The sequence below is a fragment of the Hyperoodon ampullatus genome (assembly GCF_949752795.1).
Source record: "Hyperoodon ampullatus genome assembly, chromosome: 4".
NCBI lineage: Eukaryota > Metazoa > Chordata > Mammalia > Artiodactyla > Ziphiidae > Hyperoodon > Hyperoodon ampullatus.
In genome coordinates this window covers 35,812,446-35,948,816 of record NC_136917.1, presented here as the reverse complement: position 1 = coordinate 35,948,816, position 136,371 = coordinate 35,812,446, and the positions used below count along the sequence as shown (strand labels likewise).

At 49.4% G+C, this 136,371-nt stretch overlaps 7 protein-coding genes and 1 pseudogene across 8 annotated transcripts; 1 reads left to right on the top strand and 7 right to left on the bottom strand.

Annotated features, from left to right (window-relative positions):
- Positions 1-7,548: 7,548 nt before the first annotated feature.
- On the bottom strand, positions 7,549-7,719 carry LOC307051953 (cytochrome b-c1 complex subunit 10-like; the record flags this gene model as incomplete). The annotated part of the gene is made up of 1 exon (XM_079702609.1): positions 7,549-7,719. One exon carries the CDS (start codon positions 7,717-7,719, stop codon positions 7,549-7,551), a length of 171 nt encoding a protein of 56 aa, XP_079558735.1.
- Positions 7,720-14,907: 7,188 nt separating this feature from the next.
- On the bottom strand, positions 14,908-62,004 carry PBX4 (PBX homeobox 4; the record flags this gene model as incomplete). Its single annotated transcript, XM_079701501.1, is given in 10 exon segments — positions 14,908-14,994; positions 17,163-17,369; positions 17,488-17,594; positions 17,963-18,119; positions 21,255-21,367; positions 21,370-21,389; positions 21,649-21,839; positions 22,115-22,359; positions 41,282-41,355; positions 61,901-62,004. Coding segments are annotated over 10 exon segments (1,242 nt in total). The 5' UTR covers positions 61,942-62,004.
- LOC307051894 (ubiquitin-like modifier-activating enzyme 5) lies at positions 46,096-47,127 on the bottom strand (annotated as a pseudogene). The gene has a single exon. The product of its transcript is annotated as a ubiquitin-like modifier-activating enzyme 5 (transcript).
- A 2,785-nt stretch (positions 62,005-64,789) lies between the features above and the next one.
- On the bottom strand, positions 64,790-67,222 carry LPAR2 (lysophosphatidic acid receptor 2; the record flags this gene model as incomplete). Its single annotated transcript, XM_079703389.1, has 2 exons — positions 64,790-65,792; positions 66,481-67,222. 2 exons carry the CDS (start codon positions 67,220-67,222, stop codon positions 65,479-65,481), a joined length of 1,056 nt encoding a protein of 351 aa, XP_079559515.1. The 3' UTR covers positions 64,790-65,478.
- Positions 67,223-69,021: 1,799 nt separating this feature from the next.
- Positions 69,022-77,286, bottom strand: GMIP (GEM interacting protein; the record flags this gene model as incomplete). The annotated part of the gene is made up of 20 exons (XM_079702026.1): positions 69,022-69,824; positions 69,951-70,017; positions 71,384-71,771; positions 72,099-72,295; positions 72,398-72,535; positions 72,637-72,825; positions 73,047-73,201; positions 73,270-73,347; positions 73,633-73,722; positions 73,797-73,903; positions 74,131-74,318; positions 74,674-74,811; positions 74,901-75,071; positions 75,155-75,235; positions 75,677-75,784; positions 75,892-75,956; positions 76,048-76,173; positions 76,472-76,529; positions 76,641-76,716; positions 77,180-77,286. 20 exons carry the CDS (start codon positions 77,284-77,286, stop codon positions 69,451-69,453), a joined length of 2,901 nt encoding a protein of 966 aa, XP_079558152.1. The 3' UTR covers positions 69,022-69,450.
- Positions 77,287-79,941: 2,655 nt separating this feature from the next.
- ATP13A1 (ATPase 13A1) lies at positions 79,942-96,285 on the bottom strand (the record flags this gene model as incomplete). Its single annotated transcript, XM_079701500.1, has 28 exons — positions 79,942-80,280; positions 80,366-80,509; positions 80,595-80,706; positions 80,910-81,052; positions 81,902-82,098; positions 82,186-82,300; positions 82,371-82,531; positions 83,227-83,323; positions 83,404-83,603; positions 85,104-85,212; positions 86,061-86,186; positions 87,284-87,394; positions 87,468-87,643; positions 87,957-88,114; positions 88,469-88,589; positions 88,669-88,806; positions 88,896-89,022; positions 89,599-89,654; positions 89,779-89,908; positions 90,425-90,531; positions 90,610-90,679; positions 90,784-90,939; positions 91,129-91,201; positions 92,667-92,857; positions 92,954-93,043; positions 95,327-95,796; positions 96,031-96,095; positions 96,269-96,285. The coding sequence occupies 28 exons, from the start codon at positions 96,283-96,285 to the stop codon at positions 80,170-80,172; spliced, it is 3,771 nt and encodes a 1,256-aa protein (XP_079557626.1). The 3' UTR covers positions 79,942-80,169.
- A 17,098-nt stretch (positions 96,286-113,383) lies between these two features.
- On the bottom strand, positions 113,384-113,806 carry LOC307052474 (intraflagellar transport protein 20 homolog; the record flags this gene model as incomplete). The annotated part of the gene is made up of 1 exon (XM_079703399.1): positions 113,384-113,806. One exon carries the CDS (start codon positions 113,804-113,806, stop codon positions 113,384-113,386), a length of 423 nt encoding a protein of 140 aa, XP_079559525.1.
- Positions 113,807-129,552: 15,746 nt separating this feature from the next.
- Positions 129,553-130,716, top strand: LOC307051355 (olfactory receptor 7A10-like; the record flags this gene model as incomplete). The annotated part of the gene is made up of 2 exons (XM_079701643.1): positions 129,553-129,838; positions 130,034-130,716. Exons 1-2 carry the CDS (start codon positions 129,640-129,642, stop codon positions 130,714-130,716), a joined length of 882 nt encoding a protein of 293 aa, XP_079557769.1. The 5' UTR covers positions 129,553-129,639.
- Positions 130,717-136,371: the final 5,655 nt, after the last annotated feature.

Genomic DNA, 136,371 nt, shown 5'->3' with positions numbered 1-136,371 from the left:
GAGGGTCTGGGAGAACCTGGCAAACCTGAGGGTATCAGCCCCAGTCTCTGAGGGTGGGCCCCAGGGCTGTGCCTGGAGACAAGGTTTAGAGGCCCCGGTGCCAGCACCCCAGCCTCTCCTTGGATAGGCTGTGATGGACAAGAGAGAGGAGATGCTTTGAGGCCCCTGGGAGCCAGGGGCATGCGCAGTTATCCAGACTTACTGTGTCTACACCCTCAGCTGAGAGGGAAACTCAGAGGGGTAGGCCCCCGCCCAAGGCAACACAGACTCTGGGCCTGCCTGTCGGGGTCCTGGGGGAGCAGCAGGAGTTGGGGGGATTCCCCCTGCAGCTGGCAGGAGAAGCTGGCTTCCAGGCTGGGAGTGATGAGGTGTCAGATGCCACTGCCAAATACCTTTCATTGAGAAAGTGTTGGGGCCGCGGCCACTGCCAGGCCTGGGGCAGCTGAGTTTGGGGCCGGCAGCTGGCCCCCCCTTCCCTAGGGCGAGGCAGGGGTGGGTGGGCGTCATCCTGGGGCCCCCTCCCCAGCTGCTGTGGCTGGGCCAGGAGTGAGCAGGGACTCCTAGAGGGAAGCAGGCCAGGGAGACTTTTCCAGGCAGAGGGCAGAGCCCAAGAAAATGCTTGGCACAGGACGGTGGCTGGAGCCACCTCATCCCTGCTAACAACTCTTCAGGAAGGCAGCACTTGGCCCCAATATTCAGATGAGGAAACTGAGAGTCCAAGAGAAGGAAGCCATGGCTCTGAGCTGACATCTTTTTTTTTTGCGGTACTCGGGCCTCTCACTGTTGTGGCCTCTCCCATTGCGGAGCACAGGCTCCGGACGCGCAGGCTCAGAGGCCATGGCTCACGGGCCCAGCCGCTCCACGGCATGTGGGATCTTCCCGGACCGGGGCACGAACCCGTGTCCCCTGCATCGGCAGGCGGACTCTCAACCACTGCGCCACCAGGGAAGCCCAGCCCTGTGCTTCTTGACGCTGCCTTGTGACCCAATTCTAGCCTCTGAGCCAGGAGTCTCCCCTCCCCGCTCCACCCCCGCTCCTGGAATGTTTGCTATCCGCCTCCTGGTAAATCCATTGCTCTCCCCCTAAAACTGGGGCTGCCAGACCACACCCCGTCAGCTTGGGGTGTGTGGGGCATAAAGTCCACCCCAGAGACCCCAGCTCCAGCCACCCTGGCGTCAGCTCAGGGCACAAGAAGACCCTTGGTCCCGCCCACGGCATTTTAGACTTATAATTTTAGAACCAGGGGTTCTTAAAATTCCTAGTATTGCGAGTGGGAGGAAAATCTTGGAACAGTGCTTAAAACAAGAGAGTCTTAAACCTGTAGAATCCAAGAGGAGGAAGATAAAAATGAACACACATTGAGCAGTGACTGGATACAAGCCCTCCCTGTCCCCAAAGCCCTAACTCACTTTGAGAGCATTAATGTATATTTATTGTCTTGGGCCTCAAAATATGCTTTTAGGGAGGGTGGTTTTACACACACATACCCCCCATTTCACAGCTGAAGGGACTTGCCCAGGGTCACACAGCAAATGGGGACACCGTAGGCTGAAGGGAAGGGCAATGTTTCTCAGAGAAAAGGACACAGGCAGTGGGTCTTGAAGGATGTCTAGGAGTTTGCCAGGTGGGCAAGGCAGGAAAGGCATACCAGGCAGCTGGAAAGGTACATGTGAAGGCTGAGGAGGGAAACCTCAGGCGGGCATGGAGAACGGAGACAGGGGAGGTGTACAGAGCCTTGAATGCCAAGCAAGGAGCTGGAGAGCCTCCGGTGGGTGATGGGGAGCCACAGAAGGTGCTGGAGCTGGAAAAGATCACACAGTTTCTCATAACAAAGACTCCTGTAGACCTGGGGCGGCATTCAGTGTGTTGAAAAGTGTTTCCTTTATGGAACTGGGTCTGCCCCCTCCCACGTGGCAGACCTTCAGGGTCCAAACCTGCAGCCCAGCTCCCCTTCCCCTCCAGCTGCCTCCTGTTTTGGCTGAACACTGCTGGCTCTTCCACTTGGGCCTCGTGTCCCTGGCATGGCTACCCACCACTTCCCCAGCCCTGTCTGTCTCCCTCATCAGCCCTCAGAGTTGGGTATGACCCAGTCGCAGACCCCAAAGACTGGAGCCAGCCTGGCGGGGAGAACTGGCTTCAGTCAGGTGGGAGGAATGCTTGCATTTTAATGGTGGAAACAGAGGCAGGAGGCCAGCAGAGAAGGAACAGTCCAGCTGAGCGCCAATGTCCTGCCCAACCCCTCCCAGGGCAGGAGCTGAGGCCAGACCCCAGGGCCTGGGGTGGGGGATCTGGGCAGGCAGGAGGGAGGAGAGCCCAGGGATCAGGGGAGCAACAGACACGGATATTTGGGGATGGATGCAGGGAAACATCCACCGCCCTGCCCAGGCTCACAGGCGCCGTGCCAAACAGCGGATGTGGCGCGTGGAGTCAAGAGTCCTGATCATCAGTCCTGAGGTCACACCGTCCTGGTCACTCGCTGTCCCTGTCCTCCCCAGTCAGACACTCCCTCCCACACCACCAGGCCACCTTCTTGTCACTCATTCAGCTACACTGTCACTCTTAATTGCAGCCCCACACGCAGTCATCCCCCCGCGCGCCCCCTGCCAAAGTGCACACGGCTGGATCTGCCGGTTGTTTTGGGTGTGACAGCTTAGCTGGTCACTGTGACAACCCTCACAGCAGCCCGGGCGGATGAACCCTGACACACAGGCTTACGAGGCAGGGTCCTGCGAGGGTGCTGGCAGCCAAGAGCACCTGTGTACAGTGGAGCATCAACACCCACAGTTGCCCTTTGTCACTCTGCACTTGGGGACACTCAACCCTCAGACACCCAGATCGCCCAAGTCAGGGCTGATCCTGACCCGCCACGAACCCCCGCAGTTCAGTCCCTCAAAGCACACCGGGCGCAGCCTGGTGCACGTGGCACCTCCCACCATCCGGTGGCCCTGGGGAGGCCGTGGGCTGGGGGCTGGGGGCGCCTCGAAGTCCCAGATGCTTTTCCTAGGAAGTCCCGGATCACTTCCTGCTGACTCAGCCCTGGGGACTGGCTGCCAAACCTCAGGTATGTCCTCGAAGGCTGCCTGGCGGGGCCTCCATCAAGGCGATCGGGGGAGCCCACTCAGGACTCAGCCCTCCCCTGGGCCCCAGCCCCTCCTTTGCCCCGGATGGAGCTTGAGCTTTAACGATGGGTCATAAGGCAGGCTACCGGCATGGTGGAGGAGGCTGAGGTCGGCTGCTCACACCCCCAGTTCTTCCAGGCTGAGGGTCGGTAGACAAATGAGCTCCAAGCCAAGTCAGGCTCCCTCATAAAGGGGCCCTGCTCAGCTCACACTCCTTGCCTTGTAAAGATGCCTCTGTCTTGGGTGGTCTGGGGAGATTTGCCTTGGCTACCCCTCCTGGGGCCCATCACGGGGACAGCAACACACACACACACACACATGCATGTGCACACATGTGCTCTCATGTGACGTCTACATGCAGACCTGTGGGTACAGATATGCTTGATCGTGCCCAGACTCAGCCCTGGACTGGCCTTTCCAGAGCCCCATTCTGAAGAGGGAGGCAGAGCCAGGCACAGGTACCTCAGCCTGTGGGGGTCAGATTTAGGCCAGCAGGAGGGCCAGGGGCTGGAAAAAACCAGAGAAGGGCCGAAGGAAGGCTTTCTGGAGGAGAGGGCATTTGCTATGGGCTTTGAAGAGAGAATAGGAGTTTGCCAAACCAAGATCAGATGTCCACAGGTCTTGAAAGCAGGTTTTAGAGTTTACCTTTTGTCTGTGAGGATTTTGAGCAGGGGAGGGACACAGTTAGACGAACCGCAATTCACTACCTCCTCTTGAAGACCCAGCCTCTCCCCTCAGGGGGCTTTCAGTCAGATGGGGGAGGCAGAGCCAGACCCAATCTGGAGGCATAGAAGAGTCCTCAGGTTTGTGAAGCACCTGCTAGGCATTGCGTTGGATCTTGTCAACAACCTTTTAAGGCAGGTATTATCTCTAGTTTTCAGCCGAGGAAAGCAAGGCTAAGAGAGGGAGGTAACTTTCACAGGGTCCCACACAGAGGCAGGGCTGTTCACACACAACCCTGGCTTCTGACTTGCAGTTGTGTCTGCTGACCTGGTCCCAAGCTGACCCTAAAGTTCGAAAGGCAGGGCAGTGGGGCTCCAATAAGTCAGCTTTGCCAAGGGTCATGTTTTTGCATCTTGGGTCCTGGCCTCGGGGGGAGGCCCCTGCTCACGGGACACACAAGCTCCCCCTGGGCCTCAGCATGATTGTCCCTCTCCCACATCCCTTGTCATTGGCTGCTGAGTGGCTTTAATGAGTGGCCTCTAGGCAGAGGGATGTCTGAGTAGGAGGCTGGTGGTGCTTTTCCAGGCCTCCTGGGAGGCCAAGGCCACAGGCCCGATGTCTGGCCCAGGTGAACACAAACACTTGGAAATGGCCAACCCGACGGAATCTAGGCTGTGGTCAGGCTGTGGCTGAAGAAGCCACTGGAAAAACACGCAGTCCACGCGGCCAGATCCAGCTTACGTCTCACCAGACAGGAGTGGCCTGCCCAGCGCCTGGAGCTGAGGAATGTTCGTTCCCTAGCTCTTTGGAACCTGCTGTCTCTGAGGGGGGGATCCAGCCGCTGGGCGGTGCCACCCTCGGTCTCCTGTGGTCAGGCTGTGACCTGCCTCCTAATGTGTCCTTGGAGAATCAGGCCTCTTGTCTTGTCCCCTGGCCCAGATGCCGTTGGAGACCATTTGTTTGCTTGCATGCCCCTGACAATAGGGAGCTCACTCCTTTACAACCTGGCAGCCAGGAGCCTGTAACTGGGCCAGTTTCCTACAGGAAGCTCTGGTTCCTTCGACCACGTGGAGGGGAGGTCACTGCAGCCTGAGCACCCCACACCTCACACCCCCTCCGTGGGTGCAGCCCCCTCCTGGGCCTCAAGACTTCCCCCATGCTCTTTGGATTCAGCCTGTCCTAAGTAGACCTAAGTGTCTCACCCCAGAATGTGCTCCTTGCCCCATGGCCATGCTTTAGCACTAATTTCTCTGTCTGCCTTCCTGAGCCACGGCCTGGGCAAGTGGCCCACACATCCATTGAGCACCTACTGGATGCTGAAGCGCTTTACTTGCATCTCTTCACTGACCCCTCCCAGTGAGGCTGTTCCTATAATTGCTCTACTTTACAGATGGCAAAACGGAGGCTCAGAGGGTGGCAGATTCTGGAAGTAGGAGCCATTCCCCTGCTGGAACCAGGATAGGGACCTGGCGGCCTTGTCTTTTGGGCTGGGGCGGCCCCTGGAGGCCAAAGGGGGAGCCGCAGCCTGAGCCACACCCTTGGGCCTGAGAGCCCCCCGGCTTCCCATAGGCTCTGGCCTTTGCCCTACACACAAATCCTCCATGGTTCTGATGGTCCCTGTCAGTAAGAGCAGGAGCTCTGGGTGAACTCTTGCTGGGTCACCACGGAGACGCCTAAGCACAAAATCCAGCCTCTTGTATCAAACCCAGGCTGGAACCAGGGATGGGGAGGGACCAAATGAGGGGAGGAGCCGGAGTCGGGGTCTGAATGTGGGTGACACACCGAGGTTCCAGGGAGGGGGTGGTTCAGATGAGGGGTGGGGTCCAGCTGGACTGAGAACAAGCGCTGCCCGGTCTCCCAGTTCTACCCTGCCCCAGGACACACTGCGAAATTAAACTAGGAGCTTCGGGGGGCCTTTGATGAATGACTAACGTGGGGTGAGTGGGATCGCAGACCTCCCCTCCACACAGACCACAGCTCTCCTCACCTCTCAACCCTCCCCAGGACTCGCTTTGGTCCGGAAAATCCCCATCGGTCAGGACCAGAGGGAGTTCCCTGGCGGTCCAGTGGTTAGGACTCCCCGCTTTCACTGCCAAGAGCATGGGTTCAATATCTGGTCCGGGAGCTAAGATCCCGCAAGCTGCGAGGCCAAAGAGAAAAAAAAAAAAAAAATTTGAGGACCAGAGAGGGGTAGATCCTCCCTGGGAACATACAGCCCAGCCCCCGTCCTGTCCCCGGTGGCTGGGCGGCGACTGGGTGGGGTGGGTGGGTGGGTGATGGGCCCAGAGCGAGATTAACCGGAGCCACGCCCACAGCTGCGGAGTTGCCCCATCACCTCTTTTTTTTTCTGGCCGCGCCACCATGCTTTCGGGATCTTAGTTCCCCAACCCGGGCCAGGGAATTCCCTTTTTTTTTTTTTGGAGTTGCCCCATCCGTATTCCAGAGGAGAACGCGGTTCCAGGAGGAGAAGCCAAAACGCCCTGGCTCCTGAGGTGCCCCCAGCCCCTGGACGCTGGCTGGCTGTTGGGGGGGAACGGGTCGGCCAGCGGGAGAAGAAAGCTGGGGAGGGGGCAGTAGTGAGTCAGGGACCCTGAGGGGTCAGGTCCTAGGGAGAGGGTCTGTGGGGGTCAGGCTGGGAGCAGAGGAGAGGGGTGGGGTTTGGGGGAGGGGTAGAGCAGTTCGCCGGGCATAGAAGGGAAGAGAGGGTGCTCCGGCAGAGGGAACGGCCAGTGCAAAAGCCCTGGGGTGGGAACACGTTTATGGGAGGGGTAGCCAGGGGGCCAGTGAAGAGGGAAATGACGTCAAAGACACACCTTGTAGGGCCTGGAGGGGGAGAAAAAGGGAATTGGAGTCTGAGAGGGAAGGGAAACCAGTGCCTGGATCCACTTCCCGTTGTAAGATTGCCCCCTGGCGGCCCAGTGAAGAACAGGCAGGGAGACGGTGGGGTCCGTCCATCCTCAAATCTACCCTCTGGCCCTCACAGGCCTTCACAGAAATTGTGGCAGCCTGAGCTAGGCTGCCCTTGGTCAAAACACCGCCCTCCTGTCTTCCTGTCTCAGTGTCCCCCTCGGCCGAACGGGGACAAGGTAACCCCAGACTCTACAAGAGCATGGACACCATGCTCGGTGCTTTGGGTCCTCAGTGCTCACGTGATTCCCACCAAGCCTACTGGGGCAGGAGCTACTTCTGTTTCCACTTCACAGTGGGGAAAACTGAGGCTCAGGGAAGGCAGCACATGCAGGGTCTCCTCACACTAGGGATACCTGTCAGGAGAGACTGGACCCCACCAGGGGCCAGCCCAGTCGGCCAGAGCACAAGTTCAAGTTCTGCCTGTACATATCTCCCCAGTTCTTCAGTTGAGGGAGGCTAGCAAGAATAGCACTAATTTGTTCTTCAAACTTTCTCTTGCTGATGTTGATGTCCATTGGCGATTCTTCTTCTTCTTTTTTTTTTTTTCAGAGCAAAGTTTCACGCTGTGTGCCTTCACACACCAAAACTATCTCCACCAACATAGGAAGTCTAACTCGTGCTGTGTATTTCCTCAAGGGCCTGGGCCTTTCCAGATGCAGATGGAAGGAGGCAGCACCACCAGACACCAGAGGGATCTGAGTTCGGGGTGGGGGGAGGGGGTGTCGGTTTAATTAATTGTCCTTCTTTTTTCTTGGGCCGCACTGTGTGTGAGATCTTAGCTCCCCAACCGGGGATCAAACCCGTGCCCCCTGCAGTGGAAGTGCCGAGTCTTAACCACTGGACTGCCGGGGAAGTCCTAATCATCCTTCTTAAACTTGCCGTTGATGTAGGGCACCCAGTCCAGAATCAGCCACCACTCGGTGGCCCACACCAGTCCCATGGTGCCCACGGGGCCCCGCATGCCCGCCGTGGGAATCCAATTTCTGGCCAGCTCGCGACAGTGCGGGCCCAGGAACCTGCACAGCATCCTGGGGCCCGCCAGCGATTCTTGCATGAATCAGTGCCATCATGGGCCAGTGGGAGACCCTTCTAATGCGGCTCCTGTGTCTGTGATTTACTCTAAAATTCAGGTCCTCTGGCTCTCTGACCTCAGGCTCCTACACATTTGGATGTATGTTTTGAGATTGAAAGTGCTACTCCTCATGCCTGAAGAAGGTCCCTCATCACCTGGTTCTGCAAGGATTGGCTCATTAGCCACTACAGTTGCTTACCTTCAACACACCTTGAAAGGAGTTCAGGGTGGAGATCAGGAATGAGGCTCTCAGTGCTCTGGGAAAAACTGGCAGAACAGGTCTTCGGATAGGTAGGTATTTTCAGGAGGAAATTTTTCTTTTTTAATGACTTTATTTATTTATTATTTATTTATTTTTGACTGTGTTGGGTCTTCGTTGCTGCGCACCGGCTTTCTCTAGCTGTGGTGAGTGAGGGCTTCTCACTGCGGTGGCTTCTCTTGTTGCAGAGCACGGGCTCTAGGCGTGCGGCGGGCTTCAGTAGCTGTGGCTCGCAGGCTCCAGAGCGCAGGCTCGGCAGCTGTGGAGCACGGGCTTAGTTGCTTCTCTGCATGTGGGATCTTCCCGGGCCAGGGCTCGAACCCGTGCCCCCTGCATTGGCCAGCGGATTCTTAACCACTGCGCCACCAGGGAAGTCCCAGGAGAAAATTTTTATGAACCAAATTTCTTGCACTTTCCCATACTTAGAAAAGCACTAAAATCATTAACCAAGACATCTGTTCTTGGTGACTAGCAGCAACCGTCTACTGAGATGTGTGCTTGATTGCACATCCCCTTTTCCAAAATCACATATATGCTGACCTCCTTCCCACCTCTTTGGAGCAGTTTCTCAGAGTTCTCTGAGAAGCTCTCTCCAGGGCTATAGTCCTCAGTATGGCCCCAAATAAAACTGAAACTCACAGCTCTCATGTTGTGCATTTAAATTTCATTCGACATTCTCTTTCCAATTTATCGCTATTCCAAAATAAGGAACCTAAGGATCTGAAACCCCAGCAGCACCCTGTCTCAGCCAGCCCCGAGGGAGTGCTGTCGTGTGCAGGGCCCACACCCAGGCAGGGGCCGTCACCCCAGTCAGGATCACACATTCCAGGTACAGGGCCACCACTTGCAAAACTCTAACCTAAAGCCAGTCTTTTTTTTTTTTTAAATCACCAGTCAATCCTAGACACTTTGCTAATTAATTAGCATGATGAATATTAGAACTGATTTTTCTCTGGTGGGAGGACTGGGGTTAAGATGTGTGGAGCAGCTAAAAAAAAAAAAAAGGTTCTGAAGAACATAGGGGTGGGACAGGAATGAAGACGAAGATGTAGAGAATGGACTTGAGGACACGGGGAGGGGGAAGGGTAAGCTGGGACGAAGTGAGAGAGTGGCATGGACATATATACACTACCAAATGTAAAATAGATAGCTAGTGGGAAGCAGCCGCATAGCACAGGGCGATCAGCTCGGTGCTTTGTGACCACCTAGAGGGGTGGGATAGGGAGGGTGGGAGGGAGACGCAAGAGGGAGGAGATATGGGGATATATGTATATGTATAACTGATTCACTTTGTTATAAAGCAGGAACTAACACACCATTGTAAAGCAATTATACTGCCATAAATATGTTTAAAAAAACATTAAAACACTAAAAAAAAAAAAGTGTGAATCAGGGAGAATATTAGCAGCTCTCCCCCTCCCAGACATCTGGCCAGAGTTCCAGCCTTAACTGGGAGATGATGAAAATGCAGATTCCCAGGCCTGGCCCAGACCTGATGAACCAGAGCCTGCATTTAAACCCATCTCTGGCCTAAACCCCTCATAGTAGCCCCCTTGACTCGAGACTCTGAATTGGTCTTGTGTCCAGCTGCTTGGAATCCTACCCAGGTTACAGTGGCTTTTGCCTCAGTGGCTCCGTGGAGCTCTAAGCAGGTAGAGTGTGCCTTCCTGGGGCTCCTGACCAGGTGAGGGAGATGTGATTTCATGGAACCTGGGGAAGGTGCCTACTCATCTCTCAGAGGCAGCCCAGGACACGGATCCCCAGTCTCTGCCTCCCACCAAACTGGCTCACAAAAGCAAGACAAATCTCTGAAAAGCTACACAAATAGTACGCAAAGGATATGCAAATCCCACACATCTTTAATTCAAATAAAGCAAGTCGTGCATATTATATGCAAATAACAAACACATATGCAAATGTCATGAGAGGAAGGGTGCCCGGCTCAGGGGTGAGGGTTGTCAGACACATTGCAAGGAACACACTGAGTATAATAGTAATGGTGGGGCTTCCCTGGTGGCGCAGTGGTTGAGAATCTGCTTGCTATTGCAGGGGACATGGGTTCGAGCCCTGGTCTGGGAGGATCCCACATGCCGCGGAGCAACTAGGCCCGTGAGCCACAACTACTGAGCCTGCGCGTCTGGAGCCCATGCTCTGCAACAAGAGAGGCCGCGATAGTGAGAGGCCCATGCACCGCGATGAAGAGTGGCCCCCGCTTGCCACAACTAGAGAAAGCCCTCACACAGAAACGAAAACCCAACACAGCCAAAATAAATTAATTAATTAATAAACTCCTACCAACAACATCTTCTTAAAAAATAATAGTAATGGTGGAGGTCTAATTTCCTGCCCTGAGCCCGGCCCTTCACAAGGATCAGCCCTTGGACCCCACAGCTACAAGGTGAGGGGGACTTATATCCCTGGGTCTCCAGCCCAAGAGAGGTAGGTCTCCTGCCTCTAGCTCTGTACTCGCTGCAGGGCCACAGTGGCCTCTGGTGGACTGTGATGGCACACAGCAGCTGGACCTCTCACTCCACCTCCACTTTCTTCTCCCTGTGTGGTGGTTTCCAGATGCCCCTCCCGTGGGGCCCTGATCATGAACTTCCAAGCCACAGATTAGTGGGGGAGGGGGAGAGGAGGGAGGGTGAGGATGAGGGGGGGAGGGTGGGTGGAGGGGGAGGGGGAGGGTGGAATAATGAGTAATGAGCAGGACTGGCTGAGGGGAGTGGTCAGTGTTCCAAGGGCTCCTGCTGCTCTCCCAGCACAAGCCTCAGGGATTTCTAAAATGCAGACTGCCCAAGGGTATACAGAGAAATGAGAGATCGCTTCCCTGTCAACTACCGGATCCTTGGTTCCTTCCCCAGTGGCCACGGCTGTGACCTGTGTCTCCTTCCAGAGATACTTGGATACCCCTACCCCCCAATTTCAAAAATGGACACAAATGGGTTATCCTTCCTACTTTTTACATTAATGCATTGTGGAGAAAGGCTACTTCAGTCTTTTGAACGGTTGTATGCTATTCCACTGCAGGGCTGAACAGCGTGATTTAAACAGTGCCCAAAGGACAGACATTTATTTTCATTTTTTTGCAATTACAAAAAACGTGGCAGGAAATGCATCATTTTGCATTCATTTGCATGTACCTGTAGAAAAATTCTTAGAAGGAAAACTGATGAGGGAGAGGGTGTGTGCATTTTTAATATTAATAGATTCTAGAAAATTGCCATCTTGAGCAGCCATACTGATGGGCTGTCTCCCCAGAACTGCCTTCGGGCTCACAGCCTTGGCTCTGCCTGTCTCTCTCCTAAATGGGAGCCTGGGGCACAGGTCACGAAGCCTCTGTGCCTCAGTGTCCCCACCTGTTGCATGGAGGTGCCATCAGCACCCACTCTGCCAGCAGGGTGGTCTCAGGGGGTGCCTGGTGACTCCTCTGCGCTCTTGTAGTCCTTATTGCTCGATTAGTGTCGTGTGGCCACATTTTAGGCTTTTTTTAAAAATAATGCAGTATGAAATGCTGGTAAAGTGTGACTTTACGTGCAGAATTTGACCTAGGGAGTTTCCTCAAATTAAAACCCTCCAAGAGGGACTTCCCTGGCGGTCCAGTGGTTAAGACTAGGCGCTTCCACTGCAGGGGGCCCAGGTTCAATCCCTGGTTAGGGAACTAAGATCCCACATGCCGCGCAGTGCCGCCAGAAAACCAAAACAAACAAGCAAACAAAACCTCCAAGAAACTCAGCCGGAAGCTGGCGGCCAAGCCAACCACGAGCCGCATTCACGCCACAGCCACGAGAGGGCGCAAGTGAGCGGGAGGCTCCAGGGCCACCTGGGACCCGCAAATTGCTGCTTTGTCTATTTCCTTTGGGACCGCGCTCTCCACCTCCTCTCCGGTGTCCACGCGACCTGCCGTGGCACACCCCACCCTCTTGCTCCCACAGGACCTACCCGGCAGCTCTCCGCGGCACTGCCTCCGTTTCTCCGCACGGCCTCTGGCGACCTCTTTGCCGCGAATCTCCTGGAGAGCTGACTGTGCCCTCTGATTCTGAGTCGCTGATTGTCTCTTGAATTAATCCGTGGCCCCATCGCTCCACTGAACCCAGGCTGCTCATTCTGGCAGTCATTTTTCCATGTTGGTGGAGCTTCACTTTCTGCTCCTGAAATCTGTCCTTCTGGCTCCCATGACATCCTGTCTTGGTTTTTGTCCCATATTCTGGCCTCTCTCAACTTCCAAATTTCTATCCTGAACAAGACTCCGATGTCTAGTTGCGTGCACACCCCAAGCCTGTCAGTCCAGCGCTGAGCTACCTTCCCTCTGTGATGTCCCCGTCCAGTCTTCCTGTGGCTCAGACCACCCCATTCCTACTCAGCAGCAGGTCCTGCAGGTCTACCTTCACCCACGTCCCCCGACCCTAACCACCCCTGCCTGCACTTGACCACCACCTGGGAGGTCGCAGGACCCTTGGACTCCCCTTTCCTGCAGTCTGTTTTCGATGCGGCAGCGGATCGTGAAGATGCGAGTCCCCCTGGGGTGCCCCCTGCTCACACCAGGCCTGGCCCCTTCCAAGGGCCGGCACCTCTCGCCCTCCCACGGGTGTGGGTACCTCGGGCAGCGCCCACCCTGCACCTCTGCATGCTCTCAATCACCTCCCTAAGGCCTTGTCTTAAGGCACAGTCCCCAATGGGATGTTGGCCGTAAAAAGGAATGAAGCACTGACACATGCTATATATAAAATGGTGAACCTTGAAAACATGCCGAGTGAAAGAAGCCAGACACAAAAGGCCACATGTATGATACTAAGTATATGAAATGTCCGGAACAGGCAAATCCACAGAGACAGAAAGCAGGTGAATGGTTGCCAGGGGCTGGGGGAGGGGAAATGGGGAGTGACTTCTCATGGGGACGGGGTCGCCTTTTGGGTGGGCTGTACGACCGAGACCCACCCCACCAGGCTGTGGGTTTGGGGTTGCCCAGCATCCTAACAGCTCCTGCTGGCAGGGATAGGGTGAAGAGCAGCTGGGAGGGCTCAGTGGAAAGGTCACAGATGCAGGGGGAGGTCGTGATGGCTGTCCCCCACCTGCCCTGAAGGTTTGCAAGGCAGTGAGGGGAAGAAAAGAAGCGCCAACTACGCAGAGACCCAGGCTGGGGGCGGGCTCGCAGAGCAGCACCAAAGAGACTCGAGCTGAGGGGCGTTGTGGGCACAGGGCTGCTTAGATGGGAACTACCTAAAATATCCAGCACTGGGGCTGAGGGGCTCCGGCCGTGGCAGTTCATTCACTGGAGGAAGATCCTCCCAGACACAGAGGCAGGGGCCAGTGCAAGATTCATCGTGTAGAGAGAAGCATGGTGTGCCAGCCAAGTGGGGACTCGTCTGCAGGGACACACCCAGACTGCCGCGGACCGTCTTGGCAGGTCACCCTGAGGACTAGCATGCAGTGGGTGCCAGTGGAGAAGGGGCCAGGACCCGGACACGGTTGGCTGAGGTTGTATCCCCCACCTTAGATATCCATTTCTTGGCTCTTGAAAGCAACAGAAATGGAGATGTGGAGGGCAGTGTGGTGACAGGCCAGGTGAGAGCAGCCGGCTGCTGCCCAGAGGCCTGTGGGTGTGATGGGTTGGGATGGGCAGATGTGCAGGGGGGATGGAAGCCAGAGGGGTGGGGGGCAGAGGTCCTCTGATCCCAGGAGACCACCGTGCTCAGTCTTTCGGGGTGTGGGCCAGGACCCCGCTGTGCTGCATGGCTGTGACCCAGCGGACCCTCACTCCCACACCTCGTTTCCTGTCTGCAACCCTCACTGGAGTGTCGGCGCCACGGTGTTGGCACCCGTGGGGGTTGGAGACAGGACAGAGGGATCTCTCGGGCATGGGGGCCCAAGAACCGGGAGAACGGTGATGTATCCAGCTGGCCAGGATCTGGGCGGAGCTGGTGTGGAGGTGCACGGGAGTCAGAACACTCTGTGTCCAGAGATGAAACACCCTGGACAGAAGCTCAGATGCTGGTCATGGTGGCAGCTGACAGTGCGGGGTTAGGGCCACGGTGACCCTGACTGACGGGCAGATACAGTGCACCTGCTCAGGGCCCCGAGCTGTCCTGAGCCCAGGTTCGTTTAATTCTCCCAACAGCCCAGCTCTAGCATCTTCATTCCCGGTGAGGGGAAGAGAGGAGGAGACAGAGGGAAGGTCCCACCCGAAGGCTGAAGCAGAGGAGGAACTGGGCGAGGAGACAGAGAGGGACATCCAGGAGCCGGGGGACTTGCAGCGCCGAGCCTTGGGCCAGCAGGATTTCCAGAGCACGGATGCAGGACAGTGCTTGGGAAGTTTATCGTCTTTAACGACATTTCAGCTGAAAATGGTAGAACTTGTATTAACGGAAAAAGGTGCCAAACCAATTCCCAGTAAAATTCTGAGCTCACAACAGACTTAAATCAAAACCGCATGAAATGACACAGCAGAAGACAGTGCGGAAGGCAGTGTCTGGGCGAGTTAGCGCACGGATGGACAAACGAGCAAACAGAGTCACAACCCACCCAACTGCGCAGCTGCAGCCCTGCACCTGCGCGGTCAGCCGTCGGCAGGAACAAATCTGGGAGCGAACGACATCGAAATTAAAATCAGTCCAAAATTGTAATGGGAGAATTTGTGCCAAGTCCTGGAAGAAACAATTCAGCCTTAACCATAAAATTACTATAAAAAAACACCAAACGGAGTTGGCAGAACGAGCAGTGTCTCAGCCCATTTCAAACCCCAGCTGACAAGCAAAAGATGGTACCGGTTCCGCCTGCCGTCAGCTCAGGGAGCGCTGTCTGCCGTCAGTTCTGGATTTTCTGAGGTAACGCGAATTCCAGGGAACCAAGGCAGGTCACACCATCCTCTTTTCTGCTCATCCCAACACTTAATTAGATGCGTCTGAGGTGACACTGCCGGGGTCTCCAATAGGTGAAGCGGTCGACATTCGCCTCACCTGCCAGCCGCCCCTGGCCTGAAAAGACAGAGACAGAGAGTCAGAGGGGGGCCGCGGGACAGATGACCCCTCCGGCCCTCGCATCCCTGAGGCGGCCTAGAACATGCCGAGAACCGTGAGAGGAGCCAGGAGATGGGGCAGGGACAGGGGGTCAGTCCTGGGTCACAGCTGGCCTTGCACATGAGTGTGCCTCCTTGGCAGGAACTGGCCTCCGCTGGCCGGGCTCTGGCAAAGGACTGGCGGGGCACCGCGGCACACACTCTGAGGGTGAGGGAGACCCAGGCAGGCCCGGAGCTGACGGTGGTCCCCCAAACATCGTGGTAAGACGTGGAAGAGGCTCAGGAACACAGCAGGACGCGGGCCTGGCTGGGATTCAGGAGGGCAGCGCCCATGGCTGCGGGTGTGTGGGCTCTGTCCGCAGGGCGGGGATATATCGGGCACATGTGACCCTGGGATGTTTGTCCACAGGAGCCCCCCACAATGGAAACCACTACTGTTGGTGGTGGTTTGCAGCCCACGAGAGTGGGGCCTGCAACTCACAAGCTCCCCTTCACCTTCCTCATTCTTTTTTATTTTATTTTATTTTAATTATATATTTATTTTACTTATTTGGCTGCGTTGGGTCTTCGATGCTGTGCGCAGGCTTTCTCTAGTTGTGGCGAGTGGGGGCTACTCTGTTGCGCCATGTGGGCTTCTCACTGCGGTGGCTTCTCTTGCTGTGGAGCATGGGCTCTAGGCGTGCAGGCTTCAGTAGTTGTGGCTCGCGGGCTCAGTAGTTGTGGCGCATGGGCTCAGTAGTTGTGGCTCGCGGGCTCTAGAGCGCAGGCTCAGTAGTTGTGGCGCACGGGCTTAGTTGCTCTGCGGCATGTGGGATCTTCCCAGACCAGGGCTCAAACCTGTGTCCCCTGCATTGGAAGATGGATTCTTAACCACTGCGCCACCAGGGAAGCCCCATTCACCTTCCTCATCCTTGAACTTTCCTTAACAGGCTGAACCCTCCTGCCTGCACCCTCTACCTCTTCGGACCCCACAAGGCCCAAGACCCTGCTCCTCACCCCCCCATCCCGTTCCCCCCTCCCCCGCCTCAGCTATTACCTCCCATGTGTCCCAAGGAGCTGCCACAGAGGACAGTGCTGGGCAAACAAATCAAGAGAATGCCTTCAAGGGCTGCCTCATCATGTGACACAGGGACACTGAGAGGCCAGCGTTGCTCCGCCCACCCTCAGTCTGAAAGCAACTGGGACAAGGATACTGGCCTCAGGGGGACACACTCTGCCCCTGGATGGACACCCATAGGCCTATGATCCCAGAAGGAGAACATGAGTGGTGAGGTGAGGGGTCCACTCGCAGGCCTGGGAGGTGACAGGCTGGGGCCCAGTGTAGGGCTGGGAGCCAAAGGGCAGCTCAGGGCCGAGGAGATGGCTCCCAGCTGGGGTGACCTCAGCCCCTGAGACCTGCTCTCTGGAAGAGCATCTGTGCCTGCCCAGGGCAGGGGCCCGCGGCACAGGTGGGTGTCCACACCACAACCCCAACCTTCCTGCTTACTATGTGGGGTTGACAGGACCCCGCGTCACAGTCCACGGAACCCTCACCCCGATTCACTCTCACACGCTCACCCCTACTCTGCTCGAGGTGCTGAGCCTTGGGCAAGGGCAGAGCCGGACAGGTCTGGCCACCTGGTGGTGCCAGAGCACTTTGCTCAGGTGCTCATTATGGGCTGTGAGGTTGCCACAGTGATGGGACGCGCACTGCCCAGCACCGGGAGGCATCCATTCCCTGAACCTTTAAGAGGGGCTGGGGGTAAACGGGTGGGGGGTCAACTCCGAAGGAAACAGGTGGGCTGTGTAAGGCCCTGCCCACTGCCGCATGGCCTTATCACACCTGCACCTGCACAGCCTCTTCGGGACAACCCTGCGCGGGGGTTGGGCCCCTGTGGCTGTCAGTGGGTGGCCGAGAGGCCCCAGGGACTGCGAGAGGGATGATGCCCTCTGATCCTGGCTGGCCTGGCACATTGCCCCAAACCCTGAGAAAGTTCCTGAGGGCACATCCTGAGACAGCTGAGATCCATGGCTCATTTTCTTCCCAGATCTTCACTCTGGCCCAGCTCGCACCGGCCGAGGAGGCGGCCAGGATGGTGAGGCCACGGCATGAACGTGTTGAAGGGTCTGAGCCCAGTGGGGCTGTACCTTCAGACCGTCAGGGCCTCGTCTGCCCACCCTTGCCTTCTCCTGATGGGTACAGACACCATTGGGGAGGGGGGCCTCCTTCCCAATAGGCAAAGCCCTCAGCAGCCATCGAGTCCTGTGAGGCGCGAAGGTCTTTGCCGAGTGGGGCGCCACAGAGCTGGGCTCCCTGAGGCGGCTCTGCCAGCCTGCATTCGTCCCCATGATGGACTGAGACATGGTCGAGATGGCCGGTTCCGAGGACCCGCCACCCACCTGGGCTCCACGTCAGCCCCATCACTGAGTCCGGGAGCCCACAGGTGTCCTTGGGATTGTGTTGGAGACTCACGTGGCCCAGAAGGCTGCCTTCCCCAGGGCCGGGCCGGAGGGAGGCCAGCGTCTGCAGGGTGATAAGTGTGTCGCTGGTGCTGGTCATCGGAAAGGGACCAGAGGAACCTGGAGGGGTGGGAGGGGTCAGGACCAGTGTTCCCACCCTGGGAATCACAGTGACTCCTCAGGTGGGACCTACCAGTCCCCCGGCCAGGAAGAGGCTGCGGAGGTGACTGCTATGGCTCCCTGCCCCTCCCGCAGCCCTGCGTGGGTGGGGAAACCAGACTTTTGGTAGGAACTTTCTGTCCCCACAGCACCTGCCCAGGCTGCGGGATGTGTTGACTTCACCGGGATAATCACTAATGGGAACAGAAACCTCACAGTGTAAACAGAGAAAAGAGGCATACGCAGGGACCAGTCTGCTTCCCCAGATGCAGCTCAGTGGGCCCGGCCACATGGGAGCGACTGACCCTGGGCTGGGCAGCCTTACTGACTGGAGCTGGGCCTCAAAGGGCAGCTGGCCTGGCTGCCCAGGCCCCTGACATCGGTGGTGTCCTCTGCCATCTTACCTGTGTAGATGGTAGCCTCTTCTTGACACTTCCCCATGTTCTTTTTATACCGGATTCTTTTGTTGCCGAACCAGTTGAAGGCCTGTGGACAGGCAGAGATGGAAGTCACTGGAAAAAACTGACCTAGCAATGAGACGCGATGTGGACAGACCGCCGGGGGGAACATCACTGAGTGACACCGCGTGGCCCTGGGGCTGGGTGAGAGGCCGGGACTGAGAAGGTGGCGCTAATGAACTGTGGGCCCAGGGAAACGTCTGCAGTGTGTTGGTGACACCCTGGACCTGGCGTGGCTTATAGGAGAGGGGGGAGCTGGAAGGAAAACAGGCATGTGTGTGACACACTCAGAGAGACGAGTGTCTGCTCACTGCGGTGGCAGGCAACAGACTGAATACTGATGCGGGAGACGCATCAGTAACCACATTTCTGGGAATGCAATTTAAGCAAAGAACACAGTCGAATCCAAAACTTATCAAAGGATAAGGAAAGGGCAGGGGAAGGAACTGAGCACTGAGCTGAGGGCCTGTTTTTAGCCCCCAAAGCCAGTTAGGAGGGAGCTGCAGTCACATGCATCCTGTAAGCAAGGGGCTGGCCCAGGGCCTAGAGGTCTGAGCCCAGCTCTGAATCCAAACCTGCACCGAGACCTCCAGGGCAGGGCTTCTCCCTGTGGGTCACTTTCTGGGGGGCATCCTGGGCACTGAGGGCACTGAGCAGCATCCCTGGCTTCCACCCACCAGATGCCAGTAGTGTCCTCCCTCCCCCCGAGAGTTGTGATAATGAAAATGTCCCCTGGGGGCAGAATTGTCTGGGTGAGACCCTGAGCAGTGCCTTCCTAAGAGCATGGAGACATATCCCAAAGTAAGGCACCCAGCCCTACAGTGAAAAGTATGTTTTTTGTTTGTTTGTTTGTTTTTTCGGGTTTTTTTTTGCGGTACGCGGGCCTCTCACTGTTGTGGCCTCTCCCATTGTGGAGCACAGGCTCCGGATGCGCAGGCTCAGCGGCCATGGCTCACGGGCCCAGCTGCTCCGTGGCATGTGGGATCTTCCCGGACCGGGGCACGAACCCGCGTCCCCTGCATCGGACTCAACCACTGTGCCACCAGGGAAGCCCAAAGGTGTGTATTTTAATGAACAGAAATAAACAGTTGAGTTACGTGGCAGGACTGTGGATGGAGGACTTTTCTCCTCTAAAAACCTGTTTCTTTAATGTCCCTCCATAATCCTCTCAATGTCAACCATGAAAAGACAAAGCCCCACGTGTGCTCCCTGCCCCTCGACTCTCCCGCCCTCGCTGTGAGGGCGACCTGTCCTCAACCAAACCAGGTAAGCGCTGGGTTCCCACTTACCTGCAAGGAACGTGCCGACACGTCTGTGTGGGACTAAGTTTGCAGAAGAATGGCAGTGAGCAGTTTTCCATGTTGAATTCAACTGGCATTTTAGAGGGACAAAGAGCAAACTTCCCGTGTGGGTGAGGGAGGGCGGCTGCCGGGGAGCTGGTCCGGGCCAGGGTCCACCCTCTCCACGGGGTGTGTCCCGGCACCTCGTACAGGAGTGGGATGCCCTCTCCGCCAGCTGTAGCTCGGAGCCACTGGCCACTCCCTGCCCAGTCACTCTGGCCCCTTTGGCTCATACAGCTGCAGCCGCCTGGGTTTCTGCCCATCGCCCTGTCCATGGGCTCAGCTCTCCCGCCCTTTCCCCTCGGGCCTCCTCACCCTGGAGTTGCAGCTGATCCTGTCCTGAAAACGTCTGTTGCCTCATCTGCAACACCCTTTGCCCTAATGGTGCTCTCCCTCCCCTGGTACTTCCTCCTTAGGCGAACCTCACAGCCTACACGACATCTATATCCCGACATCTGTATCCCAAATTCGGAGCCCTCCCTCAGCTGTCAGCCATTTCCAGCTGGAGGACTTGCCAGAGTGGGGAGGGGCTCCCAGCACAGAATTCTGCTGCTGGTGGGTGGGGTCTCAGGGCCCGGCCACAGAGCAGGAGTCACTGGAATGTGGCCGGTGCTTTTCAAACTTTTGTTTGCAACGAACCCTCTCCTGAGATAAAGTTGAGACCGAAGACCCATGTGCTTTCTGGGGGTGCCAGGGCTTGAAGTGAATCTGGCCATTTTCAGACAACTGCTCATGGTGACAAACAAGCTGCCATGCCTCCCACTTCTTTTGGGCCTCGAAGCCCCAGAGGTGCAGCCCTCACTTCAGCTCCAGCCAAGGTGCTGAGGACACCGCAGCAGTTCCAGGGTGAGTGAGGTCTCATGCGACCGGGACACCTGTGAGGCTTTGCTGCCTGTGTGACCCTGCGGGGTTCCTGAGTGCCCTTGTCCCCAAGTCGCTGCAGGGCTGGGCAGGGAGCAGAGCAGAGGGTGGTGACGGAGGGCACAGGCTGACTGGGCTGGAAACTCAGCCCCTCCAACTGCACAGTGGGAGCAGCCCTCCCTGCAGCCGGGGGCGAGGTGCCACGCCCTGACCCCCATGCTGCCCCTCGGGCGTGGCCTGGTTCTGCCTCTTGGTTGTGGGCTGCCTGCACTTACCGTTCTCACTTTAAAGCCTTCGGAAATATTTCTTGGGTTCTCGTCTTAGCCCCGCCCCCTTAACCCAATTCCAGGGAGGACAGTGGTGGTCCCGACTACCAAGGTTGCCCAAGGTTGTCCAGGTCCCTTCTCTGATCTGCACCACCATTCCCCCTCTGGAGCCAGATGTCATCTGTCTTGTACCCCCAGACACACACACTGGACTGTTTGAGAAACAAGAAGGCAATGCACATGCCTGAATTTATCCCAGGATAACTGAATCGGTACTTAAGCACAAGAGCTGGTCTATCACTTTAAGTCCTAATTTTCCTCCAAGTTCTTTTTCTTCTCCTAAGCTCATAGCCCACCCCTCTTATGCAACACAGCACATCCCTCTGTTAGAATATTAAATCCTAATGACTACAATCCACTGAGTACCTCATGATACACTTTGTGGTGTCACCTCCGGGACCGCACACTCCACACCAGTCACCTCAGCGAGTCCCCACACCTGGTGGGCATGGCTTCCCGCCTGAGGCCCACGTTCATAGCCCAGACCCAGGACCTGAGCCCAGTCAGGCCGACTGGGAGCTTGCATACCTGGCACCTGCCCCACACATTTCACCAACTTCCCTGGGCGTCCTCCTCACTGGGCTGAACTTTCCCCCCTTCTGGGTTTAGGGAGGTGTGGCAGGAAAGGACTGTCACCTGGGAGACCGTGATGCCACCCTTCCTGGCCAGCTCTTCTTTGGTTTCTTCACTGGGGTAAGGGTTGCTCAAATGGGAATAAAAATATTCATTCAGCACTTCCGTGGCTTGTTGCTGAAATTCTGCCGCTTACGCCTGTGAAGACAGACAGCCTCAGCCGGGGATCGTACATGGGGCCTCATCCTCATCTCTGATTCCCTAGAGGTTGTGCCAGCAGCAGTCAGCACTTCAGTCGCCTTCCAAGAGGCTGTGTGAGGGCTACACCTGCAGCTGTGGCCACAGCCCCTGCACAGGCTTGGAGGCCCCCAGGACTTCGACCCAAGCCAGCACTGACTTGTTCCTCTTCCTAAGAGCTGACCCTGGGGTCACAGGCCGGGGGTAGGTAGGGCCTGACCTGGCATCGAGGAACCTCGAGCGCAGGGTCGTCACGGCCTCGCAGGTGCGCTGCTTCAGCTGTGTCTGGACGCTGTTGAACTTGCCGTGGAGGATGCCCACCACGTGCTCCATCTCCTTGGGTGAGACAGGCCTTATCCTGCTCTGTTCCAGGAGAAGGTTGGTGACATGCGTGGTGAACTCACGGCAGGCCTGGGGTGGGGAGACAGATGCCAGCCGGTGACGACCCGGCAGGCTGTCCCGGGGCTCCATGTGGGACCAGCCACCTGCCCCCCGAGGCTCCCACACAGGCTGGCTACTGAGAAGTGAAGGCAAAAGGCTTCCGGTAAAATCGGCCACTTTTGCTGTGAGACCAAGTGTGTGGACTCCCTGCTCTGGGCCACCAAAGGCAGGCAGTTAGCGCTCCAAGTTTTGCTTTGACAAATGCGCATTCACACGACAGAAACTCTTCCATGCAGAAAGATCACCTGTTCATATTTCTCTAGCTCAGAGTGGTAAATCTGTCGGATCTGGGACAGCTTGGCCCTGTAGTCAGAGTGCTCAAGGTCATTGTCATTTGGACAGCCACCTGGTGTTGCTGTGCCGGCCGCCACCTGTGCTCCTCTTCGTTGCTTCTCCAGCCTGCACATGCCCTCGGCCAGCAGCATGTTATCCAGCTTTTGGAGCTGAGGGTCGGGGGGACCCTCTTCCGGAATGCCACGAATGTTCAACCCTGGGTAAGAGAGGAGACACTGAATCAGTGTCTGTTGTCGGAATAAAAACAACCACAACAGAGTGTTAGCACTGGCTTCGTGTCTGAACACTTTTCATGGAACCCTTGAGGGGAGAGAAAGACTTCATCTGATAACAGACATTGAGTAACCCCCTGGGACGCTGGTCCAGGTGCCGTGCTTAGGAGTCCAGTCCGGGTGGCGGGAATGCAGGGGGCGCACCGACCACAGCCCACAGTTGGGTGTGTGTGGGGGCCCGCAGGGCAGGGGCGGGGCGGCACTGGGTGCTGGAAAGCCTGAAGCCCTGCACCTTGTCTTCAGATGGGAGAGGAGGCGCGTTCCAGACACACACACTAGCACAGGCAGGGATACGAAGGCTAGTGGCCGCCTGGCTTCAGGCAAGGCCGTGCTGCTGTGTGTCTGAAACTGAGCCCCCCAAAACCGAGTTCCCTTACTGAGTTTGACTAGTTCTTCTATCTAAAACTTTATTCCCTTTCTTGTCCCCTTTGACCTCAGTCCTGTGCTAACTGAACACTAATCAATCAGTCAGATGACTAAAATTGCTGTCGTTGATAACATCGTTAACATGCTAAAATTGCTATTATAGATATCGTCATTAATGTACAAAGTCAGGTTATGTCTCCAGGGCAAGATGAGCTAACAGACCCCTAAGCCATGGACCCACCTGGTCAGCGAAACATAAACCAGAGACATCCTGATTCCCGAAACTACGATTATGAAATGTCACAAGATGATGATTAATTCTAGCCTCTCTGTTCTTCCCCTTAAAAAAAAAAAACCAAAAAACCCTCACTCAAAAACCAAGGTGGAGTAGACCTGAGGCTGGTCTCCCACTCCCTTGCTTGGCACCCTGCAACAAACACTGTAGTTTCCTTCACCACCACCCGGTGTCAGGAGAGTGGCTTTGCTTTTCAGGCGACTGAACTTTGGTTTGGTAACACGTCTATTATGTCTGTTTGTGTTTCCTGTGTGTGTGTTGGGGGGAGGGTTGTTGCTATAAAGTCAGAGAGGAAAAGACTGATCCAGAGGTGCCAGAGAAGATGAACTAACCCGAGAGATCTTTTTTTAAAATACATTTATTTATTTATTTATTTATTTATGGCTGCGTTGGGTCTTCGTTGCTGTGCGCCGGCTTTCTCTAGTTGCGGCCAGCGGGGGCTACTCTTCATTGCGGTGCGCGGTCTTCTCATTGCAGTGGCTTCTCTTGTTGCGGAGCACGGGCTCTAGGCGTGCGGGCTTCAGTAGTTGTGGCTCGCAGGCTCTAGAGCGCAGGCTCAGTAGTTGTGGCGCACGGGCTTAGTTGCTCCGCGGCCTGTGGGATCATCCCGGGCCAGGGCTCGAACCCGTGTCCCCTGCATTGTCAGGCGGATTCTTAACCACTGTGCCACCAGGGAAGTCCCCCACGGAGACACTTTAAGCAGAGAGACAAGATGATTGGCTTTACAACATGGAGAAGCCACCGCAGCTGGACTGAGAGGGTGATGTGCTTGAGGGCAGGACTGGACGGGCAGTGGACAGGCAGGGGAGGCAGTGGCAGGGAGCTACTGCTGTCCGAGGGGACGCAGGTCAGCTACAGGGCGGCCAGAGGGTGAGGCCCCAGAGTCTGTGACCACCAGATGTAGGCGTGGGAGAAAGGAAGAGGCTGTAACCACTCCCACATCTGCCCTGGAAGATGCCACTTTTTTCCCAAGCACAGCACACAAAGCAGCAGGCAGGCACATGAAAAAATGGCATCAGCCTGGTCCCTGACCCAGCTAAGCATGAACGTCCAGGTGGCTGCGAGGCAGCTGCTTCCTGGGAGCTGGGGCTGAGCTGACCAGTTTGGGTGGGAAAGAGATATTCATGAGTCATCGGCATGTGGTGTGTGGGAAATCTGTACATATCCACCTGTACCTGCAGCTACACCTTTGAGAAGGTCATGCCCCTGAATACTAGAAAACCAGCATTTCAAGAACAGGCAAAGGAGGAGACAGAAAGAGTTATCGGGTAGGTGGAGGAAAAACCAGAAGTAGTCACAGAGGGGTGAAAACATGGGCTTGGTCATTAGGGGAATGCTGTTAACCTCTGCAAAAGCAGGGTAAGGTGGGGTACAGCCTGACTAGCAAGTTCCGGAGGAGCATGGGAGATAGGCAGTGCAGGGAAGAGGCTGCTGCAGGGGTTACAGAGCGAGCTCGGGTCTGAGGAGGGTGGTCTTGCAGGACCTGTGTCTTCTTTGCTTTTTCAGTGACAGAAGAAACATCTGTGGCTACAGAGGAAAAAAGACTGGGGGGTGGTTCCTGATGGGAGGCAGTGAATGGAGAAGGAGGTAATGATATAGGATATCCATCTAGCTCTGACTTTCTGGAAAAACAAAGTTTAAAGTGTTTTCTTGGAAACAGGCTCTCAATACTATCAGCTACTAACTGACTCAAGTGCTCAAATAAAAATTGAGTTTAGGGAATTCCCTGGCGGTCCAGTGGTTAGGGCTCAGCGCTTTCACTGCTGTGGCCCGGGTTCAATCCCTGGTCGGGGAACTAAGATCCTGCAAGCTACGGGGTGCAGCAAAAAAAAAAAAAAATTGAGTTTAATCCTATCATATGGATATTTACTTATTAATCATGTGCCCCTTTCTTGTTCCCTATGTAACAGGTTAACCTTTTCTGTCAAAAACTCACCAGTGAAAATTGAAGGCGCTCAAGAGATATACTTGCAGGAATTTTCTTCACATGCAGGGACCTTTACCTCCTTACGTTTGGGGACCCTCAACTCACCCAAAGGAACCCTTGCCACTTAACTCAGTCCCACTGGGTTATAATGTGGCTTTTTCTGAAAGAACTAAAGGAAAAGTGCCCCTTTTATCAGTTGCTGGCCTTCCAGTTCAGAGACGCAATTGTCTAACAACCTTACTTGGTCTTCAAGAAGCACCAGATGTAAACACTGGGCACTCCTGGACAGAGCTGACCTGTGCTGCCTGATCCCTGTAAAGGCCCACACCCTCCTAACCATTCCTAACCCAGAGCAGATAATGTATGTCCTCCTCCCTCAGGCCCTCTGTTTGCAAATCCTATTGATTCAAACTCCATGATCAACCCACCATCCATCCCCTCCCTTAATGCCACTGCTGGAACCCTGCTGCGCTGACCCCTCTCCTGCCCTCCATGACCTGTGAGGAAACCCCTCCCCTCTGATCCACTGTGCACACCGGCAAGCCGACTACCTTCAAACACTGTGCTCATCATGCCAGGCTTTTGTTCAGAGACTTCAACCAGGGCCTGCATCCACCTTTAAAGCCTAGACTCTGACACCTCGTACTCAGGGCCTTTCGTGACAGCCTTCCAAACCCACCTTCGTGAACTTTCCCTCTGCTGGGCCCTTCATGGCCCTTTGCGGCACAGCAGATGCTCTGCGACCGTCTCAGGCTTACTCAGCAGCTCGTCCCTGAGCACCCGTGGTTGCGGCTGGGGCTCAGGAGTGACCCAAGAGGGACATACAGCACCCCATCCTGCCCCAGAGGGCCCCCAGCACACCCTGACTCCCGGGCTGGAGAGGCCACCTCCACAGCTTTCATCACAGCTTCCGTCATTACAGTTAGGGGCAGGAGTGGTCCAGGCTGGACATGCGGTGGTGGGGGCATGTGCACACCTGTGTGTGTTCATGCGTGTGTGACTCTGGGCTGCTCAGGGGTGCGTGGCAGTCTTTCATTCTTTTTTCTTGGTCGTGCCACGTGGCTTGTGGGATCTCAGTTCCCCGACCAGGGATTGAACCCGGGTCACAGCAGTGAAAGCACAGAATCCTAACCACTAGACCACTAGGGAACTCCCCTTTCGTTCTTTTATTTATCCAACAGTAAGCATCTGAGAGTCTATCACAAGCTAGGTGCCCAACCAGGTGCTGGAGATTTTTAAAAATACACTAAAAAAACATGGGACTTACTGTCCTCAAATGAAAGCTCTGAAATTACAAAGAGAACACCATTTTCTCATATCTCTTTACGGGGTATGTGTTGGTGTGGCCTTTTTTGGAGGGGAGGTTTGAAATGCCGATTAACACAGAAAAAGCACATATCCTTTGATCTTGATCAGAACTCTGTTCTGAGAATTTACCCTACAGGAACACTGACCCCTGTAGATGCTGTATTTACAGGACACACATGACCACCCCGTAACTGTGAAAAATCAAAAACCGCCCAAATGCCCATGAATAAGGAGACAATATGCCTGTCATACCCCAGGCCCTGTGGTGTTAACAGTGCGTATGTTATGACCAGCATTCATGAGTTACAAGCTTTGTTTCTTTAAAGCTGTATATTTTTGCGAACGTATGTGTATGAGGAGAAGCAAAACTTAAAAAAAGTTACCCTGTGCCTTAGTCACCAGGACCGGTCCCAGCTGTGGACTCGGCTGTGCCGAGCACCTTTGCCTTCTGTCAGCGAGCGGCCCCTTGCATGCGGCCCTGCCTCTCCCTCAGCACCGCGCGTCTGTCTCCCAGCACACTGTCCACGCCTGATTATGGTCATTAGACACTCATTACCGTCAATTACAACAAGCTCATTTCCGGTCCCGGGGGTGCCCCTCAGCTCCCCCAGGGCCCTCGACTGGCAGGCGGGAGGCTTTGGAGACCAGGAGCTCAGCTCAGGGACACTGTCAATTGGAGACACTCAGAAGAGGTGGTGGGATCTAAAACAGAGGCACTTCCCCCCAAACCACCAAATTTCCTTATGTTCCCAACTTACTGTGGGTAAAAAACTCCAGCAAACCAAACAAGGAAGTAAAATAAAATTATGAATATCAACACATTATGTTTTTTCTAAGAAACAATATGGAACTGCTATGGACTGAATTGTGTCCCCCCAAATTCACATGTGGAACCCCCAATGTCTATGTGGAATAGGGCCTGTGAGGATGCAATTAAAGTCCAATGAGGGGCTTCCCTGGTGGCTCAGTGGTTAAGAATCCGCCTGCCAATGCAGGGGACACAGGCTCGATCCCAGGCCTGGGAAGATCCCACATGCCATGGAGTAACTAAGCCTGTGCGCCACAACTGCTGAGCCTGCTCTCTAGAGCCTGCGAGCTGCAAATACTGAAGCCTGTGTCCCTAGACCCCATGCTCCGCAACGAGAGAAGCCACCGCAATGAGAAGCTCACGCACCTCAAGGAAGAGTAGCCCCTGCTCTCTGCAATGAGAGACAGCCTGCGCATAGCAACAAAGACCCAACACAGCCAAAAAAAAAAAAAAAAAAGTTCAGTGAGGTCATAGGAGTGGGGCCCTAATCCGACTGTGGCCTTCTAAGCAGAGGAAGAGAGACCTCTTCCTTATTCCATTCCCCTTGTGAGGACACAGCAAGAAGGCATCTGTCTGGAAGCCAGGAAAAGAGCCCTTACTGGGAACTGAACCAGCCCCAGAAAATAGTAAACCAATGAGCAGCTGTGTTCCAATAAAACTTTATTTACCAACACTGTGGTCTGCAACCCTGCTCCACAGTATGCGTGTCACAGAGCCTAACATGGGTCTGAGGAAGAACCTACATGCATGCAGGTCCGGGTAGGTCAGCACACCTCCGAATCACTGCCTTCAGGTCCCCCCTTTCCTTGGAATCCCCTCTGGATCCTGCCCCTTCTCTTGACAGTTTTCCTTCTGTGGGTGCAGTAGGAAGGATGAGATTTTAGCTTGCTTTGTTCAGTCCTAATCTAGATCAGGACTCCTTGAAAGGTGGTGTCTGGTTTGCCCTCCGTCTATGGAAAGGCCAACACAGACAGAGAGGTTGCACATAGAAACCTTTATAGCAGTGTGACAGAGTAATTTCATGTCTGTTGAGTCTAATGAGACTTTTGGGCTTTTTATTTGGCTGCTCCGTGTCTTAGTTGTGGCATGTGGGCTCTTAGTTGTGGCATGTGGGCTCTTAGTTGTGGCATGTGGGCTCTTAGTTGTGGCATGTGAGATCTAGTTCCCTGACCAGGGATTGAACCTGGGCCCCCTGCATTGGGAGCACAGAGTCTTAACCACTGGACCACCAGGGAAGTCCCGGGCTTATTCTTTTGTATGCCTGCTTCATTTTTCCTTTCCTTTTCCTAGTTCATCTTGCTTGTATTTCGCACTGGTACTGGGCGGTGGTGAGCCAAAAACCCTGTGGCCTGAGCAGACTGTGGCTGGGTCACTGCCGGAGGCTGTGGGTATGTCCCGGAGATGCCCGGGCCCCAGGTGTGAGCTCTGGGTGTGGGACAGTCCAGAAGTGACCCTCCTGACACATTGGTAGGATGCCTGCCTCCCTGTGCATCACTACAGTCATCAGTCATGGGACGGAGACAGTGCTGCCACCTGGAAAGAGCCTGTGAGAGTGTCCTGAGTTCCCGAGATGAGATGCTGAGGGAAAGCCCTGTGCACAGGAAAAAGGCTCACTGCAGGCGCTCCCATCGAGCGGACACAGAGATGCTAAGTGAGGAGGAGGGGGCCAGGACCGGGTTGTAAGGGAAGAGCAATCCATTCTCATGGGAAGATCTATTTAGTGAGGAAGCAAGGCCCCTGAAACCCCGAGGACGCCAGCTTGGTGGCATCACAAATGTGGCAGGAACCCAGGCTGTGGGTGCTTCCCTCACAGAGAAGGCAGCCCACGTTCCCCAGCCCAGGAGTGAACACCTTAGCCAAGGCAACAGCATGGGAACATACCCCCAGAGACCCACCTGCCTGCCCGCCCACCTCACCTCTACCCAGGGCCCTGAGGGCCACATCTGTCTCTCTACGGCTGTGTGGAACAACCCTCTTCCCTAGGGACCGTCGCTGTCTTGTTCACTGCCTTGACTCTGGTTCCTGGAACGTGCCTGGCCTCACAGAATCATGGCCCAGAAATAGGAACTTGTGCTAAGAAACCTCTCCTCAAGGCCACCAGGACATTTTATGGACCAGTGCTACCAGGCCCTCAAGGAAGAGAGAGCCCCTTTCTGCAACAAACTGTTTCAGAGAAGAGACACGGGAAAAGCCACCCACTCACCAGACGGAGAACTCAGGGCAGGACTTCATGGGGAAGTCACAGCCCAGCACATTCATGACCAGAGCCGAAACGGCAAAACAAATGACCAGCAACCCGAAGTCAACAGCATCTGTGTGCGTGTACATGCACAAACATATGAATCATAACCAAGAAGATTTATCTCTGAACATAGATGCTTCCAAAATCTGTCAGTAAAAATCATCAACGCCAATGAAAACCAGTGTAAATGAATGTAAATGAAAACCTATCAACGTAGAGCATCACAGTAACCACAAGGAGAAAAACTATAGCTCAAAGGATGCAGAAAGAAACAAAACTGAATGGGGCTTCCCTGGTGGCACAGTGGTTGAGAATCTGCCTGCTAATGCAGGGGACATGGGTTCGATCCCTGGTCTGGGAAGATCCCACATGCCGTGGAGCAACTAGGCCCGTGAGCCACAGCTACTGAGCCTGCGCGTCTGGAGCCTGTGCTCCGCAAAAAGAGAGGCCGCGATAGTGAGAGGCCCGCGCACCGCGATGAAGAGTGGCCCCCGCTCGCCGCAATTAGAGAAAGCCCTCGCAGAGAAACGAAGACCCAGCATAGCCAAAAAAAAAAAAAAAAAAAAAGAAACAAACTCATTCAAACAACACCCATTAATGATAAAAACCCTTAGCAAACCAGGAACAGAAAGAACCCTCCTTAACCTGACAAGGGGCATCTCCCTAAACCACACACACACTTGGACTTACTGGGGACCCTTTAGAGGCACTGCTTCGAGTACGACATGGGCAGGCTCTGTCCTGTAGGTGTTGGTCGAGCGGATGGGACCAGGGCCCGGGAAGGGACAGACGGGCAAGGTAAAGAGGGGTGATGTCACCCACTTGCAGGTTGAAGGGCATTCTCGTGTGACTGGAGTCACCCGGGGATCACCAATGTCACCGACAACTCCCCCCTCCCCCTCCCCCTTGCCCCTAAATTGGCCTCCACGTGGGGTTGGTGCTGAGCAATGGCATTCTGACCAGCTGGCCACCCGCACTGTCAAGGACCCTTTATTATTTTTTTTAATTTATTTTTTTAATTATTTTTTTTGTGGTACGCGGGCCTCTCACTGTTGTGGCCTCTCCCGTTGCGGAGCACAGGCTCTGGACGCGAAGGCTCAGCGGCCATGGCTCACGGGCCCAGCCGCTCTGCGGCACGTGGGATCTTCCTGGACCGGGGCACGAACCCGTGTCCCCTGCATCGGCAGGTGGACTCTCAACCACTGCGCCACCAGGGAAGCCCGTCAAGGGCCCTTTAAATGCTTGTTTCCGGGGGATAACTTGGAACACAGCCTGTTGGTGTGGAGAACTGCCTGCATTTACCTTTGAGACAACGTCCCCCAGGTCAGTTCTTTAAGCAACATTCTAGATGAAGCCATGTTTTAAGTCACTGGACTTTCTCGGTCCCACAGGACTTTACAAGGAATATCCCTTTAGCAAACTCTCATTGGTTTCTGAAATCACAGCTGACATGCATATTAGATATTCATCAGACGGCGGAAGTATAACACTATGCAAATTCCTATCAATTCTAATTAATCCTTAATTAAAATACATCACAACCTAAGTGCTGAAACCTCAACCAAGTATGCAGATTAATTCTCGTTTCAATATACTTTTGCATTTGTTAATTTAAGGCCTGCGATTCTGTCATAAACTACTTTATGAACTGCTGATGCTCAGTAAAAACGGCATGCAGTTTGCCTAGGTTTGTTTTCCTGTGGCAACAGGGCAAAAGGAAAAGACAGCAAAATGCTGTAACAGAAAATGCAGCCAAGTAAAACGTCTAGAAAATTAGTCCACGCTCTCTTGTGAGGCTTTGGGAATATTTAAGAGCAACATTTAAGAAAAACAGCACTTACGGATGGCTTCTGTCTACATTAAACAATCTTATTTCTCATCCAAAGAAATGCTTTAATTTCAACTGAACAATATCTAGAAGCTTCTGAAGCTGGGCTACCGTCACCCAAAGGTACGACCTTTATTTTGCCGAGTCCTGCACAGGGAGTTGACCAGACCAGCAACACGCACAACCATGTCCTACCCATTCCCAGGCTGGAAATCAGACTTTCAGGCCTGCCAAGGCCCTAGCTTCCCTAAGAGGGATTAGACACTTTCACACCATCACCAAGTTTACTGATAGCTACTGTATGCCAAGCCCATAACAGAGTTGGGACACTCTGCAGGCACGCCTGTGCTTTTGTGGGTAACAGATGCTGCATGAAATTAACACATAGGATAATTTCAGTGGATGTTTAAGCCCTAAGAAGAAACCAGAATAGGGTAACAGATGCTGCAAGAAAGTGCTGCTTCACAAGAATCTGTGTACTAAGGCCTTAAGCTATGGGCCCCCAACTGAAATCCTTCAGTCCTTGATTGGTTTTTTTTTTTTTTTTTAAATTTTATTTATTTATTTATTTATGGCTATGTTGGGTCTTTGTTTCTGTGTGAGGGCTTTCTCTAGTTGTGGCAAGCAGGGGCCACTCTTCATCGTGGTGCGCGGGCCTCTCACTATCGCGGCCTCTCTTGTTGCGGAGCGCAGGCTCAGTAGTTGTGGCTCACGGGCCCAGCCGCTCCGCGGCATGTGGGATCCTCCCAGATCAGGGCTTGAACCCGTGTCCCCTGCATTGGCAGGCAGACTCCCAACCACTGCGCCACCAGGGAAGCCCAATCTTGATTGGTTTTTATAACAGCTTTATTGAGAAATAATTCATGTGACATACAACTCACCCATTTCCAGTGAAATAACTCAGTGGTTTTCAGTACATTCACCAGGTTGTGCAACTACCACCTAACTTTTTCACAACCTCAAAAAGAGACCCCGTCCCTGTTAGCAGTCACTCCCCACTCCCCACCCCAGCCCCTGGCAACTGCTAATCTCTTTCTCCCTCTCCTGGACATTTCACATAAATGGAACCACACACTATTGTGGACTTTTGTGTCTGGCTTCTTTTACTCAGAATAAAGGTGTTTTTTTTTTTTTTAATTGAACTATAGCTGATTTACAATGTTTCAGGTATACAGCAAAGTGATTCAGTTTATCTATATCTGTATCTATATCTTTTTCAGATTCTTTTGCATTATAGGTTATTACAAGATATTGAATATAGTTCCCTGTGCTATACAGTAGGGCCTTATTGTTAGCATAAAGTTTTTCTTTTTCTTTTAAAAAATTTATTTATTTATTTATTTATTTTTGGCTGCGTTGGGTCTTTGTTGCTGCGCGTGGGCTTCCTCTAGTTGCGGTGAGTGGGTGGCTACTCTTTGTTGCAGTGCACAGGCTTCTCACTGCTGTGGCTTCTCTTGCTGAGGAGCACGGGCTCTAGGCGTGCGGGCTTCAGTAGTTGTGGCACACGGGCTCAGTAGCTGTGGCTCGCGGGTTTAGTTGCTCCGCAGCGTGTGGGATCTTCCAGGACCAGGGCTCGAACCCGTGTCCTCTGCATTGGCAGGCGGATTCTTAACCACTGCACCACCAGGGAAGCCCTAGCATAAAGTTTTTAAGGTTCATCCATGTTGTAGCTTGTGTCAGAAAACTTCATTCCTTTTTATGGCTGAACAACAGTCCATTGTACAGATGGACCACATCTTGTTTCTCTAGTCATCATCATGGACATTAGATTTTTTTCATAATCCTTGATTTTTCTATTTGGCTATACTAATCCACCTGTCTGTCCAATAGAACTTTCCCAATGATGGAATGTTCTAGATCTGCACTAATATGGGAGCCACTAGCTACATGTGGCTACTGAGCACTTGAGATGTGGCTAGTGTGGCTGAAGAACGCCTCATTTAATTATACTTGATTACAGTCAACAGCTGCAGAGGAGCTATGTAGGCTGATCGGAATCGGAGGCTTGATTCTTGAGTCACCCGGAGCCTGTGGAGCCGAGAAAGGACACTCCAAGCAACCTGAAAAATAACCCCCCAGCTCTAAGAGATCCGCCCCCTGCACGGCCACAGCGAAATACCGCACAGGGGTCGCAGCCCCAGGGCCAGCCAAACACAAAAGGGATCTGAATTCTGGAAGAAGTCACACATTGGCCCGAAGGGTAGTCGTTGGACAGACCCAACCAGAAAGCTGAAGCTACTGATCAAGATGCTGCAATTGCAACAGACCTGAGTGGCAGAGGAGGAAGGGAAACAGAGGTAGAAAAACCCGCTGGATTACTTATGCCTGAGAGCTCCCAGCCAGGCCCAGGAACAGTGGTGAGGAAATAGAAGGGCGGTCCTTTGTGTGAGAGTTATTACATCCACTTCCCCCACGGCAGCTGCCCGTGCTCCTTGGCCCGAGAGCAAGGCTGGTGGGGCTGGGACTTCTCGCTCCTCAGAGACAAAGCGAACCCAGAACTGACCAAAGTGAGGCACAGATGCGTACTTGAGGCCAGCACAGGGGACAGTCGTGGTTTGGAGAAGACGGAGCAGGTCCCTCGATGTGAACTTCCCAGGACGCTTGGCAGCTCTTCAACGGCTGCCCACCTGCAATCCAAGATCCAAAGGTCTTTACGCAAGTTGGCATTCAAGCGAATTTGGAGGCAAAGCCTGACCCACACCAGTGTGTGCGACCGTTCCTGCTCTGAGGCTAAGTCACCGAACGCAAGGCTCTGCCTCAGTTCTTGTCAACACCACATACGTAAAACCTAAACAGTTCTGAGTTCTGTAATGCATCCAGCCCCAAGGGTTTCAGGAGAGGGACTGGGCCAGTATTGGGTCCTCCCAGCTAAATTCAAAGCTCTCTAAAAAGGGTTTATTTGTTCTCCTCAGGACAGCTCCTCCAGATACCAAGAAGGATGGCTGTTGCAAGGGAAGGATTCGGGAAGGGGGTGCACTCCTAGGGTATCCTCGGCCTTCAGAGACTGAGGCAGGCAGGACCACCCAGACAGCACACAGAGGAGAGCACAGGTGGAGAGCCTGCGTATCGACCCTGGAAGATGCACCCGTGTCCTTCCCACAGGCCGGAGGAGGCATCGGAAGGCAATTCCTGGAACTCGTGGGGGTAGTGCTTCCAGGAACATTCGAAAGCACGGTTGACATGGAGGATGGCTTTCTTTTCAGGATGATACGAATGATAAGCCTTGGGTTCTAAGTCAGGCCCCAGACACTCAGTCTTCCTGAACCCCGTAAGCTGTACAGGATAAAAAGGATTTCACTTAATAGGTATCAGTCACCAGAAACAGTTCTTCATTCAACAAAAATATAAGGTGTGTACACTGTGTGTCAGGTACCAGGGCAGTCCTAGGACACGGCTCATCCTAGACCCTGCACTCACCATTGGAGACAGATTGCAGAGGCCAGGAGCCATCATGGGTGCAGTGTGAGCAGCAGATGCACAGACAGTGCCAGGGGCCTGTGGGTGCAGAGTTCCCTCCCTGAGCCAGAAAAGGGTGTGGAGGGGCAGTACGCAGCCTGGCTGTGGGTTACTGGGGTGCAACCCTCTCTCCGGAGCTTCACTCTGCTCATCTGTAAAACAGGAGTAAGTAAACGTCTGTCCCAGGCCACTGGAAGTTTGGGGTAATGATGCCAGGACTTGCGGAGCTCTCTGGCTGTGGCCCACGCTCCATCAATAACTGGGCTTTTAAACACTCAGTGCAGGTTTAGTGTTTACCCTAAAGGTCTGTCGCAGACATTAGCTAGAGGGAAATGTGAGAAACATGGGTTAAATCAAGAAGCCAACATGCCATCTCCCAGTGTGGGCACCCCAGGAGGCTCAGCCTGCAAGACCGCTCATCGGGCAGAGGCTCATGGGAACCCGGTGCAGGATCATGACCCTAAATAGTTTTCTTTGGTCCAAGACTTGGCCATTCCTGGTCATGGGGTTGGGGGAAACTGAGGCAGCACTGAGATCTCATTTACTTTCCTCGTGGCCCATCCTGGAGACTGTAAGGCCTGCGGCCTATGTGCTGGAAACACAGTGCTTCCATGACTGCACTTCCGACTGATATGAAAAGACACCTGGCCACACTGAACTTGACGTTTAGGCAGCTCTCGGCAATTGTGATGGCTAGTGCTTTTCAAGGCTGAGTGGTGCTGCCCCATCCCCGTGCTGCCATGCAGCCAAATGTACCAGGCACCCCGATGTTTGAGCCAATCAGTGGAAAGGAAGCATGATTTTCTGAAGAAATGCCCAGATCTGATGCATGGCCTATGCTCTGAGCCCTACAGATGCCTTGGGATTCAGCCTGGGTGGAGTCAGAAGCCCTGAGTGTGGCCCTTGCCACCTGGGAGGATGGGACAGGGCAGCGGCGTGGGCTGAAACGGACACCTCAGCCTGTCCTGATGGCAGTAGGTCTCAAGCCTTTCATTTTCTCCTGAAACTGCTGAGTTTGAAGCTGACTGACAGCTGTGTTCACATATGGACATACAAAATCAGATGAAGCAAAAGGAGAAGTGCCCAGACAGCGCACACCCACAGCTCTCAAGAAGCAGTTCCCCATCAGTCCCAGCATCATCTCACTAATGGGGAAAAGGTCATCAAGAATACAGCTTCCTGAGACAACAGCTGATTAAACTACTTTGAAAAACTGCTTTTTATTACTACTAAATTCCTTACTTTGCATAGCTAAGGTTGTCAATAAAAACCTCAAGGGCCCACACATCCAAGGAGCTCTGATGACAGAGCCAACTGCTGAGGGCAGTGGAGACCCCCCACAAAGGGCTGTTTTTTTCCCCCTGGGGACAGGTGGGAGCTGGCAGGGGGACAGCACACCTCAGAGAGAGGCACCAACACTGGAAGATTTTTATGACGGGGATCAACATCATACAATTCAACGGTCCTGAGGAGCATGTGACTGTAGCCAGTGTCTCCAGGGGACGGACACACACTGGCATGTCCCCCTGTGGGCAGTTTCGTCCAGCTCACAGGACTCTCGGGTTCAGTTGTAGGAACGCTGCTTATCTGGTTCACACAGAGCACTGAAGGGGGTGCTGCGAGGGGTCAAGGGCAAACTTGTTTAAACCCCCAAAAAGCCCAAACTTGTTTACTAGAAGTCATAATATCTGCCCCCCATAATTTAAATAAGGAACAGACAAGACGGGCCATTAGACATTCAAACACCTGTGAGGAGCACCTGAGCAGGAGCTGAATGTGGAACCTACAGGGCAAGGGGCCATCCACAGAGGGTGACCTGGCTCTGGGCGTTGGAGCCTAAAGGAAGCGAGGAGGGCAGCCAGTGGGAGCTGGTGGGGGACCCGGGTCAGGGGCTGAGGTGGCGAAAAGGGATGCACGTGAGGGAGGAGGATGGGATGCACGTGGGGGGGGGAGGGAACGACTGATTAAATAAGTAAAAGTACTGAGGATGATGGGAGCAGGGTTCTTATTGTCAGAGAAAGGAGTTACCAATCTAGGGAGAGAGAAAAATAGAATGAACTGGTGCTGAACCAGAATTAAAGACACTGAAAATGAGGGAATTCCCTGGCAGCCCAGTGGTTAGGACTCGGCCCTTTCGCTGCCGGCGCCTGGGTTCGATCACTGGTCAGGGAACTAAGATCCCACAAGCTGCCCGGTGCAGCCAAAAAAAAAAAAAAAGATACTGAAATGAACTCATGGTTTTCAATATATGCAGATACAGTAAAAATAGACATGAATGAGTGTGTGTACACATATATACGCATCACCCACAAATACTCTTGAGCTTTGTGCCCTGAGAGTGACCAGAGCAGTACCACCTCAGTAGTAACAAGCATACCCAGGACCAAGATCTACTCTAAGTGGACCCAGGGCTCCTGGAGAAATGGCTGATTCCGGCCCGGCAGGAGAGGGGAGAATATGAGCCTGGAACATGTTATGGCAGCAAGGAAGGGAATGCTCAAAGGCTGATGGAGACATGTCAGAAGGACATGAGCCAGCTTCAAGGGTCTCACACTAGCCAATTCTGGGACAATTTGAGCATTGAAATGAGTGATAATAGTAACTGTGATAAAATAAGACTCCATGAATCTATCCTGACACAAAATACGAAAATGAATAAAAGGGAAATTGAGGGATAGTCTCAGAGTACCTCCTACAGAATACTTATTACAAAGGGAAAAGGAGCAACTTTAAAAAGGAGAAGTCTGGCAGACACTATCTCGCTTGAGTGATCAAAGTGAAAGTCATCAATAGCGGACAGAGCAAATGTGGGCACCACTGAGCAGCCTCTGTGTGAGAAGAGGCGTTGCTTCATTTTGAGGATGCGTAGCAGAAATCTAATCATGAGGAAACCCCAGATAAACCCAGGTGGAGGGACTTGCCTGTGATCTCCCAGATGGTCAAGGTCATGAAAGTCAAGGAAAGACAGGGGCTTGTCACAGATGAAACAAGACCAAAGAGATGTGATAACTAAACGCAACAAGATTTTGACCTTTTTGTCCTTTTCTATAAAGGACATTATTGGGACAACTGGCAGAGCCTGAATGAGATCTGCAGATTCCATGGTGGGTGGGGTATCAGTGTTCCCTTCCTGACCGTGACAGTTGTCTTGTGGGTAAAAAGGAGACTGTCCCTGTTTGTTGGAAACGCACTCAAGTGTGCAGGGGTCATGGGGCATCGTGGCAGCAACTTACTCTCCAATAGTTCGGGGAGAAAATGTATTTGCCTGTTCTTGGATCATTTATGTGAATCTGTGATTGTTTCAAAATAAAAAGTTAAACACACACAAACAAACCTATGAGAACAAACATAGACCATTCAAACTACAGTGACTTTGTAAACCAAATGGGATATAAGCTTTTGGGTTACAGAGTGCATAGAGGGTAAAAGAATTAGAACAGAAATATACCACATGCTGGCTCTTATGAAAAAGGAAAGTGGTGGTAAAGATAACAGATAAAATGTTGACTTCTACCTGGGTTAAGGAGTGACACCATGAAGATCCACAATGAGATATTCCTTTGAACTAATATGATTCCCCAAATCTGCTGTCATCAAACAAAGAGTCTTTCAAATACAAACAAGTGTAAAAGGATATCATGTCCACTACAATGGGATACCACTTCGCACCCACTAGGATGGCTATTATAAAAACAAAACAAAACAAACGCAGAAAATAACAAGTGTTGAAGAAGATGTGGAGAAACTGGAACCCTTGTGCACTGCTGGTTAGAATGTAAAACGGTGTAGCTGCTGTGGAAAACAGTCTGGTCTGGCAGTTCTTAAATATACAATTACCATGTGATCCAGCAATTCCACTCTTGCGTATATACCCCAAATAACTGAAAGCAAGGTCTCAAACAGATATTTGCGCAGATATTAGCATCATTATTCACAACAGCCAAAAGGTGGAAACAACCAAATGTCCCACAGTGAATGGATAAACAAAATGTGGTCCATCTATATGATGGAATATTATTCAGCCATAAAAAGAAGCAAATTCTGACACATGCTACAACATGGGTGAACCTTGAAAACATTATGCTAAGTGAAATAAGCCAGTCACAAATGGACAAATATTGTATAATTCCACTTATATGAGGTACTTAGAGCAGTCAAATTCATAAAGACAGAAAGTAGGATGGTGGTTACCAGAGGCCAGGGGAGTGGGGAATGGGGAGTTAGTGTTTAATGAGTAAGGTTTCAGTTTAGGAAGATGAAAAAGTTCTGGAGATGGATGGTGGTGACAGTTGCACAATGATGTAAATGTACTTAATGCCACTGAACTGTACACTTAAAAATGGTAAAGTGGTAAATTTTATGTTATGTATGTTTTATCACAATAAAAAATGTTCCAACTGTGTGTGTGGGGGAATATCACGTCCTTACAGCATTTGGGTGAAACAAATGTAGGTTTAAAATTGAATTTGTCTTTCAGTCACCAGATAACTACTGGAGGCTGGCACCACACCCATAGCCTTATATGTAAGAACTCACACAGTCTTCAATAGCCATGAGCTAAGTGTTGTCACTGTCCCCAAGTCACAGAGAAGGACTGGGTACAGAGAAAGTTTCAGTCACATGCCAGGGTCATGGAGCCAGAGGTAAAGCGGAATTCAGACCCTTTCACTACTCTCTGCCACCGTCCATGTCAAGTACACGTCAATCTTGCACCAAAACCGTGTTCAGAAAGAAACATACTTTTGTACCACATACGTGCTTTCCACAAGCCCCAGCATAACTCAAGTGCTATGCTCCAAAGTGACACACAACATTCAAATAATTGATCTCAAGAGACCAACTCACTCTGGACTTCCCTGGTGGAGCAGTGGTTAAGAATCTGCCTGTCAATGCAGGGAACACAGGTTCGATCCCTGGTCCGGGAAGATCCCACATGCCACGGGGCAACTAAGCCCGTGAGCCACAACTACTGAGCCTGAGCTCTAGAGCCCATGAGCCACAACTACTGAGCCTGCGTGCCACAACTACTGAAGCCCTTGCGCCTAGAGCCCGTGCTCCACAACAAGAGAAGCCACTGTAATGAGAAGCCGGCACACCACAATGAACAGTAGCCCCTGCTCGCTGCAACTAGAGAAAGCCCACGCACAGCAACAAAGACCCAACGCAGCCAAAAAAAAAAGGAGAGACACCAACTCACTCTAAGAAATCAAGTGACAACCTTTCTCTGATGATTTTGGTTTAAATGATGTCTTCACCATATTCGTGGCTTCTCTTGTAAACCATCTTCAAGTTGCTATTAACCTTGACCAAATGATCAAGGTCAGCGGTCCTATCAGTGATAGGACTTACTGACAGCACATACCTCCGACACGATGAACTGAGAAGGACACAACGTTGCTTCTGTGAGATTCCTGCCACAGATGCACAACCTCAGTCTAATTATGAAGAAACAACGGACGAACCACACTGAGGGACTCTATAAAATAACTGAGCAGGTCTCAGCAAAAGTATGAAAGCCATGGATGATGAGGAACAATGGAGGAAACTTCACATATTGGTGGTGACTAAGGAGACACGATAACTAAATGCAGTGTGGGATCCTGGACTAGAAAAAGGGCATTTAGGACACAACCTGGGGAAATTCAAATGGACCTGTTGCTCAGTTACAGAGCATTGTACCAACATCAATTTCCTGGTTTAATCACTGCACTATGGTTCTGAAGGTGTTGCCATTAGAAGAAGCTGGGAGAAGGGTATACTCTCTGTACTAATTTTTTTTCCTTCTTTTTAAAAAATTAATTAATTAATTAAGTTTTGGCTGCGTTAGGTCTTTGTTGCTGCGCGTGGGCCTTCTCTAGTTGCGGTGAGCAGGGGCTACTCTTCATTACAGTGCACGGGCTTCTCATTGCAGTGGCTTCTCTTGTTGTGGAGCACGGGCTCTAGGCGCGAGGGCTTCAGTAGTTGTGGCTCGTGGGCTTCAGTAGTTGTGGCTCGTGGGCTCTAGAGCTCAAGTTCAGTAGTTGTGGTGCACGGGCTTAGTTGCTCCGCGGCATGTGGGATCTTCCTGGACCAGGGATCGAACCCGTGTCCCCTGCATTGGCAGGCGGATTCTTACCCACTGCGCCACCAGGGAAGTCCTCTCTGTACTAGTTTTTCAACTTTTCTGCAAGTCTAAATTAATTCAAAATGAAAAGATTTTCCTTTATTTTTTTAACAAAAGAATTTGCAGTGGCAGAAGCTTCCACGGGGATTACTTTGGATGCTTAAAACAAACAAAACAAAATTATGATTCTACTTTCCTAATTCTGTCATCTCAGATCCTTTTGTAAAACAACCGAATGCCACAATGCCCCTGAGGTCTTGCACCTGGAATGCAGCTGCTTGTTACTCACTGGCAACAGTATTTCTCTAGTTACAAACTGCAAAATAAATGAGTGTGATACACTGGAAAGCAGGGCTCTGACAAAGCAGAAATGAATCAACTGAACCATCGCTGCCAGAGAGGGATGTGATGAGCAAGATGGCCCACGACGCACGTTAGGGCTGAGCCAGGACCAGAGGTGCGAGGTTGTTGTGATCCTGGTGCCACACAAGAAGTGTCTTCTCAGCGACGTACCTGTCTTTCCCTTGATCTCACAGAGCACACTGAAGACAGCAGGCTTCATCTGATGACAATTCAGAGCGTGCTTTCTGAAAGAGAGGTGACAGAGGAGCAGGTGGGAAGAGAAGAGTCATTCTGCGCACGAGAGTAATGATCCTCTATGCTGGGTCTGCCGGGTCTGTTGAAAAACCCTCTTATGAAAGGACAGAACCATAGCATTTCAAATGAATTCAATTTGTACCAAATTCAAACAGAGTAATATTCAAATATTCAAAACATTTCTCTTTAAACACTGCAAATGTAAATAATGCAAATAACTCATCAAGAACTATGAAATCTCAAGGTCCAATAATTTGAAAGCAGTGTTCACACTATTGCCCTAGAGTAGCACTTTAATGCATAAGCAGAAACCCCAGCCATCCTATCCCAGTGTCCTGCAACATTAACTTAGCAAGGACTTCCCTGGTGGCAGAGTGGTTAAGAATCCCCCTGCCAATGCAAGGGACATGGGTTCGAGTCCTGGTCTGGGAAGATCCCACATGCCGTGGAGCAACTAAGCCCGTGAGCCACAACTACTGAAGCCCGCGTGCCTAGAGCCCGTGCTCCACAACGAGAAGCCACTGCAATGAGAAGCCCGTGCACCGCAATGAAGAGTAGCCCCCGCTCGCCGCAGCTAGGGAAAGCCCATGTGCAGCAATGAAGGCCCAATGTGGCGATAAATAAATAAGAAAAATATTTTTTTTAAAAAAGAAAAAAACCCATTAACTTAGCAGGTGGTTACTGAGCAGCTTCTAAGTGCCACACACCACTCTAGTGTCACAGAGACACAGACAAATGAGGTCCCTACCCACATGGCAGGAAGGAGAAAGTGAGACACCACACGACACCACACACACACATGCAAACACACACATATACACCATCGGCAGTGGCAGGTGCTTTGTGGTGACTTAAACTAGAGTGATAACTAGAAGGCTTATTAGCGTTTGCATCTCTCAAAGGTGACATCAAAGCTGAGATCGGAATAACAAGGAGAAGTCAGGCAGGAAGAGATCTGAAGAGAGTAAATATTTAGGCAGAGGAAGCAGCCAGTGCAAAGGCCCTGAGTGAGAACACCCTTGTTTTATTTTTTTTTTGCCGCGCCGCACAGCACGTGGGATCTTAGTTCCCTGACCAGGGATTGAATCCTCACCCCCTGCAGTGGAAGTGCAGAGTTGTAACCACTGGACCGCCAGGAAGTCCCTACTCTGGGCTTTTTAAGAGACCAGGATGTTGTAGAATAAGGGGTGAGGGAGAGAGGCATGCGGTGAAGTTGGAGAGGGAAGTGGGGCTGACTGTAAGAGCCTTGTAGTCAGGGGAATAACTCTGGCTTTTGCTCACCTGTGATAGAAACTGTGGTCGGCAGAGGAATGGTCCCCAAAGATGTCCACATCTTAATCCTCAGAACCACTTACGAGGGAAAAAGAACTCTGCAGATGATTAATGTTAAGGACTTTCAGGTGGGAAGATTAACTTGGATTATATAGATGGGCCCAATCTAATCATGTGCCTTTAAAAAAAATTGAAGGATAATTGATTTACATTTAATCATGTGTCCTTAAAAGTGGACAAACTCTCCCAGCTGTGGTCAGTGAAAGAGATGCAACGACATAGGGTCAGAGACACTACATTGTGGGCTTTGAAGATGGAGGGACTGCGAGCCAAGGAATGCAGGTGGCCTCGACAGGCTGGAAAAGGCAAGGAAGTGGACTCTCCTTCGGAGCCTCCAGAAGGAATGTCCTGCTAACGCCTTGATTTTAGCCCAATGAGAGGCCAATGTTGGACTTGGAACCTACAGAAACGGAAGATAACAAATTTTTTTTTTTTTTGCGGTACGTGGGCCTCTCACTGTTGTGGCCTCTCCCGTTGCAGAGCACAGGCTCCGGACGCGCAGGCTCAGCGGCCATGGCTCACGGGCCCAGCCGCTCTGCGGCATGTGGGATCTTCCTGGACCGGGGCACGAACCCGTGTCCCCTGCATCGGCAGGCAGACTCTCAACCACTGCGCCACCAGGGAAGCCCCTGGCTATTTGTTTTTTTATTGTTGAGTTGTAAGAGTTCCTTACATATTCTGGATACTAGACACTAATCATATATATATATGATTTGCAAATCTTTTCTCCCATTCTGTGAGCTGTCTTTTGACTTTCTTTTTTTTTTTTTGATTTATTGATTTTATTTTTGGCTGCTTTGGGTCTCTGCTGTTGCACGCACGCGAGCTTTCTCTAGTTGTGGCGAGCGGGGGTTACCCTTCATTGCGGTAAGCGCGTTTCTCATTGCAGTGGCTTCTCTTGTTGTGGAGCACAGGCTCTAGGCGCGTGGGCTTCAGTAGTTGTGGCACACAGCCTCGGTAGTTGTGTGGCTCATGGGCTCTAGAGCACAGGCTCAGTAGATGTGGCGCACGGCCTTAGTTGTTCCGTGGCATGTGGGATCTTCCAGGACCAGGGCTCGAACCCATGTCGCCTGCACTGGCAGGCGGATTCTTAACCACTGTGCCACCAGGGAAGTCCCTTGACTTTCTTTATAGTGTCCTTTGAAGCACAGAAGTTTTTCATTTTGATGAAATCAAATTTATCTTTTTTTTTCTTTTGTTGCTTGTGCTTTAGGGGTCATATCTAAGAAGCCATGGAGTAATTCAGGGTTACAAATGTTTATGCCTATATTTTCATCTAATAGTTTTTTTTAATAGGATTAACTCTTACACTTAGGTGTTTCATCCATTTGAGTTAATTTTTGTACAAGGTATAAGCTAAGGGTCCAACTTCATTCTTTTGCATGTGGAGATCCAGTTTTACCAGCACCATTTGTGGAAGAGACTTTTCTTTCCCCATTGAATGGTTTTGACACCCTTGTCAAAAGTTAGTTGACCATAGATATGTGGGTTTATTTCTGCACTTTCAATTCTATTCCATTGATCTATTTGCCTAACCTTAAGCAAACTGCATTTTATTTTATTTTATTTTTCTGCTAAAATAATAACTTTAATGGAAGATATAAGACAAAAAAATTAGATAAGATTTGGTACAGTATAAGACACCAGCAGGGTACAGTGCCAAATTAAGAAAAGAAAAAAGGTCTTTAGAAGATAGCAGGTTCTAATATGTATATGTATAACTGTTTCAATTTGTGTACACCTGAAACTAACACATATTGTAAATCAACTATACTCCAATAAAAATTTTTTAAAAAAAGGATAGTAGGTTCTAGCTGTTTATCAAACTATATAAACTTATAAGTAAAGCCTTACCAAATTAGTGTACCAGAGGTACCAAATTAGTATACCAAAGGAATGGGATTTAGAAAGACTGCATTTCTTTTTTGAAATTCAAAGCATCTCTAGGAACTAGAAAAGTTATTTTACAGATGACTACACTAAAATTTTAAACAACAACAAATGACCTACTAAGGCAACGTAAATATGTTTCAAGGCTAGAAAAACTATCCCCATACTTTCCTGACATCACTCTAAACATAAGAATCGCAGGATGCTAAAATCTCAAAGCTAATATATTAAACATATTTGATATTTGGGGCTTTCTGAAATTATTTTTAGAATTTTACTTTACAAGTGGGAAATGCACTTTTAATTTTTTAATAACATTTTCCTCCTAAAGATAGAATTTAGACATTTATATCTTTTCAGAGCAAAAAAGTCATCAAAATAGGAGACTAGCACAGTACCAGCCTACAGATAATGGTTACACATGCATGTGTCTTTATTAGTCTCCAAACCATTAGGAATTTATTTCAAACAAGGCTCTCTAAGCCTTCATTATTTATATGCAAAATCCAGAGAAAACCAGTTTATCAAATTACGATTTAGTGGTCACAATCAGGGAAAATGATACTCTTCCCTGTGAAGAAATACATGTCAGTCATTGCAGAGGCAATTTAGACCTCTTTTATTGTCTGTTATCCAGGACAAACCTTTGCCAATATCTAATTACCCACGGAATCAAATTTAAATGAAATAAAGTATTAGAAGGTAGCCCATATGATGGGTATAATTTAGATGATCTTAGCCTAAATTTATCTTTTGCTCCTCAATAAAGCACACTGACTCAGATATATGTTCCACAGATGATATGCTTTTTCTTAGTCAGTGCAGAAATATAATTTGTACATCCTGAAAATATCTTTATCTGTCTATCCATGAAGAAAGCTTCCTCTTATTTGCCTCTGTCTTGTTTTGAATATATAATTCAGAGGTTTACAACCTTTTCCAATGACTGTATTTCAGCATGTGTTTCATCAGGAAACATTTGAAAGGATGTTTTTATTTTATAGGTTTACTATTTGAGATTCATTGTTGCTCAAGTTGGTAGTGGTGGGCAGTTTTCCTGTAGAGAGCAATTCCAAACACAATGAGTAGATGCCTGCTGGCTCTAATCAATAGGTTGTACCTCTTGTCCTTTCCCTGTATTTGACCACACACTATTCTGTTGTCCATGGCCTCAGGCAAATCAAATTGGTCCTTTCTTCCCACCCCTCCCAAAAGGCCAAAACAGTTCAATGGCTAAGTTTTAAATAAGATTTATAAATGCCTGCAATAATCCTTTGAAGTTTTCTTACTAGAATGAAACATGAGTTTTAGGAGAGTTTCTGATTTAGCTGAAGGTGGTGGGGGGAGCAACAAGTAGTAGTCACAGTATTTTTAAACAGTATAACAATTCAGTGAAGATTATACATCAACTGATGTTGCCCTAAGTTTTCTCAGTTTTAAATGATTTTTTTTTAATTGCTAGGGAACAGGTTTAGACACAGGAAATAAAATACAGGCCAGTCCATTATTTACATGTTCTTCATCTTGGCCATGAGGGCTTCCAAGCTTTCACCAGAATCTTCCACTGTTACTTCAGGTACAGAATCTTCTTGCTTTGGGGGAACTGTATATGCCATTGTAATTCCTTCAGGTAAGTCAGGAATTGGACCTGAAGAATTTTTCAGTTCCTCTTCTGAAACCTCAGGTACCAACTCAATACCCGACTCATTGTCGTCATGTATTATCTCTTCCTCTTCTTGAACAACCTCCCGTGTGGGTAGTGCTGCTACCTTTTTCTTATATTCTTCCTGTTGCTTCCTACAATTTCTGTCATCACACTAAGGATTTGGCTTAATGGACATAGTAGGGAAAAAATCCTGCACTGCATTGTATCCAAGTTAAAAACTAACGGTACCAAAATTTAACAGAAACTTTAACACATTTTGTACCAAGATCCCAGCAACCACTCCCACAGTGGTAGGAAGACTGGCTGTACAAACACCTTCTCGTTTCAGAGTCTTCTCATCAATATTTGCAGCAATTACAAGTGGTGGAGCACACGCAAAACAAGCAGATTCTCCAGGAAGTATGAGCTGTATATGCCCTGAAACTGCATTTTCACTGACCCTAGACTCCATCCATGTTTGTCCAAGCTCATTACAAGCTGTATTTATTGTCACTCGAGCTTCAAAATTGTCCCCACAGCTAAGAACTAGGTCAACAGGTTTTCCTTCTTCTAATCCACCATTACTTATTCTATTCATGAAACGTTCAAAGTTTTCTCCTGTGTTATATTGTAGTTGTGTACTTCAAAAAGAACATCAGGATTAATGTTCTGCTGCTTGAACTTTACTTAATCCTGCTTGATGAGGTTGGAAGAAAAGTCTATTCATATTGGCCAGTTCCACCTTGTCATAGTCAAAGAGTAGCAACTTACCAATGCCACACCTTGTCAGCATTTCAGCAGTCACACTGCCAACTCCACCAACACCTACAATTGCTACAGCAAAGGTACGGATTTTCTCATAGTAGCTTACAATTCCCATTTGTTTCAATGCCATCAGGCGGCGTCTCCGCCGCTCTTGCGGGCATCTCGGCCCAAACTGCATTTTAAAAAGATCACTGTGGCTGCTCTCTGGAGACTGGGCTGGAAGGTAAATATGGACAAGGATACCAATCTGGAGGCTATTACAGCTGGAATAGTCCAGAAATGCTGTTGGCTTAGTTTAGAGTTATGGTAGTAGACATAAAAAGTAGATAGATCTTTGGTTTGGGGAATGGAATCAACAGGACCTCCTGATAAACTGGTGTAGGGTTTTAGGGAAAGAGGAGGTTCTAGGATAACTACTAGCTTTAGGTCTGAGCAACTGGATGGATGGAAATATCATCAACTTCAACAGGGGAGACTGGAGGGCAGCAGGTTTGGGGGAGGAGGGTCTGGAAAGGAGGGTTGTGCTTTGATCAGGTTTCACCTGAGATCCCTATGAGCTACCCAAGAGGAGGTATCAGGTAGGCAGCTGGCACATGGACATGGACTCAAGGCTGGAGATAAACAATATAAAGATGGAGTCCTGGGCACAGAGATGGCACTTTAAGCCACAAGACTTGAGGGAATCACTATAGGACAATGTAGACAGAGAGCGGCCCAGGCCCCAGGCTTAGGCATCTGTACTTGTAGAGGTCAAGCAGATGAGAAAATCCTGCAAAAGAGACTGGGACCCAAACTGCCAGTGGGGAGGAACCAAAAACAGTTTCAAAGAGAGAAGAGTAATCTGTGAGAAATGCTTCTGAGAGGTGAAGTGGGAGAAGAGACCTTGGATTTAGCAACATGGAGGTCACTGGTGACTCAGCAGAGTGAGGAGGTTGGGAGAAGGTGGGTGGAGGTGGGAGAGGAAGTGGAAATAGCAACCACAAACTCTTTGACACTTGATCCCAAAAGAAAGTAAAGAAATGTAGCAAGTGCTAAAAAAAAGGGTGTGTATTAATCATGTTTAAAATATTCTATCTTTTATGATGCTTTGACATCCTGGGGCGGGGAGAGACTGCCCTTCCCAGGGCTAACTAAATCCAGATATAGCAAACAACTTGCCTGAGGGCGTGCCTTTCATATGCAAACTCAAATCCAAAGGCCACACTCCCAATACCTCTTTTATCTAACCCTCAGCACCAGTCAAGATGCCCACACACACACACACACACACCCCGACCCCCACCCCGCTTCCCTGGTGGCACAGTGGTTAAGAATCCACCTGCTAATGCAGGGGACACGGGTTCGAGCCCTGGTCCAGGAAGAGCCCACATCCACGGAGCAACTAAGCCCGTGCGCCACAACTACTGAAGCCTGCACGCCTAGAGCCCGTGCACCACAATGAAGAGTAGCCCCCGCTTGCTGCAACTAGAGAAAGACTGCGCGCAGCAACAAAGACCCAACTCAGCCAAAAATAAATAAATAAACAGATAAATAAATTTATTTAAAAAAAAAAAGATGCCCCCACCCTGGGACTTCCCTGGTAGTCCAGTGGTTAAGACTCCATGCTCCCAATGCAGGGGGCCTGGGTTCGATCCCTGGTCAGGGAACTAGATCTCACATGCCACAATGGAGAAGATCCCGCGTGCCAGCAACTAAGACCCGGCCCAGTCCAAAAGAAAAAAAAAAAAATGCCCCCAGCCCTAAATCACCCCAGGGCCAGGTACCAGATAAAGAGAGACCAACTCTATTGCCCAGAGCCTGCTGAAATTATTGAAACTATCCAATCCTAAACTTGCTCAAACTGTCTACCCTGCCTCGCCCTTTCCTTCCCATGGAAATCACAATAAAGGCTCCAGGCCATTCTGTCCCCTTACTTCTTCTGCCTCCCAAAGGACTTCCCAGTGTGGTGCTTCCCCATGTGGCCCTGCACGTGTGGCCTGCCTCCTCCTCTCAGGAATTTCAAGTGATAAACTCTTCTTTCAAATTTGTCTCTGTCTTTCTTCTTACCTGATTAAAACAAATCCCAGGTACAAATAAAGACAGGGAGAGTCAAGGGAGTCTTTCATTTCTTTGTGTGTTTTTAAAGATACGAGACACTAGCACATGTCTATATGCCCAAGGGCCAGTCTAGGGAGGGGATTTGATAATGCAAGAGAGAGAGTGAGGATAACTGCAATCTCAACGGTGGGTGTGTTCACCGTTGGTGAACAACTTTGATGAGTACTATGCCATTATTTAACATTTACTGTTATTATGATTTTAAGTCCTGTAATGCTGTCATCCAAGCATTCATTATTAAAAGATGCTATCAAGGACAGAAAATATACCTGAAAATCAGTAACTTCATGATGGAAGTAAAATATGACTAACACCATGAGAAAGGCCAAATATCTGCCACAACTCACTACACTGTTAATCTATGGGAGAATGTCCTCATTTCCAAATGCCTTCCAAATCCATCGTGCGCCCCTGTGGGATGCCTTTCAAAAGGCTAGGGTTGGGATGCAGAACTCAGATATACACTTTTGAATCCCAAATATGAAAATGTTAATGGGGGATGAGATTTGGTGCCCTGTAAAGCTGAACCCAAACGTTAGTCTTTCTTATACAGTACACAGTAATCGATCACACAGGATATTATGCCAAAATGTTTTCCTTCCATAGAAGCAGTTATTATCATTAATGAAAATGGCCTCCGGTTAGAGCTTGTTATCCTCTGTAAATGTAATTCTAAAAATACAAGGAAAGAGGGGCTTCCCTGGTGGCGCAGTGGTTAAGAACCTGCCTGCCAATGCAGGGGACATGGGTTCAAGCCCTGGTCCGGGAAGATCTCACGTGCCGCGGAGCAACTAAGTCCATGTGCTACAACTACTGAGCCTGCGCTCTAGAGTCCGTGAGCCACAACTACTGAGCCTGCGTGCCACAACTACTGAAGCCCTTGCACCTAGAGCCCGTGCTCCACAACAAGAGAAGCCACCGCAATGAGAAGCCCACGCACCACAACGAAGAGTAGCCCCTGCTCACTGCAACTAGAGAAAGCCCACGCACAGCAACAAAGACCCAATGCAACCAAAAATAAATAATAAATAAAGAAATAAATTAAAAAAAGAATACAAGGAAAGAGAATGAAGTCGGCTGCTCTGCTTCATTCATTCATTCATTCATTCATTCATTTATTTATTTACTTATTTATTTATTTATGGCTGTGTTGGGTCTTCATTTCTGTGCGAGGGCTTTCTCTAGTTGCGGCGAGCGGGGGCCACTCTTCATCGCGGTGCGCGGGCCTCTCACTATCGCGGCCTCTCTTGTTGCGGAGCACAGGCTCCAGACGCGCAGGCTCAGTAATTGTGGCTCACGGGGCTGGCTGCTCCGCGGCATGTGGGATCCCCCCAGACCAGGGCCCGAACCCATGTCCCCTGCATTGGCAGGCAGACTCTCAACCACTGTACCACCAGGGAAGCCCCTGCTCTGCTTCTTAAAGGGGATTCTAGGAATGATTATTCCCAGGTCAGTTTCCTGCTTATAAAACATCTTACTTTAGATACAGTATAAAGCACCTTTGAATGAATACAAAGTAACTTCACAGGATGTTTTTGTGGTTTATTTTGAAAAGTAAACAAATGTCTAACCTTTAAGCATGTTCTTGGCCTAGAGGTGATCAAGCGGCTGACAGCAAACCATCAGTGATTACATAAAGTACGACAGACCACATCATTCATCAAAGGGGATGAACTAATTTCTGTGACAGACACATCCTAAGGTGACCCCCACTGAGTATAATCCTCTCTCCTTGAGATTGGGCAGAATCTGTGACTTGCAAAGTGGCAAAAGTGATGGTATATAGTCTCGCCCGTGGTTATGTTACATTATGACTCCACCTTAGTGGACTGGGGAACGTCACCTGCTGGCCTTGAAGCCAGCTGCCATGTTGTGAGAGGGCCGGTAATGGGGAACTGCAGGCAGCCTCTTGGAGCTGAGAGCAGACCCCCAGCTGACAGCCAGCAACAAAACAAGAACTTCAGTCCTGCAACTGCAAGCAACGGTTCTGCCAACAACCCTACGAGACTGGAAGATGATCCTGAGCTTCAGATAGGAACACAGATCAGCCAACACCTTGACCGAAGCCTTGTGAGACCCCGAGCAGAGGACCCAGCTCAGCTGTGCCCAGATTCCTGCCTGTGGAAACTGAGATCAGTTTTAACTGTTTTAAGCTGTTAGGTTTGTGGTAATTTGTTACATAGCAACAGATAGCTGAGATAACTGAACAAATTGTAAGGGAGTGAATGGGGACTGTGGGGAGAAAAAGGTCTGTGCTCGCACCTTTAGCAAGTACATGACATGTTCTATGCAACCAAGTATCTGCATTAAAACAAAACAGAATGTTAATGTTGGGCTTCCCTGGTGGTGCAGTGGTTAAGAATCTGCCTGCCAATGCAGGGGACATGGGTTCGAGCCCTGGTCCGGGAAGATCCCACATGCTGCGGAGCAACTAAGCCCACATGCCACAACTACTGAAGCCCACGCACCTAGAGCCTGTGCTCCACAACAAGAGAAGCCGCCACAATGAGAAGCCCACACACCACAACAAAGAGTAGCCCCCGCTCACCGCAACTAGACAAGCCCATGCGCACAACAAAGACCCAACGCAGCCAAAAATAAATAAATAAATAAAATTATTTTTAAAAAATGTTAATGTTTATGAAGAAGCAAAATTCCAATGAATGAGAAATCATAAATCTTTTAAATAAATAAAAGAAACTTCCGAGGATAATCTAAATTAAAAACAAATCTGCGAATATCCTTTTAAAACCAATGCTAAACAAAACCAATCTGTAACAAAACTATTGAGAGTCACATAGAATCATGCCAGAAAATGAAAGCATACAGCTTTATCACCCTCCAACCCCACTTATTCAATATTTATAGGACAAACATTTATTGAGGCACTAGTATATACCGGTCACTGTATAATGAGAAAGGAATGTGGGAATGAATAGAACGTAAGTCACATCCTGGCTTCTACCAACAGTGTACTGTAGCTTCTAATTTTAGCTGTAATTTACTTTTCCAAATTATGGAAGAATCTGCTTTCCTGAACAAGGTATTATTTTATTATATTTATTTATTTTGGAGGTATTTATTTATTTACTTATTTTTTACTGAAGTATAGTTGACTTACATTAGTTTCAGGTGTATACCATAGTAATTCAATATTTGTATAGCTTATACTCCAAACAAAGTTATTATAAAGTATTGACTATATTCCCTGTGCTGTACATTACATCCTTGTAACTTACTTATTTTATACCTAGTAGTTTGTACCTTTTAACCCCCTTCACCTATTTAGCCTCTCCCCCAGCCCTCTCCCCTCTGGCAACCAGTAGTTTGTTCTCTGTATCTGTGAGAGATTTCTGTTCTGTTTGTTTGCTTGTTTCATTTTTTAGATTTCACGTATTAGTGAAAACATACACTATTTGTCTTTTTCTATCTAACTTATTTCCTGAGCAAGGTATCATTTTAAATTACTGAGGAATTTGATTTAGAGATATATTCAGAGATCTTATCCTTTAGAATAAGATACCTCTTGAAAAAGCTTCCCTGAGAGCGACAATGATTCTAATACCTCAACAAAAGATGAAATCAAATCCCCTTAATTATTCTCATTTCTAGGATTGTTTTAGCTGACAAATCCAGTCAACAATATTATGCACCTCCTGGAGACAGACCTAGGTAAAGAACAAAAATTAGAAGACATGTTTCCTACCCTGAGGAAATAAAATCTTGATGGAAAACCTAGAAATTCACAGAGGATGCCAAGCTCCAGAAAGGAATGCAGCCCAGGAGGCAGATGCCCTGGCATTTTAAAATAAGTTTCTTTGTAAAAGTAAAACTGGGAAGAATCAAACTGTTGTGGGTACCATCAATCATCTGTAGAGTCATTCTAAAAGCAAACCTACAAACAATGAAACAAAAACAGCTAAGTAAATGGGGGTTGAGAATACGTACTGATACCCAAATTCAACCATAGAAATTATTACAGTTATTTTAGCAAAATGAAGCCTTGGATCAGGAGGCAGTTTTGGCAACAGGAAACGAGGAAAATTATTTAATACAACACATGAAAAACTCTGCAGGACTTGAATGAAAGTGCAACCTTTAAATGGAATAAATTTAAGTCTGTGAAAATCTCATTATGATGTCCTTATTTCCTAATTTGCCCATGGATTGGTCACAATCAACACTGTTGTTAAATTTCTTACTCAAAACCACAGAGAGATGAAAATCTCTCTCCTGAGCAAAAGGTGAAATGGCTTCTCACTGCCTGCTCCAAAAAACTCAAACCACTTAGCAAGGCATTCGAGGCTCTTCACCTGAGTCCTGCTGACCGTCTCCCTCCTCCGGACTTGGGTAAGTCCTACTCCTCTGTCTAGTCCAAGACTCTAATGGGTTGGCCTGTCCTAGCCTGGATTTCTTACTCCCTCCTTTCTTCCGTTTAAAGCATTTACCACACCTGGCCTGGGCATGATGAAGGCCTCAACTTACTCATTTCAGAAATTCCAGGCCAGCACCATACTTGGCACACTAACTGAGCACAGATTTGTTGAACTGAATTGAAGGAAAGGTAGAGGCTAGAGATGTGACACTAGCAGAGTAGAAATGAAGAGTCTGAAAGCAGAGCTCTGACGTCTCTAGACTTAAGTGGGGCAAGTGGAGAATCAAAAACTAGGGTGAGAACTGCTAGGTTCCACAGCCAAAGAAGGGAGCAGAAGCCAGAGGCACACAGGGCTCGGCTGGGGGCCCCTCTTCTTGGTCTCGGTTCTAGGGCCGAGCCCACAGGGGGCACTCATCCACTCTAGGAATGAAGGGAAAATATTAAGGGGTTTAATAGTGCATCATGACAAGAGAGACAATCAAAAAGGATGATGGGGCTTCCCTGGTGGCGCAGTGGTTGAGAGTCCACCTGCCGATGCAGGGGACGTAGGTTCGCGGTCCGGGAAGGTCCCACATGCCATGGAGCGGCTGGGCCCGTGAGCCATGGCCGCTGAGCCTGCACGTCCGGAGCCTGTGCTCTGCAACGGGAGAGCCCACAACAGTGAGAGGCCCACGTACCGCAAAAAACAAACAAACAAACAAACAAACAAAAAGAATGGTGGCCAAGACACTAGATTTGGGGAATTCCCCGGCGGTTCAGTGGTTAGGACTTGGCTCTTTCACCACCTGGGCCTGGGTTCAATCCCTGGTAGGGGAACTAAGATCATGCAAGCCACATGGTGCGGTAAAAAACAAACAAACAAACAAAAAACCCACACCAACAAAGACACTAGATTTGGGCAGGAGGAAGTGATGAATAAAGCAGAAGGCTGCTTTAATAAGAAATAAGAGCAGGGGCCTTTAAACCACTGGAGGGCTCAATCTGAAAGAGAAATGAGTATCTCAAGACATTTCTGAAGAATGGATGGTAGAGAGGAGCTAATGACTATTGAACTTTCTTCTGATCCAGGACCAATACTTTAGAAAGGCTGGAGTACTTTCAGAAGTACTTATACAAGGAACAGAATAAACACCATGCTCACTCCTTGCTTGGCAAGGAGTTCAAGGCCATGCTCGATTGTGTAGCAGCTAAAGCAGGCAGTCACCCCACCGAGTCCCCCCCTTGAAGGCCATACCCTCCACTCATGACTGATAGAAGCACACTGCATGCTTTCACGTTCCGTGCCTTCCCTGCACACGTGCTTGCCCCAGCCTGGAATGCCGTGCCTTCTCGGCCTAGGCAAAGCCTCTCATCTGGGTCACAGTCATCTCCTAGGGGGGTGCTTCTGTCCCCCAGCCTGACTTCAGCTGGATTCTAGTGTCCCATGGTACACATTCCACAGGCTCTCATCTTGCTGACAGGTAGTCTCCCTTGCCCTGGCTGATCGATTCCTCATCACCCTCTTCCCGGTTGCCCCTGCACTGCACTCTCCAGCGTCTGCCTCTCCTGAACTGTGAGCTTTTGGGACTCACTGCTGCATCCCCAGACCTGGCACAAAAGGAAGGTTTACGGAGCAAATGAGATTAAATTAGTGAGAATGAACTTTAAAAAACATCTTCTGAAGCCTTAGTCCAACTTTCTAATCTGCCACAGCACTGGATCACCTCTGAGCTCCTCTGAGCCAGAAGTGATGTCATGTCCTAGTGAGCCCGTGGGAGCTCTGGGAAGAGCAGGGAGGGTGGCAGGTCAGCACCAGAGTTCAAGAGAACAAGGCCAAGTGTCCATCCAACCACCCCCTAGTTGTCTGACCTCAGGCAAGTTCTTACTCAGGTCCAACTCCTCATCTAGAAACTTAGTGAAACCACCCACTTCCTAGGGTTACTGGGAGGCTTAAATGAGAGAAAGAAATCATGGTTGTCATTGTCATCGACCACTGTATTCTGACAGAGGCACTTGGTAACTGTCACTTAAATGACTGAGTGATACCTGCTCATCTATGAAACTTTTCTGAAACATTCTGCATATTGCTTTACATATTGATAAAACCACTTCAAAAGGGATTTTGCTGTGATCCTAGATAGCTTCAGGAAATTGTTTTAAAACCAACAAAATCGGGACTTCCCTGGTGGCGCAGTGGTTAAGAATCCGCCTGCCAATGCAGGGGAGATGGGTTCGATCCCTGGTCTGGGAAGATCCCACATGCTGTGGAGCAACTAAGCCTGTGAGCCACAACTACTGAAGCCCACGTGCCTAAAGCCTGTGCTCCACGAGAGAAGCCACTGTAATGAGAAGCCCGCGCACTGCAACGAAGAGTAGTCCCCGCTCAATGCAACTAGAGAAAGCCTGCATGCAGTAATGAAGACCCAATGAAGCAAAAAATAAAATAAAATAATAAAAAATCCAACAAAATCCAACTCTTAGGAAAAGCACACCAAGGACAGCAAGACTTTCCTTTGGCACTAGACAAAGCCAAGCTAAGCATGTTAACCCAGGAGCCGAGCTAAAACCTGCAAGCAGTTTAAGAACACAGACTGCCAGGCACCAAGTTGACTGGTATCTAAAGAACCTCCTTAAGGGCGATGAAAAAGAAAATCTCAGCTCTGAAATTTTACTTCCCGGCTTTGGACTAATAGATCCTCTCATGCTAATGCTATCTGGCTTTAGGAAATTCCAAACCATAAATTCCTCTTCTGACCCCTTGCATTCTTTGATGGGCGTGCTGAAAGCTCATCTGACACGCATTAATGTACATACTTCAGAGGTCTGTGTTTCCATATTTAGTATCCCAGAGGTACCAAGACGAGGGGCACGCCATTCACTTGACAGTACATGCCTTGCCATTTGAGTAAGTTTTAAGGATAGTCAAACTTATGTCATCATCTCCTTTTACTATTCGGAATTTAATCCATATTCCAGGTAAAGTCTGCAGAAATACTGGAGGAATGAAGAAAGTCATGCAAATTTTGACTAGTAGAAAATACCTAACAAGTCATATATGTAAAAAGCAAATTTAAAAAAAGTTCAGAGAAATCTTTTCTTCCTAAGGAAAGCTATGGGGGCCCTAATTACAGTATCTGTTATGTTGCCCAAAGGCCAACCTCTAAATATACTCTTTTTAGTTTTAGGTTCACCACCGTGTATGCCATATAGCTTACTCTTAACACATGTATAATAGTGACCATTCTCCATCATATTTTTATTCGTTATATGTAAAGATTTTTTGCCCTAAAAACCTTATTACCATTCCCAATGATCATTTTCTATTACACTCAAGTTCTACAAAGTAACGCAAAGTTGAGCTATGGTTTTATAGACCCTGTAAAGGAAATATAGAAACAACTCTGGGACTTCTAAAACTTGATTTCCTTAGACTGAAAATATAAACAGATCCTGAAACAACAAGGTCCCATGGCCCCAGATCAAATGTTTCATTTAGAGAAAAAAAAAATCAACTGTTTTCTGCTTTTTATTTGTTCATTTCTAATTTTCTTTCTCTATTAAGTAGGCAAAACAATGCTAACATGTGACCCTTGTGATTAATTTAAAATCCCTTATGCCCACAAACACAAATTAGGCTCAAAAATAATTTCCATTTGTCAGATTAACCATTTACTAGGTAAAATGATTCATGAAAACTGAAATAAATGACACGCTATCATCTCCCCTCTTGAGAGTCTGACCTCTCCAAGTGTGGTCTGGGATCAGCGGCACTGGCACCCTTGGCAGGTGGTTAGAAATGTGGACTCTTGGGCCTCACTGAGACCTGCTACATCAGAACCTGTGCAATAAGATTTCTGCAGAGATCTGCTACAGGTCCAGCTAAGAGAAGCATTGCTCTAGAACACTGCTGTCCAGAATTTTCTGCAATGATGGAAATGTTCTCTACCTGCATTAATATGGTAGTCACTAGCCACACATGGCTACTGAGCACTTGAGAGGTAGCTAGTGTGATTGAGGAATGAAATGTTTGATTTAATTTTATTTTTAAAAAACATTGATTGATTGATTGATTGATTGATTTAGGCTGTGTCTTAGTTTGACCCGTCTTAGCTGCGGCATGCGGGATCATCGTTGCGGCATGCAGGATCTTTAGTTGTGGAAAGCGGACTTCTTAGTTGCGCCATGCATGCAGGATCTAGTTCCCCGACCAGGAATTGAACCCGGGCCCCCTGCATTGGGAGTGCAGTCTTACCCACTGGACCACCAGGGAAGGCCCTGAATGTTTAATTTAATTAATTAATTAATTTGTGGCTGCATTGGGTCTTTGTTGCTGCACGCGGGCTTTCTCTAGTTGTGGTGAACAGGGGCTGCTCTTTGTTGTGGTGAGCGGGCTTCACACTGCTGTGACTTCTTTAGCTGCGGAGCATGGGCTCTAGGCGTGCGGGCTTCAGTAGTTGCAGCACGCGGGCTCAGTAGTTGAGGCAAGTGGCCCTAGAGAGCACGGGCTTCAGTAGCGGTGCATGGGCTCAGTTATTGCAGCGCGCAGGCTCTAGGGCATGTGGGCTCCGTAGTTGTGGCTCGCGGGCTCTAGAGCGCAGGCTCAATAGTTGTGGCATACAGTCTTAGTTGCTCCGCAGCATGTGGGATCTTCCTGGACCAGGGACCAAACCCGCGTCCTCTGCATTGGCAGGCAGATTCTTAACCACTGCGCCACCAGGGAAGTCCCCTGAATGTTTAATTCATTTTAATTTACAGAGACACATGGCAAGTGGCTACCTCATTGGACAGTGTAGCTCTCTAGAGCATCTTCATGCCCTTGCAAGCAAAAGGTCAAGAACTGACCACAACAGCTAAATCTGCCAATCTGGCAGCACAACCCACCTGTCGTTCCAACATGCGGAATGACTTGAAGGGCCAGTCCTCTTCAGCTGCCTCTTCCAGAACATCAGGTCTGGAGCCCAGGTCTCCAGTACGACACTGTTGACCATTCTGCTTCCTTTTAAAATCAGGTTTCCAAAACTCACCCCTCAGCCTTCCCAGCTCTAGAGTTTTCACACTGACTTGTTAGGAATCTCACTACTAGACAAAAAAGTGAGTCCACCACTGACGAGGGGCAGCTTCCAGGCCCCAGGACGCCTGAGGCCTGAGGATTCTCAAAGGTGTGGTACACAAGCACACTGTCGGGGGGCATGGTTAGGAGGGGACCCAGAGATTGCACCAGATTTTCAAAGGGGCCAATGATTCAAACACTGGTTAACAACTCTGGGAGTGGGGAAGAACTTTGGAACCTGAGAGTCCTGACAGAGGAGCCCTCAGCCCTAGTCTGATAACCTTACAAACCCTTCATAAAGGTATTCAAAAGAAGCAAAGGAAACAAATGTATGTAAACTTCAACATGTTGTAAAATTTATTATTATAAAAACTAAGGCTACACATGATAGAGTGACATACTCAGAAAATCCTTGGCAAACGAGAGAAAATTTCCTGCCTTCCCGGTCCCATATAAGAAATGGATGAGAACGTGATCAGTGAAAGATCCAAATCAGAAAACACAAAACTGTCCCTCTCTAGGAAAAGCTCAGGGCGTCACCAAAGAAGGTCAGAAGATCATTCAAGAAGACTAGTTACCTATCACACAGGAAATTTCCAGCTGACGTGGCCTGAATTTCAACCAAGACAGTGCATTCCAAACTCCCCAGTGTCCCTCTACTATCTGTGTAGCCAGAAGGAAGAACAATACACAGTTCACTATTTGAAGACTATTCAGCTATAATAACAAAATGAATTACACACAAGTATGTGGAGCTGCCTTCCTAATAACGTAGAAAGGTGTAAGAAAGAATCCAGGGTTAAGGAGAGTAGGTGTACTTCCCTTCTTTAAGCACACGGTGACAAAGCAGGTTGAGAAGGCCTCAAATCTGAGAAGAAAAATTCTTTCTTGCTAGCCAGTTGAGCTAAATTGACTCCAGGGGCTCTTAAGGGGTGGGCAGCACACAGAGATGAAACCGTTCTCTCTTGTTTCAGAGAGAGGGCAGGGTCAGAAAGACCTCACCAGTTGAAGTGAAGCCAAAGGCCAGTGAAGCCAAAGGCCTCACCCAGTTGGCTGATCAGGAAAGACACAATCTGCTTCCCCGCCCAAGCTGATAATCTACCAGACAGCAAGGTTTACTATGAGGAAAAGACCCACCCAAGCTGTCTTTTCTCCAGAGTGGAGTAAGTGGCCCGCCCACTTGAGGACTGAAAACTGGTGTCTGGACTTGGGTGACTTTTAGGGCCTTGAATCGATCTAAAGGCTACGCAAGGAGTGGGGCAGATGAAGCTTCCAAAGTCTCAAAATAAAAGCTCCAGGGATCTTTCTACCTCAGGAAGAAACCAGGAATCAGCTACCTAACAGCTACGTTGTAAGGCAAGTGTAATGACCCCCTGTTCAGTTTCTTAGCCTTAAAAGAAAAACGACTGTCTTTGAGAACAGCAAGAAGAGGTGACTGACTGCATTCCATTCTAAGACTACCTAGGGGAGTCTAGAATCTCAAGAGATTGTTACAAGAAAAAAGTAGCAGCCTTGGGGCAGTGCAGGGTGACACACGCCTGAGGAAGGCCACATCTGAGCAGAGTTCGCTCCTTAAGCAGCTCCTGGCCTAGAACAGAAGGAACACAGGTAGCTCCACAAGCACCCAAAGCACTGCTTCTGTGGTTCCTGGGTGTGAAGAGCCCATTTTCCCCCTTCCCTAGCTCCTACCGATCCTTCCAGAATCTAAGTGCCACAAAACTTTACTGAACGCTAGGTGCCAGGCATTGTGCACAGCCCTGGGAATGCAAAGGAAAGCACAACAATGCCCTTGCTCTCAGACTGGCTTAGTGGAGAAGGCATCACAGAAGGGCACCCTCTCCGGGCCCAGCTCTTTTGTGCCAGGAATTACCTCTACTCAGCACACTATTATGATGACTGTTTATGAGTTAAGTCTCCCACACACCTTCCTTCTGAATGAGCTCTGAAAGGGCAGAGAACACCTTAGCCATCTTGGTTTCTGTAGCACCTAGCACAATGCTCCAGTGGTGTGCGGTGGGGTTATGTGTGTGTGACACTCTTAACTTTCCAGATAGAGGCCATGAAACTGTGGAAAGAGTCGACATTCCACAAGAAGCAAAGGCAAGAAAGTTTGAAGAATAAATGCCTGCCATATCCACCTCTTATTTGCCTCCTCCTTTCCTGGGGCTGCTGTTCACCTGGCTTTGTAACCCCTCCTCACTAGAAGGTTCTAGGCACTGCACAGTCCACACCACTACACCCTGGTCCCATCCACAGGGACCACCCCTTACCCCCAAACAAGTCCCATTCAACAAGACCTCATCCTCCAAAAGGACGTCATTCTGTGCTTTGCTACCTTCTAATAATTCTAGCAGGCCCCAAACACAATGGGCTGCCTTGTGAAGCACATTTTTACCAATCCTGGCTCACTGACAAGTGGTGCGTGGAGGTTAAGTGGGACAGGTGGTCTTAAAACCACTGTGATTTTCCCACTGCAACTGAAATAAAATCCAAACTCTTTCCTGAGACTTGGCCCCATGTGATCCTGGTTCCAGACTCTCCCTGCTGTACTGGGGACTTTCAGTCCCTGGCTCTGCATTCTTCCTGCCCTTTCCCACCTTCGGGCCTCTGAAGGTGCTGTGCCCTCTCCTGGCTTCCCACAGCTTGCCATCTCTTTACTTACAGCTTTTAGCACAACTTATACTTAGTTTTGCTACTTACTTTCTCTCCCTCAAACCATGATCAGTGACTACGTCAGCACCCAGCTCCGTGCCCCGCACACAGTGTCTAATAAATATTCGCCAAATAAATAAAAAGGGGGTCCTCTGTCCCCCTCCAGCTCCCCCACTAACCTTTTTTCTGGATGCTTCCCGAATCAAATCACACCATCTCTTCATTCCCGAGTCCCATTTCCCACAACTCATTCTCCATTACCTGCCCCCAGAAGTTCCCATCCTCATACATACCACTGATCCATTTAGTTGTCCATCCTTCACAAACCCCGTGTGCACCATCTCTCAGCCCTTACACCCCCCAACACTCCTCTTCCCCCTTACGTCCATAAACCCTGAAACCACCTTTCACCATAAACCTCTCCATCCACAAACTCCCCTTAAACCCATCCCTCTCACCCCAAGATGAGCTCCTAAAACCCAGCACCCACAGCTTAGCGCCATGGGCCCCCTTTCAATCCGTTCCATTTTAACCCCAAACATCCCTTCGGCCTCAGAACCCCCCTTCAGTCCTCCTCAAAATCCCCCGCCCCCGATCTGCCCTCTCCCTCTCCGCCCAGACTCACCACCCCATCTCTCACCCTGCACCATCCTCACCCCTCACGCCCCCAGCCGCCCCGGACTTGGCCCCTCGGCCCGCCCCCTTCACTGAAGCGACTTTGGGTGGCCCCCGCTGAGCCCGCGCCAGCACCTGGCCTGCGCCTCGTCCAGGCTCTGGTCGGTGATGGCCATGATCTGCAGGACGTCGTCCGTGTCGGAGCCCGGTGGGGGCCGGGGCAGTGAGCGGCGCGGGGCAGGGGGACGGCGGCGCGAGGCGTCCATCAGCGGCGAGGCCAGTCGGGCGCTCAACCAAGGAGCAGCCGAGCCTGGAGAGCTCGCGCGGACATCGTAGCCAACCACTGCCGTCTGTGCGCGCACCACGCGCGCCCCCGGGCCCCGCCCCCTCCGCCTACGGCCAACCGCCGCCAGCCAGGCGACTGCGCCCCGCCCAGGGACACGCCCTACTATCTCCGTCAGCCAACCGCTGCCGCGCGGGCCGCCGTGCCTCGCCCACAGGCACGCCCCTCCTATCTGCCTAGGACTCTGTTGGGGGTTGCTGTGACAACGGTGCTTTCTACCCCCACCCTCCTCCTGCCGGAGAGGGCAAGGCCGGCTTCGCTCTGCTTCAGAAACCCCACCTCCCACATCTCCACCTCCCTCACCCATTCCTACTCTTAGACACTTTACACCGCACACGTCCTTAGAGCGCCCCCTCCTCAGAGAGCCCGCACATCTCCTCAAGAGTCCCCACTCCTCAGGGGCCTCACTTCTCCGAGCCAATCCCCCCCCAGCCCCCACTCTTCCTCATAGGCGCCCATGTCTCAGAGCATCCCACTCCTCAGGGACCTACACATCTCAAGAGTCTTAACTTCTCAGAGCACTGCACTCTTCCTCCAAGACACCCCTTGCTTCTCAGACCCTCCCTAGCCTCTCAGAACCCCATCAACACCCCTACCCCCATTCATCTCCAGAAGCCCAGAGCCCCAGACGCCCGCTCCCCTCAGCCTCAGTGCCAGCAGGTGGGTCACTTGGGCTCCCGGCCTCCCAGTTCCCCCTCCCCCCACCTCTAATATTCCATAGGGTGTACGGGTATGTGTGGTGATGGTGGTTGGAAGGTCAAAACTGAGTGATTTTCTCAGTTGCAGAAATCACTTCTATTCACCTTTCAAGGTCCAGCTTAAGAGTGACCTTGCTTTATTCATTCTTTTGCTCTACAGCATTGAGCTAGCACGTGAAGGATGCTTTCTGAAGACCTACCCTGTGATGCACCCCCAAATCAGAGCGAATCTTCACAGGCCTTTGTTTCTAGCTGTTAGGACTCCTGGCATCAGAGGATTCTTGTGCGAGAGAAGAGGATTATTGGACATAAATCACTTCTCCAAAGTCATGGGACCTCCTAGAGCCTGTGTGCACTTGGGACAGACTCCAGACCAGGCTCATAAAGGGACCTCAACCTCCTGGGAACCCTTCAGGACAGGGCCCATCTTCTTCCCATTGCTGCTGGAGAGGAAATGCAAACACCAACTGGTCTGATTAGATTCGGGCACTCCAAAGGGAATGGAAATGAATGATGTAGGCTAGTGTGAGAACAACCTGGAAAGCTCCTTGATGAAGGAAACCTGACACTTGGCCCCAGTAACAGGAAGTACTAGAACATGTGGGGACCATGGAGAGCTGGTACCCTGTACAAAAGGTCAGCCACTAGTGCAGCACCACACAGGAGATCTGAAAAGTAGTGGGTAACTTCGGCATCCTTCAGAGAACAGTGGTGGGGGGACGGGTTGAGAGCTTCAGGGACCATCTGAGACAAAAACCTTAAGTCATCTGGTGGAGAGGAGAGACCTACAGAGAGGGAAAAACTGATGGGACAAGATGCCAAAGGAGACCAGAAGAGTGTGGGTTAGAACCTGGAAGATGCTGATGCCAGAGCAGGTGAAACAGAGCTACCTTTGGAGACCATCAGGGGTTCCCACCCCATAGGAATGGTTGGCTGCCTTGGCACCCAGAGTGATACTTTTGTCCAAAAGGCCTAGAGCTCACTGGAGACAAGGACTATGTACCCATCCACGTGGCTGGGTGCTGGCCTAGGTCATCACTTCTGAGATTTAGGCCCCAGGCTCAAGGAGCCACACTGCCTACCTTGGCCCCTGGAGATGTACGTGGCACCCCAGTTTGTTCTTGCCTCCTCACAGAGCTGTTGTAGGGCAGGGAGAGTTTTCCCAAAGGGAAACTCAGCCCCATTTAATGTAGAAAGATCTACACATTTTTGGTTCTTTGGCAATGCATGCTTTAGTAGTTTAAGAATTCAGCCTCTGATGGGAGGCCTGGGTTCAAATTCTGGCTAGGTGTGTAAGCAGAGAGAATCCAGATCCTGGTTTACTCCATGTCTAGCAGAGTGCCTCTATGTATCTGAGAGGGGACTCATCATGGGTCTGGCACATCTGAGACCATAGGGTGAAGTGGGGAAAGCCAGGCTGAGCTTGTGACCAACTCCGGACTTTGTGGAAATCCGAAGTCCTTTCCTCAGGGGCCTCTCTAGTCCCTCGATGTATCTCTGTGCCCTTTTGGAACTATGTAACCATGGGCCAAATTTCAATCTGTCTGAGCCACTGTCCTCACATGAAAATATATATAATACCTATGCCACAAGATGCAGGTGGTGATTAAATAATGCACCTAAAATGCTTATCAGTGTGCCAGGCACATCAGAGAAGCTTGAGAAATAGCAACTCTAAAATCCTGCATTCTGGTCCATGGACCCCACTACCCCAAGCCCACAGGTGTGTATGTAGGTGATGGAGTGGGCAGTGGGATGGACACACCTGACTATTAACAATCTGCACTCAGACAAAGGGGCAGGCAGGTGAGAGAAGCCTCACACAGGCCAGAGACTACTCCGGGCTCCAGAGAATGGAGACAGAGAGGCAGGTGGCAAGATGAAGGCAGGGGAAGAGGTGGAGGAGACAGAGGCAAAAGGGAACAACAAGAGAGATGGAGCAACAGCCATGCAGAGACCAAAGGGGAATGGGAACAGGGCCCAGGAGATGCCATGTTGAAGGATCCCAGCTCAGCCTGAGCTGAGGTGGACAATTCTGGGACACAGGGACAGACAGATTAAGCTTACAACAGACAAGGCTTTGGAGACCTCAGAGTGGAAAGGTTTACTCCTTATAGACCCCCTCCTTGTAGACCCCCTTAATTCTTATGGGGATAGACAAGACCACTGGAGGCTCCAAGAGGCCATAAACCTTTCCCAGCTCATGCTCAGCACTCCTCAGTCTGTGCCCCTAAACAATCAGCCTCAGGCAGATGGGGCGCCCATGGTCCATCCCTGTTGCACTGGGCAGCGTGGCTTGAGGGGGCCCTCATCTCTCCCACCTTTATTACCCATGCCACCGTGGACAAGGAAGCAGTCCACAGGGCTTGCCAGGCATGTGCAGTAAAAACAGAAAAGTGTCCGTTAAAAAGCCCCGCAACCTGAGATGACTGAAGAGCCAGATTCCTGCACCCCATTCAACTCTCTCCCAGGTGCTTAGATGACCCCAACCCACAGGGCCTGAGATAGGCACAGTTGTCTGCCTGGGTAGGGCTGGCAGTGGTTTCATGCCAAGCCAGACTGAGGGTCTGCCTTTAAGTCTGGCCCGCAGATTGGGTAGAGCCAGGCGCACCCACAAGTGGCCAGGGGCAGAGCTCTGGCATTTGCTGTACCCTGCTGAAGTCCAAGGTTAGCTAAAGGGTGGAGTCCATCAGGGAATGGCCATTCTCAGGAAGCATGATGCGAGTGCTAGTGCCTGTCTGGGTGGAGGGTGCGTAGCGAACAGACTTGTGGGTGGACCGGCGAAGGCACAGACAGCAGAGGAGGTGGCGGAAGGTGCGGCGCATCTCAGCATCTCGGCATGAGTACACCACGGCGTTGACCAGCGAGTTGGCCTCGGCTAAGAGTAGGAAATATTTCTCCACAGCCAGGACGTTGCAGGACTTGCAGCCCAGACCATCCAGGAGCAGCACCACCTGGCCCGGTGTCCAGCAGACCACAAACGCCCCTGCAGGATGGAGCCTGATGTGAGCAGGGCCAGCTGTTGCAATGGCTCAGAGCTGGAGTAGTCTCCAGAGCTTGGGCGACAGCTGTGCAGTTTGTAGGGAAGAGCTGCCTGTCTTGCTGCCTTTGCAGCAAGAACTGCTAAGAGGGGAAACCCTTCTCTGATTGTCTGCCAGAGGAAAGCCTTTCCTAACTGGTACACAGTGGACAGGACCCTGGACATTTCTAACATGGAGATTTGTTCTTTGGGGGAAAGGTCACTGTGGGACCGACCAATTACTCAGTGGCGGAAAAGGAATGATTAGGAAGAGTTGCTCTTTGTTTCTTGGGGGTGGTGTGTGCACCTCCCCTGCTCAGACCATTCTACATTCAACCGCCAGACCTCATTACTCCTGGCTAAGAACTCTTAAGGGCTTCCCATGGAACTCAGAACAAAATATGACTCCTGTCTGTGCCTTTCGAGGCTGTGCTGACCTTCTCTTCCTGTGGACCAGTCACGTGGGGCTTCTCCCCTCTTTGGAGACACTGGGCTGGTCCTGTTTGGGGCTGTCACCTTCTGTTCCCTCTGCTTGGAACTCTTGCCTTGCCTCTGCTCAGGTAGCACCTCCTTGGAGAACATTCCCCACCCAAATCATCCCCTCCCATCATGCTCTATCAGTCTCGCAGGAGTTGGGAAGCAGGGTCCCACTCACCCAGGATGATGACGACAGTCTTGACCAGGCTGAGCGTGGTTTCACGGTAGTGGGGGTGACAGCTGACATGCTCTGCCATGCGCTGCACCCGCCGCCTCACATAGAAGAAAATGCGAGTGTAGACAGCCACCATGAGCAGGAAGACGAGCAGGCTGGACAGGGCCCAGACGGCCAGGTAGGAGCGGCTGAGCAGGGGGGCCATGCGCGAGCAGCGGTCCAGGGCACAGAGGCAGTGCCAGGAGTGGGCGGGCAGCAGCCCTAGGCCCAGCGCAGCCACCCACACGCCCACGATGAGCATGATGACCCGGCCTCGGGGCAGGCGGCTGTGCAGCTGCACGGCCATCACACTGCGGTGCCGCTCCACGGCGATGGCCAGAAGTGTGGCCACGGACGCCGTCAGGCTCGTGTCCAACAGGCCCTGCCGCAAGAACCAGCCCTGAAGTGAGAGCCGGGCTGTGCGCGGGCCTGTGTGGAACATGAGGAAGAGGTAGGCTACACCGGCAAAGAGGTCAGCTGCGGCCAGGTTGCCAAGCAGGTAGTAAATGGGCTGGTGGAAGCGACGGTTGGAGGCGATGGCCGCGATGACCAGCAGGTTGGTCAGCAGCACCAGTACGCTGACAGTCAGCCCCAGTGCCACCACAACCACGTCTTTGGGCCGCCAGTGGGAGCTGAGCTCCTTGCCGCTGTTGTTGTAGAAGAAGCCGATGGTCTCATTGTAGTAGCACTGGCCCATGGTGACCATCTGGGGGCACAGAGGGAAAGGTCAGTACAGAAGGTCCTTGTTGGAAGGACACAGGAGGGAGCAGCAGCCAGAGGGAGGATTAGGACAGGAAGGGCAAGGGTCTCAGACTCAGATGCGTGAGGGCAAAGTGGTAGTGGTAGGGACCAGGGTGACCTGGAAAAGCAAGCTCTGTGAGTTCGGGGGTGGGGTGGGGCAGTTGTTGCTTAATTACTAATAAGACTCTTAGAAAGGTATCTCCCAAATCAAACGACTGGGTGGTTTTGTTTATAACCTAAAGAATCGAAACAAAACTCATTTGCCCACGCGGCGCCAACCTGTGACCAATCTGTGTGTGTGTGGGGGGGGTTCGGTTAGGGCAGGACAACGGGGTGTGGGCTGTGAAAGCAGGCAAGGGAGGGTCAGTTTGGTGTTGGGGTCAGTGCAGGGAGCGGAGCCCAGGGGGCGTGTGTGCGCAGGGTGGGGCCACTGCTAGGACCTTGCAGGAGGTCGGTGCTGGGACATGGAAGTGACTCGGGCAATCAGATTGGGGGCAGTGAGGCAGCCCCATAAGTTGGGCGGCGGGCTTTGGGCGCGAGCGCTCCCGAAGCAGGCGGGGGATCGGGCCGTTCCGAGTGGGACAAAAGGGGCGGTCAAGAAGGCGGCAGCAGGCCGGGCCTCTGGGGGCCCCCAGGCTGGGGGAGGAAGAGGAGGAGGTAGGAGAGGAGGGGGCGGCGCCCGGGCCCCGCAGCATGTGCCGCGCCCTCCCCAGGCCTCGCGCCCACCCTTCCCCGTCCTCGCGGGTCTCACCTGAGCCGCCCGTCACGCCGCAGACAGGGTGGCCTCGCGCCCGAGACCCATGACCGGGCGACGAGGGCGGGAGCAGAAAAGCGTCTGGGTGCGCCTGGCGGGAGCGGCCAAGAGAGGGCCGGAGGCGGGGTCCCGCCGCCCCGCCCCCGCCTCAGCGACCCGCCCCCACCACCTTGGGGAGCCCCGCCCCGCCCGGTCCCCACCACCTGGAGGAGCCTCTCTTCCGCTGCCGCGGCGGGGACAGGGTCGCCCGGAACCGCAGCTCCCCTCTTTCCTCTCCGCCTCGCGTCTCCTCGGTCGCCCCTCTCCACTTCCGGCGCGGGACCCCCACCCCGAGTCCCCGCACACCTCACGCGCCCGCAGTTTTGGGCCTTCGCGGGGCAGAGTCCCTCGCTGCCCGAGATTTCCCGCCGTGACCTGGCGCCGCCCGGGCCCACCTCCGGGTGGTCTCAGGGTCGGCGCCCCTGCCCCGGTCCCCCCCCACCCTCCCGCTCCCTCGTGTCCAATCCGTCGCCGAGTTCTAAGCCACGCCCTGATCCGACCCGGCTCCCACCGCCGCGACCCCAGCCCCTCCTCGGCTTCGCCGGCCTAGAGCTACCGCGCGCCGCCTCCCTTGCCCCGCCGACCTCTCTGGCCCCAGTTGACTCTCCGGCCGCACTCGGGTTTCTCGAAATCCAGACCCCGGCAGCGCTGTTCCCAGCCCGGCCCACGCCTGTGGCGGCCCTGGACTCCCACGGCCCAGAGCACACAGCCCCATTGTCTCGGTTATCTGCACTTAGTTATGTTTGTTTGATTGTGCAGGACCGGATCGCACGCTAAGCTCCGGGAGGGCCGGCCCGGTGTGACTCAGCCAGGTGCCCAGGCCCAGCCTCTACTGCATGTAGGGCCTCGGGGTGTTCTGAGATGAAAGAAAGGGGGCTTTGGTTTCCCTGGTCGGTAAAATGGGGCGAAAGGATGCTGCCTCACCGACCTCTCCCCTGTCACCCTTCTCTGGCAAAGAAAGACACTCAAGGTTATAAAGGACACAGTTTATTCAGAGGCCACCAGACCCCAGGCAGGATGTTGAGTCTGGGTTGCCCACACCCTCCAATATCTGGTCACTTGGGATCAGCTAAGGAGGCAGACAGAGATGGGGGAGTGGCAACAACCAAAGTAGCAAAAAGCACCCTGATCCCAGGGGTCAGAGACTAAGGTGGACCTCAAGGACCCCATGATCTATATTGACCCTGAGTGACCTCTGAACCTGAGTGGCCCTGTCGCTTGACATTGACCTGTGTCTAGTGTAGGGGGGGATCCTGGTACATTGCTGCTGAAGGGTTTTAGTTCCCCTAGGCCATGTAGTCTTTCCATATAGGAACTCTGCAGACACCCCAATATTGAACTCCTGGGATGTTGGGCCCATCTTCTCAGTCCTGGGCTTTTTGGTCAGAGTGCTGGGGTAGTCAGAAATGGTCCTCAGCTTCCTCAGGCTGGGTGCCTGGGCAGCAGGTGGCCTTGGGCACAGACTCGTTATGTAGCTTGGAGAGTAGCCGGGCCGTCTCCTGTGTGATCTCAAAATGCTTGGGCAGTGGGGTGCGGCGCAGAGGGCTGCCCTCACGGGAGGTGGCGGCAGGGCCGGGTCTTGGCCTCCGCAAGCTCCCTTGGGGCACTGATGTGACAGGGGTCTCCTCGCACAATTTGGAAGCCACCAGGGCCAAGCAGGACAGCTGGTGGGTGACAGGCCGTACACCCCCCCGGGGATACTTCACTGGCTGGCGGCTGAAGTGGCCACGGGACTGTGTCCCCAGGGGTGAGTCCTCAGGGCCTTGGCTGGACACTGTGGGATAGGGTGGTCAATCCTAAGTCCTCTGGATACACCCCTCTCCCATTTTCATCACTCAGCCAAGCTACCCCAAGGCAGGGGCAACCCCAGAGCCCCTGGGCTACCCCACAACACACTCACCTTCCTCTCCCTCATTTTTGGTGTCTTTGGTTACCTCCTCTTCCTGGTCCCTCTGCAGAGTTAGAATCTGCAAGAAGAAACCCAAGAATGAGACCTCCAGCAGTAAAATGCCAGTTCTTCGAGACTCGTAGACATGCAAAATTTCCCTTGCAGTTTTGGTATCTGGGGAGAGATGATGCCCTCGAGAGTGTACTGCTTGGCCTCCTGTGAAGAGCAGTGTCATTAATCTCAACTGTGGGCTCTGTGAGGGCAGGAATGCCTTTGTTCAACAGAGGACCAGCCCGGAAAGTGACAGCCTTCTCTGCATCAGGAATAGGTGAACTACCGGTCTTCATCCTGCTCTACTTTCTGCAATTTCAGGCCTGCTTTTTAGCTTATCTGAATATCTTTTAGTTCATCCTTTAGCTAAATGCTAATAGCAGTTGGAATTCTTTCTCTGTGTCCCGAGCACTTTCTGAGGTATTCCAGTTCTCAGAGTCCCACACCTCACCAGCAGCAGCTTTTCCAGCTCTGGGGTGCTGCAGGGGAGATCCTAGCTCTCGGGAATGGTGAATGTATCAGGATCTGAGGGTCAGGAAGCCTCCCCTAAGAGTCTCATCTGTAAATGGTTTTCATTAACAGTATTTACCTCTTAGGGCAATTACTATGCAAGCACCCCTGCATTGTAGGCGTGCAGTCTATGGAGGCTTGCACACCCCTCTTTGGCCTCACTTCCTTCCACCTTCCCCTCACTTATTCATTACAGCATGGGGCTGTGCCCTGAACACACCAGGCATGGTCCCACCTCAGGGCCTTTGTACTGGCTGTTCCCTTTGCCTGGAACACCCTTCCCCTGATCTCCACCTGGCTTACTCCCCCCTCACATCCTTCCAGTCTTTGCTCAAACCCATCTTCTCCATGAGACCCACTCACAGCATCCTATTTACTGCTACAGACTGCCCACCACCTCTCACCTTGGTGCCCTTGATGTCCCCAATTTTACCCTACCCTTTCTTTTTTCTATAGTATTCATCACCTTGTAACATCCTGTATAACTGACTTTGTATCATATTTCTTGTTTATTGTTGGTTTCTTTCCCACTAGAAGGTAGGCAACCAAGAGGATGGAGTCTTTGAATATTTTGCTAACTGATGCCTAGAACAATGCCTAGAACAACGCTTGGCACATAGTAGGTGTTCAATAAATATTCTGTTGAAGGAAAGAATGGTACTCATGTTAGTATCTCTGCAAGGCTCTACCCTGTTGTTACTCCATTATTTCCCACCACTCCATTCCTTACCTTTCCTTTCAGAATGAGTGCAGGGTAAATAAGGAAAGGAGAAAGGGAATGAAATAGAAAATTTTCAAGGGAAAGGAAGGAAGGAAGACAGGAGAGAGAGAGGATTAAATGGAGAGAAGGCTCTCCCATGTCTGTGGGCCCAGCAGGTTCCTACCTCTGTGGGCGTGGTCTCGGGATGCTTCTCCTGGGCACTAAGGGGCATGGTGTCTGGGTTGGGGTCCGAGGCTAGGGATATGGGCAGGGCGTCCAGGGCAGGTTGTGAGTGTGGTGGCTGGGGGCTGGTTGGGAGGGTTGTAGGGGGTGGGCTGGGGTCTCGGGGCAGGGGCTCAGTGGCCAGGAAGAGGTCATCAATCCCGAAGATCTGCTCATAGTGTACAATGAGGAACTCGATGAGCTGGGCCTGGTGCACGGAGTCTAGCAGGCAGGTGACAGGGCCGGCGCTGGCTACCCCTGGACCGTCCGGCGGCCGCAACAGTGTCGGCCCAAACACAATGCCCAGGTTGTTGGCAGACATCTTGTTCTCCTCATACTGTGTAGCCACCCTGGGGACAGTGTAAGGAGAAGGGTCAGGGCACAGACGGTATGGTTATTGGTCATCAGGTAGGATCTGCAAGCCAGGCTAGTGGCGACTTGCCCAAGTGGGTAAGTGGTCCCAGTCATTGTGTACGACCAGCAGCCACATGCCTGGCGATGGGGGTCAGGGGTCAGCATCCAAAGTCAGGAGTCATGTATTAAGTTTCAGAGCTCAGAAAACACATTCAAAGGTCAGAGGTCAGTGTCAGGGGTCAGTGGTCACATGTCCAAGGAAGGAGTCCTGGATCCGTGCCTCAGGTCAGAAGTCACGTGTCAAGGTCAAGGACAGTGCACACCTGAATAGATGGGCCACCAGGTGCCGCAGGGTGTTGTAGTTAGAGTCAGGCAGCTGCACCAAGAGGGTCTTCAGCGAGCGGATAACCTCAGGGCTGGGGCTGGGGGTCCCAGGGTCGTGCCCAGGGTCTGCATGCAGGGTCTTAGCCAGAGAGATGAAGGCGTCGTAGAGGTGGAAGGGGACCACGGGGTCAGTGAGCTGGGGGTGGAATGGCAGGGGGGACATGGGTGTGGGTGGGCTACAGAGGGTCCTCAGTCTGAGCCCACCCGGCCTCTGACTCCTGAGCTGCTGAGCACCCACCTCCTGGAGGAATCGCTTGAGAACACTCGAGACATCGTGAGGTGAGTTCCCTGACAGGTCAACCAATGCTCGGCCATTCTCAAAAGCCTGGCACAGCCGTTCCACGCGGACCCGGGACCCACTGACCCTATAAATGCCCTGAAGGGCAAGGGTGGGAAGTTGAACAGCTGGCTTGCAATCTGGCCATTGAGAGGGCTGGGTCACTCACTCTTGGGGGTGATCAAGGGTCAAGGTGGCACCTGCACACTCAGGGCGCGCTGTTCTATCTCGGTGGTGCACCTGGTGATCACAAGGGGCACCTCGTCCGGGAAGTCCCTGGGCAGTTGCAGGAAGTTGACCCCAAAGAGGGGGGTCCGGGCTGGGAGCCGCTTATGTCCGCAAAGGATCAGTAGAGTCTCCAGGCAGCGCTTGTGGCAGGTCAGAAAGCACTGAGGGAAAGGTCACAGGGTCAGGGAGGTCATCAGGGGTCAGTGGGGGAAGAGAAGGTCATAGGGATCCTCAGGGAGCAGGGGGCTCATAGGAGATCATCAGATCAGGGCAGGTCCCAGGGGTGGGAAGGTCTTAGGGATCTCAGGTCAGAGAGATGCCTGGGGTCAGAGAGGTCACTGGGGTTCAGCAGAAGTCATTAGGTCATCGGCCCAGGCCACACCTCCTCGCACTCGGTTCCGCTGACCATGAAAGCCTCGCACTCTCGGCACTTGGCTGGGCCCCGCAGCCGCCGCAGCCGGTGGGTCTGGGCCGCGTTGGACAGTGTCCACTTCTTGAACGGGGTGCCTGGTCCGTTCTCCAGCCCATCTCCCAGGTCTGCAGGGAGACAGGGTCAGGAGTGCCTAGTCCACCCCCACCCCACCCCTACCTGCTTCCAGCCTCACCAGGGTCTCGCTCCTCCAAGTCATCTGAAGATTCGGTGCCTGTGGACGAGACCTTCACCAGCCGCCTCGTGCCAGAGCCTGGAGTCAGAGGGTTACAGAGGTTGGGGGTCACAGAGGTCATGGGGAGGCTCCAAGGCTAAGAAAACATTCCTGGTTTTCGGCCTTCCAAAACCACCCACAGAGGCCCTTGGGGAAAGGGTCGTGGGTCAGACAGGTCAGGAGTTAGGGGTTGAAGAACCTGGGGGGTGGTTCAGAAGTTGGATCAAGAGAATGGGCCAGAGGTTGAGAAAACAGGTCAGAGGTCAAAGAATGGGTTTGAGATTGAGGGCTAGAGCCTGGCCAGGGGCTGGAGGATGGTCCCACCTGGGCTCGAAGTGGGAGAGTCCTGGGACCGAGACTCGCTGCCACCACCCATGCTGTCCACATCACTGGCCAGAGTGGGGCCCAGAGTTCCTAGGAGGGGACAGGTCAGTTAGGTATGGCCTCCTGCCCCCGCACCACTCCTGCCTGCCCTTCACGGCACTCACCCTGCCAGCCTGTGCCAGTGTCCTCCCAAGGGCCTGGCTCAGCTGCACTCTCATCCAGCGGTGGAGGTGGGGCTCCAAAGAGCTTCTTTCTTGTGTCCAGAGGGGAACTGAAAGGAGAGGTTTGAGGGCTCTGATAACCAGGAAACTGGCCTGGGATGACATCACCCTGGCGTCCCCTTTAGGCCCCACCTCTAAGTACTTGGGTCTGCAAGCCCTTATGGCCATGAGCATCGTGGCCCCCAGTGCAGTAGCCCCAAATTCCCAACTCTCCCACGACTGGGACACCCCCACCCACCTGCTTGGCTCCTACCTGACCCTGCTCCTGGGGACCCACCTGTGCGTGAACTCCTGGAAAGAGAAGGCTGGTGGCAGGGGCGGTGGGGCGTCGGGCCGCAGCGCCCTCACGAACTCCTGGTATCGCTGGCCCGGCTCAAAGGGTGCGCAGCACTCGGCCAGGGCGGCGAAGGCGCGGGGGCCGCGTTCTGCCTGAGCCCCTCGAAGCCCGAACAATCCCAAGGTCACCTGTGGGGCGGAGGCCTCAGGTGAGAGAGGGGCTGGGCCTGGGAGCCTGGGGCGCGGCCTGACCCTGATACCAGCTCGGTCCAGGCTTGGGGGCGGGGCCGGGCAGTGGGAGGCGGCTTAGGGACAGAAGCACGCAGCTGGGGTTGGGGGTGTGGTCAGAACCAGGGTGGGTCATCTTGGGGGTAAGACCCCCTGGGAGGGGGCCGAGGGGGAAGTGCAGTCAGGGTCTGGGGGGCGGGAACTGGCTGTCCAGCGAGAGGGAGCGGGTCCTGGTGCCCTGGAGGCGGTTTAGGGGCAGGGGGCGCCCAGCCGGGGCGAATGAGTGTGGTGGGCAGCCGTCGGGTTAGGGTCTCACCCGCCTCAGCACTTCGTCCCCCTGCAGCACCAGTTTGCGCACGTGTGATACGATCCGCTGCTTGGCGGCCTCCAGGTCTTGCTGCCGCGCATTGGCCTCGCGGACGCAGGCCTGGTACAGCGCCTCGGCGTCCTGCGCCTGGAGGGACCAAGGCAGGGAGCGTGTGTGGGACAGATCGTGGGACCGGGGGTGCCGAAGCACAGAGGGGCACGGGGCCGAGTCCCCACCTTGGCCTGGGCCTCCTCTCGCGAGCGCCGCCGCCGCTCCTGCTGCTTGTTGGGTCCCGGCTGGGCCTGGGGGGCCGGGTCTTCGGGGGACCCCTGGGAGCGCACCCGCAGGTCCTCGCTGCGCTGCACATACTGGAGCTGGGCCCGCCGCAGTGCCTGCACCGCCTCGTTCTGTGGGCGGAGGAGGGACGCGGTCACCGCTTCTTCATCTCCTTCCCCAGCCCGCTTCCCCAGCCCCACACCCTAGACCTTACCATCCGCTTCTGCTCTTTCACCCACTGCTCTTTAAACTCCTTCCGCCACTTCTCAATCTCAGTCCGTTTGGCAGCCAGGGGCTGGGAAGGATGGGGAATGGGGCTGCCTCAGGGCTACTCGATCATTGCATTCACTGGGGCCACATGTCTTTCATCCTTTGGACCCTTTTCTGGGTCTGCACTCTCTCTCCTGGGTCTTCTCACCCAGAAGACCTCTGCCCTCCCCCAGCCCGGTGTCTCCAGAAAGTCTCAGTGGTCACCTCCATCCTTTGTGCCTGGACCCAAAGATGCCAAGGCTCTCTTCCTGGGCACACTTGGCACCTCGCCCCGTGGCCCGCAGAAGAACAAAAGCACGGTTTTGCAATAGCACAGGAAGCCTGGTTCGAATCTCTGCTGGGTAACCTTGGGCGAGTTCCTCAGCATCCCTGGGTCTCAGCTTCCTCATCAGCAAGTGGTGCTGATGGTAACGGTGCCTTCCTCCAGGTGGTTGTGGATGGAATAATGCATGAAGGGCCCCCTCACCTGGTAGTAGTCTCTTTTCTGCTGGGCCACTGTCTCCATGGCCAGGGCTCCCAGGCTGAGGTCGTGCTCCAGAAACAGGGTGTAGATGTACTGCAGTGGCATGTGGCTCTGAGGGTGGGGAGAGGCCGGCTGGTGTTGGAGGATGCTGAGTATCTAGGGGTATCTGACTGGGGTTCTGGAGACACTGGGCTCTGGGGGGGTGTGCTCATGGCTACCTGCTGGTGGATGGACACCTTTCCCGCCTCAGCAATCTTCATGATGTTTTTGGCAAACTCCAGCTCTGGGGGTAGACAGCAGGGGCCTGAGTCAGGCAGGGTGTGAGCACTGCAGGGTCTGGGCAGGGCCTGGGACCCGGTAGAAGGGGCCCTCACCATGGCTGGCTCTCTTCTCAGTCCAGGCCAGCAGCTCCTTGGCGTAGCGGCTCCAGGTCTTAGCATACTCCAGGGCTGCATCCACACCCCCCTTGGTCCGAATGAGCCGCAAGTCCAGTTCCTCCCCTGGGGCAGACGGTTGGACCTCTGACCTCTGAACCCTCCCGTGGAAGCCTTCCCTGAGCCCTCAGACCAGACCAGTTGACCCTGTTCTACACGCTATGGCTTCCCCAAACACCCCCTTGTTTTCATTTGTCCAGGTTGTTTTACACTGATTCTCCACTCAGACTGGGGTCTCACTGAGTACAGGGGTTCAGGTCTGTTGTGGGCACTGCCGTGTCCCTGGTGCATGGAACAGGCAGTTGATGATGGAAGGACTCCTTTCTGCCCACCCCCCACTCCCCTGGCCTCAAATCCCCCCTACCTGTAAGGGGGGCAGGATCCTCTGGGGAGGGACCACTCCAACGGTTGGTTTCACTCGTCTGAGAGAGAGGGAGACAGCATTCAGGAACAAGCAGGGCAGGGGCTCCACCTTCCTCAGACCCCCTCCTCCGAGGTCCCCTCCTCCCTGTCACCTTGGTCCCGTCCCTCACCAAAGTGGCTGTGGGGGTCTTGTCAGGTTCTGGGTCTCCTGAAAGCACAGGGTCTCCAGCCAGCATCTCAAGGGTCCTGGGAGGTAAGGGTGTCAGGATGCCACCCTCCACCCAGTCTGTCCCACCTAGGGGTGCTGGGGGCCCCAGGGTAGTTTGGCGATGGTCCTAGATATCACCTCTGTGATGTCTATTGTATCTAGGAGTCCTGAGGGATGGGGCTTTAGGGGGGAAAGTAGGTGAGCTTTTTTTTATGGGACTTGAGATAGAATTTGAAGGATCCCAGGTAACTTTGGGGTTCAGAGTGGGATTATAAAGCTCTCAAGTGTTTTAAGGGGTCACAAGGGTCACAAGAAGGATACGTGGGGGCCCTAGGATCACTTTGGGGATTTCAGGTGGATTTGGGGGGTTGAATTTTGGGATATTCAGGTGTTTTGAGGATCCAGAAGTTGCAGGTTCCTAATGGGGTTTCAGGCACCTAAATGGTTAGGGATTTGGGGGATCCTGGTGGAATTTGGGGTTACTCAGGCACAGACTCACACGTTCCCGAGTGAGATCTCGAGGTTGTCCAGGCTCCGGAAGATATCACTGTACCTCTTCCTGCTCTCAGGAGCTGAGGATAGCCCTTGGGGAGGGGAGTATCACACATGGGCCAATGGAAGCCTCCCTCCACCCACAGCACTTTGGCAGGTTGTTTGGAGGGTCGGGGTGGGGCGGGGGTGGGGGGAGAGAGAGAGAGAGAGAGAGAGAGAGAGAGAGAGGGAGAGAGGGAAAGAGAAGAGAGAGAGAGTTCTGTTCCCATGGGGAGTATAGGATGGTGTGGGTGTCTGAGCTGGGATGGAGGGAGTCTGGGCTTGGGTGGGGCCCGACTTGGGACAGGCAGATGGACTCAGGCACAACCCAACACAGAGACAGCTGCTTAGAGGAGCAGAGACACCCACACATGCATTGGCCCAGAAGCAAAGCGACAAAACAGACGTCCTAGATACAGCCACACTGTCTCCCGGGACAGAGCCGGCTTGACAATGGAACCACATGGACCTCAGCCCAGACAGATGGAAATACACGTGGGACAGACCGGCACATGGCCTGCCACAGAAACACACACAGGCAGCCTGAAACCACAAGAGGCATAAAGACCAAATGACAATCAATATGCAAAGCAGAGACACAAAGACAGGCGGAAACGAAGTCGGACCTTGCCACATTTCTGCCGCAGGCACCACTTCTAGGGAGCCCAGATCAGCATGTTCCCCTCCCCGGGCAATGGAGTAGCCGGGTGGGGATCCTGCCGCGTTGCCCTCTCCATCAGCGGTCGTGACACCCTGCCCCCATCACAAATATCAGAAGCAGAAGCGGCCACTTCCCCTTCCTGGGCCCCCTCCCCCAGGCATCCGGGGTGAAGACTCCAAAGGGGGAGGGGGGATCAGGGACTGGTGTCCCGGGTCCCCCTCAGCTTGGGGGTTCCCACAGTGGAGCATCCCCGTGTCCTCCCCATTCAGGAACTCCTCTCCCGGCTCTCTGGACGGAGAGGGATAGGCGGGGCCCCTCATTGATTTAGGAAGTAGGATACTGTCGGGGGAGGACCCCTCTCTGATCCCGTATCCCGGACCGCCTACCCGGCTCTGTTGAGTCCATGGTCCGGCCCTAGGATCGCTCGGCTGGGACGGGAATTGGGATAGAATCGCGCGCCGGCGCCAGCGGGGCCCAGCCCCGATTTCCTGCCGCGGCCGCCGCTGCCCGGGTTCCTCGTCGCCCCGCCTCGCGGAGGCCCGGCCCCCAACCACGCCTCTGCTGGTCGGCCGCACCCTCTAGGCAGGGAAGCGCGGACCACGCCCCCTGCCTGAGCGGCTGGATATGCGGCTGGGCCAGGACCTCGAGTGACCTGACGAAATGACTCCATCCCGGCCAGGGTTCCCCTCCCCATATCTTTGCGGGGTCCCCAAACCCCAGCACACTCCCCTTGCAGTGAGTCCACAGAGTCTGCCTGGCCTGAGGAGCCTGTCCCAAACCTTTCACGTTCTACGACCCAATGACGCCCCTGCCCAGGTGTCTCTTGGACCTTTGAACTCATCCCAATTGGCTGGGGCAATGGGAGCCCCCTGGTTGGAGATGTGATGTCCTGCCTGATTCCAGTTGAAACTGAAGTCCCCTAACACGCTGGGGCTGGAGATACAACTGGGGGACACCCAGTAATGCTCAGTGCTGGATCAGGCTCTTGAAGACCCTGTTACAGCAGAGCCAGAGTGCCCTTAGCACCTCTCTCAGGCACGGAGGACACAGAGACCCCCGCCCTGAGCCCCTGCAAGAATCATCCCCAGCAAATCCCAAGTTCAGAGTGCTCCCCTTCTGGTTGCCTCAAATTGTCTCAAGGATTCCACGTGACCCCAGCAGCCCCTCTGCTGGATGGGGTCTGGCACCCGCGCCCCTCCAGAAACCTTGGCCAGTGTTCAGGGCCCACCTGATGCTCACAGCTGGTCCCAGCCCCTTTCCCACTTTGGCTCCCAGGGCCTTCCTTGGGCTGTGGGCCACACTCCTCCTGATGGGAAGCCCGTCAGGGGTGGGCTGCTGAGGATGACCAAGGGGCAAGGGCAGGAAAGGGTAGAGAGCTCCTCACTGAGCATCGGTGGGGAGGGGGAAGTCGTCCAGAAGCCCGGGCCTGGGTTTCCTGGCCTGAGGTCGTCACATGCAGCTTGCCAAAGTTATAAAAATGCACCCACACCCCAACTCTGTAATTTCTGACTCGAAAGTTTTTTCTAGGTTTTGACTGTCAAGAAGGTAAGAAATCTCTGACTGTGACTCTTAGCTTTCATGCTACCTATTGCACAGTTCCTGAGCTGTAGTGAGCGAGCACCTTTTGAAAGGAAGGACAGTAACAGTATGATAGCCAGGCTGCAGGTCAGACCCTGGCTATGACCTGTGTGGTGCAGAATCCCGAGTGTGACCCGAGTCAGTATTCGTAATGATTTGGATTGAACTTCCTCATACCTGACACTATGAGAGGAAGGCATGCTGTTATTTTGCATATTACTGCAAAGGGAAAAATGGCATCGATCTCAAAACTCCCTTCAGTGCCTGAGGTGTGAAAATGTGAAGTTGCGAGACCACAGAAACATGGGGGCACTTGCAAAACTAGGAAATACGCAGAGCTCTCTGGGTTCCGAGCTTGGCCTGTCCAAGTGCTGAATGTGTCGCAGAGGGACGTTAGAACCTCACACAGTCCATGAGGAGGGTGCCAGGACCTTCCTTGGGGACCACCCAGCCCCCAGCGACCCCTTCTGTGGTGCAGAGATAGAGGCAAGTCTTCTTCAAATCACTGATGCTGCTTTATTTACCAAAGACGCTGGCCCAGGGCTGGTTCCGCCAGCCAGGCCTCAGACAGCCGAAGGGGGTGGGGTGGGGGTGTCCCAGCTCAGTCTTGGTGGGCAAGGCCAGGTCAGCCTCACCGTGGGGGCAGTGTTCCCTCCTGGGGCCCTCGCAGGGCTCCTGCCCAGCGGCAGCAGAGTGGGCAGTAGGTGCCAGCACTGCCATCTCAGGAAGGCACTTTCAGCTTTGGGGTTCCCAGGAAAAACTGCAGGAGGCGGTCGACCAGGAGTGCCAAGCAGAAGTCCAGGAGTAGGACCTGGGCGATGACCAGCTTGAACTGTGGGACAGGGAGTGCTGGTGAGTCAGGTGCCTGCAGACAGGTCCAGGCCAAGTCCTGGGACCGCGTCTACAGGGCCCCTCACCTCCACAGGGATGTCCACGAGTCCAAACTGGCTGTTGAACTCAGGCGAGGAGCCAAGGAGCAGGCCCACGATGGCCAGGAGTGACACGGCCAGGCTCCACACCAGAGGCCTGTTCTCAGGCAGGCTCTCCATGAAGGGTGGGCCCTGTGGGGATAGGCAGATGGGCAGCTGTGTGTCGTGGCAGCCCAGAGGGTGGGCAGGGTATGCTCGGGCAGGGGCTGGGCCTCACCTTGTAGTTAATGGCGAAGGTGGCCATCTGCATGGCCATGGCCATGATGTACACTGTGCTGTTGACTAGGCTTGGCTCAAATTCTTTGTACAGGTCCACAAATTGCTCCTGCCTTCAGGGACACATGGGGGTCAGGGCCCCTTCATGATTCCCGCTGCCCCCCGCGGAACCAGGACTCTGCCTGGTGGACTCTGCTGGCCTGGCCCTGGTCACCCCAGGCCAACGTCTGCATGTTTCTCCTGCCACCCACCAACCGCAGGGATGCTGCCTCCTCTGGGAGCACCTTGTCCACCCGCAGGCTGGGAGTGTACTCACTTCTCAGGGCTCCGGGCCTGGGCCTCGCTGTACAGGTAGACGAGACTCATGAAGTGCACGCAGAACTGAAGCATGACAGTGAGGATGGTGTATAAGTTGAAGATGTTGGGCAGGGGCCGCTCTCGGGAGAGGGTCTTGAGGGGCTGCAGGGGCAGAGTGGGGGTCAGGGCCCAGGCTCGCCCTGGGGTCACCCACCTACCCTGCTTCCTGGCAGGCCTTGTGCAGAGAGTGGACACCAAATTCTGGGGTTTATAGGTCAGCACTAGTCCCCAGAGCCCTGTCCACCCCCCATCCCCTCAGTCCAGATGCCACCCCCGCCTCGCTCAATGCCCAGCCATAGGGGTCTTAAGATCCACCCTGCCCCCGCTCTAGAATAAACTTAAAGCCCTCCCTGTTGCTCATGGGGCATGTATGATCAACCCGGACCACCTCCCACCCCTTCCGGCCACCAGGGCCTCCTTGCATCAGCCCATGACCACCTGCAGCCTTTGTGCCTAGTTCCTCGCTGGTTCTCTTGTCCTTTATGCGTTGGCCTCAATGTCAGCGTTACACAGACCTCCCTGACCGACCCTGAGGCCATTCCCCACAGCCTGTGTGACCTACTTGGTGTTTTTCTCAGCACTGCATACTGAGTGCTCTTGATAATTGTTTTTCCCATCTGTCTCAGTGGTGTGGCCCACCTGAGACCCCAGCGCGTGGACAGTGCTGGGCCTGAGCGGCGGCACTCTGTAGAGCCTCAGTGGGCACCCACCCTGCCCCCTGATCCCCATCTGTAACTTGGGGATGAGAGTTCCCATCCCAAGGGCTGCTGTGAGGATAAAACAGACATGTGGTGGCGCCTTTAATAGCCTGCCCTGGCTGGCCCAAGTGTCGCCAGCCATCAATCCGAGAAGCATCCCGGCACCTCTGGGGTAAGAACCATGGCTTAGAGAAGCAGAGGGCACCCCTGGGCTGGGGCGGGAGCCCCTGCTGTGCTCAGGGTCCTGGCTCACCTTGGAGCGGGAGATGAAGAGGAAACAGCCAGCCAGGAGCAGCCCCTGCAGTGTGGCCTGGAAGTCACTGAACTTGACACCCTCCAAATATAGGACACTCTGGCTGTAGGCCAGGATGAGGGCATTGAGCGCCAAGATCTTGAACATCTGCAGTGTGGTCACCAGCGTGCAGCGGCCCTGCTTGATCACGTGGCAAACTGCGGGGGAAGGCAGGTGTGGGCGTGGGTGCCAGGCAGGATGGGCCTAGGGATGGGGTAGGGGAGGATCACGGGAGCAGGACTCACTGCACTGGATGGAAGAGAGTTTGGAGGTGAAGGGCGCAGCGATGCTGGCATCCCCCAGCTTCACGATGGGCATGCTCTCGTCCTCGAGGTCCCGAAGCACCTGACTCAGGCGGTCCTATGAGGCAGGTAGCAAGGGGTGAGACCTGACAACAAGGGGGTGCTGGTGCCCCCCTTCTGAGACTCACCCGCTGGGAGGCCAGCTGCTCTTCAGAGGGTGGGAGTCCCGACCTCTGCTTGGCTGCCCTGGAGGTGGCCCTAACTCCACTGTTGCTCAGGACGGGGCTGTCCCGGGGCCGTCGCCGCCGCTCGATGATCCGCTCAGGGGCATTGGCCAGGAGGGCCACACCTGGTGGGAGTGTGTGTCAGAAGCCAGAGGGAGCCTGCCACCCCGGCACAGAGCACGGAGTGTCTGCTCAACACAGCTAATCCCGGGGCCCAACCTCCCCATTTTACCTGATCACTCACCCCAAGGAGCGCCTCAGAGAGTGTCTATCTTACTTTCTACAAACTACTTAAGGACAACAAAAAAACAATACCCAAATAAAGTATATAACACTATGTAGGTCAAAACTAACTGATTTCCAAAGAAGTTTATTGCTAAGAATCATAATGAGGTAAATGATGTGTCATAAACATCGTAGTTGATAAACCAAATGAATATTTGAAAAGCACTGAAACTAGGTTAAATTGGTCTTTAAACATCAACTTGACATCTATGTTCTGTTGACACAGATCCAAGGCTATAAACTCTCCCTGGCCTCGGCCTTTGGAGCCCATACAGTGCCCGGGGGGCCTGAGAAAACCAAGTCACGTCTGCCCCATGGAGCTGCCCTGGACCCTCACCAGAGGTTCCTGGTGGTCCCCGCCACACTTTTCCTCGGACACTTGTATCTCTTCCTGGCCTTGGAGCCCTTCAGATCCCCAATCCCAGCAGTCCCTGCCCCGTCCCTTCACTACTGCTTCCTCACAGAACTTGCTCAGTGGCGCGTCACTGATGGTAAGCCGGTGTTGGCAGAACAGCCCCCAACCCCAGGGGCTCACCCACATCAGCGTGCTTCAGGGCACCCACGTCGTTGGTGCCATCCCCACACATGAGGGTCACGTAGCCCAGCTCCTTCAGGCTGGTGATGACAAACTCCTGTTTGGGGAGAGACGGGCTGAGTGAGGGCTGCGTGCCATCCCCAGGGCCCCGCCTGCCCTCCACCACCCCATACCCACCTTCTGTTTGGGGGCCACTCGGGCGAACACTTGCACGTGTGGGATAAGGCGAAGCAGCAGCTGGGGGTCCTCGGCCTGCAGGTGGGCCAGGCCATCGCCTGTGAGGCACAGTGCGTGATCCAAGGCCAGTGCCTTCGGGGAGCCCTGGGCCAGGGGCAGCGTGATGCTGCCGTCGATGGAATGCCACTCACACGGTCGACCTGCAGGGCCAGTGCCCAGGGTCAGGGATGGGGCTCGGCTGGACCCCACGTGTGCAGTCCTAGTCTCTCCTCTCTGGAGCACCTTCTTGGCCCCCACCCCAGGTCCATACCAACCTGTACCCCAGACACTAGGCACCCCACAGAGACCATGCACAGAAACCTCCGATACAAAGGATCTGAAAACCCAGGGCCTAAGCCACTGGCCTGAGATCATGTGATGGGCCAGATTCAAACCCAGGCAGCCTGACCTCAAGATTCGCCCCACCCCCTCCCCAACCCTGGGGGCCTGCCTAAAACTCTGCTCTCCTAGGGCCAGGGCACCCCGAATCACTTCCTCAGGCCAGACACTGCTTGCTATCCACTTCCCCTTTCTAGCTGGTTGGTCTAGGTGTGGATGCTGAGCACCGAGGACAGCTGAGGGCAGCCCACCAGCCTTCTCAGCACTGGACAGTCAGAGCTGTCAGAGCTTGAAAGGAAAATCATCTCCACGTGGCTCCTGTTGTGGCTGTTCTGTTAGAGCAGCTTCACTTGCTCATCAACAGTCTTCGCAGCCACCTCTGGGCCACCTGCCTACGATCCCCAGGCTCTGGAAGAGCCCAGTGACTGGGACAGAGACCTGGGCTCAACAGCACAGACGGAGAGAAGGCCTGGGAGGTTCTGGAAGCCCTCTTGGCCGGGCCATACCAGCACCCTCCTCTGGCCTGCAGCCCAGTGACATCACTGGTGCACGCTGCTCCCAAGCCAGGCCCTGCACCGGGTGCTGTCCTACGGCATCTGACAGACTCCACCCTACCAGCCAGAGGTGCTGGGGCTGGATTCGTCCCTTGATTTTTCTGATTCACAGGCACCCCTTGCAACCAGTTTGGTTACTCAGGAGAGGCCAGAGACCATGAGTTCTGGAATCAGGACATCTGAGTTCAAATCCTTAGTCACAGTGTTTCCCAATGATCCAGGTAGATGGATTCACTTCTCTGTCTCCTTGTCTACAGAGCAGGGGCCCCAACAGCTGACCTGGTTGGCTTCCTCCTACGTGGTGTGGGAATGGCAAGCCCTCCCATGTGGGGCGAAGAGTCTGACGAATGCAAACCAAGCCCTCTGCCCCAGGTTCTGGCCACACCAAACACGAGCACCAGCAGTCCCGGTGCTCAAGAGGGGAGCACTCGCCATGCACAGGCAGGCAGCCAGCCAGGCCCAAGGTGGGTGGGAGGCTATGAAACATGGGCTGGTGTGACGACAACCAACCGCCTTAAAACTGTAAGGTGTTGCTGGCCCCAGAGCTGGTGACCGCCTGCATGCTGCCGCACAGGTGGGGTGTGGAGCTCCCCGGCCAGACAGCCCAAGTGTGCGCACGGGGCAGGGCTGTGATCCGCAGGCCTGTGTCATGGGTACTGGATGACGCTGGGTGTGCTCACTCAGGCCTGGCACAGAGGTGAGCCACCAGGAGGGAGCTGTTCTTGGACTCAAGGTCCCCCCACAGCCCACGACCACATGGGGCCTCACCTTTCTCCGTGGGAGGCTGCAGGATCAGCGTGTGAGCCTTTTCAATGAAGTGCAGCTCCTGAGCCACATGGCAGGCAGTGAGCGGGTTGTCCCCTGTGATCATGACCACCTGGGGAGAGGGCGGAGGCTCAGTGGAGCAGGGCTCAGTGGATCAGAACTCCAGCCTGGAGACCTGGGGGCCAAGTCCCTTCTGAGGACAGCCACAGAGGAAGCGCGTGGCCCCCTAATGGGGACTGGGCTTCCAAGAGCCTCAGTCTGCCTCCCCTGGTGGAGTTTTCTGCGAATGATATGTGTATGTGTGTCTTTCTGAGAACACCCATAGCCTTTATTTGCAATACAAACTAAGAGCCAGCCCTTGGTGTGGACCCTCTTGGCTTGGCAGATGCTCCAGGCAGGAGATGGGGGTGGTATGACACACGCTCTAGCCTTCTGGCTTAGAGCCTGGTGATGGCAAGATGGGCCCTGACTGCTGAGGCCAGGTGAGGACTAATCATGTCACTACCCTCTGACACTGCCAGGCTCGCCTCCCACACCCTAAACTGAGTCCTGAACTAGAATACACAAACCACCAAGGCTGACAGAGAAAAGCCACTGGGACACCCACAGCCTGTCTGGGTGTTGTCTCCACATCCTCCAACCCAGCCTCAGCTTTTTCCTAAGATGGGGCGGAGTCGGGGGAATAGCCCTCATCTCCCAGTGATGCTGGGGGCCTGAGAAAGTGATGTGAGAAGAATGAGTCCCAGAGCATCCTCAGGCATGAGGGATAGCATGAGCATCCAAGCCATGGTGGAGCTCAACCAAAAGCCATGGAACCTTTGCTTCCAAGACCCAGATACCCACCGCTGAGTGCCCCACTGAGGATGGAACTGTCCTCTACTGTCACATCCCCCTTTCTGTAAGGAGTAGCCAAGCTTGCCCACCCATGGGGCCTGGTGGGGAGGGGTCCAGTGGCTGTACCCGATGGGAGGCGTTCTGGATCTCGCGGATCACAGCCTTGGAGTCAGCCTTGAGTGGGCAGGAGACCACAATGAAGCCGACGAACTTCAGGTTGCACTCCAGGGCCTCCCGCTTGAGCTCCCGGGCCTGTGGATGGACACAGCAGTGCCCTCATGACTTGTCTCTCCCCCTCCCCCATTTCCCAAGCTCTGACAACACGCTGGGTGGGGAGAGGTCAGAGAAGGCCCCATCCTTGCAGAAGAGACAATGGAGGGTCAGAAGGTGAGAGGTGTTGGGAGGGTGAGAGGCGCCCTGGTGGCAGAGGGGCTCAGCAGTGGCTGGGTGGCCCTGGCCCCCCAGTGGTGCCTCTACCCGCTACCATGGACAACAGCGTGACACAAAGTCCCTGTATTTCATCTTCTAGGACAGGAAAGTTGGGACTCTCCTTTGATAACCACTGAGCAAGAGCTCACACTCTCTATCTCATATCAGAAACTAAAAGATCTCTGCCCTCGTGGAGCTTGCCTTCTACTGGAGAAGACATGTAATAAAGAAAGTCACAGAAATCAGAGCACTGAGTTCCACAAGAGAGATGAAGACAGGGGAATGGGGCAGAGAGGGTCGTGGGGTGGCACAGAGCCGGGTGGCTCTGAAAGGTCTGTGACTAGGCTCAGGAACGGGCCTTGAACGAGGCTCTGAACAGAGGTGTGACCTGGTGTGCATTCTGGAAGGATCTCATGGCCACTGGGTGTAAGCAGATGAAAGCCACTTGGATGAGGGCCAAGATGGAAGCAGGTAAAGGAGCAGCGTTGGTACTGGAGGTGGGAGGACAGCCTACAGCCAATGGGACGTGGGGTGTGACCGAGGGCTGGGGACATCCCAAGATCATGCAGTGACCAGGTGGTTGGGCAAGGCAGGGGTGGAGCTGGGCTCTAGACAGGGAACCCAAGGTGCCCCAGGGCATTCCCCAAGGGGGTGTGAGAGAACCCGTGGATGTGAGGATAGGAGGTGAGACCTGGGTGTGCTCTCTAGGGAGCAGCCCTGGATTCTGGGGTGGGATGGGGTCCGTGGGGAACGGGGCATGCAGGGGAGGAGAAGAAAGTGAGGACTGAATGCCACCCGGGGCCTCCAAAGGTAGAGGCCAGGGAGGAGGAAGATGAAATTGTGCCCGTTCATGGTGGTGTCACAGGGGACAGAAGGTGATGTGGACAAGGGGCCGGTAGGTGGGGGGCTTGGGCCCTTACCTGCTGGTGAGTGAGGTGCCCCAGCTCCTTATACCCCAGCGCCAGGACACGGGCTCCTTCCCGGGAAATCTCCGTGTGGATGTGGTGGTAGTCAGGTGGGCACTGGGCGAACTGCAGGGAACGCAGGGGGATGTCACCAACCGCCCCGCACCCCCCTCCCCACCCTGGGCCGGGGCTGGCTCACCATGGAGTGCAGGGTTTCAGGGGCCCCCTTCACAGCCGCGATGTAGCAGAGATCGGTGGAGCCAAGCTTCTCGTAGGAGGCGAGCACGGACATTCGCTTTAGGGCACTGGCAAAATGAAAGCGCTGGTGAATTTTCAGCCCCTGAGTTTTAATACTTCGGGGGAATACTTTCTCATCTGGAAACAAATAAGTACGAGTCCTGAGGGCCTTCGCTCCAAAGAGGCAGCCAAGCCCCCACCTGCCCCCTCCGTGCCCTTCCTCCCTCCATCCCCTTCCTCCCCCCACCTCCAGACCCGGGGCCTGCAGGAACTCCTGGCTCTGGGAGGGGTCCAAGCTGGATGATCTGGGTATGGAGGACCCTGCCCCAGGTCAGAGGTGAGCCTGTGCCCACCCACCTGCCTGAGTTGAACACACAGGTGCCTGAGAGGCACACCCCGCCCGCCTGGGGACGTAAGAGCTGGCGGTGTGGCCGAGGCTCCAGCCCCTCACCTTTGGTCAGTGTCCAGTCTACGGCCGTCAGCATGGCTTTCTCAAGCGGGTCACCCACAAGGGTGCCGTCATCCAGCTGCATGAGGGAATGGCATGAGGCCAGAGCCCGGTGTGTTTCTATGGGGATGTTGGACACAGGGGTCACCTCCTTCCCATCTCTGCAAGGAGGAAGAATAGCTGGTTACCAGGGTGGAGGTGACTGGGTAGAGGGACCCCCTGGGAATTGCTGGTCACAGTGGGGGGCCGCAGGGTGCTGTCTTGGTCCCTGCGACACCTGCATGCGTCTCATGAATGCCCTCAGACGTCACGTGGCTGCTTCGAGCGCAAGCTGAGCCCCCTGCCACTGTCACTCACACTGAAGAATGCTTGGGGGGGCCCCCTAGAATGGACCTCTGTGGTAGGGCCTGTCACAGGCCCTCACTTTGAAGGCTTGGGCTGGGCAGCTGTCTGTCCCTTGAGCTCCCAGAATGCCCCCGGCTCGGCGCCTCGTGATCCAGACTCCCCACGCTCACCGGAGCCCGGCCACACCGCGCACCACCAGGCTGTCGCTGGTCAAGGTCCCTGTCTTGTCAAAGCAGCACACCTCCACCTTGCCGGCGAAGGGGATCCGGAAGGGCTCCGTGCAGTACATGTCTGGGTGGTGGGAGCCAGTGTCAGGGGTGCTGCTAGGCTCCAGCCCACTCGGCACCCTGTCCCTGCCCCAGAGACTCACAGAGCTTGGCCAGAGCAATGAGGGAAGTGTTGACGGCCAGAGACAGCTCAATGGGCAGCTCGGGGGGCACGACAGAAGTGAGGATCAGCGTGCATTCCAGAAATAGCTTGTAGCGGTTCCGGCTGGGGTCCTTGGTACCTGAGAAGACAGAGCCTGCCAGCCTGGGGGCCACAGGCACGGGGTCCAGCAGATGGTGGGGGGCGGGGGGGAGTGGTCACGGTGCTTACCTTCGATCCATACGTAGGCCGCTGCTGCAATGGCAAAGACCAGGAGGAAGAGGATGAAGATGAAGGTCTCCAGGTTGTTCGCTGTCACCCTCTTGACCCCAAAGAGGATCGTGCGCAGCAGCTTGCCCTAGAGGGACGGAGGGACAGAGATCTTTCCTGGGAGGGTGGCGGCCTTTCCTGCCTAAAAGCACCAGGGCCAGGTTCTCTCTGCTGCTGGGGAGTGCCTGCCTGGGCTGACTGAGCGCCACAGCTGATAACACAGCTGTTCCAGGAACTGCACAGCTATGTGGGTGGCTGCAACTCAGCCAACAGCTACAGAGTTACGGAGACCAGTGACTGAAGACTAGGGGTCAGGGAAGGAAGTGGCTGAGATGGGGGCGGAGGGATGAATTTTCTGGAAGGAGATCTGACCATCGTCTCTACCAAGGAATCCTCATGCCACTTCAGTGAAAAGTTTATGGCCCAGACTGTGATTCCCAAGTGTGCGGGACCAAAATCAGTCTACTGTCTGTGAGGCAGAACCTCAGCCGGGGAAAGCAGGCCTAGTCTGGGGCTTGTCTCAGCACTCTGGCCCCCAGCCCAGTACCTGGTATCAGAGTGAGCCTATGGGGTGGATGTTCTGGGGTCTGAAAGAGTTGCCATCTCAGCTGTCCACCATACGCCCCAGGGACCACCCTCCTCAGAACTGGGCAAGGTGCCACACCTGGGATGTGTTGAATCCAGTCCTCAGGACGTAGGCCACACACCCACTGTCCACCGCTGGGGAGACAAAGAACCAGCGTCATTCATGTCTGCTCATCCCGACTCTCTCAGAGCCAAGGAGACTTTGAGGGTTTGGGGGTGTCAGGGCTAGGACACCCCCAGACACCCCTGAGGCACCTACGCTTCAGGCCTGTGGTGGCTTTCTGGGGAGGGATGTGCTGCACCACCTTGGTGCCCCCGAAGATGACGTGGAGCCGGGAGTCGGCCTGGAGGTCCAGTACCCGGTTGGGGCTGAGGTCTTCGATGGGTTCCTGGGGACGACAGTAAAGTCAATGGCTAGTCCCACCTTGGCCTCCTTCTCCATCCCCAGGCTGGAGAGCCGGACCCTGGGGCTGGGAGGAACCTGCCTGACCCTCACAGGGCTCCCCATCCAAGCCGGTGCACCTCACAGGGGCGGGGGCTCCACCCTGTCTTGCCACCTTCATGTGCAGCATAGATTCCCTATAACCCTGTACCTGGCCTCACCCCGGATTCACAGCTTCTCGGTTTCTCTCATCCCACCTCAGCCTGAGATCCCAGGGTGCCTGACACCCCACTGATGCTCCTGGCCTCTCATCTCCTTCCCTCTCCTCATCACCACCTGGCTCCCCTTAGTCCAGGGCACTGACCTGCCAGGAAACCCAGGATCTCCATCCAGATGCTATGCCTCCTCCAGTCTTCTGGCCCAGCCACCAGCCCTTCCCTGGCCCATTTCCTCCTCAATGGATGGGACAGTGACGCGCCTGAGTAGACTGAGGACCCCCCTCCCTCCACTCCTGACCCAGCACCTTCATCTGGGGCACCGACTCCCCAGTGAGCATGGCCTCGTCCACGATGCAGCGGCCCCGCAACAGCAGCACATCGCATGGCACCAGGTTCTCCTGTGGGGAGCGGCCTGCAGGGCAGGGGCAGGAGGATTGGACAGAGCCTGAGGCCTGGGCCTCCACCGGGAAGGAGCAGAACTGGGCCTCACCGACTGAGACGATGTCCCCGGGAACAATCTCATTGCTGGCAACGGGCCTCCACTTTCGGCTCCGGTAGACCTGGGAGGGGGTGGGGTTCAGTCAGCTCTGGGGATGTGCCCATGCCTCGCCCACCCCAAGACCACAGGGACCCTCCTACCCACCTGTCATGCTACTGGCCATACCTGGATCATGTGGGGCTTGTTGCCCATCTTCCGGATCTCTGACATGTTCCGCATCTGCTGCTGCACCAGGGAGGCCTCGAAGGCCACCAGCATGGAGAGTGTGAAGACACTGTAGTACCAGTACTCATCCAGACACCAGAGTCCCACGCAGAACACCTATGGGACATGGGCCTGTCTGTTCCTGGGAACGCAGGGAGAATGCCTCCGGAGGACTGGATGGCACACGAGGGCCGTTCTGCCCACAGGCTCTGACCACGAGGACGGGGAGAGGTTTTCACGTTTGGAGGTGGACTGTGAAAGCCCCAAGGAACAGGGTGGGGAGAAGGACCAGAGCTGCTGCTTTACCTGGAACACAAAGAAGGGCGCCGTGGCTCTCTCCTTGAACAGCTCTGAGAAGTCAGGCACCACCATCTCGGCCCTGAAAGAGACCAGATGCCACGCCCTGTTCCTGGTGGGAAGCCCCAGGGGCCCCACCCCTGACACCTCCACTTCCAGGCAGGGACGGCCTCCCTGGGCAACTAGGGGCCCTGGTGAGCTTCCAGACATTGGGATGCTCAACTATGGCTCTCCTCGACCGTGTGGCACTGAAGCAGGTGCGCTGACTGCCCCCAGCCCTCTGCTCTGCAGAACCCAGATGAAGCTTCTGAATCAGCACTGGGCTTTTCAGGCAGCCGCCCCCGAGCGTGGCTGGTGCAAGACGAGAACCTATCATCCGGGTGGGTGACAAGGCAAGGGGAGAGGAATGGCTGACCGTGGGACAGGAGCCCTGAAGCTGCACAGAGGAGGCCCGGCAGCTAGGTGCTGTGGAGTCCCCTGGGGCCTGAAATACAGTGCCTGAGCCCCACCCAACTATGGAGAGGGGGAGCCTGAGCTGGGATGTTCCAAAGACTCCCTAAATAAAAGCCCTGGAATTTGAGAAGCAGGGCCGAAAGGTGTGCTCTACAGCACTCGGTGTGGTGGCCCTGTCTGGCCATGGGACCAGCCAGGTCCACTATGGCCATCCTTGTTTTGCCCTGCAGAACTGGGGTGCTATCCAGGACATGGGATTTGAGAAAAAGAAACTGCACAGTGGCTGCATTGCAATAAAAACTGAGCCCCACCCTGGACTGTGTAGGGTACCTTTGCATAAGCGAGGACGGTGTGAAAGTGGACATCCCAGGCTGCCGCCATGGCTGGCCTGGCTTGGGGAGGGGAGGGAGGATCAGTAAATGTTTCCTATGAATCTTCCTACTTGAGCGCTGGTTGCAGTAACGTATTTGTAATTTTTTGAAAAGCAACTAGGTCAAGAAATAATTTCCTAGAGATTCTGAGCGTTTTTGAGTCAAGGACAATTATCACCATGGCCAGGATGGGGGCTCTGAAGCCCAGCTCTGACCCCTCCCAGCTCCTGTCAACACTGGTCGTTTTGGTGAAGGTTAAAGGAGAAAGTGCTGACAGAGCATCTGCATTCTACCTGGTACAAACAAGAGCTGTCCTGCTCACCACCATCTTTTTTTATCACTACTCATAAAGTACTTGGCTATGTATAAGAAGAATGACAAAAATTTACATTTATAGAAAAAAATTTTAAATAAAGAAGAGAACACAAGTTACAAACACAAGACAAGGATGAACAGCCCTGGGCCAGGCTCCAAGCTGTGGGCCCTCCAGGGGGTTCCTATCAGCAGGCAAGTTTGAGGGAGACTAGACTAGAACACGTTTCTCAGAGGGCGCCCGCCACGTCCACCTGGGATGTTTTGTTGAAAAGGTGGATTCCTCCAAACCACAGGGCATATACAAGTGGGAAGGAGCCACTAGCTGGGACAGAGACCTGGGCTGGTGACCACAGGCAGAGGCCCAGTCCTGTCTCAGCAGGGGCGATGCACGGGGATGCTGGGACTCACCTGTTGCTCCCAAACTTCTTCTCGGCTGCACGGATCTCCGAGTCCTCCTGGAACCCTCTGTTGCTCTGGTAGAATGAGAACAGGTTTCCCACAGGAAAGGCCACGGGGAGGAAACGCTTCTTCTCCAGAGCATCGTAGGAATACTTGATCTTCTGGAATTCGAAGGACAGCACCTCCTGGCCGTCTTCGCCCTGTGGGAGGTGTGTCTGTGGCAGAGGGCCCCTGATCTGGGAATGTCAGGGCCTGGGGATCCCATGCAAGCCCATGCTGGAGCAGGTGGTCCCTACCTCATCACGGTGCAGGGCTACGAGCTCAGTGGAGCCGTTGTTGGGAGTCGGCACCACCTTCACGAAGGTTGCCTTGCTGGGGTCGAACTCCTGTGAGAGGCAAAGTGCTGCCGCTGAGCCCTTCTCAAGCCCCAGCTCCACGGCTTCCACTGGGGAGGCCACGGGTGCCGCAGCTCTGTGGACATGCTCTGGAACACGCCACTGGGCTCTGGGTGCTGCCTGGCCACTCCCCAGTCTGTCACTGGGACAAGGGACAGCACTTCACTGGGCCTCTGGTCCCGCCCATATTATAAAGCCAGGGTCATGAACAGCGCCCAGCGCACAGAGCTCTGCTGACGAAGATGAACTCAAACAGGAAGAATGCTGCCCGGCATGAGGTACACTCTCAGTCTACGTGAGCCAAGGCCTGTTACAGCCCACCTGGCCTGCTGCTCCCCCTCTGCCCCCCGTCCCCACTACTATTCTCGCTGTGTCCTCGAGTGACAAGGGATGATGAGGCTCATCCTTGCCTCAGCTAAGGGCACATGCTGTTTTCTCTGTCTGGAATGCATGGTCACACAGCTGGCTTCAGGCCTGCGCTCAAATGTCACCTTCTCAGGATGCTGCCCCTGGATGCTCCACCTAAAGGTCCCTCACAAAATCCTTATCCTGGTTTTCTCTCTTTAGCATTGACTGCTGAGTTCCATCTCCCCCACTAACACCATGAAAACAACGTGTTTCGTCTGTTTTGTTCTTTGTTATTTCTCCAGCACCTAAGACACGGAGGCGTTGAATGGAACTGCACTGGCACACACACCCTGGATCCTGTGAGCTGCATCCATCCCACTTCTGCTCCACCAGAACCTGTGTTGCCATGGGTTTTTTTTTTTTTTTTTTGGGGGGGGGGGGTTGGGGGACATGGCGGTGACCCTGAGAAACAAGGCCCTGCCTCTCCAGAAGTTCACAGGCCCCAAAGCAGGCAAAAATAACAACAAAAGACAAAACTATGAACTCAGGAAACGCTATGGTAGAAAAGTGCTAAAGCACTACATGCGGCCAGCCACACGCCAGGTGCTCTGCAGAGTTCATCTGTTTCTTCTTACGATGGCACACTGAGGTAGGTGTTACAGTTCTCACTTTACACAAGGGGAAACTGAAACCCAGAGACCAGAAGCACCCCTGTCTGAGATCTCTGATGCAAACCCAGATCTGCCTGTCCTAACCCCACAGCTGCTTAGCTCTTCTTTCTTCTCCATCCCTGGAGAGAAAGTTAATAGTCACACTTTTTAGCTGCAGGCCAACAGGCAGCTGGAAGTTTGGGGGTGTTACCCCCCAACTTCCCTCCATTCTTTTGTCCCTCACTGGGGTCCTTCACTGTACTGACTTGAAGCCACCAATCCCAGAAGTTTGAGAAGTTTGAGTCTCTCCCCTGGGATAAGAGAGATTTCACTTTCTCAAAAGAGAAAGAGAATTCAGTCCACATTTAGAGTCAAAGAGGGGTGAGGGAGGGTGGTGGTGTGGTTTCTCTTTCTCTTTCTGCAGCCCTGGGTGCTGTTCCCTTTTTCTCTTCTTTTAACAAACCTGTGTGGGATCAGAGGGGAGGCTGACCTCTGTGTCCATGGCTCCATAACCTGCTGGTGTCATCCGAGGTCGGCCCAGAGGGCAGTGGCATAGTCACTGATATCAACTGCTAACCCAGGGCAGCTCTCACTCATCCACATCTCACGACTAAGGGTCACATGCACTACCTCGCTGTTGTATTCTGAGGGCAGTCCTCATTACCATCACCCTTGCAGACAGACATAAAGAGACTCCAAGCAGCTAAGTCACTTGCTCACAAACACCCAATGCTCGTCTTAAACGCTGCAATTAACTGCATTTCAAGCTCATTTTGGTCGTCATGGGGTGGACGCGGGGGGCTCTGAGCACTGGCCAGGACTGATGCTCAGTTCTCAAAGCAAGCTCCACAGACAGGGAAACCCATCCCACAGGTCTAACCTCACACTACGAACAACAAGGTAGGAGACAGACAACAAAGAAGGTAGGACTGTTTCCAGGAGAAACAACCGAGTACTCGCTAGTATGGGAGCTAGTAAATGGTGACATATGCCGGGCCCTGCGCTAAGCTTTTTACAGGTATTACCTTATCGAATCTAAATGACCACACCAGAGAGGAATTCCAGAGAAGGGAAGTAACCTACGCCAGGGTTACACAGCCAAGTCAGAACGGGGCCAGAACTTAGCTAGCGCAAAAGGGTGGAGGGCGCCTCTAGGGACCCGGCTCCAGCAGATGCAGAGGCCCCGGCTGGGATGGGGACGGACACAAACTGAGTAGCTGGGATCCGCGGTGAGGCCGGACCATGCCGAGGGTCGGTCTCGGGTGCGCACACTTACCGGGGTGCAGGTGAGCGCGCAGTGCGCGTGCACGGACCAATGCCCCGAGAGGACGGTGAGCGCGTGCGCGAGGCAGATGGTGGCGAGCACAAGCAGCGCGGCCTCGGGGATCTGCGTCCAGCTGCTGCCCCAGCCCCAGCAGCCGGCAGCCGCGGCACCCAGCCAGGCTGGGTAGAGCAGCCCCACGAACGGCAGCACCGTGAGGCGCCGCAGGAGCGCCAGCCGCCGGTACGGCCACACGGCCGCTACCAGCTCGTCGCCGCTCTCTATGAGCGCAGGCCCGGCGGCAAGGAGTGTGCGCGGCAGCGGCCTGGGCTTGGGCTGTCCGGCGGGCTGGGCCCCGCAAGGCCGAGCCCCGCAAGGCACCGCATTGCCCACAGCCGCCGCCGCCGCCGCCATCTTTCCCAGCGCCGCTCTCGCTTCAGGGCAGAGGCTACGGCTCACTTCCGATGTTGTACTTCCGGTAAACCCTGGGCGCCGCCATGGCAGCCAGGAGTGAGAAAAGCCAGGGCAATGTAGGGGTCTGGGTCCGGAAGTGGCTACTCAGGGCACCGCCATGATAGGCTGTGGCCGGAAGGAGAGTCAGGGCGCCGCCATGACACAGAGGGCTTGAAAGGGCTAAGGCAGCCTGCCTGCTTTGCCACGCCGGACTGAGACCGGAAAAGACGAGGCAAGGCGGGTTGGGCGCCACCATGACAACCTACATCGGAAGAGGCCAGTCCTCCTCGGAGACTGCACTGTCTGGGCCACGAGGGGCGGAGCCTGGACACTGCGGAGGTGGGGCCAAAGAAGCACCCGTGTTCAGGGGGCGGGATTTATCATGAGGGCGGGCCTTGTGCGCGTGCGGGTGGTGTGGAGGTGGGGTGAGGTTTCCCTACCTACGGGCCTGGGTAGGGTTCGGGGCTGGTGGGCTTCGAGAGTCTAGACAGGACACAGTCACACCTGACAGGAGGCGTCATGTAATAGATAATAATTACACACCCACAAAGTTACTACTTTAACATAAGAATATGAAAAATTGGTGTTTACTTATTGTTTATTATTTACTTTCCTGTTACATAAATGCTATTGTTTCAACAAAACCACAGTAGGACTAATTAACAGTGGCAATTAGTATTTCAGTACTTAGTAGTACTACTAATAGAAAACACATCCAACAATATGTTTGAGAAAAATGTGTATGATATGTTTATAATGTTTCTGTCCTCTGATACAGCAATATTTGAACTACTTTTTAAACTCTTTACTGGACATTAAATTTGTAGGTTATATTGTTGCATATTCTTAAGATTCTTGAGGTATATACATGTAAGACTGCAAAAGGAGAACATAAATGCAATAAGACTTAGATAATATTCTATATTTAATAAAAATAACGTGACATTTCTTTCTGTCCCATTTTACACAGTAGGATATTTTTACTTTCAGTTTTCTTTTCCAAAAATACTTCTTTGAATGGACTGCAACCTTTAGAACATCCTTCTCTTTTATGTGGTGATAAAACTAACACAAAGATGACATCACGTTGACTTGATTCCCTGCTCTTAGCGGGCCCACAATTACTCTGATTCTCTTTTTTTTTTTTTAATTTATTTATATATTGGCCGCATTCTGCGGCTTGAGGGATCTTAGTTCCCGGACCAGGAATTGAACTCAGGCGTGGAGTCCTAACCACTGGACTGCCAGGGAACTCTCTACTCCGATTAATGGTGTCATTCCAATGTGAAGACATCAAGGTAATAGCCTCCCACCTAAAGCCTTTCAGCACGGATTTTACTAACTAGCAACAACAAGCTTTTTGACTTGTAAGGATTCGTATCTAGCTCTCCAAAACAGGTTTGTCTTGTAGACCAACTATTTGTCAATCAGGTCTTTGCATCTATAAATTTATATGCTGCTATCGGTGTCCAAGATGTTTTCATTTTTGAACATTCCCGAAGCACATTCCAATGTTAACTTATCATCATAAGTTAAAGCTTCCTTGCTCAGGGAGAATGGTTTTAAAGCATAAAGTTGTGCTTTATGCTTTAAAGCACATGCTTTATTTGGAATCACAGTTGGATTCCAAATAGTTACATGTTTAGGAAAGAAACAGAATGTCCCATTTAATTTGCCCCTTCCTGGTGACATTTTGAATTTCAAAGCAGTCTTATTTCAAAAAATGAGTCATTTTTTTGCTGTATGAGTTTTTGTCACAACTGTCTCCATAGTGTTTTCTTTTCCAGAATATCATATAGTTGGAATCATGCAATATGTAGCCTTTTCAGGCTGGCTTCTTCACTTAGTGCTGCATTTAAGGTTCCTCAGTGTCTTTTCATGGCTTGATAGCTCATTTCTTCTTAGCACTGAATAATATTCCATTATCCAGAGGTACCGCAGTTTATCCATTCCCCTACTCAAGGACATCTTGGTTGCTTCCAAGTTTTGCCAATTATGAATAAAGTTGCTGTACACGTCCATGTACAGGTTTTTAAAATGGCAACATGGTGACATACATTTCTTTTTTCTTCCTTTCTTTCAAGTGTTCCAGCTTTATTGAGACATAATAGATGTACAACATTGTGTAAGTTTAAGATATACAACATGATTTGATACACATATATATTGCAAAATGATTACCACAGTAAGTTAGTTAACACCTCCATCACCTCACACAGTTACCTCTGTGTGTGTGTGTGTGTGTGTGTGTGTGTGTGTGGTGAGAACATTTAAGATCTACTCTCTTAGCAACTTTCAAGTATACAGTACAGTATTGTTAACTATAGTCACCGTGCTGTATGTTACATCCCCAGAACATATTCATCTTGTATCTGGAAGTTTGTACCCTTTGGCCAACATCTCTCCATTTCCCCCACCCCTTAGTCCTGGCAACCACCGTTCTACTGTGTATGAGTTCCATGTTTTTAGGTTCCACATATAAATCATGTGATCATGCAGTATTTATCTTTCTCTGTCTGACTCTTTCACTTACCATAATACCCTCAAGGTCCATCTATGTTTTCTCAAATGGCAAGATTTCCTTCTTTTTTTATGGCTGAGTAATGTGTATGTATATATCACATTTTCTTTATCCGTATATTGGTCAATGAACACTTTGGTTGTTTCCATGTCTTGCCTATTGTGAATAATGCTGCAATGCACATGGGAGTGCAGATATCTCTTTGAGATACTGATTTCATTTCCTTAGAGATAGTGATTTCTTTTGCTTTGGATATATACCCAGAAGTATGATTGCTGGATCACATGATAGCTCTATTTTTAATTCTTTGAGGAAACTCCATGCTGTTTTCCATAGTGGCTGCACCAGTTTACATTCCCACCAATAGTGCACAATTTTCTCCATATCCTCACCAGCCTTTGATATCTCTTGTCTTTTTGGTAATAGCCATTCTAGGGGTGAGGTGATAACTCATGATTTTGATTTGCATTTCCCTGATAATTAGTAATGTTGAACACCTCTTCATGTACCTGTTGGCCATTTATATGACTGCAAAAATGTCTATTCAGATCTTCAGCTCATTTTTTAAGATGTTAGTTGTTTTTTTAATTAACTAATTAATTAATTTTTGGCTGCATTGAATCTTCGTTGCTGCTCACGGGCTTTCTCTAGTTGTAGCAAGCGGGGGCGACTCTTCGTTGCGGTGCACAGACGTCTCATTGCGGTGGCTTCTTTTGTTGCGGAACACGGGCTCTAGGCGCACAGGCTTCAGTAGTTGTGACACGCGGGCTCATTAGTTGGGGCTCACAGGCTCAGTAGTTGTAGCTCACGGGCTCTAGAGCACAGGCTCACTAGTTGTGGCGCACGGCCTTAATTGCTCCGCGTCATGTGGGATCTTCCCCGACCAGGGCTCAAACCCATGTGCCCTGCATTGGCAGGCAGATTCTTAACCACTGTGCCACCAGGGAAGTCCTATTTTTTTTTCTGTTGTTTTTCTAATCTCTATTTCATTTATTTCTCCTCTGATCTTTGTTACTTCCTTCCTTCTGCTGACTTTGCACTTAGTTTGTTCTTCTTTTTCTAATTCCTTGAGGTGAAAAGTTAGGTCATTTATTTGAGATTTTTTTAAAATGTAGGCACTTATAGCTATATTAGTGCTTGACATTAAGCTTTTGATTGTCAAGGCATCCATTTCAAAAGACATCCATCTTGAATAAACATCCTGGCAGCTGTATGACACAACTACTAGCAAAATAACCAGATAAGGAATTAGACCACCCCCTACCCATGAAGGTCCCTCTTTCAGAAAGCCCTGGGTAACCTGGATAACTGACCATTTGAGTGATCCTGCTTCTCCCTTCCTATGCCCTAATTCCTGCTCTTAAGCTTTATTTATTTATTGGCTGCACTGTATGGCAAGTGGGATTTTAGGTCACCTGACCAGGGATCCAATCTGTGCCCCTTGCTGTGGAAGTGCAGAGTCTTAACCACTGGACAGCCAGGAAAGCCCTTCTTTTTTTTTTTTTTAACATCTTTATTGGAGTGTAATTGCTCTACAATGGTGTGTTAGTTTCTGCTGTATAACAAAGTGAATCAGCTATACATATACATATATCCCCATATCTCCTCCCCCTTGTGTCTCCCTCCCACCCTCCCTATCCCACCCCTCTAGGTGGACACAAAGCACCGAGCTGATCTCCCTGTGCTATGTGGCTGCTTCCCACTAGCTATCTATTTTACATCTGGTAGTGTGTATATGTCCATGCCACGCTCTCACTTCGTCCCAGTTTACCCTTCCCCCTCCCCGTGTCCTCAAGTCCATTCTCTATGTCTGCGTCTTTATTCCGTCCTGCCCCCAGGTTCTTCAGAACCATTTTTTTTTTTAGAAGGGATGTCCCTCTTAAGCTTTATATTAACCAATAACATGAGCCTACAAAACTCTAGACACACCAATCTTGGATCCTAATAAAGACAGAGTCCTAGGTCGTGTCTCTCTCTCTCTCTCTCTTTCTTTCTACCTCTGAACTCACTGTGTAGCCCTGGGGTATGCTGTGTGTGCTCCAGGACCTGTGAGTAATAAATCTTGTTCCTCAAATTCCCTGATGGTTTTTTCCTGCGATCATAATAAGAACCAAGGGCTGCTCCAGCCACAACATTGGCTAGAGAAATGTGTGTGTGGCTCACTAAGGGTAATATGGGCCAGGGTGAGTGCCTCAGGTGTACCTAGCTGATAGCATCAGTATCAATAGGCTGAGACCAACACAACACAATGTAAACTTCTTTCTTAGCACTGCTTTTGCACAACATCCTATAAGTTTTGGTATGTTGTGTTTCCATTTTTGTTTGTTTCAAGATTTTAAAAAATTTCCTTTTTTATGTCTTCTTTGACCTATTGGTTATTCAGGAGTGTGTTGCTGAGTTTCCCATATTTGTGAATTTCCAGTTTTTCTCTTGCTATCGATTTCTACTTTCATATCATTGTGGTCAGAAATGATACTTGGTGTGATTTCACTCTTCTAAAATTTGCTAAGATTTGTTTTGTGGTGTAACATATGATCTATCCTGGAGAATGTTTCATGAGGGTTTGAGAAGAATGTGTATTCTGCTGTTGCATGGAAAGTACTGTATATGTCTTTTAGGTCTATTTGGCCTAAAATATAATTCAAGTCATGATTATGCAACCAATTTTGATGTGCAGGTTTTTTCCCCAACACCAAGTGTTTCTCTGACACCAGCTGTGTATACTACAATTCAACTCAGTTCTGACACTATCTACCTGGAGATAGCATCAGATCCCACAGGATAAGGGCTTGGTCTTATAAGACTGCCCACCTCCCACTTCAAATGCCAATCAAAAGTCTAGTTTGTTACCTGTGCTTCTGATTGATCAGCTATAGATCAGAGGTTCCTATGATTCCCCTCCTTAGGTTCAGTTAATTTTCTAGGGTGGCTCACAGAACTCAGAGAAACATTTAAATTCGTAGATTACCAGCTTATTATAAAAGGATATAACTAAAGAACAGCCAGATGGAAGAGATGCATAGGTAAGTTATGGGGAAAGGGCTTGGAGCTTCCGTGCCCTCTCCCAGTTTGCCACTCTCTCAGCACTTCCAAATGTTCATCAACCTGGAAGCTCTCCAAACCCGCCCTTTTGGGTTTTGATGGAGGCTTCATTACATGGGAATGATTCATTAAATCATTGGCTGTTGGTGATCAATTCAACTTCCAGCTCCTCTCCCTTCCCTGGAGGTCAAGGAGGATGGGACTGAAAGTTCCAGCTCTCCAATAACATGGTTGGTTCCCCTGGCAACCATCCCTCATCCTTAGGTATGGTCGAGAAGTCACCTCATTAACAGACTCAGGTGTGGTTGAATGGGTTTCTTTATGAATATTAACACACCTTTATGGCTCTTACAACTTAGAAAATTCCAAGGATTTTAGGAGCTCTGTGCCAGAAATAAGACAAAGGCCAAATTTACATTTCTTATTATAAAACACAATATCACAGAGTCCAGTGTTTCCTTATTGATCTTCTGTCTGGATGATCTGTCCGTTGTGAAAGTGGGGGTATTGAAGTCCCCTACTGTTATTGAATTGTTGTCTATTTTTTCCTTCAGATCTGTTAGTATTTGTTTTAATATTTGTTAAACATTTAATATTTACTTAATATTTAATATTTAGGTGTTCCAATGTTGGGTGCATATATATTTACAGGTGTTATATCCTCTTGATAAATTGACCCCTTTATCATTATATAATGGCCTTCTTTGTCTCTTGTTACATTATTTGACTTAAAGGCTATTTTGTCTGATATAAGTGTAGCTACCCCTACTCACTTTTGGTCTCCATTTGCATGGAATATCTTGTCTCATCCCTTCACTTTGGGCCTATGTGTGTTCTTAAAGCTAAAGTGAGTCTCTTGTAGGAAGCATATAGTTTGAATCTTTTCTTTTTAATTCATACTACCACTCTATGTCTTTTGATTGGAGAATTTAATCCATTCGTATTTAAAGTAATTATTGATAGGTGATGCCATCAATATGGCCTTACTCATGCCATTTTTTTTTTAACAAACAAAAGCAAGTTTATTTGGGAATAGCCATTGGAATTGCAATTCAGGAAATGCAAGCTATGGCAGACCATAGAATAATGCTGTCTTAATAATTGTTTTCTGGCTATTTGTAGTTTTTCCCCTCTATTGCTGTTTTCCTTTGTGAATTGATGATTTTCTGTACTGGTGTGCCTTGATTCCCTTCTCTTTATCTTGTGTGTATTTACTATAGGTTTTGTTTTATGTTTACCCTGTGGCTTCCTTGAAACATCTTATGTAACAGTCTATTTTAAGCTGATAACAACTTAACTTTGATCACAAACAAAAAATCTACCCTTTACTCTCCTCCATTTTATGTTTTTGGTGTCACAATTTACATCTCTTTATATTGTGTATCCATTAATAACTTATTGTAGCAGTAGCTAGCTATTTCTTAGTACTTTTTTTCTTTAACCTTCGTATTAGGGTTAAGTGGTTGACACACCATCACATTACAGTTTTAGAGTATTCTGAATATGACTACATACTTACCTTTACTGTTGTATTCTACATTTTCGTATGTTTTTATATTACTAATTAGCATCCTTTTGTTTCAGCTTGAAGAACTCATTTCAGAACTTTTGGTTAGAAAGGTTTAGTGTTCTGAAATCCTTCAGCTTTTCTTTGTTTGGGGAAGTCTTTATTTAGCTTTCATTTTTGAAGGACAACTTTTCTGGGCAAAATATTCTTGGTGGCAGTGTTTTTCTTTCAGTGCTTTGAATGTATCATCCCGTTTTATCCTGGCTTGCAAGGTTTCTACTGAGAAATCTGCTGATAGCCTAGGCAGTGGATAAGTTACCTTGTATGAGAGAAAATTCTCCTTTTCTGCTTTTTTTCTTTTTATTTATTTTTGGCTGCGTTGGTTCTTCATTGCTGTGCGCCAGCTTTCTCTAATTGTGGCAAGCAGGGGCTACTCTTTGTTGTGGTGTACGGGCTTCTCATTGCGGTGGCTTCTCTTGTTGTGGAGCACGGGTTCTAGAGCACAGGCTCAGTAGTTGTGGCGCACGGGCTCAGTAGCAGTGGCTCGCGGGCTCTAGAGCGCAGGATCAGTAGCTGTGGCACACGGGCTTAGTTGCTCCACGGCATGTGGGATCTTCCCGGACCAGGGCTCAAACCCGTGTCCCCTGCATTGGCAGGTGGATTCTTAACCACTGCGCCACCAGAGAAGCCCTGTTACATTGTTTTTGATCTTGAGAAAGACTTTCAATCTAAAATAGAACCAGAGGATATAAAGTGGAGAATCTCACACACGTGCCCTCAGGAAGACAAAACTTAAGGACTAAGAGACTGATTTCCAGTAAAATTCCTGATTTACAGAAAATGATAGCATTGGAATTTTCTCAGATGATGTAGGATTGATCAGAGGTTGTCTCATTTTGACTTTGGAAAGTTTTGTCAGAGGCGTGAATGGGAGATAACCCAGGAGATGTCACGGTTGATCTCACAAAGTGGGCTGAATTGAGCTTTGTTTGTGTGACTGGATCAATTTTGTCTGCTTAGGAAATTTTCCTAAGGCTGGTGGTCTCTGGTTTTTATTTTTATTTATTTTTTTATTTTTTTGTGTGTGTTATGTGGGCCTCTCACTGTTGTGGCCTCTCCCGTGGCAGAGCACAGGCTCCGGATGCGCAGGCTCAGTGGCCATGGCTCACGGGCCCAGCCACTCCGCGGCATGTGGGATCTTCCCGGACCGGGGCACGAACCCGTGTCCCCTGCATCGGCAGGCGGACTCTCAACCACTGCACCACCAGGGAAGGGAAGCCCTCTGGTTTTTATTTTAACTGACTAACTGAACTGTCCTCTCTTTACATTCCCTGCCCATAAATACAGCCTGCCCCAAACCCTGAATGGACTTCCCTGTAGCTTGCTACAGTTTGCTTGTCCTGAATTGCAATTCCTCTAACTATTCCTGAATAAACTCATCTTTTGGAACTTGCCTCAGTTTACCTCTTTGTTTAGGTTAACAACCTCTAGCACTTATCTTTGGTTCTATCTTAGTATTTCCATCTCTCTTCTTGCATTGACCATCTTGCATGCTGTTGTCGACTGAAAAAAAATGCACAACCTAAAAGTTGAGAATTATGTTTCGTTCAGCAGACATACTAAGGACTTAAGCCCAGGAGACAGCCTTTCAGAAAGCTCTGAGGGACTGTTCTGAAGAGGTAAGGAGGAGCCAGGATACGTAGGAGTTTTTGCCAAAAAAAAAATCCCATGTAGTCAGAACATCAAAAGATTACTCTTGTTTCTGTAAATCCAACACCTCTCTAAAAAAATAAAGTCTATTAATTTAAAAAAGATTACTGTTAATTAAAGAAAAGCAGACATTTCAAGTTAATGAATTTAGTGCTTTTGTATATGGGAAGGTACAAGAATCTGGGATTATTGAAATTATTCCTTTGAATAATTAACTATCTATGGCCACCTTAACTATCTATGGCCAGTATCCTGTTTTTCTCCATCCTGAATCCCACAGTTGGAGATGGCTGCAGAGGCTGAAGCCTTGATGGCCTCAGCATCCTTTGTTTACTGAAATGGCAGGCGACATTCTTTGTCCACACTATTTTATCTATCAAAGCCCTTACTGCATTTATCATGGCTGTTTTAAATTCCTGGTCTGACAATTCCCACATTCCTGTCATGTCTGGTTCTGATACTTGCTCTGTCTCTTCCAATTGTGTTTTTTGCTTCTTAGTATAGCTTGTAATTTTTTCTTTTCTTTTCTTTTTTTCTTGGCTGCGCCCACGCGGCGTGAGGGATCTTTGTTCCCGGAACAGAGATCAAACCCGCACCCCCTGCAGTGGAAGCACAGAGTCTTAACGACTGGACCACCAGGGAAGTCCCTCTTGTAATTTTTTCTTAGCCAGACATAATGTACTGGGTAAAAGGGACTACGGTAAATAGGGCTTTAGTCATGTGGTGGTGAGATGTGGGGGGATGGGGAAGTATATTATGGAGCTGAGAGTAGGTCTCAGTGTTTTAGTGAGCCTGAGCCTCTAGACTGTGAACTCCCTTAGGTGAGAGACAATGGCTAGAGCTGACTGGAGCTGGGTATTTCCCTTTCCCCAGGTCAGTTAGACTGCTAATAACCCAGCAGGTTAGGCTCTGGTCAACTAGTTTCCCCTGATGGCAGGCTTTGTGAAGAAGAACAGAGTGCTCTGGCATTTATCAAATGGTTCCTTTTCCCTTCTCGCTTCCAGAAGCACAGGAGATTTTTCTGATCTTTTCTGTCAAGCTTCTGGAAGTGAATCTCAAAAAATTGTGGAGGCTCCTCTATGACTGGGTCTCCTTGGAGTTTTAAATTGTCACACTTGTCCACACTGAGCCTCCAGCAACTCATCAGTTACAGTTCAGGTTTTCCTATTTTGGCACTGGTTCCTGCAGCAGTTTCTGCTGATGAGTCTCTGCTCTGATAAGCTGTGACTCCCTGTATTCACCTGTTTGTCTCCCCAGTCTTGGGGGCAGTGGTTTGTCCTTCCAGATCCTAGAAGAGTTGTTGATGTTTCGGTCTGTTTATCTTTTTATTTGTTAGAACAGAGTGGTGACTTCCAAACTTACATGCAGAAACTGGAAAACCCAACTTGTTTTTCAATGACAGCTTTATTAAGACATATTTCACATACTGTACAATTCCCCATTTAAAGTGACGAATCGATGGTTTTAGTACATTCATAGATGTGTGCAACCATCACTGCTTAGTGTAATGATTTCAAGGCTCACTTACATTGTAGTATGAATCAGTACTTCATTCCTTTTTATGGCTGAATAATATTCCATTGTATGGATGGACTGCATTTAGTTTTTCCATTCATTAGTTGATGGACAGTTGGGATGTTTTCATCTTTTGGCTATTATGAATGATAATTGTCCTTAGTTTCAGCTGTGGGCAGACCCAGGATACCCTCCTAGAGCCTCCCAGGGAGGGTGACCTAGAAAAATTTTTGTCTGACACAGGGCTGGGGATGAACCCAGAATGCCCTTCACCAGTTTCCCTCTTTAAAAAACTTTCTGGGAGATTCTCCACATATTCAGGCCCCATGCAAGACTATGGCCAGGCCTGGGACCCCTTCTTAGGCTTTCTTGCATAACCTGGGCCAGTCCTAGCCTCCAGTGGGAGATTTAGAAAAATTTGGGGGAAGCCTATCCAGCAATTGGGCCCCACCTGCACTGCCACTAAGCCCAGGGCACCTTCCCAGTTTATCACAGGCTGGCCTGTGCTGGTTGCTGCTACTGGAGGGGGACTTAGAAATATTTTTTGGTGGCTCCTTTGACTATCAGCGTCCATATAGGACTGCAGCTGTGCCCAGGCGACTTCTCCATGACCCTCTGAGTGTGGCTGCATGTTCATTTTCACAATTACAATTACGGTCATTTTCATTTGTTCTAATTTGATGTTAGTTTTGCATGATTGGGTGACTCTTCCTTTTCACAAATAATACATTGGTTCATCTTCATTTGTTCAAAGTCTCTAAGTCAAAATAATATTTTAGTTTTGTGAGCTCTTTATAACTCAGAGCATGTGTGATGCATAATTTCATAGGTCAACCTGGCTAGGCTACGGTACCTAGATATTTGGTCAAACACTAGTTTAGACGTTGCTGTGAAGATATTTTTTTAGATGTAATTAACATTTAGATCAGTAGACTTCAAGTAAAGTAGACTATCCTCCATAATGTGAGTGGGCCATATCCAATCAGTTAAAGGACTTAAGAGAAAAAAGACTGACCTCCCCCAGGGAAGAAGGAATTCTGTCTCCAGACTGCCTTTGGACTCAAGCTACAACATCAACTCTTCCCTGAGTCTTCTGCCTGCCAGACTGCCCTGCAGATTTTGTACCTGTCAACCTCCACAATCATGTGAACCAATACCTCAACATCAGTCAATCTCTCTCTCTCTCTCTCTCTGTATGTATGTATGTATGTATGTATGTATGTATGTATCATCTATGTAGATAGGTATGGATCTATCTTTACATGCATACATCTTACTGGTTTTCTTTCTCTAGAGAAGTCTAATACAGCACATTTTCTCGAATAATGCATTGATTCTTCTTCATTTATTCTAAACTGAAATAACACAATATTTTTTTTTTTTGCACTATGTGACTCTGAGCTTGTTTCAGTATTGCTTAGCTGCACTGTGATTTGCTCTAACCTGAAAGAAGAACTTTGTTTGGAGAGCACTGTTTAACTTAGCACATTTCCACAAAAAATGCCTTGATCTTCATGTGCTTAACTTGAAATAAGGCGTTACTCCTCAGAATGTGACTGTGAGCTAGTTTCTACAAATTCTACTGGAATAAAGTGTGTAATTTTTTTCTTTTAACCATTGACAGCATTCAAACTCCCCTGTCCCCTTCTGCCTCACACATGTGCTTGCTGATCAGGTAAACTGGCATGGTTTAACGGATATATTACTTTGCCAAGCACCCTGTAATGGGCTGAATGGTGCTCTCCCCGTACTTCCACTAAGAGATATGTCCAAGTCCTAATCCCTGGAACCTGTGAATGTGACCTTATTTGGGAAAAGGGTCTTTGCAGATGTAATTAACACAAGGATCTTGAGATGAGATCACCTTGGATTTAGGGTAGGCCCTAAATCCAATGACAAGTATTAGAGATATACAGAGAAGAGAAGAGGATTAGGCCATGTAAAGATGGAGGCAGAGTGATGCAGCCACAAGCCAAGGAATGCCAGTGAATACCAGAAGCTGGAAGAAACAAGAAAGGATTTTCCCTCGGAGCCTGTGTAGGGAGCACAGCCCTGTTGACAGCTTGGTTTCAGACTTCTGGCCTCCAGAACTGTGAAAGAATAAAGTTCTGTTCTTTTAAGCCACACAGTTTGTGGTACTTTTTTTTTTCAGGAGGCTGGCAATGATGGCAGGGTTGTTCTGCTGTGCCCAATGTGGCAGGGGAAAACATTCACCACATATTTACTTACAGATAGGGGAGGGAGGCCACTGTCACTGTTCAGGTATTACCTGGGATAGTGCAGGTGGGTTGATTGGCATGTGGGGGACCCTCCCACTAGCAAAGACTGTCCCAGGAGACCAGGAGTAGGATGTATGGGATTGGGTCATCTGATGAGCTTCCTGAAAATGTTTCCAAGTCCTCTTCTGAAGGCCTGGACTGTACCCTCCTTGCCTGGGTCTGGAGTGGGGCACATGGGGATCCAGGCCTTCCTGCCATTCCATATAAGGAGGCGACCAGATGGCCCACAGGGTTCTAGGTCTCAGTGATGAGACTGTTGCGGGTCCCAGTGGCCAGGTTGAAGTTCCAGGAAGTCAGCCTGTGGTGTAGATATTGCATACTGATGTGGGTAGGGGTGCATTTTCTGACCTGGCAGCCAGATTGGGCCACCAGAATGGTGGTGACATGCTAATCTTTGGCTATTCAGAATAATGGGCTATAGACTTTGCACCATCCAAGATGACTCCTGCTTGAATTGCACATGTGCTGGCTTTCATCTGTCCACGTGTCCTGAGGTCAAATTCAAGGTGATGTTCAAGGCCAAACTCAACTGAAGTAAAAATTTTAGGCAGTGATAGAAATTATGAGGATGGTAGTCAAGGACAATATATGGGTCTTTAAAAGGTCAAGGTCAGGGTCAAATTATTAGTGATAGAAATATACATTGATGATGGTCAATGGCAGGGTTTGATCTGAAACAGAGTCAATGTAATAGCCCAGAGCAAGGTCACATAATCAGTAATAAAAATTGTCAGGATACAGGATATGGGTCTGAGAAGAGTCAAGGTCAAGTCCAGATCAAGTTCGAGGGAAAGGGCAAGGGCAAGAGCAAGGTTGAGGTTTAAGCCAAGGACAAATTATTGGTCAGTAATAGAGAAGATCAAGATAATTGTAAGGGACAGGACATAGGTGAAAAGAGGAACATGGGTGAAAAGGGGCAAAGTCAAGTTCACAGGTCACAATGTCAGGCCAAGGTCAAATTATTGGTCACAGAGTAATTCAGGAAGACAGAGACACGATATATTCAACTAGTGTTTATATCAAGTTCAAGATTATGTCAATTTCAAAGTCAAGTCAACAACAAGATCAAGGTCAAATTCTCAGTCATTATTAGAAATGGGGAGGATAATATTTCTACAGAGACTATGGTTCTGAAAAGGGTGAAGGTCAAAATTAGGCCATGGTGAAGTTCAGTATCATACAAAGCCAAAATCAAGGTCATATTAAAAGTTAGTGATAGAGAGGATCAGTACAGTAGATAGGGGACAGGATTTGTTTAAAATAAGGGTCAAGGTAAAGTTAAAGGTATTAAGTTGAGGTCAAAGGAAAATTATTAGTCGTAGAGAATGCCAGGATGATAGGAATAGAGCACAAAACTGGAATAGATAAAGGTCAAGAACAATGCCAGGTCAAGTTCATATTCAGTGTCAAATTCAAGTTTAAGTTTTCAGTTGGGGTAGAAATGAACATTGAAGATTGTGAAGGACAGGAGTTGGTCTGTATCAGTCAATATAAAGGTGAAGGTTAAGGTCAAAGTAAAATAATCATTCAGTGATACAGAAAGTTGTCATGATAAGGACAGGGTATGGGCCTGAAAAGGGTCAAGGTCAAGGTAAAAATCTAAGCCTGGTTCAAATAGTGTTAGAGATATGAAAATATAGTCTGATATAGGATATTAGTCTGAAAAGGTCAAGGTCAAGGAAAGGTGAAGGTGAAGTTCAAGAGAATTCAAATTATCAGTCATTAAGAAGACTATCAGGAAGATAGGGATATGTCTTAGTCTGTTCAGGCTGCCATAACAAAATACCACAGACAGCGTGGCTTATAAACAACATTTATTTGGGCACCAGAAATCCAAGATAAGGGTGCTATGGTTGGGTTCTGGTGAGAACCCTCTTCCCTGTTGCAGAATTCTTGTATCCTCACATGGTGGAAGGGGTGAGGGAGCTCTCTCAGGCCTCTTTTTTTTTTTTTTTTTTTTGGCTGTGACACGCAGTTTGTGGATCTTAGTTCCCTGACCAGGATTGAACTTGTGCCCCCTGCAGTGGAAGTGCTGAGTCCTAACCACTGGACTGCCAGGGAATTCCCTCGGGCCTCTTTTATAAGGGCATTAATCTCATTCATTAGGGCTCTGCCCTCCTGACATAATTATCTCCCAAAGGTCCCACATCCTAATACACATAAAATGGGCATTAGGATTTCAACATATGAATTTCGAGGGGACACAAATATTTGAACCATAGCAGGAGACAAGGATCTCTATCAAGTTCAAAATTATGTTAATGCCAAGATCAAGGTCAAATCCCCAATCAATGAAAGAAATGGTCATGGTGATATTCTTATTCTTATTCTTAGATATTCTTCTAAAAAGGTTCAAGGTCTGCAGTTGGTCACACCAAGTGTGAGATCAAGTTCAAGATCAAGTTCAAATTCAAGGTCAAGATTATATTGTCAGTTGATGGTGAAGATGGGCAGGATGATAGAATCAAAATTAGGGGTAGAAAATGTTCTAATGAAGGGTCAATATGAAAATGAAGGTAAAGGAAAAAGTAAAAATCATGGTCAATGGCTTCCCTGGTGGCGCAGTGGTTAAGAATCCACCTGCCAATGCAGGGGACACAGGTTCAAGCCCTGGTCCAGGAAGATCCCACATGCCATGGAGCAACTAAGCCCGTGCGCCATAACTACTGAGCCTGCGCTCTAGAGCCCGCGAGCTACAACTACTGAGCCCACGTGCCACAACTACTGAAGCCTGTGCACCTAGAGCCCATACACCACAACAAGAGAAGCCACCACAATGAGAAGCCTGCACACCGCAACAAAGCGTAGCCCCCGCTCGCCGCAACCAGAGAAAGCCCACGCGCAGCAACGAAGACCCAATGCAGCCAAAAATAAACTAAATAATAATAATTAAAAAGAAATCATGGTCAAGTTCAAATTTTCAGTTAGAGATTAAATGGACAGGATGATAGACAAGGACAGGATTTGTTTGGAATCAAGTTCAAGATTTTAAAGGTAATATTCAAAGTTAAGCCAAGGTCAAGATCAGGGTCCAATTATCCATCAATGATAGAAATGTCAGGGAGATAGACAAGGACAGGATATAGGGTAATTGGTGCAAACTCTAGTTCAAGGTAAGGTAATAGTCACCTTTAGGTAAATTAAAGGTTGTATTAAAGGACAGGTCAAGTTCAAATTGTATTTCAGTGGTGTAAACTGATAGGATGATAATCAAGGTTGGAATATATTGTGAATCAGTGTGAAGATCAAGTTAAAGGACAAAGGATATGGACAAAGTGAGGTCAAAGGAGATGTCAAGATTCAAATGCAAGGTTCGAAATAATCAATTTGTAATAGAAAAACAAGAAGTGAAAGGACAGAACAGATTAAAAATGGTCAGTGTCAACTTCAAGGTAAAAATCAAGATCAAATTATTGGTCAGTAAGGAATAAGGTTAGAGAGAAAGTTTCACACATGATATGCACCTGAAAAAGGTCAAGGTCACCTTCAAGGTCAAGATCAAAACACCAAGGTCAGGACAAATTTCCATTAAGAAAGAGTCAATGGCAGTATTTCGACTCTCAGGGTCAATGTAAAAGTAAGATTCAAGTTCAAGATCAAGGTAAAGTTCATGGTCCAAAACAACCCCACAGATATAGGAGATTAAGGTCATGGTCAAATTAAAAGTCAGTGATAGAGGGACTTCCCTGGTGGTCTAGTGGTTAAGAATCCACCTTCCAATGCAGGGGACATGGGTTTGACCCCTGGTCAGGGAACTAAGATCCCACATGCCATGGGGCAACTATTGAGCCCATGCACCACAACTAGAGAGAAGTGATCCCACATGCCACAACGAAGATCCTGTGTGCTGCAAATAAGACCCGATGCAGCCAAAAAAAAAAAAAAAAAAAAAGTCAGTGATAGAAAAGGTCATATAGTAGAGACAGAATACGGGTCTGAAAGTACCATGATAATCAGGCAAGGCTCAATTTCAATGACAATATTAAGGTTAAAATCAAGGTCAACTTTTGAGGGTTAGGGTCAAGATAAAAATTTAAGACCTATAGAATGAGGGTCGAGGTTGGGGTTGGATAAGGATAAAGTCAGATTTAGGGTTATAATTTGGGGTAAATGTTATAGTTAGGGCGAGGATTAGGGCAGGAATAAGGTCATGATTCAGTGTTGGAGTTGGGTCTGGTTTGTGTACCTGTTCATGTTTGTATTCATGTTGGTGTTTGTTGTTGGATTTAAATTCAGCCTTGGGCTTGGGCTAGGACTTGGGAGAGTGTATAACATGCAGTACAGAGTGGGAAACACACTGCTCCACACAAAAACACGATACGGATTCATTCATGCAACGAGCAGTCTTGACATATTTTACACATTTCCATAGGGAGTGTGTAATATGCAGCAGAGTGGTGAACACATCTTACAGAAATAAGATTATCCTGATTCATTCATACAACCAGTGCCATTAGAAATGTCTTTTTTTTGAAAATAATAATTTATTGCTTTTCCTTCAAAAGCTTTGTGAATTTACCAAAAAAAAAAAAAAAAGTTTACAGGCTGCTCAGCTCAGACTGAGAATGCAAGAGGTGAGAACCTGAGGGCTTCCCTGGTGGCGCAGTGGTTGGGAGTCTGCCTGCCGATGTAGGGGACGCAGGTTCGTGCCCCGGTCTGGGAAGATCCCACGTGCTGCGGAGCAGCTGGGCCCGTGAGCCATGGCCGCTGAGCCTGCGTGTCTGGAGCCTGTGCTCCGCAACGGGAGAGGCCACAGCAGTGAGAGGCCCGCGTACCGCAAAAAAAAAAAAAAAGAGGTGAGAACCTGGACCACAGTGGCCACTGGGTGTTCGCCTGCAGATAGGCACTGACATCTGAAACAAGCTCCCCCAGATTTGTTTTGTTGCCTTCAGAGATGCTGCATTCCTCACACACCATCTCACACGACACACTTGGGTCATTAGTCAAGTCACTGGAATGGTACAGAGGTCTTTTTGGTTTGGGGGTTGTAGTTTTTTTTTTTTTTTTCTTTTTTTGCCCTTCTGCTAGAAAATGAAATTTTCAGTTCATTTCTGAAAAGAAAATTGGTCAATAAATTCATTTTGTTCTGCTTCTACTTTACACAAAGCTTCATACTCAACCTGATACCTTCCAAGCTGCATTTTCTTTTCTGCTATTAGTGCCTGGAGTTGCTGCTGTTGGACTTCTCTCTGTTTTTTTGTTTTTTTTTCTCTCTGTTTTGCTATAGATTTGAGCAAGTTCTGAGCACCAATGGCCTTCATCTTCTCATTTTCTGCTGTTTTTGCAAGTTGGTCAACAAGCTCAATTAAACCACCAACTATTTTATGAAACTGGCCAATTTTGTCCACAAAGTCCTTGCACTCTTCCTTGAGCTCTATGGTCTGCTGGGTAACCTCTGGGTCCAACACCCACAGCTTGTTCAGCTCATCAAAGTGTGGCCCTGCTTCACCCAGGATGTCCTTGGCCATGGCTGTCCACCCCGCAGCAGCGGTGCCTGTAACCCAGGTTAACGGCGGTAGGCAGCTCCTCTCTCTGGTGGGTGGCAGCCGGAGCCCTGCTCACCAGCCTCAGCCGCTGCCAAGGCTACAAGACCTGTTTACCCCTAACATCACTTTCCGACATCTTTAGCTCTTACACCGCAGAGCCTGCTGGGAAACAAGAATTTTTTTTAAAATAGATCTTTATTGGAGTATAATTGCTTCACAATACTGTGTTAGTTTCTGTTGTACACCAAAGTGAATCAGGGATATGGGGACATATGCATACATATATCCCTATATCCCCACCCTCTTGAGCCTCCCTCCCATCCTTCCTATCCCACCCCTCTAGGTCATCACAGAGCACTGAGCTGATCTCCCTGTGCTATGCAGCTGCTTCCCACTAGCTATATATTTTACATTTGGTAGTGTATATATGTCAATGGTACTCTCTCACTTCGTCCCAGCTTACCCTTCCCCCTCCCTGTGTCCTCAAGTCCATTCTCTACGTCTGTGTCATTATTCCTCTCCTGCTTCTAGGTTCTTCAGAACCATTTTTTTTTTAGATCCCATATATATGTGTTAGCATACAGTATTTGTTTTTCTCTTTATGACTTACTTCACTGTGTATGACAGACTCTAGGTCCACCCACTGCACTACAAATAACTCAATTTCATTTCTTTTTATGGCTGAGTAATATTCCATTGTATATAATATTCCATTGTATATATATATATTGCCACATCTTCTTTATCCATTTGTCTCTTGATGGACACTTAGGTTGCTTCCATGTCCTGGCTATTGTAAATAGTGCTGCAATGAATATTATGGTACATGACTCTTTTTGAATTATGGTTTTCTCAGGGTATATGCCCAGTAGTGGGATCGCTGGGTCATATGGTAGTTCTATTTATAGTTTTTTAAGGAACCTCCATACTGTTCTCCATAGTGGCTGTATCAATTTACATTCTCACCAACAGTGCAAGAGGGTTCCCTTTCTCCACACCCTCTCCAGCTATTATTGTTTGTAGATTTTTGATTAATGCCATTCTAATGGGTGTGAGGTGATACCTCATTGTAGTTTTGATTTGCATTTCTCTAACGATTAGTGATGCTGAGCATCCTTTCATGTGTTGGCAGTCTGTATATCTTCTTTGGAGAAATGTCTATTTAGGTCTTCTGCCCATTTTTGGATTGGGTTTTTTTGATATTGAGCTGCATGAGCTGCTTGTATATTTTGGAGATTAATTCTTTGTCAGTTGCTTTGTTTGCAAATATTTTCTCCTATTCTGAGGGTTGTCTTTTCGTCTTGTTTATGGTTTCCTTTGCTGTGCAAAAGCTTCTAAGTTTCATTAGGTCCCATTTGTTTATTCTTGTTTTTATTTCCATTTCTCTAGGAGGTGGGTCAAAAAGGATCTTGCTGTAATTTACATCATAGAGTGTTCTGCCTATGTTTTCCTCTAAGAGTTTTATAGTGACTGACCTCACATTTAGGTCTTTAATCCATTTTGAGTTTATTTTTGTGTATGGTGTTAGGAAGTGTTCTAATTTCATTCTTTTGCATGTAGCTGTCCAGTTTTCTCAGCACCACTTATTGAAGAGGCTGCCTTTTCTCCATTGTATATTCTTGCCTCCTTTATCAAAGATAAGGAGACCATATGTGCGTGGGTTTATCTTTGGGCCTTCTATCCTGTTCCATTGATCTATATAGTCCTTTAGCATTTATGTCCTCATTTTTATTTTCCTCTACACCTTCCCTCAAACCTCATTATTTAACATGTAGGCAAAAATAGAAAGTCAATAATTATATTTTTATGCCATGTATGTGGAGCTAATAAGTTCATACATTGGTATTATCTATTCCAAACATTGTTTATATACCCAATGTTTAATTTTCAATGCAAATATCTATAATATTCACAATTTGCATTGCTTATATAATCATATATTACATCACTTTACATTTTTATTTGGTGACACTCTGTTCTGTGACATTGGAAATCCTGTCACACATTATGGCTTTTTTCTTATCTTTCAGTAGGATTTCTGAAAGTACAGTTTAAAACATTAATATAAGTACTGCATATTAGGCTAATAGTATATTAGGAAACTTTTTTAAGGTTAGGATTCAGAGTTTTTGTACATGAGCATATATGTACACGCATACTTTAAAAAAAGGCTTACAAGCTAGTTAGGGACTAATGTCAGAGAAAATGGTGGAGTAGGAAACTCCAATGCCTCAACACTCCACAAAAACACTGAAACTACTGGAGAAACTGTCAGTATCAACTTTATCATGAATATGAAAAATAACCGATGGTTTATAAAAAGAAATGAACCCTTAATCAAGAAAAAGGTGACTGAAATCAGGTTAGAAAGCTTTTTGGTAATTTAACTTATTACTTCCCCAACATGCCCTTCCTGGCACAGTGGCAGTGTTGAATAAGGCAACCCACAGTCCCTGTGTGGATTCCTACTGCTGGAGCAGCAAAAATGTGTTTTCTGTTTTGACCTGTCTTATGGCTCCTTGAAGGACTAAAAAAAGTCTTTACCTTTACTTTGCCTAACTTGAAACTTCTCTCAAGGTGGGAAAGCAGCTATGTGGAGTGCAATTGTCAAGCATAATTAAAGACAGATGAACTATCTGCTGGTGTCTGGGGCAAAAGATATGAGTTGAGGCAAACAATAGGTACACTGAAATGCCTGGGAGAAAATGTTGGGGAGTGAGATGGTTTGGATATATAACTATAAAAGTGTTCACATGTTATTTGGAATTTTAAAGGCCTGGCACATATCCAAGGTAGAAAGCCTGCTCAGAAAACATCAGAAAGCCCTGATCTCTCACCTCTGACTGATATTCAAGGCTCTGGGCAAGCAACAAGTGAAGACAAAAGCAAAGAGATATGAAATGCCCAGCTGAGTATTAAAAGAATGTCCAAATACACACACACACACACACACACACACACACACACACACACACACAGCCAAACAGTAAAGACTGGGAAATTTTAGTCTTTGATTCCAGAGTTTAAGGAAATCTCTCTACCACTAGCTGACCAATAAGATAAAAGAACAGAGACTTCAGTGATCACACATGACAAAAAATACAATCGTAAAAAATTAGTTTATAGAAGTCATTAAGCAAACAAATACTTTCCACAATAAGCAGTAACAACATACCCCAATGAGGAGGGGAATATCTGATTTCTAGAATTACAACAATTTAAAATTCAAAATTTTTTTTTTTTTTTTTGCGGTACGCGGGCCTCTCACTGTTGTGGCCTCTCCCGTTGCGGAGCACAGGCTCCGGATGCGCAGGCTCAGCGGCCATGGCTCACGGGCCCAGCTCTGCAGCATATGGGATCCTCCCGGACCGGGGCACGAACCCGTATCCCCTGCATCGGCAGGCGGACTCTCAACCACTGCGCCACCAGGGAGGCCCTAAAATTCAAAATATTTAGTTTTCAAGAATAACAAGAAAAAAATATAATGCATACAGAGAAACAAGAATGTATGGTTCATTCACAGGAATAATAGAATAGTAGAACCTGAATTTGAGGTGGCCCAGACCTTGTACTTACCAGAGAAAGACTTAATATCAACTTTCTTAAATATGCTTAAAGAACTAAAGGAAGCCATGCACAAAGAGTTAAAGGAAACCTGGCTGTCTCACCAAATAGAAAACATATATAAACAGATAAAAATTATGAAAGCAACCTAATAGAAATTCTAAAGTTTAAAAGTGCTGTAACTGAAATGAGAAGTTCACTACTAGTCTTCATTAACATATAGGGTCAAGTGGAAGAAAGTATTAGTACCTGAAGGTAAGTCAATGGAGATTATGTATTCTGAGGAGCAAGAAGGAAAAAGAATGAGAAAAATGAACAGAACCTAAGAAACCTATGAAATCCATCAAATATAGCAACATATGTATAATTGGAGTCCCCAAAGGATAGGGGAGGGAAGGGGGTAGAACAAATATTTGAAAAAATAATGACTGAAAAATTTAAAAATTCCCAATTTGATAAAAGATATGAATCTACATGTTCAGGAAGCTCAACAAACTCCAAGCAGGATAAACTGAAAGAGATCTATACTGAGACACATTGTAATCAAACTGTCAAAAGCCTTAAAGACAAAGAGAGGATCTTGAAAGCAGCAAAAGAGAAGTGACTCATAACATAAGAGGGAATCTTAGTAAGATTAACAGTTGATTTCTCATGAGAAATATGGCAGTCAGAAGGTAGTGGGGGTATCATATTTAAAGTGCTGGGGGGTTTGTGGGGGAAGACATCAACAAGAATTGTATATCCAGCAAAACTGTCCTTCAAAAATGAAGAATATAATCCATGAAAAAGAATTAAGCCATGAAAAGAAATACACGTTACAACTTGGATGAAAATGCAAAATATTATGCTAAGTGAAGGAAATTCAACACAAAGACCACATATTGTATGATTCCTTGTATATAAAATATACAGAATACATAAATCCATAGAGACATACACATGAATACATACACAGGGACTAGGGCAGGAGATAATGGAGAGAAACTGCTCTTATAATATATAAATGATTTTACTTTGGAATGATGGAAATGTTTTAGAACTAGATAGAGGTAGTGGCTGCACAATACAACTGTTTGCCTAAAAACGGTTAACTTTATGTTATGTGAATTTCAACTCAAATTATTTTTTTAAAGAAGAAGAAATTAAGACATTCCTAGATAAACAAGTTGAAGGAGTTTGTTGTTGGTAGACCTATCCTATACATAATGCTAAAGGGAGTCCTTCAGGCTGAAAGGAAAGAACACTGGGCAGTAACTGGAAACCATATGAAGAAATAAATAACACTGATAATCATATAAGTAAACATGGAAGTCAGTATTATTGTATTGTTGCATAGTAACTCCTCACTTATGAGTACAGGAGATGAAATGATAAGAGAGAGATGAGAAGCTGGCTCTTGTAGGAAAAACAGAAACACTCTAGAGAATGGAAGTTCTAGATCATGAAAAAAAGCTCCTAGAATTGAAATTGTGAATGAGAGAGGCATAAAACAGGTGTCAAGAGAGAATGGAGGGCTTCCCTGGTGGTGCAGTGGTTAAGAGTCCGCCTGCCAATGCAGGGAACATGGGTTCAAGCCCTGGCCCGGGAAGATCCCACATGCCGCGGAGCAACTAAGCCCATGCGCCACAACTACTGAGTTGCATTCTAGAGCCCATGAGCCACAACTACTGAAGCCCGTGTGCCTAGAGCCTGTGCTCCAAAACAAGAAGCCCGCGCACCACAATGAAGAGTAGCCCCCATTCACCACAACTAGAGAAAGACTGTGGGCAGCAACAAAGACCCAAAGCAACCAAAAATAAATAAATAAACTTATAAAAAAAAAAAGAGAGAGAGGATGGAGAGAGGATGTCATGAATGCAAAGATCCACACATAGCTAAAGACTTAAATGGTACAGGATTCTTGCAAATGGACTTTCCCTCTCTTTTTGCACTCCTCTGTCTTCTGGGAGTTAGTGCTTATCAGAACTTCCTCTAACTCAATACCTGTAGACCAGTGTTTCTCTATCGTTTTTCATTTTTGCCCCTTCAAGAAACTTTTTAGGCATTTTTTTTCCAAAATGCCTCCCCATCTCCCCATTCTTGAAATGTTAACCACAGATAAATCATTTATCTGTTAATGTACAGTAGTGCTCTAGAGAGCCACAGATCATTGTAATACCTATGTTTTTTTTCACTCTGTGGAAAAATATACTTTTGCCTCCTTGGGGTGGTTTCACCTCCATTAAGAATGCATGTTCTTGGCACAGCACTTGTTGGGCCTTTCCAGCCCAATAATTCCATCACATAATTCAAGGAATGCATTTCATTGGTAAATGTGTGTGTGTAGGAGGGTGTTTGTTGGTGGGGATAGAGCTCTGCCCTCAGGAAGGGAAGGAGATGAGGGCAGGCAGCCTTTAGCTGGACCACAGTGGTGTCTCTGAAAGGCACAAGTATGTTAATTCTCATTATTGGATTTGCAGTCTGCAGAACAAGGGCATGGGGTCATATTTTCAGTTTTAGGGCGTCTGTAGTTACATTCTCTCTTCTACCCAGCAAATAACTTGTCCTAGTGTTATGATAGATGTTGAGTAATGTAGCTTATGGGGAGCAAGTGGACCTAAGCAGGTAGGAAGTTTGGTTACTCACTGAATTCTTCTACTTACATGTGTAAATCCACAAGCATGAAGTTCTTTATTTTATAGGTATCACTTCTTTAGTTTTGACCTCCACTCTTAAGAGTGCCCAAAGAAACAATCTCAGAGTCCCTGACCTGGTGTTTCTCCACACTCGAAAGGAAGGAGACACACATTGGTTCAAGGATCATTGAGACCCTGATGCCTTCATTCAAAGATATGGCAATGCCTCCTGTACACACCCAACCTGACCTGAGACAATCCCAAGAGCATCCCCATGTCTTCATGTTGATCGCCTGAGGGAGGACACCCAAAACAGGGAAATCGTTTCAGGTGTGAGACATTGGCTGGATTCACTGGAAGTCTCTTAGGACCTCCCAGATGAGGTGTACCACTCATCTGGCATCTGGTAATAATGGTTTCAGGTTACCAACTTTGCAGGGGGTGGGGCAGAGATTTTTCTTATCAAACACATGTAAGATTGGTATGTAAAAATAACAAAGCTCCAGGAAATATACAGAGACAGGTCATTCCAAAATCTTAATTTGAGTATTAAAGCAGGATCTGATGGAGACGTGTTAATTGGAGTCACCGAATTAATGTTAATACAGGAAATTGTCCTCTAAGGCAGCAGTGCAGTAAGTCTTTACTACTCGGGAGTCTGAAAGCTCTTGTCATTCAGATGGGATCTGAACTTGTAACTCTGGTCAAGGTTTACTGCTGACTTTTTCCAAAATATCTTAATACCTGAGCCATGATGTAATGTCTCTGCCGCAGCTCTACCCCAGTGTGGGTATTATCACATGTGATGTCTCTAGCCTATGTTAAGAAATACTTCAAGAACCTTAAAGTGTTTTTGGATTCCTTGTAAGGAATTGGCTGGAGACAGTGCTCCCTTCACCACACAATGTGACTGTTTTACAAGAGTTAGGAAGATCAATGTCCTTTCGGCTTTAGTGTCAAAAAGGTCACGCTCCTATCAAGCAATTGTTTGTTTTAGTGTTATGGATACTGGCAATCTTATGATTGCTCATTATAGATTGGCTGCACAACTTTTCCATTCCCCTCTTCCCTATTAACAGAACCTGATTATATTTGGAAGTGGTCACGTGCCCAGCAAAGATACCATATTTTCCACTTCCTCTTCAATCATGGACAGTCATGGATAGTATGTGAAATTATTGGGTAGGAATATTGAAATGCTCTGTAGAAGTCTTTCCCCTTTCTGTCTCCTTTTTGTCTGGAATTTGCACGAGACAATGAGACTCTTGGAGCTGACATATCTTGGAAAACCATACACTATGGATGTGGGAGCAGAGAGATAGAATGAACCCTGAACCTCTTGTTAGCATGGAGACATGGTGCTGGCCACCCTTTTTATGAGGGAGATAAGTTAATCCCTCATTGGATAGTAACACTTTTACTTTTTCCATTTATGTAGCCAAATTTTATCCTAACAGTACAAACAGAGTCCTTTGTCTTCACCGGATTTCTCAGAGTCATATCAGGAGCCCAATTTTGGCAACTATGTAACATTTCATAGTATATATTTTGTTTGCTTATGTAGGTATTCACCTAGTTTTATTTCCCCTTTTCTTACTTCTGCCACAATATTTCTCTTGTCGTATACATTTAAGTGTTTTGCTTTGTTTCATGTACTGTGTAGTTTCCTTAAAATTCTTTTAAATCATGTTATGTGAATGAGTGAATAAATAAATGATGTTTTTAAAATGACACTAGGTCCTAGACACTTGTCCCATTATATTCATAGTTCCAAGAGAATTCTCTCAAATCTCCTATACTCACTCTTGTGCTGATGAGAAATCGTCTGCAAAACATAAGAAATATTTCCAGACGCCACCATGTGCTAGATAGAAAGGGCTGAATTAGAATCACACCTCCCTGACTCCAAGTAAGGTCCTTTCTCACTCTGCAGGGCTGCCTCACTCATTCATGCTTCTCAAATAAGAGTAAATGTTAACGTTGAAACAGAGCAGAAGGCTTAGAGTTGAGCAGACATAAGGGAGGGCCAGTTCCTTCTAGGGGAGGAGAGAGAGGGCTTAAAATTGTGCTCTAAGATGGGAAGTGAGAGGAAAGGAGCTCAGAAGGAATGCACTGCAAGAATTCCATTCAGAGGCAGGGATATGACCTGTGAAGGATATTGTTTATCCATTTCACAATCTCATCAACTTGACTGTTTCCCCAGAAGACACAGTTAATAAAATATTTCCTTCTATCCACATCGCTTTCCCACAGTACTTACTGGACTACTCCAGCATCCCTTAATGGCATCACTTGAAGAATTTGGTCCTATTGGCCCTTCTCTCCCTGGACAATGGGTGCAGAAAGGGCAGGCAGTGGGTTTCCCGCGCTGGTTCTCTGGAGTGATTGCACATCTCGGAGAGGCACAGAGAGAATGCTCTTAGCCTGGGGATGATGAGCTGCAGGTGAGCTCTGCAGAGGCTGAATACTCAGAGCTCTTCGTTAAATTAATTGTTTTATTGTTGCTCAATTCCCTAAGCAATTCAGTTCTCTTGAAGCCAAGAGACCATAAAAAGGAAACTTTTCTGCCAGTTCAGTCTCCATGGGTTCACCTTGGGGGGCCAGATACATATTCCCTTCCTACCAATGCGTCCATCTCCCCTGGAATGAATATCTCCCCCATGTATATAACCTCCCATGCAGGGTATATTGAGAAGATCATCCCATGAGCTTCTGTGCTGCCTGCCAGTGACACTGAGTCTCCAGACATAGCTGTTGCCTGACCACAAACATCACAAATAAGATCCTCCCTGGAACTTCAACCTGACATGTTTTGAAAACTGGAGATAGATTTTGAAGAAAATGCACGGGCCATTTCACTTGATGGAGAGTAAATTTTTTGACTGCAGAGGTAGAGTTTTCTTTGTACAGACCCAGTTATTCAGTTTTTTCATCAGGGGTAAATGCATTCATATCCTTAAACCCACATGGGTAATTTTTCTGGCTATATACCCAGGTGGGCTATTCAGAGCATTCCTTTACAATAAGAAAGAGTACTTTGAATATAAAATCAGTACCAATAATGACTTAGAACAGGCATTGGCAAACATATTCATAAAGGACTATATAATACATATTTTAGGCATTGTGGGGAATCGGTTGCAATGGAGTTAAGTCCGTTGCAGGGACGTTAAGTCTCCTCTATTTTAGTGTGAAAGCAGTTGTAGACAATACCTACACAAATGGACTTGGCTGTAGGTGTTCATTTTCTGTGGATGCTGTAACAACTAACCACTAACTGGATGGCTTAAAACAACAGGAATTTATTTTATCACAGTTCTGGAGGCTGGAAGTCTAAAATCAAGATGTCAGAAGGGTTGCCCTCCCTCCAAAGGCTCTATGGGAGGCGTCATTCCTTGTCTCTTCCTGCTTTTAGTGACTCCAAGCATTCCTGGATTTTGTGTCTGCATGCCTTCAATCTCTGCTTCCATAATCACATGGTCTTATCTCTGTCTGTCTCTCTGCTCTGTGCCTCTTTTAAGGACACTTGTCATTGGATCTAGGGTCCACTTGGAAAATCTAGGTTGATAGCACCACGAGATCCTTGATGATATCTGTAAAAAGACTTTTTTCCCCAAATAAGGTCACATTCACAGGTACTGGGGGTTAGGATGTGGATATATCTTTTGGGGGGGCCACTATTCAACCCACTATGCTGTGTTCCAATAAAGCCTTTTTACAAAAACAGGTTGTGAGTGGAATTTATTCTGTGGGTAACAGTTTTCTTAACCATGATTTAGAGTGTAGATTCAGACAAAGGGAGTAAGTAAATGAGAGACAACACTGTAAAATAGAAAGAACATTAAATATGGTTTCCCTTCTGCTAGTGGGTTTCACCTACTAGATGTGAAACTGAGCAGGACCCTGAGGGCTCTCCCAGGGACAAGCCCTTTCATGTCACTTGCTTCTTTGTAGAAAAAAAGCCTTCATCTCGTAGGCCTTCCCCATATTCCAGAGAGTAGACTCAATTAATGATTAGAGAAGTGGAGGAGGATGTTGACTACATGTTGAGCATAAGCAGGTAGACCCCACAAGGTTGGAACCAGAAGCCTGATGGTTAAGATTCCCAAAACATCACCCTGTTACCTCACCACCAACCATTCAGAAGAATGTCCATGATCACATACCCTGAGACCCTCACTTCTAACACTGATTTTAAAAACTCTTGCCTGAAATCCATTGGGGAGTTCTGGTCTTTGAGCATTAGCTGCTCATTCTCCTTGCTTGGCACCCTGAAAATAAATGTTGTACTTTTGTTCACCACTACCTGGTGTCAACAGACTGGCTTTGTTGTGCAGCAGATGAGCAAACCTGGGTTCGGTTTGGTAACAGAAGATCCAGGAGATTTATATCACTCAGGCCCTGCACAGTCTCCCCAGACCATGGCTGACCTGTCAGACCCATCCACCATCCTGACCCTCTTCCCAACATAGATGCTCCCTATGCCAATGTACCCCATTAAAGTCAATCTAAAGTATGTCAAATCTTAAGTCTAGGAGAGGTATGATGGAGGCCCAGCCATAAGCTGTTGTTAGGTTCTTGTGCTGATGGTTCCAACAGCCTAATAAGCAATTCTCTCACTAAAGCACCTGGGTGTAGCCCTTCAGACCACCACAGCATAGTGTATGGAGCCCAGAACACCTGATTTAATTTATGGCAACACTGACACCTGTGTATCTTTGGAGATGGTTGTAACCTCTGAGCCTGTTTCCTTATCTATTAATTAAGGTAAATGTGAATTTCAGCAAAGATGCACTAGTAAAACTGTTTGAGAAGTGCCTAGCGCGTTATCAGCATTCACTAAATTATTTACTATTTTAAATTGGTGGGAAGTAGGTGCCATTCTTCCAGCTAATTGATGGGTATTGTTCAGCAATTACTGCAGTAAGTGGGGCAGCTCTGCTTCCTGCTGTGGCTGCCCTGGAGGAGCTCTTCTCCGTGTGTCATCAACGGGCTTACCAGGGCAAGTTCTTCTCACTAAAATGGCAGAGTCTTTAGAGCACAGTGGAAATATGCAAGGTCTCTTAAGGGCTATTCTCAGACTCAGGATGCTTGGTGGAGAAGGCTTCAAAATCCCTCACCTGACTCCAGCACTGGACCATAGCCTTGGTAATCAAAGAATGGTCCACAGACCAATTTGCAGAATCAATATCATTTGGGAGCTAGTTACCAGTGCAGACTCTCCGGGCCCATGTTAGACCTGCCAAATCCGAATCTGCAGCTGAACAAGACCCCCAGGTAATTCCAATATAAGATGATGTTGTAGAAGTCACGATCTGTTTGTCACCTCCTCACTGCTGACGCTTGTGCTGGATAATTCTTTGCGGTGGGGGCCATCCTGAGCATCATAGGTTGTGTAGCAGCATCCCTGGCCTCAATCCACTAGGTGGCAGTAGCAACTCCCAGGTTCTGACAACCAAAAACTCCAGACAGTGTCAGGTGTTCCCTGAAGGAAAATCACCCTGTTTGAGACCCACTGGCCTAGAGCGTGAGAACTAGAAACACCTTGAGGAGGTTCCAATCAAAGCCAATCCCTTTCTCAGCTCATAACTCTGGGCAGATCACTTAACCCTTGTGAGTCCAAATTCTGCAAATTTCAGATGAGATACATATTTGTACTGACCATGCAGAACGGACTTTTGTAAAAATAAAATAGGACAACCCAAATAAAATTATACCTTATGTGTGTGGTTTTTAAAAATATCTAAACATGTCTTATAATTAAACTTTTTTTTAAAAAGGAGTGACAGCTCTAAATTAGAGATACAAGCATGAATTCCCTGATTTGTAAAAAAGTCACATGAAGCCAAGGATTATATGTGGTTTTGCAGCAAACAACACACCTCACTCTCTTGTTGCAGAGGGTTTACCTATATTCTGGAGAGATCAGGAGCTGTTGATCCCTGGAACAAGACAGTAATTTGGAGGGCCATGGAAACTCGTCAAAATAGGTTCCTCATTCGCAGATTAGGAAAGGCTGGAGAGTTCATGAGAAGAAGTAACACAGACTGGATTCACCTGACTTCTGTGTCTCCTGGGAACAGAGTATCAGCAGGAATAGTTTGCTTTTTTCCCAGCATCCCACAGGGAAGTGGTGTGCTCGGAGACGGGAGTAACAAGGGAAACAGTGCCTAACTAACGGACATAGGGAGCTGTAGATATCTCCTCTGTTACAGTCCCTCTGGCTGTACATCCTTGAACTGCACAGGACTTGGTTGATGCTTTTGGAGTCATAACTCTGGTTGGGGGGCTAATGCTTCACTCCTTTCTTCTTCTTTTTTTTTTTTTTATTTTATTGCGGTACGCGGGCCTCTCACTGCCGTGGCCTCTCCCGTTGCGGAGCACAGGCTCCGGACGCGCAGGCTCCAGACGCGCAGGCTCAGCAGCCATGGGTCACGGGCCCAGCCGCTCTGCGGCATGTGGGATCTTCCCGGACCGGGGCATGAACCCGTGTCCCCTGCATCGGCAGGCGGACTCTCAACCACTGCGCCACCAGGGAAGCCCACTCCTTTCTTCTGATGTGCCTGGGAACAGAGCTCCAGTCTTCATCATCAACCATCCAGGGAGGAACTCAGATATCCACACAGGGACTTTCCTCTCATAGACCCCATCCAGGTGAGTCTGAGAGTTCAATAGGTACTTCAGGAAAGGTTCAGAGAGAATGCAAGTGGAAAACTTTTATCTGAAGTCACCTGAGAGCCTAATTAGTCTAATCCAGAGTTGAGATATTTGCCATGTTTGTTTTCTAGGTTTCCTAATTAACTTATAACTCATTTATTTAATATGTTAAAAAGAGAAGTGTCTGATGAACTCAGCAGCACAAGAGTCATTGTTGATGATTAAGTGATGGGAATTGAAGTCCAGTTGGATGAGGCTAATGAAGTAATTGGGAGCATAAAGTGGTTCCAGTAAAGTTAGAGAATATTAGAGGATTTTCCTAGTTAAGGGGAATAAGAAAAGTAGGTTTAGAGGCATGTTCAGTGAACTAAAGGTATTTGTTAAAGATGCGATGCTTTTAAGCATGTTGTGTATTTATTAGAAAGACACAGACCCGTGGAGGTAGATACTAGCTTGCAACAGAGTTCTTGAGACATACGTTTCACAGTATCTTCTCTCATGCTGGGTATTCACATGAAAATTTTTGATTTAATATGCAAAATGAGTATGCTATTGAACTTGAATTTGTAATTCTTCATTAGGAAGAGGTGGGAAAGCAATGGAGACATTTGTGAGATAGAAGAAAAAAATCAGCCAAATCTCATCACCAGTGATAAGCATTCACTTAGTAACATGAAAGAACTATGCTAAGTTTTTTATATCACTAGATTTGTATACCAACTTAGGAGGATGGATACCACTATCCCCATGATCTGAGTAAGGATATTAACGTTTAAATGGATCCGTAATCCCACTTAAGTTCAAACAGCTAATACGTGATAGATCCGAGATTCACACATTTGTTTTCGGATTCAATTTTTTTTTGTATTTACAATGATTTAGAAAAGTCTTTTACCATTTATGTTTTAATTCCTCATCTATTGTCGAACATTGTATATTTTCTGTTGTTAATTTTTCTAAAATAACAATGGCTCCTAGTAGTTTCTAATCATTTTCTTTTTTCATTTGTGCTTTATTTTTAGGTTCTCATTAGCTATCTATTTTATACATAGTATCAATAGTATATATATGTCCATCCCAATCTCCCAGTTCATCTCCCCACCCCACCTTTTCCCTCTTGGTATTCATTCTTTTGTTCTCTACATCTGTCTCCATTTCTGCTCTGTAAATAAGATCTTTTATACCAACTTTTTCAGATTCCACATATATGCATTAATATATGATATTTGTTTTTCTCTTTCTTACTTCACTGTGTATGACAGTCTAATAATTTTCTGAGAATAATTAATTGTTGTTAACTTTCTAGGTCGATGTTCAACCAGTAAGATATCTTGTCAGCATAAAGATAATGACTCATTATTCCTTTGATAAACTGCTTTAGGCTACTTTATTAGGTATTCTGGACATCAAGGGGGTATAAATGGGGATGGAATGCTAATGAAGCTTTATCCTCATAGCAATCTCTCAGGGACCACCAGAACTTATTAGATCTTATTTTGTAGATGAAGAGGTTCAGTATGGGGGTGACCATGGTGTACATCACTGAGGTCATCAGACTCTCCTAGAGGATGAAATGCCTGCAGAACTGAGGTATACATACCCCAACGCCTGTGCCCTAGAACAAGGTAGCCACTAAGGGGTGAGACCTACAGGTGGATCTTGTTTTCCTCCACAATGCCCTTTTCCTTCTCAGTTTTTCAAGTAATTTTTAAATTTTTCTTTTAGTACAAGACACAAAATTTTCATATCAAAATGAAGCTCCACAGGCGGCTTACCAACTTGAATTTGGGTACTATTTTCTATATTCTCTATGGTAAAGATAATTTCATGTTGACCACTTGCCTTGTATCATTCCTTTCCTAACTATTGTGGCTGGAATTGAGAAGAGCCAGGGAGTAATAAGCGCAGTAAGTCATAATGTACTGTGTGTGTGTGTGTGTGTGTGTGTGTGTGTGTGTGTGTGTGTGTGTGTGTGTGTGTGTGTGTGTGTGTTGTGGGGAATGATCACTTCTCTGGGCAGTGGTACTTAAGTTTACTCCAAAATGTGACCCTTAAAAGACAGATACAACAATATTAACAAGCAGCTGGAAATAAGGGAGGGATCCTTTTCTATTCACAGGAATTCTTTTAAATTTTAAAAGAAAAATTTTTAATGTGAAAGGACCAATATGTGAATGAGTGACTCCCTCCTTGGGTCTTGAAGTTTCAGCATTGACAGGAAGTCCACCTTGCTCCTCAGCATCCTCTGACACCATCTCTCATCACTCTCCCTCTTGTTCATTACCCTTGACACCCTGGCTCCCCTCTGAGTCTTGAATATTTGAAACAAGTGTCATCCTCAGGGCCTTTGTACTGACTCTTTCCTCATAGGGCACACTCATTCCCCCAGATAATCTGGAGTCTCTGCTTTGTCTTCCTCCAGGTCTCAGTTCAACTTTCTCCTTATTTGCAGGTCTTCTTGAATTCCCAGTAAAATATAACACCTCCATTCACTCTATTTTATACCTGCTTATTTTTTCCATAGCATCTGTCACTGTAAGACATGGTAATATGTTTTTGTATTTGTTAATTTATACTTTTACCCATTATTGGATTTAGGGAGTTTTGTTCTTAGAATCCTGTACTTTTACCCCAGAAGATAGTCAGTACTCAACATAAACTGCTCAAATGCATGAGATAAACTTGCATTTAAACTGTGTAATAGATGATCTATTGGTGGAAAGCCTGAGTGTGGGACAGGAATTTCTAATTAAAGATTATCCCAGAAAATCCCTTAAAAATGACCAAAATATATAATTTAAAGTTTTTCACTATATTAATTCCCACATGTGTAAAAATTAATCATGTTCCTTTTTCTTTCCTATTAGTGATCACCACCACACGGCACAAGGCAACAATACACAAATTTCAGAATTTATTCTTCTGGGATTATCAAATGAACCAGAACTGCAGCCCCTCATATTTGGACTTTTCCTATCCATGTACCTGATCACTGTGTTTGGGAACCTACTCATCATCCTGGCCATCAGCTCAGACTCCCACCTCCACACCCCCATGTACTTCTTCCTCTCCAACCTGGCCTTTCTAGACATTTGTTTCACCTCCATCACCATTCCTAAGATGCTGGTGAATATACAGACTCAAAACAAAGTCATTTCCAGGCCTCCCTGGTGGCGCAGTGGTTGAGAGTCTGCCTGCCGATGCAGGGGATACGGGTTCGTGCCCCGGTCCGGGAGGATCCCATATGCCGCGGAGCGGCTGGGCCTGTGAGCCATGGCCACTGAGCCTGCGCGTCCAGAGCCTGTGCTCCGCAACGGGAGAGGCCACAACAGTGAGAGGCCCGCGTACCGCAAAAAAACAAAAAAAAACAAAGTCATTTCCTATGAAGACTGCCTCACACAGACATATTTTTTCCTACTCTTTGCACAGTTGGGTGACTTCCTTCTGACAGTGATGGCCTATGACTGCTTCATAGCCATCTGCCACCCCCTGCACTACACAGTCATCATGAATCCTCTTCTCTGTGGACTGCCGGTGCTGATATCCTGGGTGATAGGTGCCCTGAATTCCTTGTTACAGACCTTACTGGCATTGCAGCTGTCTTTCTGTACAGTCTCAGAAATTCCCCACTTCTTCTGTGAATTCAAAGAGGTAATCCAACTTCCCTGTTCTAACACCTTTCTTAATAACACCATGATGTATTTTGCAGTTGGGCTGTTTGGTGGTGGTCCATTCGCTGGGATATGTTACTCATACTCTAAGATAGTTTCCTCCATAGGAGGAATCTCATCATCTCAGGGGACGTATAAAGCATTTTCCACCTGTGCATCACATCTCTCCACTGTCTCCTCATTTTATTGTGCAGTGTTAAGAATGTATTTTACCCCTGCTATCACCCACTGCTCACACTCAAGTGCAGCAGCCTCAATGATGTACACTGTGGTCACACCCATGCTGAAACCCTTCATCTACAGTCTGAGGAATAAAGACATAAAGAGTGCTCTAAGAAAATTCTTTGGGGTGGTAGTTATAAAAGGGCCAATTGTCCTGGGGTGAAGAAGTGTCAGTCATTGCAGGGCTTAAAGCATTAAAGGCTGACATTGTGATTCCCTGATCAGATTGTGGGAAGAACACTTGCTCCTTCAATTTACTCTCTGGTATTTCCATTTATTTGATTTCAACTTCTCTATACAAGTTACCTAACTCACTTCACTAAGCTTTATGCTCTCTGCTATCTAATTTTTTTCTTTGTCATTCTTCTACTTCCCTAAATTGATTTGCAACCTTAAGTGAAATATATTGAAATTCCCATTTATCTCATGACACTTCATGCATTTCTTAAGAATAATTTCTTCTGAAGTAAAATATTTTATACTGAGCAATTTTTCTTTCATTTTACTAACAGAATAATCATGACTTGTACTATTCCTTTGGAAAAAGAAAACACAACTTGGCAACCAAAGCCATTTCCACAATTTCATAAGACAGTAAAATATGAAATCACAGTTTATCACTTTTTTCTTCTTCATTTCTTTGTTCATCACTACTACACCCATGCTGAACCCCTTTATCTGCTCTCTGAGCAAGAAAGACATAAAGGAGACTCTGAAGAGATTCAATGGGATGGCAGTCACAAAAGGGTCAATTGCCCTAAGGGTGATGAAATGCCCTTGATTGCATGGCACAAAGTCCCACAACCAGAAATTGTGATTCTTTGTTAATTGTGGAATACAATTTGCCCCTTGTCTTTGTTTCCTGTGATTTCCATGTTATTTTTAAGTTAAGTTATCTATACAAATCCAGTAACTCACTTTATTATACTTTCTCCTAAGTCTATTATATAGGCATTTTAAATTTTTTCTTTATTTTTTATTTTTTTTTTGCTTTATAACAAATTTAATCAGTTATACATATACATATGTTCCCATATCCCCTCCTTTTTGCGTCTCCCTCCCACCCTCCCTATCCCACCCCTCCAGTCGATCACAAAGCACCGAGCTGATCTCCCTGTCCTATGCGGCTGCTTCCCACTAGCTATCTACCTTACGTTTGGTAGTGTATATATGTCCATGCCGCTCTTTCGCTTTGTCACAGCTTACCCTTCCCCCTCCCCATATCCTCAAGTCCATTCTCTAGTAGGTCTGTGTCTTTATTATATAGGCATTTTTAATGTGCTTTTTTTCTACTTCAAAATTTTCCAAACTTTGGATATGAAATACTTGGGCTTTCCCAGTTTTTCATGGACTGACAATAGCTTCTTAGGAATAATTTCTTCTTAAATGACATATATCATCCCAAGTAATTTTTACCTTGTTTTCCTGAAAGAATAGTCATGAGATGAATTACTCATATAAAAAATTTTACAGCTGAAAACAAAGGCAATTTATATAACTTTATAAAAGGGTTGGCTGAATCAGTGGGTGTGAAACTGTGGATAAAGAGGGTTGACTACGAGGTTATATACAGATTTTCAACTGCAGAGGGTGTCATTGCCCCAACCCCTGCACTGTTCAAGGGTCAACTCTTTATACATGTATATGTATATGTATGTATCTCATGATCAAGATGACTCACTAGAGAGCTGGAATACCTAACTAGTCATGGGATTCAGGGTCACAATTTGTGCAAACTAACGTGTCTGCCAATCTCCTGCTTACCTGGGAGGAAACTGCAATGGAGTAACTTTTTAATACAATTATCTATCTATAATAAAATTCAAAAACAGCGTAATGTTGAATACTATCTTTAAATATCAGAATAAATGCATAGAATGAGAAGATTATTATAATTGCTGTCAGTTCTGTACTATTTAATATTTTATTTGGTTAGTCATTGCTGCATAACCACTCGTCCTAATAGTAAAGGTTTTAATATAATGCCTTTATTATCAAATGAGATTTAATATTGAGGAGTTGTTTTGATCTCTGCTGGGCTCCTCATGAGTCTGTATTCACCTGTAATACTATATGTTGTAACTCTAAAGCTCATCCATGAGGTTGTATGCAGCCATATTGCAATTCTTTCTTCACTAATATATGATAGTCTACTCCATTTATATATGTATTTTAATCTTATAATTTGTGGAAAAAATAGTTTATCATTGGTGACATCAGCATCATGGTGGCAGAAGACTCTCCCTTTGTCCCACCCCTTCAATCTACTATTAGTAAAACATCTATAACTAAACAAAGGTTCCTCTGCCCAAAACGCCAGACCTCCAGAGATTCACATAGTTGTATATCTGAAGGTGGGTAGATTAGAATACATAGAGGACGTGGAATCAGGGGAACAGCAGAGGCAGTGCCACTGGTCCCAGCCCCGAGGCTGAGGCAGCTGAGCCCATAGCCCAGAGAATCTGGTAGCACCAGTGGGGGTGGCACACATGGCCCTGGCCTCCTGGATGCAGCAGCACATACAGCCACAGGAAATCAGGCAGCACAGATGGTGTAGCCTTTGACCTATGTCACCTTGGATATGGCAATAGTGCCCACCATCCTGGTTCCCCCAGCAGACATACCAACCACAGCAGGGACAGTGGCAGAACCAAGGCACCAGTGACCCTGCAAGCACAAACAGTGGTGACAAGGGCACTGATGACACCTCTGGCAGAGGCCATGAAATGCAAAAAATATAGTTTCTCCAATATAGCCACATGCAGCTCAGGTAAAAGAAACCAAATACTTGTGCTACAGAGTCATCTAACTGCAAAACATAGAAGAGCCTCTTGTTCCCACTCTGTTGAATTGTTAGAATCAAAGTAAACAAGGTTTTACTTAAATAAGAAAGCTGCTTTCCATTTCAAACACACTGGCAGAGGAGCAACCCATTGAGCCCAGTGAAAAACCACAGTAACATGGAAGCATAAAAAGGAAATAACAATTTTCCAGAAATCAATCTTAAAGTCATGGAAGATTGTGATCAAACAAGTAGAGAATTCAAAACGGTGTCAGGAAGAAACTCAACAAGATACAAGAAAATTCACAAAGGCACTTAAATAAGTTCAGGAATAAAAATAATGAACGTGAGGAACAATTTCCAAAGAGATGAAAACTGTTAAACAAAACCGCACAGTAATTCTGGAGCTAAAGAATTCAATAAATTAGATGAAGGATGCATTAGATAGCACTAGAAGTAGAGTACACCATATGGAGTATAGAAATAGTGAGCTCAAAGGTAGAATGATTTAGGAAGAAGAGAAGAGAGAACCTTTTTTGTTTGTTTTTAAATGAAGCAACTCTACAAGAGCTATATGACTCCATTAGAAAATGTAACAAGCATAATGGGTATCCCAGAAGAAGAAGAGAGCGAGAAAGAAGGAGAGTTTATTTGAAGAAATAATAGCTGAGATCTTTCCAAGTCTGGGGAAGAAATAATAGAAGACCTAATATATCAATGCAAAAGACCTTCTCCAAGACACATTATATTAAAACTGTCAAAAGTCAATGACAAAGAAAGACTGTTATAGGCAGCCAGAAAAAATGGAGAGTAACCTACAAAGGTATCATCATTAAGCTATGAGCAGATTTCTCAGCAGAAACTCAAAAGGCCAAGAGAGAATGGAAAGACATACTTAAAATACTGGAACATAAAAACTGTCATCCAAGAATACTCTATCCAGCAAAGTAATCCCTCAGGTATGAAGGCTAAATAAAGCCTTTCCCAGACAAACAAAGGCTAGGGGAGTTCAGCAACCAGAACTGTCTTATAAGGATGTTGAAATGAACTCTTCTACCTGAGATGTAAAGGCAAATGTACACAAAATGTTGAGTAAGGTGATAGACAGAAACCAAAAATTGAAACTGTGTATCAGAGTAGGTTATTAAACAATTATAGTATAATGTTACAAAAAACATTAAAATAACTTTAGCTACTTCATTTGGTAACTGAATCACAACATGAAAAGGAATATTTTCTGAAATGGACAACTTCAGGCAAAAGAATGAAGGTGAATTGCTCTATTACACTACATACAAAAAATAAATTCAAAATAGATTAAAGACATAAATGTAAGACATGAAAAGTTACAAATCATAAATAAAACATAGGCAGCACCTCTTTGACATCGATCTTAGAAGTATCTTTGGGGATATATGTCCTCAGACAAGGAAAATAAAAGTAAACTAAGGAGACTACATCAAATGAAAAAGCTTTGCACAGTGAAGGAAACCACCACCAACACTAAAAGGCAACCTACTCATGGAGAAAGGTATTTGCAAATTATATATCTGATAAGGGGTTGTTATCCAAAAATATAAAGAATTCAATCAACTCAATATAAACAAAAAATTAGTAAATGGGCAGAAGACTCTCAGTTGACATTTTTTTCCCAAGAAAGACACACAGATGGTCAAGAAGCACAGACAAGGGGCTCAACATCATTAATCATCAGAGGAATGGAAACCAAAACCACAGTGAGATACAATTTCCACCAGCTAGAATGGGTATTATCAAAGAGAAAAAAATCAACAAGTGTTGGTGAGGACCAGATGGGACCAGTAAATGATAGCCAAATTTCACAATTTCTTCTTCTGGGATTATCAGAGGAATCAGAATTGCAGTCCTTCATAACAGGGCTTCTCTTCTCCATGTACCTGATCACTGTGTTGGAAAACCTGCTCATCATCCTGGCCACCATCTTAGACTCCCATCTCCACACATCTGTGTAATTCTTCTCCAATCTGTTCTTTTTAGGTATGTTTCACCTTCACCACCATCCCAAAGAAGGCAAAGTCATGACCTATGAAGTCTCCAACAAACAGGTATACATTTACCTACTCTTAGTATATTTGGATAACAACGTTTTCCACCTGTGCATCTCACCTCTCACTTGTATTCTTATTTTATTTGAGTGTACCTCAGCTCTGCTACTACTCAAGCCCATCTCCTCACAGTCAAGTGCAACAGCCTCTATGATGTTCACTATGGTCACACCCATGCTGAACCCCTTAATCTACAGTCTAAGGTACAAAGGCATAAAGAGTTCTCTGAAAAGATTCTTTGGGATGGCAACTATAAAAGGACCAACTGTCATAGGGATAAAGAATCCCCATTTTTGCAGGGTGCAAAGCTTTTGAGCCGGAATTTGATATTCTTTGATCAGAGTGTGGAAGTAAAACTTGCTCTCTCTATTTCCTGAAATTTTCATTTCTTTCATTCTACTTCTTTGTAACATTGAAGTAACTCACATTTATGTTTCCTTCTCTGATTTATAAACAATTTCCCCCTTTGTCCATTTTCTACCTTCTCAAATTTTTCCCCAAACCTGTTTCAAAATATTTACAATTCCCATTTACATCATGGGGCAACATGGATTTCTTAAGAACAATTTCTTCTCAAATGATATATATCATCCCAAATAATTTTTATGTTGTGCCACTGAAAGAATTGTCGTAAGTAATAATACTACCATGCAAAAACAAAACTACACTTACTAGCCAAGGCATTTTATATAATTTTATAATAGAGGAAAACTAAGACTACAGTTTTTGATTTTGTATACACAATTCCTTTGTAAATCACTGCCTTAACTGCTCTTCTTGCAAATGGAGACTTTAACCTATAGTTTGTTTTACAGGTGCTTATTCAGTTTTATTCTTCGCTTTGGGATCATGTTCTCTCTTTTTTTTTTAACATCTTTATTGGAGTATAATTGCTTTACAGTGGTGTGTTAGTTTCTTTATAACAAAGTGAATCAGTTATACATATACATAT